At 35.8% G+C, this 138041-nt stretch overlaps 3 protein-coding genes across 5 annotated transcripts; 2 read left to right on the top strand and 1 right to left on the bottom strand.

Moving 5' to 3' along the window:
- The first annotated feature begins 5030 nt into the window (after positions 1-5030).
- On the top strand, positions 5031-29490 carry LOC149796362 (uncharacterized). Of its 3 annotated transcripts, none has more exons than XM_089961032.1 (7): positions 5059-5187; positions 19591-19654; positions 21653-21755; positions 22202-22249; positions 23604-23791; positions 26669-26967; positions 28593-29490. In XM_089961032.1, exons 1-7 carry the CDS (start codon positions 5180-5182, stop codon positions 28948-28950), a joined length of 1068 nt encoding a protein of 355 aa, XP_089817158.1. In that variant the 5' UTR covers positions 5059-5179; the 3' UTR covers positions 28951-29490. The 3 variants fall into 3 exon arrangements, with proteins under 3 accessions (XP_089817160.1, XP_089817158.1, XP_089817157.1); XM_089961031.1 differs by lacking the exon at positions 5059-5187 and adding an exon at positions 5445-5488; XM_089961034.1 differs by lacking the exon at positions 19591-19654 and having other exon boundaries at positions 5031-5187.
- An 18210-nt stretch (positions 29491-47700) lies between these two features.
- Positions 47701-90998, bottom strand: LOC149796361 (cyclin-G1-like). The gene is made up of 8 exons (XM_089961030.1): positions 90724-90998; positions 89406-89477; positions 83192-83344; positions 75802-75876; positions 71290-71547; positions 60975-61079; positions 53039-53232; positions 47701-52136 (listed from the first exon to the last, which is right to left on the bottom strand). Exons 1-7 carry the CDS (start codon positions 90877-90879, stop codon positions 53047-53049), a joined length of 1005 nt encoding a protein of 334 aa, XP_089817156.1. The 5' UTR covers positions 90880-90998; the 3' UTR covers positions 47701-52136; positions 53039-53046.
- A 531-nt stretch (positions 90999-91529) lies between these two features.
- LOC149796360 (cyclin-I-like) lies at positions 91530-112573 on the top strand. The gene is made up of 7 exons (XM_089961029.1): positions 91530-91691; positions 92834-92984; positions 94788-94913; positions 100192-100266; positions 102287-102427; positions 104419-104652; positions 107831-112573. The coding sequence occupies exons 2-7, from the start codon at positions 92865-92867 to the stop codon at positions 108125-108127; spliced, it is 993 nt and encodes a 330-aa protein (XP_089817155.1). The 5' UTR covers positions 91530-91691; positions 92834-92864; the 3' UTR covers positions 108128-112573.
- Positions 112574-138041: the final 25468 nt, after the last annotated feature.

Raw genomic sequence — 138041 nt, 5'->3', positions numbered from 1 at the left:
GCTTAATAAATTTAAAATAAGCCAAACTTCTTTCACAACATGATTATACTTATGTAGTTCATTTCTACACTGTTTGTTTTTCTGACTTTTGTGATGATTTTTTTTGCTCCATTACATGATATGGGATCAGTTCGTAGCCTCAACCACGACAAATCAAGTTGAGGCTACGACATCGTAGCTATATGCTGTTATGAGGGTGTACGTTTTCTACATCTCTCATTTTACCACGAAATTTGACCAAGGCTATTCGCACGGCCGCCGTATGACCACTATTGAAAAGACTATTCGTACAACCGCCATTTATCTTAAAACTTGTACCCTTATTTGACCTCAGCAAGACGATTCGCACGGCCGCCCTTCGCATAATTTACGTAAAGCAGCTACTCGTATGTCTCCCATGTACATGATCTTACGTTTATTTATTTTTTTCTTCAAATGACTGTAGGCAAAGCTGGTACAATATTACATTCTCAGTGTTTCATCTTCCGCAATATGACCAACGTTTCTATAACTAGTCAGAGCTCATATAGAAAAATTACCCTCATAGTATGTGTAAACAGACGATTCTTCCTAACTGGATGGTTGGAAAAGCCAAGTGTACAAGAGAGCATGAGTTCTCCATGTTTTTATGTCTTGCACCTACATTGATTATTTGTGTGGAAGGATCGCTTTAGATAGTAATGAGCTGCAAGGAAAATTCGTCTGTACGTTTAGCTATTGGTCTTGGAAGTGATACTAGCTTTAACACTATCAAATCATACTATTATGTAACTAATCCGGATAATATTCGTTTCTCATAATTGTCATATAAAACACCATGAGGCCCTTTAATAATAAGTTAAAGTCATGGGGGTGAGGTGGAAATGGCTTGGTTTTCTCTCTGCAGCAGGTATTTTTTCAGTATTCTTTTTTAAATTTGGAAACACTAATCGGAATATTTCGGACTCGTCCATATTGCACTTACTTATCACCGTGCAGAAAGCATTTTCTGTTATGGCCGGTTGGCTGCCGTGCGAAGTTTTTTCCATGAAATTCGCAGCGTTGTAGCAAGTGGTATTATCCTCCTAAAGGAAGGCAAATCCTTGTGAAGAGTATAACACCGCCAGTCTTGCAGGCAGCTGCAGCTGCCAAAGCATTCAGTTATAAAGAAATTATTACATACAGACGTTACCGCTAACCATTTGGCGTAAAGTTAGATCTCGAGTCAGATGAGATACTTTGGTGTACGCTGCTTCAGTGGTACAAAAATGTGCCAAGATAAAAAATATTTTTTTAAAAAAAAAAACATTTTTTTAACACAAATGTAACTTAATTGTATTTTCTGTTTGGTAAATACAACTCTACATTGCCATTCCAAGAGGTGTGTTCAATGATTAGATTGACACTTCACGTCCTAAATCTATTTAAGATCGGCAATAATAGTTAGAAATTATTATCGCTAGAGAATGTTAAGGTTCCTACTCAGCAAGCGTTGAAAATATTACAGGCAGGGCCTCTGCAAGGGTATTTTGTGCCCATGGCGAACCTTCCATCTTGTCCTCACCCCGAGGGCATCGCTTATTATAAACTTATCATTAGTATCAATACACGTATGCTCGACAATTTATTAAATGCATAATTTAGTCTACATATTTAATGATAATTGATGAATAGCCTGACAGTGTACCTCGTTTTTGGCGTTCCCCCTCCCTCACTCTTGGCGCCTTGGCCACCCCAAGTTCACCTTATGGGTTAAACCGGCCCTGGTTACATAGCACACTTTCAAACTAAATTCTTATAACAAACATACCATACTGTTGAAAATTCAATATCTTTTATTTTCTAAATACCCATGACAACATTGAAACTTCTTGATGTGTGCTTTGTGTTGGTAAACCGATAAAAGCACGTGATCCGCAGCATTTTCTTTTAAAGTACGTGTGCTTTATATATTTGTCAACCGTTCGGCACCATAGAAATTAAACCATTGCTTTCATTACTGGGGTTCCAAAACCAGATTAGTAAAAACAAAAATGAAAACCGTTCGGCAAGATTATTTTATTTAGTTTTTACTTCTCGTGATCAACCAATCATGACGATAAAGCCCGTATTTCCCATTTCTAGACTGCTTCTAATGTCTTTGTCTTATTATACCGTTAGTCATATAGCTTCGCTTGTGTTAAAAAAAACCCCAAAACAATAAATTACTAAATAAACCAACAAAACAAACAAATAAGGCAACAAAGTAAACAAGCAGCACGATTAATGGGGGATCGTTACTCAAATACTCAACTTCATCCGACTGTGTTACGTATGTAAAGAGCGTTATCTATCACCTGGGTCTAGAATTATACAATTCCATTCTAAGCTATCGCCCGTTAAATGCAAGTGTCAAGAACAATGTGGCTGGCAAGCCTCTTATTCTAAATCATACCCGCCAGTCAAAATAAAAGAAGTCAAGTATCGTATATCACTATTTAGATATTACGCTGTAATCCATATATGCATTACAACAACGCATGACTTTGTCTAAGTCGCGAGCAAGTTAAACCCTAACCATTTTGTTTCATTTACTGCAAGAAAAATATGTTGAATGATTTTGTGTATCATTCTCAGATTATTCCCTTTTACGGTTTGTTTTATTTCTTCCGTTGTGGGGTTAGTTTTCTAGATACGTAACTTTGCAAACTGATAGGACACTGAACAAATGCGAAGCTGCACACTTTGACAGAAAATATACACTCGAGTAGCTTCAAAGGTTTTCTCGGACATATACCCTTCTTAGTGAGCGTATTTATGGTACCAACGCATGGGACACAATTTTTCAACGTAAGTAATACATATTGTTTGTTCTGCCATAATAGTGACAGTTTTAAGCCTCCATACAAACATAATCTGAAAAAGTCAAGGTTTTTGGTTGCATTGTTTTAAGCCCTTAAACTATGCACGCATGGAGAGCACAATGGTTGTACAGTTTTTGAGGCCAAACTCTATTTACACAATGAGAATACAATGGTTGTTCAGTTTAAAGTCGAAAGTATGTGCACATGGACAGCACGATGGTTGTACAGTTGTTGAGGCCAAATATCTATTCAAACAATGAGAGCACAACGGTTTTACAGTTTAAAGTTATGAGCACAACAGTTTTATAAATTTTAAAGCCAAAAGTATAAACACACAGAGAGCACGATGGTTGTACATTTTTTGAGGCCAAAATGTATTCAAACAATGAGCACGACGGTTGTACAGTTTTAAACCCAAAAGTATGCACACATGGAGAGCACGATGGTTGTACAGTTTTTGATGCCAAAAAGTACGCACACATGGAGTACGATGTAGTTATGATTTTGAGGCCCGCAGATAAACAACTTTTCACAGCAAAGTTTTGTAAGTCTACATATACGGAAGACGACTAAAAAATACGTACATACTTCGTTCTACACGTATGAATACGGTTAAAGTGGTCTACACATATGAACAAAGTTAAACTCGTATACACGTCTTAACAAGGTTAAAGTGGTCAACACGTATGAATAAGGTTCAACTGGTCAACACATATTAATAAGGTTAAACTCGTCTACACGTATGAACATGGTTAAATTGGTATACACGTATGAACAAGGTTAAACTCGTACACACGTCTGAACAAGGTTAAATTGGTCTACACATATGAATAAGGTTAAACTTGTCAATACGTATGAATACGGTTAAACTCGTCTACACGTATGAACAAGGTTAAATTGGTCTACACGTATGAACAAGGTTAAACTCGATCAATTACTTGCATATAAGATGGCCACCTGAAATTAAATGCACTTAATTTAAGCACAAAGGTCAAATAAAATAAAAATCCATCAAATGATTTTTGATTTGGTATCATGGAAAAACAAAACATGGTGCTATTCGTTAGTGATTTAAAAGAATGCAGTTTTCTTCTTTCAGAAGTCATAGCACTGTCATATGGGACAGTTTGCAGTGTTTGTAAAATTAAATTCAGCCTTTATACGTAAGTTTAAAACACATATTAACATATGCATCGCAGATGTCTGATACATATATCCCTAATTAGTGCAGTAACATCGTGGTGAGTTGCGTTATTTCATCCTTTAAAAATCGTTTGAAATCTAACTCTCACCCACTACTGCATTCTTATTTATGAAAGTTCATATGTGATCTATGTGTCTCTAGTATGCATTTTCCCAGGTAAATGATCTTGTTGTTTAGCATTAAAATAAATTTAATTTGCGAATGATTTCATTTACGATAATGTATAAAGCCTCTTTTGAAAGAAAAGATTTTGAAAGCGGTTATATCCAGCGATTCTAATTTATAACATTATGTTTCGAAACATTTCTTTCTCGTGCACACACTGAGGTAGTGTCTAATCGGAACTCGCATTGAAACTGCCCTACTGGCCTGTCAACAACTAAAAAACAACTTCTGAGACGCCAGAGTTTGCGTAAAAGATATTTCGCACTTGGTAAAGGTCACCCAATAACATACATTAAGAGTGCGGAAAAAGGGTAAGAAAAACCATTTTATCTCTGATGCATCTGTTTCTGAGATGTAAATGCGATGCTGCTGTTTCCTGGGGCAGTTTTAATTGCGTAAATTGGAGCAGTAAACAAGCCGATAAGATATTTTTCCCCCATTTCGAGTAAAATAAATCATAAAGTGTGTGATTTCGTTTCAGTTTCTTGTTCTTATGATTGAAAAACTGAGCCACTTGATACAACGTCTTAGTAATTCCAACTAATCGTAGAATCAGCTCCAACTGATTTTATGACGTCACTACCGTACGCATCTCCTCCACACGGCTTCAGTAAGAACATGTCAGAATTTATCAAACTGGTTCTCTTCAAATTGTGCTATATCATACCGCTGTAGGACAGAGAAAAGCGACTTTTAAAAAGTTTCTTTCCGATATGATTGTGAGAAACAAAGGTAGTCCGCAATCAACGGCAACTTGTTATGCTGTACGATACAATTTGTAAGGTGATACTGACAGATCTGGCGAATAAACAAACTGCTATGCGCATGCGCAACAATATATACTGATAGGGAGCTTTATAAGACTCGGCCACAGACCTAATAACATTGATCGAGCCAAGTGGAAGAGAAGTGTAGCTGATCTATACCACGATGAAGCTGCCAAACTTAGCACCATTTGCTGTATTTATTTTTATCACGGAACTCTGTCATGGCCAAGTAAGTGTCTTACTGTCTGTCTTTATGTATGTCTTTATTTATGCATGTATGTTATATACACACGAACACTCGCGTGTAGATGTATTCTGTCAAGTTAAGCTTCACATATTTTTCAACATTCGAATTTGTGTGATATACTGTTTTGAATTCAACTATTGATCAAGTTGATGAATTGTATCTGAAATACATGTTTATTTTTGCAAAATGTATAGGTTAAAAGTATATCTCTGGTAGTACAGTTGTTACTGTTCCATGTGAATGTCTGTGAAATCATGGTGTGGACTATTTTCCGTGCCAAAGAGTAAGTAACTTCTTTTTTTTCCAAAGATGCTGAAAAATCATCCATATAATTCTAACTTCTCTCTGATTTTACAGACATAGCTTGTATTATATGATTTTCGTAAGAAGATGCATTTCTTCGTGTTTTCAATGAATTAGACGTTAGTTACTCAGAAATCACGTTTAAATCAAAAAGGGGTGTTCCGGCTCGTCAAAAAATGTAAGGTTACAAAAGACCATATCAGATATATACTTTGATGCAGAACATCTTCCAAAGGCTAAAACTATAGGCACCTTGTATGCCTAGTCTTTGGTAGGTCGCTTTGCGTTCAAATGCGAGCTTGTTTTACTATTCAATATTTCTCTACCCGCGGTAAAATTAATGATGTGGTCGATCTCCATCCATCTGTATTTCCTACTTTAGGAAATGAATAACAACATAGAGGAATGGCACAAATGTGAGAATGACATGGATATGACGAGCAATTGCATATAAAACTCGGTATCTCGTGCATACCAAATCAAGAATAGACTGGGGCATTACCCTATTACGAATGGTTACATCCAAACTGCGACCGTTGCTCTCTCTCTCTCTCTCTCTCTCTCTCGCATCCCCGTCAGGAGAAATGCGATATGGTCATCTTCTACTGGTTAAGTGGTTGTCTTAAGTACATCCTGTTAGCTCAAATAACGCACAGGTCATTAAGCTCCAATTTTAAGATCAAACTTGTCCGGCATGTCCCAATCTCTGACACATGTTACGTCATCTTAATCCGGCTGGCCTTATCTAAAGCTATATTAGGGGGCCATTTATTCTCCAACTTGGCAAAGATCTCAAGTACAGACAACAATTTACAAATCTGAGATGTAGGATAAATATTACATCAAAAGAATTAACAGTTACATAACGACACAACCAATACCGTGAAGTAACTTAGCGGGGTAATTTTTAGTTAATTATTTCATGTGTCATCGTTTCTTTAGTTAGCCTTATTAAAAAATAAAATGAATACTAAATTTATAAATAATAATAATAATAGCTAAATTGCAATTTTATGCAAAATCTATGTTAATTTCCTGCAGAAAATATTGCAACTTGCATCATAAAATTGCTGTAGAATTCGGGGTCATTCAGTTCACAGGTGTGTGGGAGTTCTCTTCGTAGTAAGTGCTGAAACAAATTCTGTGTCAGATATATGATGAAGATATGAACTGAATACAATAGCAACATTATTGACAATATGCGACCAAAATAGATCTCTCATTATGTGAGATTTTGAACACGAGCTCAGCATATGAGCAATAACATCAGTGTTTGCAGTATTGTGACGTTGGCAGTATTGAGACATTGGCAATTATGAAGTGTCATACTATATGGAGTTACCAGACACATGTATGAAGTATTATACTCTGTTGAATGACCCGACACATGTATGAAGTATACTATATTGAATGACCAGACACATGTATGAATTATACTATAACGAATGACCAGACACACGTATGAGGTATACTAGATGGAGTGACCATATACATGTATGAAGTATACTGTAAGGAGTGACCAGATACATTTATGAAGTATAGTATTCTGAGTGACCAGACACATGTATGACGTATACTAGATGGAGTGACCATATACATGTATGAAGTATAGTATACTGTGTGACCAGATGCATATCTGAAATATACTAGATGGAGTGACCAGATAAATTTATGAAGTATAGTATAGTATATTGAGTGACCAGATACTTGTATGAATTATACTATATTGAATGACCAGACACATGTATGACATATACCATATAGAGTGACCAGATACATGTATGAAATATACTAGATGGAGTGACCATATACATATATGAAGTATACTATATGGAGTGACCAGACACATGTATGACGTATACTATATTGAATGACCAGATACATGTATGAAGTATAGTATACTGAGTGACCAGACACATGTATAAAGTATACTATATGGAGTGATCAGACACATGTATGACGTATACTAGATGGAGTGACCAGCTACTTGTATGAAGTCTACTAGATGTAGTGACCAGATATATTTATGAAGTATAGTATACTGAATGACCAGATACATGTATGACGTATACTAGATGGAGTGACCAGCTACTTGTATGAAGTCTACTAGATGTGGTGACCAGATACATTTATGAAGTATAGTATATTGAGTGACCAGACAGATGTATGAAGTATACTGTATGGAATGACAAGCTACTTGTACGAAGTTTACTATATGGAGTGACCAGATACATGTAAGAAATATACTATATGGAGTGACCAGACACATTTATGAAGTATAGTATTTTGAGTGACCAGACACATGTATGAAGTATATATACTATATGGAGTGACCAGACACATTTATAAAGTATACTATATGGAGTGACCAGACACATGTATGAAGTATCATACTATAATGAGAGTCCCAACACATGGCTAAAGTTTTGAACAGTTTAAGGTCTTTGTTGGACCTTGGTATTTTGCACAAAATGGCGGGTTTAATCCAATTACGTATATTATTTGTTAACCTTTTGAAAATATGAATCGTTAAAACATGTTCATGATGTGACAATTCTCATATTAATTCATACTGTTCCTTAATTCATACTGTTCCATATTAATTCATACTGTTCCGTAGTAATTCATACTGTTCCTTAATTCATACTGTTCCATATTAATTCATACTGTTCCGTATTAATTCATACTGTTCCGTATTAATTCATACTGTTACATATTAATTCATACTGTTCCATATTAATGCATACTGTTCCGTATTAATTCATACTGTTCCTTAATTCATACTGTTCCATATTGATGCATACTGTTACATATTAATTCATACTGTTACATATTAATTCATACTGTTACATATTATGTGATTGTGTTCCTTATTAGCCAGGAATATGTTACCTTGTACTAAAATAACAATGGATCTAAAATCGTCTCATATTTTTCAAATGTAAAAACAGCCATGCTACGTGTCTGGCAGTGCGATATTTGCTACTGTTAAAATTATCCAGACATTAGAAGGCGAATTAAAAATAGTTTAATTTTTTTTAAAAAGTTTTTTTCTAAAGGACAATTTAAATGCATTTTTGTAATTTGAAAGCACATGAAACTTTTAAAATGGCCAGTATTTGTTAGATACTAAATCCAACAATTTTAGGGAAAAAGAAATGTTTACCATAGCATTCATAAAACAATCATTTGTCTAAATAAGTAATTGATGCGTATTTTATGACATGCGTGTAAAAATGGTATATGTTATAACCGTGTTTTTAAGCTATATTCTAAGCTATAATTCATATCAAAGGCTGAAACCATTTTTCCCACAAAATCTGACTGTCAAAGAGTGCAGTGTATTGTAATGACAACATGTTATTTTCAAGGGAGAAAAAAGTAGTTTTCTCGGAAACATCGCCAGTATAAGTAAACTGCCATCACTTTGACCGGATATTTATTAATGATACCAACTCGGATTAAAGTCCATCGTGATCTTCATCTAAAGCAACGGTAATGTCGTTTCGATAAACTTTGGCTGGAAACGGTGGCGTAGAGACAGTGGTGTATTTGGCTGTGGTTGGATCAGTTCCAAGGCTTGCTGAGATTGGTATCTTTTAGAAACTACATCTATCTACTCGGCAGTAATATTTACAGCTGTTGCTGCAATAATATCCTTTTTTTCTTTTCTTTATGGGATGGTGGTGGTGGTAGCTAATGTTTCAGATTTTGTCATATGTTACAAGACCGTCTGGAAAAAGCAATGCATCAGAAAATTATTAAGGCATATATATATATATATATATATATATATATATATATATATATATATATATATATATATATATATATATATATATACCTGGCTTGTCTAACACATTGATATAGAGACCACCTATCAGTAGAGACAACAAGGTTTCAGACCCCACTAAATTTCCCTTTGTAGTTTGCCTGCATATAGCGATCACCTGGTTAACGCAACCAGCGAACCCTAATGTATGGTCTCGTAGAGCCAGATGCTGTGAATGGCGACCTGCAGAGTTTATCAAGAGTGAAAGTCTCCTTCACACCTTATCTGAGTTTATCAAGAGTGAATGTCTCCTTCACACCTTGTCTGAGTTAACAACCTTCACATTCAAGGACATACTTTACTATATGCGATAGATAGATAGATATATAGATAGGTAGGTAGGTAGGTAGGTAGGTAGATAGATAGATAGATAGATAGATAGGTGGGTAGATAGATAGATATATAGATAGGTAGGTAGGTAGATAGATAGATAGATACATATAGATAGATAGATTGACAGATGTCATGTTATAATCGACCTTTATTACTTGTATTTTCGCATACTGTAGACGGCGAGATCTTATTTTGCCACCAGTGCAGATTCAACTTAAGTGTACAGTACGGGGACTTTGATGGTGCGGTTATACTAGTCTGGAATGACTTTGCTATCTCACTGACGGAAATGTTCTGTTACTGATATAGTCAGTTTGTGAATGGTTTCTAAATGCGCGATGAAGAAAATATATAGCAAGCAACGAAGGAAATATGATACATTTGGATGGATCTTTTGATTGCAAAATGATTTAGTGCGCACGCAGTTTGCTCTTTCCCAGTGGTATGTTTCTTCGTAGCTCCTAAAACTGATGTGAAACAGCTAAGAATATCAACCAGTTCTATGATTATGCTAAGTGCGTTGTCATACAAAATGAGAACTAAAGATGTAACAGAATCGTCCATTAACCAGGTAATGTGTATTCCTTTCTGAAACTTATTTTTTTTCTTGGTGAGTGCCGTGCAAATACGAAAACGATTCCCATGCAGATGTGTCGATATTCTATTCAAATATGGGGCCCCGAGTGGCCGAGTGGTCTAAAGCGCTCTACGTTATTAATCACTGCCATCTCACCTCTGTCTGCGTGGGTTCGAGTCTCGGAATCGGCCAATGTGGGTATGTGAGAAAGCTTGCCAGTGGCTTCTCGAGGGTCGATGGTTCTTTCCGAGGATTTCCCGGGTTCTTCCTCCAACATTAATACTGGTCGCCATGTATAGCCTATCGTGTGCTGAAAAATGGCGTTAAACCCTACAACAACTATTCAAATACCAGAAAAGCTTCAAACAAAGATAGAATGATTCTAAGTACACTTCCTGGTACATTTCCACAGTGATATGTGTAAGGTTAAATTGTATTCCCTCCTACTTGTATACAAGTAATTCACCAAAACCACGCGATGACGACATGGAGCTTCGAACAGCGGATATCACAACTAAGAGACTTTTCATCAAACTCGACCTGCCTCATATCGATACGTAGACAATTTATATTCTGGTACAGCAGTTAGCACAATGCCATAAATTTAATAAGCTGTCAAATGAACCGATTATCCCTTGTTTACTAAATATCTACTTGCCTATGCCTCATTTTTGCTTGGTCACATCGTCTCGAAATCTCGTGGTATCAGTATCCGATCTAATTTGGCCTTTTCCTGTTTATGTTGTCTGCATCATGTGAGCCTTTGAACTAGGTGCAGCCGGGATATTTTGATCACGTGACCATACCGTGTAAGAAATATGAAGTACGGTAGCCAGTTTTGTAAACATTGTAAATTTGTCTCTTGCGTGTACTTGTTCGAGAGAAAGGATACGTTTTGAATGGCGTCATGAACGAGAAAACGTTTAAAATCCTTCCTGGCGGTACAAAGCAGCCAAAGGTCGATATAATGTCGCCTCATGTTTCGACCACCTGCCTGACGCGACTACCCATTGCCTCTACAACGATGTTTAAATTATTTTCATGATTTCGAAAGACAATATACTCTGACCTCAAACTCAAACATTATTATCCAAATATCTGAAACGGGGTTTGAAAGGTCGGAGGAAACGTAGACTGGATAACAAAGAACACTGGTTGCATCTAATGTATTTTGGGGTGATAAAAATGTACATTTCTAAAGTTCGAACATTTTCAGAATGTTAGTATGTTATATGGAGGAAATACATGGTATCTATAAATCCTGCCAATTTCTATCAACTCGACAGAATAAGAATTACTCTTGTGTTTTGTCTCAAAATGTTTGCTGCTTTAGCAATATTCATGGTCCACGTTTGTGTCGTATAACGGTATCGTGTTGTCAGCAATATGCACAGTTCACGTTTGTGTAGTATAACGGTATCTTCTTTTAAACAGTATTCACCGTCCATGTTTGTGTAGTATAACGGTATCTTCTTTCAAGCAATATTCACAGTCCACGTTTGTGTAGTATAACGGTATCTTCTTTCAAGCAATATTCACAGTCCATATTTGTGTAGTATAACGGTATCTTCTTTCAAGCAATATTCACAGTTCATATTTGTGTAGTATAACGGTATAGTGTTGTCAGCAATATTAACGGTCCATATTTGTGTAGTATAGCGGTACCTTCTTTCAAGCAATATTCACAGTCCACGTTTGAGTAGTATAACGGTATCTTCTTTTAAACAATATTCACGGTCCACGTTTGTGTTGTATAACGGTATCGTGTTGTCAGCAATATTCACAGTCCATATTTGTGTAGTATAACGGTATCTTTCAAGCAATATTCACGGTCCATGTTTGTGTAGTATAGCGGTATCTTTCAATCCATATTCACAGTCCACGTTTGTGTAGTATAACGGTATCTTGTGGTCAGCAATATTCGCAGTCCACGTTTGTGTAGTATAACGGTATCTTGTTGTCAGCAGTATTCACGGTCCTTGTTTGTTCAGTATAACGGTATCTTCTTTCAAGCAGTATTCACGGTCCATATTTGTGTAGTATAACGGTATCTTCTTTCAAGCAATATTCACAGTCCATATTTGTGTAGTATAACGGTATCTTGTTGTCAGCAGTATTCACGGGTCCATGTTTGTGTAGTATAACGGTATCTTCTTTCAAGCTATATTCACAGTCCACGTTTGAGTAGTATAACGGTATAGTGTTGTCAGCAATATTAACGGTCCATATTTGTGTAGTATAGCGGTATCCTCTTTCAAGCAATATTCACAGTCCACGTTTGTGTAGTATAACGGTATCTTCTTTTAAACAATATTCACGGTCCACGTTTGTGTTGTATAACGGTATCGTGTTGTCAGCAATATTTACAGTCCATATTTGTGTAGTATAACGGTATCTTTCAAGCAATATTCACGGTCCATGTTTGTGTAGTATAGCGGTATCTTTCAATCCATATTCACAGTCCACGTTTGTGTAGTATAACGGTATCTTGTGGTCAGCAATATTCGCAGTCCACGTTTGTGTAGTATAACGGTATCTTGTTGTCAGCAGTATTCACGGTCCTTGTTTGTTCAGTATAACGGTATCTTCTTTCAAGCAGTATTCACGGTCCATATTTGTGTAGTATAACGGTATCTTCTTTCAAGCAATATTCACAGTCCATATTTGTGTAGTATAACGGTATTTTGTTGTCAGCAGTATTCACGGTCCATGTTTGTGTAGTATAACGGTATCTTCCTTCAAGCAATATTCACAGTCCACGTTTGAGTAGTATAACGGTATAGTGTTATCAGCAATATTAACAGTCCATATTTGTGTAGTATAGCGGTATCTTCTTTCAAGCAATATTCACAGTCCACGTTTGTGTAGTATAACGGTATCTTCTTTTAAACAATATTCACGGTCCACGTTTGTGTTGTATAACGGTATCGTGTTGTCAGCAATATTCACAGTCCATATTTGTGTAGTATAACGGTATCTTTCAAGCAATATTCACGGTCCATGTTTGTGTAGTATAGCGGTATCTTTCAATCCATATTCACAGTCCACGTTTGTGTAGTATAACGGTATCTTGTGGTCAGCAATATTCGCAGTCCACGTTTGTGTAGTATAACGGTATCTTGTTGTCAGCAGTATTCACGGTCCTTGTTTGTTCAGTATAACGGTATCTTCTTTCAAGCAGTATTCACGGTCCATATTTGTGTAGTATAACGGTATCTTCTTTCAAGCAATATTCACAGTCCATATTTGTGTAGTATAACGGTATTTTGTTGTCAGCAGTATTCACGGTCCATGTTTGTGTAGTATAACGGTATCTTCTTTCAAGCAATATTCACAGTCCACGTTTGAGTAGTATAACGGTATAGTGTTATCAGCAATATTAACGGTCCATATTTGTGTAGTATAGCGGTATCTTCTTTCAAGCAATATTCACAGTCCACGTTTGTGTAGTATAACGGTATCTTCTTTTAAACAATATTCACGGTCCACGTTTGTGTTGTATAACGGTATCGTGTTGTCAGCAATATTCACAGTCCATATTTGTGTAGTATAACGGTATCTTTCAAGCAATATTCACGGTCCATGTTTGTGTAGTATAGCGGTATCTTTCAATCCATATTCACAGTCCACGTTTGTGTAGTATAACGGTATCTTGTGGTCAGCAATATTCGCAGTCCACGTTTGTGTAGTATAACGGTATCTTGTTGTCAGCAGTATTCACGGTCCTTGTTTGTTCAGTATAACGGTATCTTCTTTCAAGCAGTATTCACGGTCCATATTTGTGTAGTATAACGGTATCTTCTTTCAAGCAATATTCACAGTCCATATTTGTGTAGTATAACGGTATCTTGTTGTCAGCAGTATTCACGGTCCTTGTTTGTTCAGTATAACGGTATCTTCTTTCAAGCAGTATTCACGGTCCATATTTGTGTAGTATAACGGTATCTTCTTTCAAGCAATATTCACAGTCCATATTTGTGTAGTATAACGGTATCTTGTTGTCAGCAGTATTCACGGTCCATATTTGTGTAGTATAGCGGTATCTTCTTTCAAGCTATATTCACAGTCCACGTTTGAGTAGTATAACGGTATAGTGTTGTCAGCAATATTAACGGTCCATATTTGTGTAGTATAGCGGTATCTTCTTTCAAGCAATATTCACAGTCCACGTTTGAGTAGTATAACGGTATAGTGTTGTCAGCAATATTAACGGTCCATATTTGTGTAGTATAGCGGTATCTTCTTTCAAGCAATATTCACAGTTCACGTTTGTGGAGCATAACGGTATCTTCTTTAAAGCAATATTCGCAGTCCACGTTTGTGTAGTATAACGGTATCTTGTTGTCAGCAATATTCACAGTTCACGTTTGTGTAGTATAATGGTATATTGTTGTCAGCATTATTTACGGTCCATATTTGTGTAGTATAACGGTATTTTCTTTCAATCCATATTCACAGTCCACGTTTGTGTAGTATAACGGTATCTTGTTGTAAGCAATATGCACAGTCCACGTTTGTGTAGTATAACGGTATCTTCTTTCAAGCAATATTCATAGTTCACGTTTGTGTAGTATAATGGTATATTGTTGTCAGCATTATTTACGGTCCATATTTGTGTAGTATAACGGTATTTTCTTTCAATCCATATTCACAATCCACGTTTGTGTAGTATAACGGTATCTTGTTGTCAGCAGTATTCACAGCCCATATTTGTGTAGTATAACGGTATCTTGTTGTCAGCAGTATTCACGGTCCATATTTGTGTAGTATAACGGTATCTTCTTTCAAGCAATATTCATAGTTCACGTTTGTGTAGTATAACGGTATCTTCTTTCAAGCAATATTCACAGTTCACGTTTGTTTCGTATAACGGTATCTTCTTTCAAGCAATATTCACGGTCTACGTTTGTGTAGTATAACGGTATCTTCTTTTAAACAATATTCACAGTCCATATTTGTTTAGTATAACGGTATCTTCTTTCAAGCAATATTCACAGTCCATATTTGTGTAGTATAACGGTATCTTCTTTCAAGCAATATTCACAGTCCATATTTGTGTAGTATAACGGTATCTTCTTTCAAGCAATATTCACAGTTCACGTTTGTTTCGTATAACGGTATCTTCTTTCAAGCAATATTCACGGTCTACGTTTGTGTTGTATAACGGTATTTTCTTTCAAGCAATATTCACAGTTCACGTTTGTGTAGTATAACGGTATCTTCTTTCAAGCAATATTCACAGTTCACGTTTGTGTCGTATAACGGTATCTTCTTTCAAGCAATATTCACAGTTCACGTTTGTGTAGTATAACGGTATCTTGTTGTCAGCAATATTCACGGTCTACGTTTGTGTAGTATAACGGTATTTTCTTTCAAGCAATATTCACAGTTCACGTTTGTGTAGTATAACGGTATCTTCTTTCAAGCAATATTCACAGTTCACGTTTGTGTAGTATAACGGTATCTTCTTTCAAGCAATATTCACGGTCTACGTTTGTGTTGTATAACGGTATCTTCTTTCAAGCAATATTCATAGTTCACGTTTGTTTCGTATAACGGTATCTTCTTTCAAGCAATATTCACAGTTCACGTTTGTGTCGTATAACGGTATCTTCTTTCAAGCAATATTCACGGTCCATATTTGTGTAGTGTAACGGTATCTTCTTTCAAGCAATATTCACAGTCCATATTTGTGTAGTATAACGGTATCTTCTTTCAAGCAATATTCACAGTCCATATTTGTTTAGTATAACGGTATCTTCTTTCAAGCAATATTCACAGTTCACGTTTGTTTCGTATAACGGTATCTTCTTTCAAGCAATATTCACGGTCTACGTTTGTGTTGTATAACGGTATTTTCTTTCAAGCAATATTCACAGTTCACGTTTGTGTAGTATAACGGTATCTTCTTTCAAGCAATATTCACAGTTCTCGTTTGTGTCGTATAACGGTATCTTCTTTCAAGCAATATTCACAGTTCACGTTTGTGTAGTATAACGGAATTTTCTTTCAAGCAATATTCACAGTCCATATTTGTGTAGTATAACGGTGTCTTGTTGTCAGCAATATTCACGGTCTACGTTTGTGTAGTATAACGGTATTTTCTTTCAAGCGATATTCACAGTTCACGTTTGTGTAGTATAACGGTATTTTCTTTCAAGCAATATTCACAGTTCACGTTTGTTTCGTATAACGGTATCTTCTTTCAAGAAATATTCACAGTTCACGTTTGTTTCGTATAACGGTATCTTCTTTCAAGCAATATTCACGGTCTACGTTTGTGTTGTATAACGGTATCTTCTTTCAAGCAATATTCATAGTTCACGTTTGTTTCGTATAACGGTATCTTCTTTCAAGCAATATTCACAGTTCACGTTTGTGTCGTATAACGGTATCTTCTTTCAAGCAATATTCACGGTCCATATTTGTGTAGTATAACGGTATCTTCTTTCAAGCAATATTCACAGTCCATATTTGTGTAGTATAACGGTATCTTCTTTCAAGCAATATTCACAGTCCATATTTGTGTAGTATAACGGTATCTTCTTTCAAGCAATATTCACAGTTCACGTTTGTTTCGTATAACGGTATCTTCTTTCAAGCAATATTCACGGTCTACGTTTGTGCTGTATAACGGTATTTTCTTTCAAGCAATATTCACAGTTCACGTTTGTGTAGTATAACGGTATCTTCTTTCAAGCAATATTCACAGTTCACGTTTGTGTCGTATAACGGTATCTTCTTTCAAGCAATATTCACAGTTCACGTTTGTGTAGTATAACGGTATTTTCTTTCAAGCAATATTCACAGTCCATATTTGTGTAGTATAACGGTATCTTGTTGTCAGCAATATTCACGGTCTACGTTTGTTTCGTATAACGGTATCTTCTTTCAAGCAATATTCACAGTTCACGTTTGTGTAGTATAACGGTATCTTGTTGTCAGCAATATTCACGGTCTACGTTTGTGTAGTATAACGGTATCTTCTTTCAAGCAATATTCACAGTTCACGTTTGTGTAGTATAACGGTATCTTCTTTCAAGCAATATTCACAGTTCACGTTTGTTTCGTATAACGGTATCTTCTTTCAAGCAATATTCACGGTCTACGTTTGTGTTGTATAACGGTATCTTCTTTCAAGCAATATTCATAGTTCACGTTTGTTTCGTATAACGGTATCTTCTTTCAAGTAATATTCACAGTTCACGTTTGTGTCGTATAACGGTATCTTCTTTCAAGCAATATTCACGGTCCATATTTGTGTAGTATAACGGTATCTTCTTTCAAGCAATATTCACAGTCCATATTTGTGTAGTATAACGGTATCTTCTTTCAAGCAATATTCACAGTCCATATTTGTTTAGTATAACGGTATCTTCTTTCAAGCAATATTCACAGTTCACGTTTGTTTCGTATAACGGTATCTTCTTTCAAGCAATATTCACGGTCTACGTTTGTGTTGTATAACGGTATTTTCTTTCAAGCAATATCCACAGTTCACGTTTGTGTAGTATAACGGTATCTTCTTTCAAGCAATATTCACAGTTCTCGTTTGTGTCGTATAACGGTATCTTCTTTCAAGCAATATTCACAGTTCACGTTTGTGTAGTATAACGGAATTTTCTTTCAAGCAATATTCACAGTCCATATTTGTGTAGTATAACGGTGTCTTGTTGTCAGCAATATTCACGGTCTACGTTTGTGTAGTATAACGGTATTTTCTTTCAAGCGATATTCACAGTTCACGTTTGTGTAGTATAACGGTATTTTCTTTCAAGCAATATTCACAGTTCACGTTTGTTTCGTATAACGGTATCTTCTTTCAAGAAATATTCACAGTTCACGTTTGTTTCGTATAACGGTATCTTCTTTCAAGCAATATTCACGGTCTACGTTTGTGTTGTATAACGGTATCTTCTTTCAAGCAATATTCATAGTTCACGTTTGTTTCGTATAACGGTATCTTCTTTCAAGCAATATTCACAGTTCACGTTTGTGTCGTATAACGGTATCTTCTTTCAAGCAATATTCACGGTCCATATTTGTGTAGTATAACGGTATCTTCTTTCAAGCAATATTCACAGTCCATATTTGTGTAGTATAACGGTATCTTCTTTCAAGCAATATTCACAGTCCATATTTGTGTAGTATAACGGTATCTTCTTTCAAGCAATATTCACAGTTCACGTTTGTTTCGTATAACGGTATCTTCTTTCAAGCAATATTCACGGTCTACGTTTGTGCTGTATAACGGTATTTTCTTTCAAGCAATATTCACAGTTCACGTTTGTGTAGTATAACGGTATCTTCTTTCAAGCAATATTCACAGTTCACGTTTGTGTCGTATAACGGTATCTTCTTTCAAGCAATATTCACAGTTCACGTTTGTGTAGTATAACGGTATTTTCTTTCAAGCAATATTCACAGTCCATATTTGTGTAGTATAACGGTATCTTGTTGTCAGCAATATTCACGGTCTACGTTTGTTTCGTATAACGGTATCTTCTTTCAAGCAATATTCATAGTTCACGTTTGTGTAGTATAACGGTATCTTCTTTCAAGCAATATTCACAGTTCACGTTTGTGTCGTATAACGGTATCTTCTTTCAAGCAATATTCACGGTCCATATTTGTGTAGTATAACGGTATCTTCTTTCAAGCAATATTCACAGTCCATATTTGTGTAGTATAACGGTATCTTCTTTCAAGCAATATTCACAGTCCATATTTGTGTAGTATAACGGTATCTTCTTTCAAGCAATATTCACAGTCCATATTTGTTTAGTATAACGGTATCTTGTTGTAAGCCATATTCACGGTCCATGTTTGTAAAGCACAGTGGTACCCTATTTTAAGAATTATTCATGGACAACAATTGTTAATTAATATTTCGTGTAATACCTTAAAATCTCATCAGGCCCGTTTCTCAAATGCCACCGTAAACGTTTTGATATATTGTGTCTGATTTCAATATTAATCTGTTTGCCACCTGCGTTTATGTATTCATGGCACTTGATCACAAAAGCGAACGGATTCCCTTTTGGATGACTAAGATGGTACTCTTCTGTCACAATCGTTAGTTTATAAGATTATTTTCAGTTTGTTTTACCATATCGCTATTTTTGTATTCGACATGATCAATTTTCTCTGCAACAACCTGAATGCACTGTAGGCAAGGCTGTACACAAATAGTGAGTGATCGTACTGTATCTACCAATTTTCACAAATGTTAGAGCTGTGTATTTGTTTCGTGAAATCATTCGATTAGTCCAAATTTATCAGTTGTCATCCTGGCAACAGTTTTTCAAATGAAAATCAAACTCTCTCTTTCTCTCTCCAGATGTGTTATAGTATTCGTCAAAGTCAGCCAGTCTACACTTCTTAAATCAAATCAACACTTTCAGGTATATAGTTGATAGAACCATTGTTGCTAAGTATCGAGAAAATAATGTATATTGAATCTCTCTTATCCAATTTTTTGCAGAAAACAAGTTTTAAATGTATATCTCTGACTGAGTCACTCGGGTATCAAGGAGGCATTACTACTCGTAACTTAGGAAGACTTTACATTGCTTTAAGACGAATTTTCTCGTATTTATTCACCCACTGAAAAACTGACATAACACTATAAAACTGTTCTTCGGCGGGTTGTTAACATCGAGACTTACAGGGTTCATGCAATTTACGAGCGTTTGTATAATGTGTGTATGTGTGTGATTTGGATTTTTAAAGTAGCATTAATAAATTTTCAGTCATATCTTTGCGATGTCTGCAGTGTGTCAGTTTATAGTGATGTCTAGCACGGGGCATCATGCCGCAGACATGTAGCATCATCACCCACCCACTCACATTATCCTGACACCAGGGCGACCAGTCCTAGCACTAACCTCTTAATGCTGAGCGCCAAGCGAGTCAGCTGCAAGTACCATTTTATAAGTCTTTGGTATGACTCGACCGGGGTTCGAACCTGCGACGTTTGATGGTTCGTTTGGTTTAATTTTATGTGACATCAACGAATCTCTGTTATGCATGCAACTGATCGTTCGTTTGGCTAAATTTTGAGTGGCATTAGCCGACCTCTAATGAATACAACTGTGGCTTCAACGAATCTTGGCTATGAATACAACATTTGATTATATGTTTCACTTTACTAAATTGTGATGATTGATGATAACATATTTAAGAAGTTTATGGTGCTAGGTTAATATTTCGTTCGAGGCCCTCAAAGCACATTCTTTTCTGGAAATAAATAAAACGAATTTACCTACGTATCTGTATATTTATCTATATGTTGATCTGTCTGTCTGCCTGCGAACGCACTCTAGTGTCAGTGTAAGATTGATGTTTGTTCTAGTTAACAACCTGAAGATACATCAAATTAAATGTTGACCAAAAGTACCTTGCAAGCCGTGTTGAAATCAGACTGTCAGACATGGACACTGGTTCGTAGAGCATGAGAAAGTTATGTAGTTCCCATTGTTTATGTGTGCTTAAACTGAATTCGTCTGAATTTTGTAACGTTAATTGACTGTATATTGGAAAGACAATTTGTGTAACAGAAAGACATTATCTATAATACAAAGGCAGTCTGTATAATGGAAAGACAGTCTGTATAATGGAAAGACAATCTGTATAATGGAAAGACAGTGTGTATAATGGAAAGACAGTGTGTATAATGGAAAGACAATGTGTATAATAGAAAGACAGTCTGTATAATGGAAAGACAGTGTGTATAATGGAAAGACAATGTGTATAATGGAAAGACAATCTGTGCAATGGAAGGACACTCTGTATAGTACAAAATCAATCCGTATGCTGGAAAGACAATCTGTATTATGGAAAAACAATCTGTCCAGAGGTGACTACATAATATAATGACAAAAATAAATTCTAATAATGGAAATGGTAGGAAACATATCAGAAAAAAATATAATAGTAAAATAGGAAATGGTAGGAAAGATATCAGAAAGTAATATAATAAAGTACTTTTTATAAGATATTTTGTACAACAGTAAGTGACATTTAAAAATATTTGGCATTGAGTATTGTACGATTTACAGTTTTTCACACTTTTGAACACTTTTTGCATCACAATATGAAAATAATGATTATTTTCGTAAAAATAAGTGATCTATATATCTATCTGTCTATGTATGTATGTATGTATATATGTATGTCTATCTATCTATATATCTGTGTGTGCATGTTTGTGTCTGTCTGTGTGTTGAGATGCAGTACGTTTACAGATCATACGCTTTTTATTGTTTCTATATTAACAATTACATTCTATCTTCCAAATCGATATTTTTCTTCATTCACAGAAAAGACCGCAGCATAAGCTTTGCTTTTGTTTATTTTCATGGGATTTATTTGTTTTTACTTTTTTCACCGTCTTAAATCAGGTTCCCAAGGAAATGTTTGAAAAACTGAACGCAGTTGGATCCACGAAAGAATTTGTGCAAAAGTTTCTTCAGTCTCAAACAGGCCAATCTATCGATTTTGAAGGTATGTCTCTTTTTTCTCTTTTTTGTTGCTATTGTATAGGTTTTCTAACTCGAAAGCAGAAATCGAACAGTGTGGCAAGTAAGGGCAGCCCTATCGCCTGGCTCTAATGCACCATCACCATAACCCATTAGGACATGCGCAGCACCTCCCAAAGAATGAATGGAAAATGGACGAGTTGTAGGATATATCTCTATATTTATCACTATTTACTAATTTAGAAATGCAAGTTATGTACATAAAATTATAATTATAAATTATCACACGCGCAACATTATTATTATTATTATTAATATTAATAATAATACTATTATTATTATTAATTTTATTATTATTATTATTATTATTAGTAGTAGTAGTAGTAGTAGTGGTTTTAGTAGTAGTAGTAGTAGTGGTAGTAGTAGTAATTGTCATGACATTTTTTTCCTTTCAATATTGCTTTATTTCAGATTTATCACACGATGCTGGTGAAGGTACTGACAAGGTAGTCGTTAGTGGTAAGTATTTTAAAGTTCTGTTGTACAATCTGTCGTGAAATATAGGAATCGTTTTTTCAAACGAAGTCTCTAAAAAGGACTTTCTACGATTTCGAATAGTATTAATTGAATGAAAGAAAGATATACAGTTAAAGATATAAAGGTATCGAAAATTCACATTGATTTTAAACTCAATAAATATGTATGTACATTATTTTCGCCTGGTCTTCGCTAAGAAAAAGTGTGACACAGAATCAAAGAGCATGGGCTTCCGACCTTCGGGGTTATGCTTCCATAAGATCCGAGTCCAACGCTCTCTTTGCAAACTAAGGACTCTAATCACTAGGGATGTTTATTTTTAATTTTTAACACCTGTTCCGAACTGCATCACAACAGTGCACATCGTCAATGAAATTAAATATCGATATTATCTTTTGACATATGGCTCATCAATTGTTTTGCAATAATATGTTTACACGCAAATTTCACATAAATAGTCCCATCCTGGCATAAATAATAAAAAAAATTCCTCGTGCATTTATTTTAACAAAATGTTATTAATACCATTTTTATGTGAGAACCTTCCATTTTCGATAAGTTCTTTTTAGAATTTGAATGTGAGGACCTTCCATTCTAGATAAAGTCTTTGTGATATTTGAACATGAGGACTTTCCATTCTAGATAAAGTCTTTGTGATATTTGAATGTGAGGACTTTAAATTCTAGATAAAGTCTTTGTGATATTTGAACATGAGGACTTTCCATTCTAGATAATTTCTGTTGGTTTATTGTTCTGCATAATTTGGTTTTTAATTGTGATATTAATTTGAGCAAGTTTGAAAAGATTACAGTGTCGGTGCAATGTACGAGAGTATCTCAGATAGATTTATTTTGTAATTGATTACAAACTGTCCGATTCAAATACAGTCAATTATAGTGTACGTGATGTTTTATTTCGTCCTTTTTATTATTGCAGATTATACAATAGATCATAGTATTTATCGCCATCATTGGACTTTCAACTTTGTAAATCATGAAGGATCATTAGACTTTAGTAAAATTAAGTTCTTTACAATCCGTGTTATGAAAACATCTATGTATCTTTGTCGCAGTGAACATCTGATATGTTAAAAAAAATTGGTCCTCGATTGGAACTTGAAAATACAACGAGATTGCTGAGTAATGACGCAAAATCGCGTTTTCAAGCAATATTTTACCGTGCAGAATCAGACGCAGTTTACTGATTGTTTTTTTTTTTTATTTATATATAGCTAAAGACAAACAACGTCTTATTCCAAAACATAATTAGATCGCTTGATCAGGACTAAGCTTAGAGCCAGTTCATCTATTTATCACTTATTTATCTACGTCCATAGGGCAGGGCCAAAATATTGCCACCTTCGACCTTTGTAATCCTCGTGAGATGACGGTTGCCATCCCACGTGATCCAGACCCTAACGTCGTCTTATGGCCATCGTGTACTAGAGTTATGAGATGTGGGGGTTGCTGTCCGTCTGAGCTGTTCGATTGTGAGCCCATAGAAACGGTGACAACTACGGTTGGGGTAAGATGGTCATACATGAATTTCTGAATTTTTTAAATATATGTTACATTTGTTTAATAAAGGTAAGGATTGAATATTTGTATGAATTTATTTTGGATTTAAAGAAAATGAAATTTAAAAAGATTGGTTGTAAATGTTTTTAAAACAGAGTATTTAGTCATACTTACTGTTGTGTTCATTATTCGATTTTGGTGGAATAATTTATTCAAATTATTTTTCACCGGAAATAGAAAATGCTCATTATTATTATTCTTGGACAGAAACATTAATTTGGAATTGTGGTGATTTCAGACAAGACAATTTTTGGATTATACTATTGTGATACATCGAAAGTCTGTTGGTACATCATCACACTTTAGACCATTGGTACATTACTATATTCGAGACTACAAGCACATAAACACTTTTCAGCGTTGGTTCTTATTTCGAATACCACTGGAATTTAATTAGAACTTTATTCATTAGGACTGATAATAGAACATTTGAGACTATTTACGATTTAATTCACAATACTTTAAGTTCTTTTCAGATTTTCATTTTGTGTGATTTGGATTTTTATCGTAGCTTTAAAAATGTTTCAGTCATAGCTCTACGATGTCTGCAGTGTGGCAGTTTATAGTGATGTCTAGCACTGGGGCATCATGCCGCAGAATTGTATTTTCATGTCCCACTCAGTCACATTATCCTGACAGCCGGCCGACCAGTCCTAACACTAACCTCTTAATGCTGATCGTCAAACGAGGCAACTGTTAGTACCATTAATAGAAGTCTTTGGTATGACTCGACCGGGGTTTCGAACATCCGAGGCGGACGCTCTAACCGCTAGGTCACCGGCGTGGTCCACTTTTTATTATAGGGAAAGAAATTATTTGTTGAATCTGACAAAACGTGTCGCTCTTTTCTTACTTTGCTTTAATTAGTTTAAGATCACAGAGTCGTAAGAGAAAATTGGGGTTTCGTCCGGCATCCGAATGTATTTAAAATATTTAAGAAAACTGTTTTTGTCATTTACATTACCTTTTATAGGAATTTTCTATGTCCCAGTTACCATTTAACATATTTTAGAAATCAGTAGTGAAACCAACAAGCTTCCATTATGTTATCTAGATAACATTTTTAAAATGCTGCCCAGGAACAGTTAGAATTCTTGAAATGATCATGATCTCTCTGAAGCAAGAAATAAAAAATATGTTGGTAAAATATATGGTGGAAATGAAATTTTGGGATAAAAATGCTTTTGGTTAGATTGGTAAGTCTACATTAGGCTCTAACATGAAGTTAAAATAATTTAAATTGAAACACAAGATGGAAATGGAGTTAAGAATCTTGAGCTTCGGAAAGAGAAAGATGAGAGACAAATGCAACTGAAGAACGGGGGGGGGGGGGGAAGAGAGATGCAACTGTATAAGGAACAATCCCTATCATTGACTCATGCTAAGCTACATTACTTATTGAGTTGTATGTCCTTGATTGCCCAAAATGATCACATAAAAACCGTTTTGTCGAAATAATATGCTTGCCATTTTTTATGCCCCTATTCTAGGTTACCCATGTACGTCCGTACGTAAATTCCTTTTCATCCACCCAAAACGTATTTCTTTCTGCTACATATACTCTTGAATGATTCCATGTTCCAAAGGTTTAGGTCAAGTTTGATGTTATAGCCCTTGTTTGTCTTAGAGGTTTGCCCTTTATACTGATTTAGTTTCCCTTCTTAATGATTTAGTTGCCCTTAATAATGATTTAGTGTCCCTTAATAATGATTTAGTTTCCCTTAATAATGATTTAGTTGCCCTTAATAATGATTTAGTTGTCCTTAATAATGATTTAGTTGCCCTTTATACTGATTTAGTTGCCCTTAATAATGATTGAGTTGCTACTCAAATGTTTTAAAGTACTCCATGAATAAAAACCAGCTTCGTACTCCATGGATTAAAACGAATTTAGTATTCCATGGATTAAGACCAGTTTATTACAAGGATTAATATCACATGCTCCTACATATGGTTGGATTTTCACGTTCTTCTTTATTCCGATTTATCACGTGTCCTCGTGACTGTTATCTTCGCTCAGTAGGTTTTGCAATACTCTTAGCTTAGTTGTACCAGATGACCAAGGACAAGGTTAGTTTTTTCTTCTTTATTTTATTCTTCTTTTCTTTGTGGCCTAAGTGGTTATAGCGTCTGCCTCGGACGTGTGAGGTCACTGGTTTGAACTCCGGCCGAGTCATACTTATAAAAATGGTACTAACAAATTCGATTAGAGTAAAGAGGTTAGTGTTAGGACTGGTCGGCAAGCTGTCAGGATAACGTGACTGGGTGGGACATGACTATACATGTCTGAGGCATAATTCCCCAGTGCTAGACATCACAAGAAACTGCCATACTTCTGATATCGTAGCAAGATGACAGAAAAATCGCTACAGCTACATTAAAAATTAAAAATAACACACACGCTCTTTTGTTTGTTTCAAATTTAAATGCAACGAAAAGGTTGAATGGGTGAACCTTTATTGAACAAATAAACACATACAGTTCCTATAAAAGCTGTCCTGACATACAAAATTGTTTAGGTCAGTTCATTGAACAATTTTCGTCTAAGTCGTCAAGAGGAATTAAATTATGTAATTATATTTGACCAGGTATATGTATTTTAATTACTGTTGATATGTTCACCAGAAACATGTTCAGGAATAGTATTGCATGCAATATTAATGACTGCGAGTTTGAAACTTGTATATTAGGTATTGCTTTCATTTAACTTCCTATATTATTGTTATAATAATAATAATAATAATAATAATAATAATAATAATAATAATAATTATTATTATTATAATTATTATTATTATTATTATTAATGTTGTCATTATTACAGGTGCTAAAATCTAAACTACCGTATCCAGGGTCACAGCGTTTCGACTATCTTGGAGTTATGTTTATACCAATTGAAAAGCACGTCAGATGCGAGCCGAAGTGCAAGGTCAAGGCTATTCACTGCAATCCCATGCAAAACTATTTTGAAAACGATTGTCGCTGCGTCTGCAAAAACCAGAATCTGGCAAGTCATTGTCCGTCTCATAAAGTTTGGAGCGATGACCAATGCGCATGTGTTTGTCCCAACCGGAATACGGCGAGATGCTTTGGTTTCCAAACTTTCAACGAGGACACTTGCACGTAAGTGGCTTTGATTTAGCTTCTTTAAAGTACCTCTCGATAGTGCATAAAGATTTCTGGTTCCTCTCTATATTTGCCTTCCGCTGTTATACGTAACACGTTATCTTCTGAAATTTTATTTAAAGTTTAAAAACGAGATTTCGTAAATTAACTTTCATTTTAAGTGGATGAGTCACTTGGTACGCAGGTCAGATACTTATGTTAAAAGTCGGAAGGTCAAGCTGCCAAGGAAAGATAGCATCGTATGCCTGATCAATTCGTCTGTTTGACGTTATTACGTTAATATTAACACGGACTTAATGAATTTGACGGGGAGGCAATATATTTGTTTGATCAAAGGTGAATGTTCAAGAATTATCAAATTTTGGAACTTAAATATAATAACGGGTTGACTTTTTAGTAAAAGAAATATGCAACTCAGGGAGAAATGACAGAAAATACAGGCATGTGGCACTATATTTGCAGTAATTATCATGTCAGGAGTATATATTAACATGAGTCAGTTTTCGTGGAAAACAGCACTATGGCACAACTATTGTATTGAGTTACATAAAAAACATAAACCCAAGGAAAATAACGCATTATTGTAAAATATATATTTAGCGTCAAACATTTGTTTGACCAGTAAGTGGATTATTACCCCCTGCAATAAATATAAAATACATGTATGCAGAGAGTACTGACTGCCTTGTTGCCTAATCGACTTACTCAGTCGGTACCTGGTCACCTATTGTAGTAAATTTAGAGTATGTGCACTTGGTTGTAGTGCCCCGTTTTAAGCAATTCTTAGATTTGTGTGATTACTTGTTTGATTATTGGAATTCGGCGCCATGGAAATATTCCTGGCCCGAACTAATGAGCTAATGAATAGGAGCAAACGTCACGGAGTGAAGTGTTAGTGTGTTTCCATGATGTCCCGGTTCACTAGTAATGAATTCCGACCAAAATCGAATGAATGTCCCTGTCGTAAAATAGTACATATTAAAATCTAGTGGTATACATTGGTAGCGTGACTGCAAGTACAGTACTTACGGTATTAAACCGGTAAATTACACAAGGGAATAAATAAAAAGGAACTTGACAGACACCGTTGATGTCGACATGTGGGCGAATATGGTGCAGTTATATCGGCGAAATGTGCCTGGAAAGGATACATTGGCTGGCCTAAGGTGGCGGAGTTAAAATAGTTCCCATTGTTAGGGAGTACTCATATATGTTCTAAGGCGTGAACGGTTGTTGGTACGGAAACATAATGAAGCCAAAACACGCAGATGTACGGTTGATAGATAGTTGGCAGTTTGGTTTATCTGTGGTCTTGCATTAATTAGAGGAAAATTTAGGTATAGAATGGACACGCCGGGCTTTCTGATTTACAACTGAGTTTGTATGGAAGTCTTTGGAAAGTCGGGGAAACTTATGACTTCTAGCGAGAATCGCGCCAGGGTTTGACAACCGCTCGGTCAAGTAAATACCCGTGTGCGTGTAACACTATTCTCTATTGAATGAGGAATACGGAATCAAGTTGAATCAGGAGTAAGGAATTAAGTTGACTTCAGTGTCCAAATTTTCAACCAGCCCATTCATTCTCTTGTTTTTTTATAATTTTTTTTATTTTATTTAAATAGATGCGGTTTTAGCACAGTAGTCAGTGGCAACAATGGTTATATTGTGGGCATTGGACTAATTAACGAAAAGGATGGGTACGTTCCAGGCATTGACCAAAATGAGGGAAAACAAACAATAGCACCGAACGACTCTGCACTTACCACAGAGGATACAGAGAACACATCAACCGTTACGCCAACCACCACTACAACTACAGAAACCACTACAACAACCACCACGCCAAAACCAACTTCTCCCAAACCCGTGGATCCATGCGCTGGGTTGCCACCGTGCCCGAAAAACTGGAAATTTATGGTTAGAGGGAATACTTGTAAGTGCATTCCAGCCATATTCCATCCAGGACAAGGCAGAAATTAATTTGTTTTAAATCTTTGCCGGAACTTATGAACTTATTTTCACTTCTAAATACACGATCCAAGGAAAGTGTCTTCAAGTGGATTATTTAATTAAGACCAGAAAGGTCTTATTGTATCGTGTAACTGATGTATTGACATTTTTTAAAATTTATTTCCTGTCCTCACTGAGTGGTCTCCCTTTAATGTGGTTTAGTATCAAAAATATAGTTATCATACGTATTGAAGACTATGATGATTCGATAGCTATTGAGAAAACATCATAACCTATCTGCATGGTTTTAAAGCTTCCCCAGCCTACGTCTGTCTATCTGTCTGTCTCCCATTTTTCCATGTGCGTTGTAATGGTTGTTTTCTTTGTTCTTTTCCAAAAATGTTGTGTTATAGGAAATGTGCGCGCGATGTCATTTTAAGTTTGCGATGGAGAGGAACTTTAAAAGATTTTGTTTTCTGCTTGTCTTCGATCATTGTTATGTAACAATGCTTATCGAATAAGTTGGGGAAAGGCTGGGTTGAATAGGGAAAATAAATGCTTGTACCCTTCTGTACTTTATTCCTTAAGTATGACCATAACACAGATGCAAGCGTTTGTACTAGAGATGGAATACATTATAGCAGAAGTACAAAGTGAAAGCGTTAGCGCTGACAAAGTGATTACTTATCTTAGGTTAGTGGTACCCTTCACCTGAAAAACGACCTCGCGCAAATATCTGCCCAAAATAAAATTAAAAAGTCTGTACACTTTTCCTATAGTATGTGCAGTGTACTATTTTTATATGACAACATGTTAACATATCACTTTCTGATTCTGAATGGTCCAAATAAGCACACTAGATTCTTGTGCAACAGTTTCTTTACTGATTGGGTGTGATCGTGGGAAAACTTTTTAAATCCCGCCTTCTGGAATTTTTTGTTTGTTTCCACTATTACTATGAACATTTTGCCGTCCATTTTTCGACTCGAAGCACTAAAGAGAATTGGGGGGAAAAAATGGTCACGTCTGTCTGAATATGACTAATTTACCGCCACAGTTGCTCGTTACGTCATGTGTAACATACGATATAACAAATGGCGTAAACCATAATACAAGAAAAATAAGAATAAAAACTAAGAGTATTGCTCATTTGACAGTAGGTGTTTGAGTTGGGGGACGATATACCTGTAATATGGAATCCACCCTGTATAAAAGTGTGGTTTAAATGTTAACTGACAGAAGTAAGTAAAATCACTTATGATCACAGTAGAATGTGGACATACACCAGTCTCCTAACTTACAACTTTGTCAAACCAAGGCATATTTACTATATGTGGTGCAATTCTGACTCAAAATAACATTTGTTTATGTCTTCTCGAGTCTACTGTTCCAAATCAAATGATGCAAATGCTGGTCACAAATACATTTAAGTAATCATGGGACTTTCTGAATCCAATAATCGTCATTTCACATGAATATCGCAACAATGGAATGTTTCTGCGTTGATTTAGTCTGCGTAAACTCAGGACCAGATCAGGTCAACTGTTTGGGGTGGGGTGGGTGTTTTCCTAAATTTCAAAAGGGGCCTGATCTTACTCAAAAGGACACCACAGCGAAAAATCTATATGTCTATTTACTCAGATTGTGCCTGCTGCCCAATAAATATGCGTAGAAATAAAATGGTGGTCAAATTTGAAGTGACAAGCGATTGTACGCTTGTGTGCATGTCATTTTTTACGGGGTGGGGGTGTCTGGTCATCCTGGGATACCCTCCCCGATCTGACCTTAACAATATTCAATTTATTCGGAAAAAAACACTTGTTCTTTGATTTTTAATCTGTAAAAAGTATTCCACTTTTAAAACTTAATAGTTCTTCATGAGTTTGGGACTATCTTTATCTTTTGCGCACAGTTAAAATGAAAGGTGCGGTATCAAAGTCAGAATCAATGAAGTTATTCTTTCTTCTGTCTAAACAATTTCCACTAAAATAAAATCTATGTGATGAAAAGAATCTGAAATGAGTATTAATTTAATATTAAATTTATGAATCTCTTTGCATAATACGCAGCTTTTGCTCGCCAAGGCTCACAAGAGCTGGATATGATTAAACTCGTTTCATAAATTTGGTATTAATCATTACATATATGAGATCCTCTTTATAACTATATGGCGTTAAAGTTACTATATGACGTTAAAAAACTTGAATAGCTAACTGACATGAGTACCTATTCAACGTCAAGTAATTTAAAATAACCTAAATAACTAACGTCAAACAACAGTATGACGTCTTATTATATGCTCATTTTTTTACTCGTTAACTTTACATTGTCAGAATCGTTCACTATTCCCCGATACTGAACGCGCGCGACAATACACATATAGCATTCACGTGAATAAAGGAACTACTTTCTACTGTAAACAAACAATGACGCAGACGCACTTTTGATTTGTAAACAAATCATATACACTCGCGTAAGAGGCTCTTTACGTTGTGGTTGTTTAAATTTGTTTCTGATTGAACTAAAACATGTTTCTTGGACTGCAATAAGACCAAGCTGTTTTGGCACATTCCGCGTTGATACAATGTTACGGATTTAGGCTAGCTACATTATGTAAAAGACCGAAGATTATGTCCTTACAAATAACATACAAGTGACAAGGCATATACTGTCTTCTTTATCTGGTGATAAGAATGGCAAAATAAAATATACTTACAGTTTTACATCCTGAATTTCCTCAAAATGTTTTTTCTTAATTCTGCAAACCGAATTACATGAGCCATGTCATAGGTTTTCAATCAGGATTACACTTTTCGACATTGTGTTGTAATTTCGATGATAAGTGCAATTACATCCTCCTTACTGCACTCAAAATGAAATAAGCATTAAATTCCACAGCGTCTTTTTGATAATTGCAATTGAAAGACTTAATATTTTTCCCACGTTATGATTTCAAACATTCAATGACAGAAACAGACACATTTGCAGACGTAAACACGCTTCTCCCGCGCCACTTCAAACCGATGTATTTCATGTATAATTTGTACAGATGAATCCAGTCCAAAATCACAAACTTTCATCGAATCGAAACAAAATACCAAAATATATTCATTCCAGATCAAATGGAAAAGTCTTTGCAATGCGCATTCATTCACAGTATGACTGCAAATTTCAATTTTAACTAGACACGCCATTTTCTTTCGAAAGTTATGTCGAGCGCGCGACTAAGTTCAAATTTATCTGGGCGGAGTTATGTGCGCATTAATAATGATGTCATTGAGTAATGACAAATCTGCGCTTGTGTATTTATTTTGGAATATGGCATTCATTCATTTACGCTGTTTCTTGTAGTGTAGTTTGTTTATATAATTAAACCTTAGGTAGAATAAAAAATGAGCATATAATAAAAAGGTTACTGCATTTGTATGGGAAAATATGAACTCGTTTTGTCGGAAGGATATATTGCACTCACAAGTTCGTGCAGTATTCCATCCAAAACAACTCGTTTATATTTTCCCATACAAATGCAGTAACCTGTAAATATAAGTATTTCAAACGCAAAGAATCCGAGTACAAGCATTGTTTGTAATTCTGAACCGTGGAGCATAATAGTTGCTAGATTTTACTGTACAACCAATACACAATTGAAATCTTGCAAAACAAATAACAAGACGAACAAACAATTAAAGAAACATTCAAGGAAACGTGTGGGATCTTTTACATTCGTTTCGCTCTTTTTTGTGTTCTTTCGGTTAGAAATCATTGAAGTGATGGTCTCCAAGGGAAGTGCTGCCTGCGTTGTATGAAAGACACCGTAGCACCTGAAAATTTGGCTCGTCAAAATAAATGTTATGCACTTTATTGATATGGTAGTTTGGGCTTAAGAATAATTACCTAGCTCTCGCCTACTGTGAATGCGGTTTTGCCAGAGTATAAAAGAAATGTACACATTGATGTAATCTTCGATGCTGCATGATTCTAACCCAAATGTAATTGTCAGGAGGTGGGATGATGACATAACCTCCCTACTCCTTATGACTTATTGGTTATGGTTGTCTAGGAGATGATCGACCTTGGTGTTATTGACATAACTGAGTAAAGACTAACATAAAATATGAAATTAACTGATGGAATAACAGAGATCAGAACAGAGATAAAGAATTGAAAAACACAAGCCACCGTAATTAAAATATAAAAAATGTAACCATTTACATAAACAACGAAATTGAACATGACATTTTAATAATTCACTTTCTCTTAGAAATAGAGTTATGCGAAATTCTAATAGCCGTTCTGTTGCACCGATAAAACAAATTTCATAATATTATCGTGGGACTGATCGAACTCAAATTACCATCACGTCAGCATCACCTGGTTACTTCCGGTCTTTTCTAAATAAATGTGGGTGAGAGATCGCCGTTGTTGTATTTCTATTTCATCTCTCTCTCTCTCACCAGCCACTTCGGGTCATCAGCCGTCTTGGTTGTAGACTCTTCTTTTCATTGTGCAGAATAAGTATGGAGCTATTTCCTTCAAACAAAATATAATCCCCAACCTAAATACGTTTTAGTATTTTCATCTGCTGGGATTAAACAATATTCCCATTCTTTTTACGTGAGATATCGTTTATCGTAATTCAATAGAGCTAGGCTATGTTCATTTCGCACCTAACACTGATACACACACCCTAACATCATAAGTAGTGAATGGGGCCACCCTAGCGTCAAGGGGAATTAGCATTACAGAACCCCTTGGGCCACTCTAGCGTCAAGGAAAATTTAACATGGGGAAAACTCATGGGCCACTCTAGCCTCAAGGGGAATTTGACATGGGAAAAAGTCTTGGGCAACTCTAGCCTCAAGGGGAATTTAACATATGGAAATTGAACATGGTGGGTCTGTATAGCGTCAAGAGGAATTGAACATGGTGGGACTGTCTAGGGACAATGATGGTAGAGGGTCAAACACAACAGAGACAGAGACATACATACACTAGTACAAGCGTGAGATTTATATATAAAGCATTACCAAGACCTGAAATCTTGCTGGGGTGTTCAAAAATTTGCATAATTGTAATGATGCTATAAATAGCTATAATCAAGGAAATGCTCAACGACAAAATGGATGTGACTAAAAGTAACGCTAAAATGACGAAATTGTCCCAGAATTTAAAGGAAAATAAACATATCCCCGAAAATTAAGTTACAATGGTTTAGACTAAAATGGATAAAATTAGTAACTACTTACAATATCAACTTGTGTGACGATCGTGGATAAACACCCATGTATCTATTTATAGCTATAATCAACTAAAATTCCTATGAAATACCACTATCTATTTATACTACAACTTGTGGGTTATTCCTTTGGAAAACCCCACTATCATTTTATAGCCTCAGCTTGAGTGACGTTCCTGTTTATGAACTCTAGTAAATATGTATAGCTACAACCTGTGGAAATCCCCAAGTCCATATTTATAGTCTCGAAATTTCCAGCGTCAGTGACGTCACTGTACTGAACACTAGGGGATAAATGGCAACAGTGTTGCAAGTGGCTGACCTGAATACACGCTACTGCAGGTAGGTAGGTAGAGTGAGTTTTATAGGGACAAACAGAGACCAATAAACACACACACACACACACACACAACGTACGCGCGCAGACATACTCACACACACACACATACACACACACACACACACACACAGGGAAGAGGAAAAAACAAACCCCAAATATACTATCAACAAAGAAGGGAGATAATACAAACCCCAAATAAACTATCCACACAAACGTACGCAAACGCATACAAACCCCAAATATACTATCCACACAAACGTACGCAAACGCATACAAACCCCAAATATACTATCCATACAAACGTACGCGAACGCATACAAACCCCAAATATACTATCCACACAAACGTACGCAAACGCATACAAACCCAAAATACACTATCCATACAAACGTACGCGAACGCATACAAACCCCAAATATACTATCCACACAAACGGACGCGAACGCATACAAACCCCAAATATACTATCCACACAAACGTACGCAAACGCATACAAACCCCAAAATATACTATCCATACAAACGTACGCGAACGCATACAAACCCAAATATACTATCCACACAACGTCGCTAACGCGTACAAACCCCAAATATACTATCCACACAAACGGACTCGAACGCATACAAACCCCAAATATACTATCCATGCAAACGTACGCGAACGCATACAAACCCCAAATATACTATCCATACAAACGTACGCGAACGCGTACAAACCCCAAATATACTATCCACACGACGTCGCTAACGCATACAAACCCCAAATATGCTATCCACACAACATCGCTAACGCATACAAACCCCAAATATACTATTCACACAAACGGACGCAAACGCATACAAACCCCAAATATACTATCCACACAAACGTACGCAAACGCATACAAACCCCAAAATATACTATCCATACAAACGTACGCGAACGCATACAAACCCAAATATACTATCCACACAACGTCGCTAACGCGTACAAACCCCAAATATACTATCCACACAAACGGACGCGAACGCATACAAACCCCAAATATACTATCCATGCAAACGTACGCGAACGCATACAAACCCCAAATATACTATCCATACAAACGTACGCGAACGCGTACAAACCCCAAATATACTATCCACACGACGTCGCTAACGCATACAAACCCCAAATATTCTATCCACACAACATCGCTAACGCATACAAACCCCAAATATACTATCCACACGACGTCGCTAACGCATACAAACCCCAAATATATTATCCACACAACGTCGCTAACACATAGAAACCCCAAATATACTATCCACACAAACGGACGCGAACGCATACAAACCCCAAATATACTATCCATACAAACGTACGCGAACGCGTACAAACCCCAAATATACTATCCACACAACGTCGCTAACGCATACAAACCCCAAATATACTATCCACACGACGTCGCTAACGCATACAAACCCCAAATATACTATCCACACTCGGGAGGAAGAAGAAGAAAAAAACAACCAAATACACGATCTACACAACGTACGCGAACACATACACACACACACACACACACACACACACACACACAGGGAAGAGGAAAAAACAAACCCCAAATATACTATCAACACAGAAGGGAGATAATACAAACCCCAAATATACTATCTACACATGGAAGAGGAAGAATACAAAGCCCATGCCTACTATCCACACGGAGGTGAGATGTAAAAAAAATAAACCCCATATCTACAATCCACGCAGAGGGAAGAAGAAATAAATAACCCAATATACACTATCCTCAAAGAGGGAAGAGAAAAAAGCCATAATATACTAACCACACAGAGGGAAGAAGAAAACCATTATACACTATCCACACGGAGTGAAGAAATAACCCTTTATATATACTATCAACAGAGAGTGAAGAAAATAACCCATTATATTCCATCAACACAGAGTGAAGAAGAAAATGTTTTTTGAAAGCACCTAAGCCCTCACCTGCAATGACCAACTCTGCCAAACACCTACACCCCACCCCCACCCCCAACACTACAAAACCCATTTAACCCGTTATTTTATGGCATCAGTGCGTGATTTAGGAAACATCAAGACACAAAATGATGGATGAATAGACTGACTATTGTTTACCGACTTGCATGCCTAAAGAGCGTGCGTGAAGGAAAACATCCTTTCATTTCAATTCTAACTAAAACATGTTCCAGAGGGATAGAGAGAGGTGAAAGAGCACAATATCATAAAGTGTGAGTAAAAAACAAAACACGTCATCCTTATTATAGAATGTCAAGACTAAGAGACACTTACGTTTTCTTTCTGGTCTATTCTCTTTTAGAAGGTAGTATGAAATTTCACATCAGGGCCAACGCATCGGCTCACATTGTCAATTTTTCCATTTCCATGTCTTCACTGGCACAAGTTCTTCCTCATCTTCAATTTCTTCTTCTTCTGAATCCCTCTTCTCGTTTTCGTCTTGTATCTGTTTCTTCTCTTTTCTCTTAGGGCACTCTGAATCCCAGTGTCCTTTCTCCTGACAACGATATTAGGTATCTTGACTTTTATCTCTCTTTCTTAGACGAAGCAGGTATTCTGGAGACAAATACCCATTTACCTTTGCAGATATAGCAAACTTCATCAGCACTTACACACTTTCGTATGACTCTCATCAAATCAACGACCAAAAGAGTAAGTTTTGTTGCCACTTTCGCCTGTGAATTATGCTTTCGTATGGCTTTTAGCATATATTTGACCAGCAGGTCGATCTGTGCTGACTCTTCCATCTTCTTGATCGTTTGAGACTGGAATGAATACTCTGACGCTAAGACACTCTCCCTATATGCAGGGACCTGCTGCGTATGAAACCTAGTCAAATGTAATTTTGCAATAAGATGAAACGATTTCATTGAGAAAGTAAAAGGCAATGACGTGCCGCGTCGCCTCACACAAGACCTGAAGTGTTAGCTCAAATCCGTGTCAGCGATTTCGAAGACGACATAACTGAGCTTTAATCAATGCTCTCCATTATGCCACAAAACCACGAGTCCTGATTCACGCCAAAAGAAATTTCGTTCGGTCCAAAACAAATAGTATCACATCTGAGAAACGCAAAAACGAACTTCCAGAAAACTGAGAACGACGGCTTACACCTACAACGTGAAATGTATGAGTTCAAGTAGTGCGTAAAACTTAGTTAAATTAACTTTTTATAGTCAAGACGAAACGATCTCTTTTCGAAGAAGAAAGCAGACACCAAGCGACAATGGCGATCCGTGTCACACAACACTTTTCAAAATGTGTATTATTAGAGGTTTGTTCTAGCGATCTGCACGGTTAAATTAAATGTTGACGTATTTTCAATAAGACGGACACAATTTCCATGGGATCGCCCATGGTACCATTGTTCGTGCATTAGTTCAATTTTTTTTAAATATTATTTTATATAAATCGCCTATAGGATAGACCCAGTAACGCATGGCCATTCTCGTCACTGTGTGAATAGCTACTCAAGTCAATTCGAAGTGAACGCGGTAAGAAAATAAGTATAGCCAATGAAATGGCTTACAACGGGTGATGCATTGTTTTGTTCTAGGACTGTGTGGCATAATAATCCCTACGCTCTTGCGTTGTTACCATTACAGTGCAGACAGACTGGAATGTGAACTTACAAGCCCTCTTTGTGTATTGTACCATTTCTTCTTACCACATCAAAATACTGAGCGTCACAGTATTGGTTCGCGTTTTCAAGCTGACCATTTTTTTTTATATCTTACTTAAAAAATTTAAGATAAACACTCACACTCACATCGGTAGAGTCAGAACAGACGTGTTACAGTATTGAGGGGCATGTTATCTTTTTTTCTTTCTTCAAACTAATAAATTTGGGGTTTGTATGAAGTAAAGAACCGAAAGTACAGTGAACCCCAAGGATGATGACCCAATCTGTCTGTCTATTGATGCGTGTATTTACTTAAGAAGAAATATGACCTCTAAAACACAAATAGATACGGCAAGCATGATTAGAATGAACACAACCATGTTTTCCTTCACGCCCGTGTAATTTAGAGTTTCAATCCTCTTTCAAGACAAACTTGGTCTCCTTTTGTAGGGCTTGAAATAAAAAAATAAAAAAACCTGAAAAATCTTAAGCACTTTGCTATAGATAATTTCATCAACAGACTAAACAACATAAATACCGTTACAACACTAGAAAGCCTTAAATCTTCTATCAAAAAGAAATGCATCAAAAAATTAAAGATTAACGATAACTAACCAATGAAACCGAATTTAACAAAGGCAATGACATGTAAAGAAATGTCTCTCACTTTGGAAAGGTAGGCGAATGTTATCTGTCATGCACCATCAACTTGAAAAAAACTATAAACAGAGAGAAATCTGAATTCAAAATTCAGTTGTTTTCTTTTTTCTTCAAAATTGTTTCGTTTCTTTTTTCTTTTTTGGAACAAATCTAAGCACTAATATAGAGTGGAAAAGGGAAAATGCACATAAAAGCCTTCTCAATGGGGATTTGGGGTCAGAGTTCTCCACCCAATTCTACAGACAAGCCTACACTGGATACCCCCTCAGTCAACTTGTAGAAGCTGCTGCTTACATTGTCGCCCATCATGGCTACGCATTTCCTGATATCAAGAATCATGAGACTAGGAGTGCGGGCAAGATCGTGAGGGCGAAAGAGAGACGTGGTACCTTCTAGCAGAAAAAAACAGCCCTTTTTAGGGCTCCAAAAGATTGTCTTTTATTAAATAGGGAACCATATTTGGCTTGGTATCCCTCCTTGACTAAACTATTCTCGAAACAAACTTGACCCATTATTAAACCTAACAGTGACAAAACTTGTCGCTTAGACCTATTAATTTAAATAAGACCAGTATGGTTATTTTTGTGTATACTAAGTACTAATATTAGATAGATACGTTAGGAAGTAGGAAATTTAACAGACTCGTTATATTTGAACTAATTGCACAGGTGGAAAACACATTATTGGTACTTTTTATTGTCCATTAGCAAAAAAACGGGACTTGATTTAAAGTAAGTACGGGCTGGCGTTTTGGGGAGTACATAACATCCATCGCTGGCTTGCTGAGCACCTTTACACCTCCTTTACCACGCTCGGACATCGTACACGTGGCAGAATGTGGAACGATTTCCACCTACCACACGCCCATGTGTCCTAATGTGACGTTATCGCTACCGACCAATCGTAGCGGGCTTTACATACTGCTTGGGTTGACACCTGAGGCATTTCAAACCAACTAAGAAAAATGAGTGTGTGGTGAGACTATTCCCACTCATGTTTAAAGCCTTTCCGTCAGGTTGTTAAGGACTAGTTAGTCCTACACCTGAGTGGCTAAATTTAAAAGTAGTCTGTGAGTACATAAAACCCTAGGGGATGAGGCTCTCTTTCCTTCCCAAGGAGTAATTAAAAATCACGCGGTGCGTGATTAAACCAGTGATACATGCTCCATTGGAGCGAAAATCACTTTAATTCAAGTAAGCAAGTTCGGGTACCGTCTCTAGCACTCTTGATGACACCAACTGTCTGGGTTATTTTCTTTCTTGCAAGCCCTTATGTTCCACTTCTGTTTGTGATAATAACTTGTGATACTTCACATTTTCTAAAGTGGAAATCTTTACAATCCGTACAAAATACAAAACTTATATGACTTTGGCTTTTGACACTTGCACAGACTCTTCACTTTATAAGTGTCACGAGAAAATTGTATATCCAATTTTTACCATTTTCCAAAACACGCACACACTTGCAGCTTGACCAGAAATATGTACATCTTGTTTTGTGGATAAGTCACAGACAAGTCCAAGCATATATAGGTGATTATGAACATTAGGAATATCCCCTCATTGTTTCAGAAATATCAAAGCTTTTATGTGCATTTTCCCTTTTCCACTCTATATTAGTGCTTAGATTTGTTCCAAAAAAAAGGAACGAAACAATTTTGAAAAAAAAAAACAACAACTGAATTTTGAATTCAGATTTCTCTCTGTTTATAGTTTTTTTCAAGTTGATGGTGCATGACAGATTACATTCGCCTACCTTTCCAAAGTGAGAGACATTTCTTCACATGTCATTGCCTTTGTTAAATTCGGTTTCATTGGTTAGTTATCGTTAATCTTTAATTTTTTGATGCATTTCTTTTTGATAGAAGATTTAAGGCTTTCTAGTGTTGTAACGGTATTTATGTTGTTTAGTCTGTTGATGAAATTATCTATAGCAAAGTGTTTAAGATTTTCAGGTTTTTTTATTTTTTTATTTCAAGCCCTACAAAAGGAGACCAAGTTTGTCTTGAAAGAGGATTGAAACTCTAAATTACACGGGCGTGAAGGAAAACATGGTTGTGTTCATTCTAATCATGCTTGCCGTATCTCTTTGTGTTTTAGAGGTCATATTTCTTCTTAAGTAAATACACGCATCAATAGACAGACAGATTGGGTCATCATCCTTGGGGTTCACTGTACTTTCGGTTCTTTACTTCATACAAACCCCAAATTTATTAGTTTGAAGAAAGAAAAAAAGATAACATGCCCCTCAATACTGTAACACGTCTGTTCTGACTCTACCGATGTGAGTGTGAGTGTTTATCTTAAATTTTTTAAGTAAGATATAAAAAAAAATGGTCAGCTTGAAAACGCGAACCAATACTGTGACGCTCAGTATTTTGATGTGGTAAGAAGAAATGGTACAATACACAAAGAGGGCTTGTAAGTTCACATTCCAGTCTGTCTGCACTGTAATGGTAACAACGCAAGAGCGTAGGGATTATTATGCCACACAGTCCTAGAACAAAACAATGCATCACCCGTTGTAAGCCATTTCATTGGCTATACTTATTTTCTTACCGCGTTCACTTCGAATTGACTTGAGTAGCTATTCACACAGTGACGAGAATGGCCATGCTTTACTGGGTCTATCCTATAGGAGATTTATATAAAATAATATTTAAAAAAAATTGAACTAATGCACGAACAATGGTACCATGGGCGATCCCATGGAAATTGTGTCCGTCTTATTGAAAATACGTCAACATTTAATTTAACCGTGCAGATCGCTAGAACAAACCTCTAATAATACACATTTTGAAAAGTGTTGTGTGACACGGATCGCCATTGTCGCTTGGTGTCTGCTTTCTTCTTCGAAAAGAGATCGTTTCGTCTTGACTATAAAAAGTTAATTTAACTAAGTTTTACGCACTACTTGAACTCATACATTTCACGTTGTAGGTGTAAGCCGTCGTTCTCAGTTTTCTGGAAGTTCGTTTTTGCGTTTCTCAGATGTGATACTATTTGTTTTGGACCGAACGAAATTTCTTTTGGCGTGAATCAGGACTCGTGGTTTTGTGGCATAATGGAGAGCATTGATTAAAGCTCAGTTATGTCGTCTTCGAAATCGCTGACACGGATTTGAGCTAACACTTCAGGTCTTGTGTGAGGCGACGCGGCACGTCATTGCCTTTTACTTTCTCAATGAAATCGTTTCATCTTATTGCAAAATTACATTTGACTAGGTTTCATACGCAGCAGGTCCCTGCATATAGGGAGAGTGTCTTAGCGTCAGAGTATTCATTCCAGTCTCAAACGATCAAGAAGATGGAAGAGTCAGCACAGATCGACCTGCTGGTCAAATATATGCTAAAAGCCATACGAAAGCATAATTCACAGGCGAAAGTGGCAACAAAACTTACTCTTTTGGTCGTTGATTTGATGAGAGTCATACGAAAGTGTGTAAGTGCTGATGAAGTTTGCTATATCTGCAAAGGTAAATGGGTATTTGTCTCCAGAATACCTGCTTCGTCTAAGAAAGAGAGACAAAAGTCAAGATACCTAATATCGTTGTCAGGAGAAAGGACACTGGGATTCAGAGTGCCCTAAGAGACAAGAGAAGAAACAGAAACAAGACGAAAAAGAGAAGAGGGATTCAGAAGAAGAAGAAATTGAAGATGAGGAAGAACTTGTGCCAGTGAAGACATGGAAATGGAAAAATTGACAATGTGAGCCGATGCGTTGGCCCTGATGTGAAATTTCATACTACCTTCTAAAAGAGAATAGACCAGAAAGAAAACGTAAGTATCTCTTGGTCTTGACATTCTATAATAAGGATGACGTGTTTTGTTTTTTACTCACACTTTATGATATTGTGCTCTTTCACCTCTCTCTATCCCTCTGGAACATGTTTTAGTTAGAATTGAAATGAAAGGATGTTTTCCTTCACGCACGCTCTTTAGGCATGCAAGTCGGTAAACAATAGTCAGTCTATTCATCCATCATTTTGTGTCTTGATGTTTCCTAAATCACGCACTGATGCCATAAAATAACGGGTTAAATGGGTTTTGTAGTGTTGGGGGTGGGGGTGGGGTGTAGGTGTTTGGCAGAGTTGGTCATTGCAGGTGAGGGCTTAGGTGCTTTCAAAAAACATTTTCTTCTTCACTCTGTGTTGATGGAATATAATGAGTTATTTTCTTCACTCTCTGTTGATAGTATATAGAAAGGGTTATTTCTTCACTCCGTGTGGATAGTGTATAATGGTTTTCTTCTTCCCTCTGTGTGGTTAGTATATTATGGCTTTTTTCTCTTCCCTCTTTGAGGATAGTGTATATTGGGTTATTTATTTCTTCTTCCCTCTGCGTGGATTGTAGATATGGGGTTTATATTTTTTACATCTCACCTCCGTGTGGATAGTAGGTATGGGATTTGTATTCTTCCTCTTCCATGTGTAGATAGTATATTTGGGGTTTGTATTATCTCCCTTCTGTGTTGATAGTATATTTGGGGTTTTTTTTTTTCCTCTTCCCTGTGTGTGTGTGTGTGTGTTCGCGTACGTTGTGTAGATCGTGTATTTGGTTGTTTTCTTCTTCTTCTTCCTCCCGAGTGTGGATAGTATATTTGGGGTTTGTATGCGTTAGCGACGTCGTGTGGATAGTATATTTGGGGTTTGTACGCGTTCGCGACGTTTGTATGGATAGTATATTTGGGGTTTGTACGCGTTCGCGTCCGTTTGTATGGACAGTATATTTGGGGTTTGTATGCGTTAGCGATGTTGTGTGGATAGTATATTTGGGGTTTGTATGCGTTCGCGTACGTTTGTATGGATAGTATATTTGGGGTTTGTATGCGTTCGCGTACGTTTGCATGGATAGTATATTTGGGGTTTGTATGCGTTCGCTTCCGTTTGTGTGGATAGTATATTTGGGGTTTGTACGCGTTAGCGACGTTGTGTGGATAGTTTATTTGGGGTTTGTATGCGTTCGCGTACGTTTGTATGGATAGTGTATTTTGGGTTTGTATGCGTTTGCGTGGATAGTATATTTGGGGTTTGTATGCGTTTGCGTACGTTTGTGTGGATAGTATATTTGGGGTTTGTATGCGTTTGCGTACGTTTGTGTGGATAGTTTATTTGGGGTTTGTATTATCTCCCTTCTTTGTTGATAGTATATTTGGGGTTTGTTTTTTCCTCTTCCCTGTGTGTGTGTGTGTGAGTATGTCTGCGCGCGTACGTTGTGTGTGTGTGTGTGTGTGTGTGTGTGTTTATTGGTCTCTGTTTGTCCCTATAAAACTCACTCTACCTACCTACCTGCAGTAGCGTGTATTCAGGTCAGCCACTTGCAACACTGTTGCCATTTATCCCCTAGTGTTCAGTACAGTGACGTCACTGACGCTGGAAATTTCGAGACTATAAATATGGACTTGGGGATTTCCACAGGTTGTAGCTATACATATTTACTAGAGTTCATAAACAGGAACGTCACTCAAGCTGAGGCTATAAAAAGATAGTGGGGTTTTCCAAAGGAATAACCCACAAGTTGTATAAATAGATAGTGGTATTTCATAGGAATTTTAGCTGATTATAGCTATAAATAGATACATGGGTGTTTATCCACGATCGTCACACAAGTTGATATTGTAAGTAGTTACTAATTTTATCCATTTTAGTCTAAACCATTGTAACTTAATTTTCGGGGATATGTTTATTTTCCTTTAAATTCTGGGACAATTTCGTCATTTTAGCGTTACTTTTAGTCACATCCATTTTGTCGTTGAGCATTTCCTTGATTATAGCTATTTATAGCATCATTACAATTATGCAAATTTTTGAACACCCCAGCAAGATTTCTGGTCTTGGTAATGCTTTATATATAAATCTCACGCTTGTACTAGTGTATGTATGTCTCTGTCTCTGTTGTGTTTGACCCTCTACCATCATTGTCCCTAGACAGTCCCACCATGTTCAATTCCCCTTGACGCTATACAGACCCACCATGTTCAATTTCCATATGTTAAATTCCCCTTGAGGCTAGAGTTGCCCAAGACTTTTTCCCATGTTAAATTCCCCTTGAGGCTAGAGTGGCCCATGAGTTTTCCCCATGTTCAATTTCCCTTGACGCTAGAGTGGCCCATGAGTTTTCCCCATGTTAAATTTTCCTTGACGCTAGAGTGGCCCAAGGGGTTCTGTAATGCTAATTCCCCTTGACGCTAAAGTGGCCCCATTCACTACTATCATAAATTAATGTTTTTATAGCGGCTACTCGCATTTCTAACTTGACCTATGACATAATTATACCTCTTTGATAACTATTATTGCGCCCCTGTCGGCTGTAAATCACTAAATGAAGATGTCGGTCAACATGCCTCACTATTTCTAACACAATCAATACTCGGTTGAAAAGAATTCACAACTTAATTAAACAAACGAATTAATGGACTTCACTATTTGTCCTAACTACGTTACTTTGCTAATTAGCGATTAATAGACATACATTTCCAGACATAGAAAAAACATTTCTCAGCATACATGATTTAAATTATTGAAAACAGATAATTTACTTCTCACAATTTGTAACAGAAGAAGTGCATGCAATCTTTAGGATCTATAGCCTTGGAGATAAATAAAATAATTGTCACGATGCGCTTTAGAGTAATGTATAAAATTCCTACAATACATGATTTCTGTTACATACAAAACCGCTAAACCCGAACTCATTCATATAATACGTTATTCATATAACACTAATGTTTATTAGACAAAATATGTGCAAACAATTACTTTCTTACCTTCTTAACTCAAGGCAAATTGAAGCATGAATTTAAAATGAATAACTTCAACAAATAATTACAAACTTGAATCAATGAACATACTGTATACAATTGAGACCAACCATATGCTTTACTGAGACACACTCAAACTATGAGCTGAATCTCCCCTTTTCGTGTGTTCAACTTCCCCAAAAACGTCCCATGGACAATCTAACAAAAAATACATATTTCCCGGAGCTAAATTATAGTTTGCCTCCGAAACTTAAACTGTTTAATTTCATGAGGGAGATTTACTATGAACATTGAATTCCGTCAGGTGATACACCAACCCTCTTTTAGCTTAGCCAATCCAGATTAACGTTCTCTAACTGCCAAAATTTTAACACTCCATTGAAGTCAGAAAAATCCTCTCTAGTCTGCATTTATTAATATATATTCTGGAAAATATCTTATAATATAACAAAACGAAGCTATCTAAAAACTTTCCTCAGTATTAATATATTTTTTTAATTAGTTTTGAGAACGAGCCATACTTCATTTTAATCCTATTTTGACTTTATACAACAGATCCTCGCAAAAATTACAAATATTTGTTTAGAAAAGTACTTCCGTGGAAAACACCATTTCCATCTCAATCAAAATTGTGGACACAGATGGTCTGATACCTCAGCTGGGGAAGGTTAACTGTGCTTCGATTGGTCAAATATGCGTGGACTGGTTTTATATTTCGATACTAAACGATAAAATACGTTCATTGTATGGCTTCACTTAGTTACTAACCGGTGTCTTAGTAATGGCAAAACCCGACCACATTACTCTCCAAAATCTCATCAGATTTACATTGTTCTCAAAAATGACCCTGGCAACCAAGAAAAAGTAGAGATTTGCCGTAAAACGAAAAATTCTCATCACGGGATTTGATTGGTGGGTGTCCACTTTGTCTCGAAACATTTATAATTTTCTGACTCCCAAAAGCTGCTCATTTATGGAAGATTCTAGATAGACATAAAGGTCTGACAAAATGAAATGACTCAGATTTGAGGTCTGGGGTCTGCCATTGGCCACAATCCTGCAGATGCCCCGATAAATGAATTTTAAAATTACAAAATCACAAATCAAGTTTTTATTAGACCTTTCTAGCATTTGTAAAAACCTTTAAGTTAATCACTAAATCAAATAGACCAGAATTTTGGTTTTGGAATTCGATTACCAAAACAGACTGTACTGTCTTACAACTTTTTGCTCTAACTTGTCCATTCTAATTGTTAAGTCTTTTTGCTCTAACTTGTCCAATGTAATTGTTATCTTTCTGCATCCTTTTCTATTTCATTCAATCAATTGTCCCTCCTGCTGAGTATTTTGCCATCTGTAGTCATTATCAATTTGAGGAAGTCTTGATCTGCATTTTAGTGCTATTTTGGCAAACGCAATGTTGCATGACGTTAGATTTTGGCAAACGCAATGTTGCATGACGTTAGATTTTGGCAAATGCAATGTTGCATGACGTTATATTTTGGCAAATGCATTGTTGCATGACGTTAGATTTTGGCAAATGCAATGCTGCATGATGTTATATTTTGGCAGATGCAGTGTTGGATGACGTTATATTTTGGCAAACGCAATGTTGCATGACATTATATTTTGGCAAATGCAATGTTGGATGACTTTAGATTTTGGCAAATGCAATGTTGCATGACGTTATATTTTGGCAAAAGCAGTGTTGCATAACGTTAGATTTTGGCAAATGCAATGTTGGATGACTTTAGATTTTGGCAAATGCAATGTTGCATGACGTTAGATTTTGGCAAACGTAATGTTGCATGACGTTATATTTTGGCAAATGCAATGTTGCATGGCGTTATATTTTGGCAAACGCAGTGTTGCATGACATTAGATTTTGGCAAATGGAATGTTGGATGACTTTAGATTTTGGCAAACACAATGTTGCATGACTTTAGATTTTGGCAAACACAATGTTGCATGATGTTATATTTTGGCAAACGCAATGTTGCATGACATTATATTTTGGCAAATGCAATGTTGGATGACTTTAGATTTTGGCAAATGCAATATTGCATGACGTTATATTTTGGCAAAAGCAGTGTTGCATAATGTTAGATTTTGGCAAATGCAATGTTGGATGACTTTAGATTTTGGCAAACGTAATGTTGCATGACATTATATTTTGGCAAACGCAATGTTGCATGACGTTAGATTTTGGCAAATGCAATGTTGGATGACGTTAGATTTTGGCAAACGCAGTGTTGCATGACGTTAGCTATATCCAACAGCTAATTATATTGGCTGATTTAGGAGTATTATCTAATGAATCAAATGTGCATTTTGAGATAACTATTATTTAGGCCAAATGGTTTAGATTATTCCCGAGTGCTTCAACCAATAAAAAAACATCATGTAACATTTTTCTTTGCCAACATAACCTACACATGTTGACTTATCAACCACCAGTAACAACAATGATGGCACTTCATATTTTACCTACCCCCTCCTCATCACCTCAAATTTACATCATACTCAGAAATAACTTATTTAGCATGGAGAAGAAATTTAATTTAAAAAAAATGCCTATAAAATACTATTTATGTCATACACCCTCCACTGAATATGAAATTCAGATTGGAGATAAGTTTGTATTCATTTCAATTCCCTTGTTAAGTCACTCTAAGTTACATGATAAAAGCGAAGGCACAAGCAAGATGTGAATAAATAAATTTTTATTCAGTTTTTAAAAAAATACACCATCCAATATAATAATTCAACTACATTTACGATAAACATCTATATAAATAAATACATTTTAGCATAAATATGCATTTTCAATGCCATTATTGTATACATGAATTTGGGGCTTTCCTTGGAAAAAGTTCCAAGATGGGGAAAATAAAAATCTGGTTCTTCTTTCTCATTGTGTATATTGGTGTGAAAATAAATATCACAATGCTTTTTTTAACCAAAATTAATATGGTAAAATGGAGGCGATAACCCTATTGTAAATTAGCACACCTCCAGCACCTGTTACTTTTAACTGCAATTGCCCTAAGTATATGATGAAAACGTACACAGATGAGATATTACAAGCATCATTAACAACAAAGACTTGCAAACAAACAAGGCAATAATATAACATGCGATGGCAAAATGTTACTGTCAACACTGATAAAACCTGTGAACAAGCAACTTGTATAATGGCAACGAGGTAAATATATTGTTAAAGATATTATATTAATGAATGATGAAAAGCATTAAAATCCATGTTGTTTTTCGTCAGGCAGCACATCTCCAAACTCCACAGTAAGATAATGACTTGATATTATTTTGTGGTTCAAATAATTACAATGAAAACTTGACTTCAAATTTTTTTCTGAATGCTAGAAAATGATACATCAAGATTGAAGGGTCTTGTGAGGGTGGGAATAAATATTAAAGTGACTTCATGATTAATAAAACTGTCAGAATCAAGAATAATTATGTATTTATTCTTATTAATAAAGGATTTTTATTGAATCATATATTTTATATAGGAGTCATAGCACATTTATTATCCATGATTCACAGTTCATACAAACATTTCATCAGTAAATTAAACCAAATTCTAGTGATAAAACATGTAAATTTTTAAGGACTAATTGTGTCTGAACTTGTCCAGAATGCTGATTGATTACAGTGTGAAGAGTCCACTAAATTCTATTTAAGTATTTCATTGTTAGACAAAAACCTGAACATTAACATTTATTGAACTAGGTTTACATAAAATACAAGGTGATGGCTAGAGGGGACAAGGTTCAATCATCTAGATAAGGGGGCTTGAGGGACAGGGTTCAATCATCTAGATAAGGGGGCTTGAGGGACAGGGTTCAATCATCTAGATAAGGGGGCTTGAGGGACAGGGTTCAATCATCTAGATAAGGGGGCTAGAGGGGACAGGGTTCAGTCATCTAGATAAGGGGGCTTGAGGGACAGGGTTCAATCATTAGATATGGGGGCTTAAGGGACATGGTTCAATCATCTAGATAAGGGGGCTTGAGGGACAGGGTTCAATCATCTAGATAAGGGGGCTTGAGGGACAGGGTGCAGCTATCTCATCTAAGATAGTGAAGAGTTAGCATTCTTATTTGCTTTTGAGTTTAGAGAATTTTGTATAGTTTTCGTACAAACATTCAGAGTCATCAGAGTACAATGTCCTATATTTCTAAGAAATTGCTTTCCCTGATTACCACACATTTAAATGAAAAGTCTGAAGCAAAAGTTATTCTAAATTCATTCTAACTGTTAGTATATAATTCTTTTTGTCCTTTCACTCTTAAAAGCACTTTCAACATTCAACGTAGCACATAGCTCATTGTTCATCATGCCTCTGTACACATACATATCATATCATGTTTCAAATTATGCAAAGTAGTAACAGTACCAAATGAAACTAAATAAACAAAACAACACAGCACAATTTGACATCAAATTTCCGACTGATTTAAGAAACAAAAAACAAATACTGATCTTTGTTTTCTTGGTATAAAAATCAATAAATGAATGTTCTAATGATATACATGTATGGAACTTTGAGTACTTTCAAGATTGTGCAAATTCTGATTATATGAGATAACTCAGAGAGAGATAGATAGATAGATAGATAGACAGATAGATAGATAGATAGATAGAGGATAATCAGTAAAGATTAGGCAGGGAAAACAGCAACAAGAAAAGTCCAAACATAAAAATGTAACACCAGCTTAAAAAAAGAACTACAAGTAGATATGTACAAGCTATGCCCTACACATTTAAAACTAGCATAAAGCCATGACACCCTTCCTAACATACAGACCTGACACCCTCCCTAACATACATTTAAAACTGGCATAAAGACCTGACACCCTCCCTAACATACAGATCTGACACCCTCCCTAACATATACATTTAAAACTGGCATAAAGACCTGACACCCTATCTAAAGAATGCATTTAAAACTGGCAAAAAGACCTGACACCCTCTCTAACATACATACTTAAAACTGGCATAAAGACCTGATACTCTTCCTAACATTACAGACCTGACACCCTACCTAATGAATGCATTTAAAACTGGCAAAATGACCAGACACTCTTCCTAACATAATACCTGACATTCCTCCTAACAGATACGTTTAAAACTGGCATAAAGACCTTACATTCTTCCTGACAAAACATACAGACCTAACATTCTTCCAAACATATACATTTAAAACTGGCATAAATACCTGACACCCTTTCTAACATACACATTTGAAACTGCATAAAGACCTGACACCCTTTCTAACATACACATTTGAAACTGCATAAAGACCTGACACCCTTTCTAACATACACATTTGAAACTGCATAAAGACCTGACACCCTTTCTAAAATACACATCTGAAACTGTATAAAGACCTGACACCCTTTCTAACATACTCATTTGAAACTGCATAAAGACCTGACACCCTTCCGAATGTGCAGATCCTTTCACACATAGACATACAGTTATCAATTCAAATCCAATAATCAAAAAATAAATATTGTTCAATTAAAAATAAAAACATGTTTTAACTTTGGTATTGAAATGTATGCATTTTGTCCCACTTGGTGATTCTTTATGTGTTCATTCAGTATTAACATTTTTGATAATGTAATATTACAGGTTCTCATGTCAAGATTGGAAGTGTACATTGGTGCTTCTTAAAAATGTACCATATATGTTCACTTAAAAGTCGAGTCCAACTTCAGACATGCATAATAATGTGCTGGCAGATCTTGGTCTGTGCAGTCTGTTAGGAGTAATCAGTTGAATAAACAACCTAGACCACAATCTGCCAGTACATACAAGCACTGATACGTTTCCTTATAACAATATAATGTATGAAGCATAACAGTTCTTTCGCTGACAGTGCATTCTCACTTATTAGTCTAGTCCAACTGCAAACAACATAGACCCAGATCTGCTGATGCATTATGCGATGGCATTTCAAGGTCTATGTTTATTCTACTGATTACTCCTTAAAGAACCTGCACAGACCCAGATCTGCTGATGCATTATGTACTGGCATTTCAGGGTCTATGTTTATTCTACTGATTACTCCTTAAAGAACCTGTACAGACCCAGATCTGCTGCTGCATTGTGCACTGGCATTTCAAGGTCTATGTTTATTCTACTGATTACTCCTTAAAGAACCTGCACAGACCCTGATCTGCTGATGCATTATGCGATGGCAGCTCTGGCTTTGTACAGTTTATGGTTGGACTCAACTTATAAGTGAGTGTACACTGTAAATAACTTTATAAACCTTACATAAGTACAATATGTTAAACATCCTTATCTTAAATATACAATGGCCTCATGTTTTACAAGTAACACTTGGTGTAGTCGAAAGATGAAAATAAGTATGTATACAAATGGATTTTTGTTGATTATTTTACATGAGATGATATATATTCACTTGTTGATATTGCACTTTTGTAGAAACATGGGCAATGACTGTAAAAAAGTCAATGGCATACTTGCTGGCCATTTTGTGACCAGTAGTATCCTGAACATTTGCATCTTATCCCTGGATCATGGAAATATCTGGGGAGAAAAATAAATAATGTAAGCATATTTACATTAGTGACACCTCTAATCAAAATTACAAAATAAGATATTTAGTTTTGTTTTCCAAATCTTTATTGTTATGCTCAAAAAACTCCATCTGTTCTAAATTTTTCTATTTTTCTTGCTTTGCCCTACAATTTCTAGTCATTGTTCACGTTAGGTGTGCAAGAATTTTATATTGTTATTTTGTCTTGAGAAAAGTTACTTGTCAACCCATCTTACATCTGCCCCCCCCCCATTTGTGTAATTCTTCAAATCCATATTTGTAAAGTTTGTGACAATTTTCAGTGTCACTGCATTTTAATCCTGCAAATATGCAGTATTACAAAAACATAGTGAACCACTGCCGTGTTAAAATAGTACCTTCCAAGTTCCAACCCCATCCATTGTCTTTATTTATGGAATTTCCTTTAACAGGCCATGTTAGGAAATACAAACAAGGTTGTCCTCTATATAAAGAAATCCCTGTCCATGGGCAGAAAAAATATTATACAGCTGCTATCTTAATGTATTAGAAGATCCACAAAATTTTATGCATTATAAACAATGGAATTAGAAAAATATACCTGGACAATGGATTTATAAAGATATATCTGGACAATGGATTTATAAAGATATATCTGGACAATGAATTTATAAAGATATATCTGGACAATGGATTTATAAAGATATACCTGGACAATGGATTTATAAAGACAGACCTGGACAATGGATTTATAAAGTATATCTGGACAATGGATTTATAAAGATATATCTGGACAATGGTGTGCCTAAAGTGGAAGCTCAATTAAGAATAAAGTGTTAAAGAGAGAGAGAGAGAGAGAGAGAGAGAGAGAGAGAGAGAGAGAGAGAGAGAAATCATGAAGTTTAAATAATACCTAAATGCTTAATCACAGACTTCTTCAATAGTTGGAAGACTATTCTCATAGAATGATAATCTAGTCCGAAGGCCAAATTTGGACATTGGCTTTGGCACTGGTAAGCTTGGGGGACTTGATAAAACCTGACTCTCATAATCCAACAGCTGTTTGGATACAGCACAAAAACAATCAAGCATTTCTGAGTCTGCTATCTAAAAAAATAAATAAAAAGCACATGTTTGAGTATCTTCATCAATAAAAATAAACAATTTACAAAAACTCTTGGTATAATGACCCTACACCCTGGACAACCAGCTATTGTCCTAACTGCAGGCTTTCATCAAACTTCACAGCTTTAGTGTTATACTCAAATAATATAGCAGTTTATAAATAATCAGCATGCAAAATTATGAGTTATTACTCAGATCAGAGAGGTTTTACATAAAAATGTTAACTGGACTGTTGCCAGCATTTTATCAAGTCTTTTTTATTTCACTCCAGTTTTACAATTCTACAGAGAGCTTTGGATAAACATGTATATATTGAACAGTTCTACACAGAGTGCTGGATAGTACTGAAGCTTAAGGTAGGAAGACTATCCCAAAGCAAAGCCAATTCAAACAAATAAAACCAATAAGTTCAGTGAAGAACTAAATGTGGACAGAGATAACATGTTTATTGTTTGTCACAATGTTTGCTCTGTATTGGTAATCATTCAGAAACGCAATGTTTCTTGCCATGAAATTAAATATCTGTAAAATAACACACAGGGCAATTCAAATATAGATTTTTCAACAGCTGTGTTGTATCGTTTGTATCATGATGACCGCCTTTCATATGCAATATATCACTATCACAATCTTGGATATGATATGTATCGCGGTAGTTTTCCACTGTTTTGGATATGATATGTATCACGTTAGTGTTGCACCTTCTTGGATATGATATGTATCACGGTAGTTTTGCACCATTTTGGTAATGATATGTATCATGGTAGTGTTGCACCGTTTTGGATATGATATGTATTACAGTAGTTTTGCATACATAAATAAAATTACAAAATATACAAGTAAGTCCTTGTTTGCACAACATTTATCACTTGTATCCTTGAATAAATGATGATACTAAATTCCCAGAACAAACAAAAACAAAAAGGTTTCCTTTTGTTTCTTTTTTGAAATGTCAACTAAACAATGACTATATGCATTACAATGATTTAAAAACACAATATCATATCCTGCCCAATTAGATGCACCTGACATGATAACAACTGTGGAGGGTGCCTCTGTTAAAGACTCAAACATATTGTGAGTGCAAACTGCAGTATGAACGTTATCAGAAAAGCTCTGATTATTGTCATAATTTTTATTTTCTCCAAACCTGTCAATAAATTTAATTTTAATCAACAGATAAAATAATGCTCAGTAAAATGAATTGCATGCATCTGACATAGGTAAATGATGGTGTCAAAAAAAAAAATCAGAGCAGAAACAATTGTGTTACTGAGCAAAGTCAAATCTAGGTGCTCTTAGGAGTACTCTGTGACTGATATCAAGACCAACTCTTTGGGTACTCTGTGACTGATATCAAGACTGACTCTTAGGGTACTTTGTGACTGATTTCAGTGCTGACTCTTATGGTACTCTGTGACTGATATCAAGGCTGACTCTTTGGGTACTCTGATACAAAAACTGAATATTAGGCTACTCTCTGACTGATATCAAGACTGACTCTTAGGGTACTCCCTGACAGATGTCAAGACTGACTCTTTGGATACTCTCTAGAGATGTCAAAAGTTTGGGAAATTTCTACCAGGTACCCAATGAAAAGGAAATTGTATTAAATGTGAACTTGAACTTCTCTGTTGTAGGTTCACACATGCCAACCCCCAAGAGCGGTACAAGCCAAAGTATTCCTAATATAAGTGGCAATAAAGCGCAATCTGAGCATAAAAAGAACAATCTATCTATAACATGCCATAGTTACAGAAAACTGTATGAAAACGTTCATTTATTTTTGCTACTTACCTGAATCTGCAGTTAAAACTTTTGTCACAAATTGGCTAAATCCATGTCGATTAGTAGTTAGTACAAGAGTATAGACACAAAAGAAATTGATAAATTATTTATGCATAACCCTCACTTTAACTATAATAGTAAAAGTCACATGGGTCATTTTGTTTTAAAATTTAACACTTTAACTATAATAGTAAAAGTCACATGGGTCATTTTGTTTTAAAATTTAACACTAATTTACTTTAACCAAAGTCTATTCAGTCCTGACAATGGAATGTTCTGCACCTTAACTGTTATCAAGAAAACTTCCAGATGAAAATTATCGATCTCTACTGTCTTTTACAATGGTGGCCATGTACTAAACATGGGTCAAGAAAACATCATGTCAGGTGGAATTGTCACAATATCGGGTAGTTATGAATTTGTTTATTACTCTGCATAGCCTTTATTGTGACATCACAGAATGCAACATTCAATCCTGATTGTAATGGATCACACCTTTAGGTTCATTTCGTCCAAAAATGACTAAGTGCTTTATCATTAATTTTGTTGTATACACTTCTCAGGGCATCTAAATAATGACCTTCCAAAGGAATGTGGATGTATAAGAATCCAAAAGAAGTGAATACTTGTAACTTAAAGGTATGTAGAATCAAATTCTAAAAAATGACATCCATTACTGAAATAGTTGGTGTCGAATGTGTATTTGACTCATGGGACATTTACTATAGTCTACATGTCTATGGTTTGTCCCGTAACAACGATCCAGTGCAACAGGTTTTTAAGTTTAACAAAATCCTTCTCCTCAAACATATTTCAGTCATATAGCATCCATCAGTCAGCTGTTTTTGACATAAGGTTTGTGTAATATGGGCCAGCATTTGCTGATGACTGACACTTGGATTATAAGCTGTACTTATATTGGTTTCTGGTGTAAGGGCATGAATAGAAAAAACAGACTGAAGGACAAATGATTTCTACCCAACAAAAGAGAGTGAAACTGAAAAATAATGCGAATCATGTGATAAGGTCAATTAATCCCTGGTTATTAAGCATGAAAAGGCATTATCTATCAACCAAACATAGGTTAATATAGTAAAAAAAGCTATATACAACCATATCTAGTAATGTTGTTGTTGTGGGGTTTAACGCCATTTTTCAGCACATGATAGGCTATGCATGGCGACCAGTATTAATAGTGGAGGAAGAACCCGGGAAAACCCCGAGAAGAACCACCAACCCTCGAGAAGCTACTGGCAAGCTTTCTCACATACCCACATTGGCCAAATCCTGGACTCGAACCCACGCAGACAGGTGAGATGGCAGTGATCCATAACGAAGAGCGCTTTAGACCACTCGGCCACTCGGGGCCCCTATCTAGTAATGATTTCTGGAGAAAGGTTTCTGATAAGAATATTTGAAAATTATTCTGCTTGCGAAAAAGTACTTGCAGATTCATCATGAAAAATACTAAACTTAAACCACAACCAATGATATTAAAATATTAATAATAAGTGAACAAATATTCTTGAGAAAGGCTCAACCTATCCAGTTTCAAATAATATGGTCCCATTATATCTCAAGAAAATATTTCATAATACAAAACAAGGCAACACTTTAATTTAAGATCATTTGCAGCTAACAAACTTTCCATTCCAAAATCAAATAAAGAACTCGAAGAAGTTTCAATATCTGGGACCACTAATTTGGAAGAATCCCAATGGAAATTAGAAAAATTCCAAATATAAATGTAATTAATAATGATAATAATATAACTGAATAAACAGTGGAACTTGACTGATTTGAGAAATACAACTTATGCATATGAATTCACAAACCTTCCACTTTTTTTGCCTCCTTATTTTGGTATCGTACACACTCAGCTGGAATTATTATCTTGTAACATTTTTGGTTTCATTATGTCCATATATAAATTTAGCTTCTTATTAATGTGTTTGCTTTTTTCTATCAGTATGAACTTGTGTATTGTTTTTTCTTCAGTCTTGTTTTCTCCTCTGTTCAAAGAATAAAAATTGTGTGTGTCTTTCTTAATGCGAATGCGACTATGTACTAAGTAGGTAAATATGCACAAAAAGACCACAAAGAGGAATAATTGTCATCCCCTTGAAATAAAAAGTTGCTATTTTATTATTATTATTGTATTTGTTTAAAAGAAACAATGGTCAGCTCAAATCCATACTTGACAATCAGAAAATTCATTCAACTGCCTGAAATTTCAGTCGATTTAGTGAATTTTCAATCAACAATGTATGCCAATGAACTGGTTATGTCACTAATATCACTTTAGCTGCATATTACTCAGTTAATTCAGTCCCCAAATTATACTGGTATTGTTGGCAGTCTGGGCTCCAATCTCAACTATTTTAAAACATTGCAATTGGTACAGACACTTACTGGTACCTTTGGGTGGCCTGAACATTATATTTCCATATCAAACTCGATGTTTGACAACTTGCAAATCCACATGGAAGGACATACCACTATCATCCATTATCCAGAACTGCCAACCCTCCAGACTTGCAAGTAGTGAAAAGAGGGATACAAATTAGTGAATTCTGAACAGTGAAAAATTATACTATGAAACTAGCTCCATTGACTTTGATGGTCAGTACTGTAATATATTAAAATCCCAATATAAAACTGAAACATATTATTTACATTGATTACATGTACAACTTTATCTGCAGCCAAATTTACTGATACACAAAACTTTCACACTATTTGACATGACATGATGATGTGGCAGACTTGAACTTCCTCAATTTTCAAAACAGTTCAGGCTTCTTGCCTGCTGGTTAATCATGATGACTAAAACTGCTGAAAAATTCAGCACCTAAGAAGGCACTAAAGTTTGTCTTCTTTTTCTTCACAAAAGGATTTACACTTTCACTGTCACTGTTGTTATCTCCAGATGAGAAAGGCAGGTTATATTCAACAAGAACACTCACAAACAATGCTACAGCATTTGTAGCTTGGGGGACTTGAGTAGGTGGCTTAAAGTACTCCAGAGCTGAAATTGGCTGCGGGTGCTCTTAATGTTCCAAATATCTATATGCTTTTGCTAGCAGTGTGCTTTTTCACATCATTCTGCCACATGCCCATGGGGGCTTGTATCATTGCTTACAATTTATCTGTCATACATGTACTAGATAATATTATTATATAGTACATGTATGATAGATAAATTGTAATCAATGGTATGAGCCCCTGTGCACATTCCAAATTCTAATTTTCGCGGCACACTAATGTGCAAAAAGCATAATGTCCATCGATGTTTCATGGCTGAACGCAAGGCCAATTTTTGGTGTACTCCAATCTATGCTTCACTTTTTGTGGAATACATATCTCTTTTCCTTGGAGGTGAAAATATTTTTAGTACCTCAATTAAGAAACAGTATTAATCCAGATGAAAATCTAACAGTTAATGATTAGTGTGTCAGTGCATGTGCAGAAAAATATGAACTCGAACAAATTACAACATATGCTAATTATTCAATATCTAAAGAAATCCCTACACTCGAAAAAGCTGTCTTCATTTAGTGTTTGCTATAAAAAATTACTTGCTATGAGTTTGTACATGTGCCATTTTAAAAAGAAAATCTGAGTTGGGTCCATTTTTGTAAAACTTCTGTTCTAAATATAGATTAAATACTTTACAATGCTTGCTACAGGGCAAACTGTAACAATTGGATATAGTTCTACTAACATTGTGACTGTTATTGGCTTCAGTGACAATGGCTGATATCGCTACTAGCACTTAACGGGATAAAAGTTATTTTATTCCTGATTTAAACCGATTGAGAATTCAGGAATTTATGATCTCTTTGCATGCGGCGTGAATGGCTATCAAGAGTCATGAAATTCACCCCAAAATCGTGAGGGTTGGCAGGTCTGATTATCATTTAATACTACTCGACTACACTGGTAGGTAATGGTTGTTCCATCACAGCTAGTAACAGAGGAGATGCTTGCTCATTCTCAAATTTTTGGTTGATTTAGTTATCTGAGTATACTGTCCCACACTAAGAACATACCAATGCAGGTTTGGGAGCTGACTGGGCAAATCCAAAAGGCCACAATACTTAAATACAGAAGGTGCCTATTAATATAATTAACACAAACCATTATTAATACAAAGGGGATAAGGGGATGTGTCATTCTGGTAGACAGTCTTTCTGAATATGTTTGAACAACTTGGTTGTAAAAATTCAGTTGTAAACCTTTGAAGTTTCTTCGTAAACAGATTTTGGTCATATAAGTGCTTGCATGCTAAAAGTATGTCTATAAAAATCAAGATCAACTGAAATCATCAACAAAATTACACAAACATGATAATTTGATATGCATTTACTTAAATAAAAAAGATATGTGCATGCTTGCTATAACAAATTATGGGAACCAAAGGTAGTTTGTGTGATTTGTCTTCCACTGGTTTTAAAAGCTGCATATCTCTCAACTGTTTCTGTAAGAATCCCACAGCCTTGAAGCGTCTGAGTTTATATATACCTTCAAGTAATCAGAAACAATTCAAGTCCAATAAAAATAAACTGTGTTTCCATTGCTGTAGAGTTAGTCGGATTCCTTGACTAATTCCACCAATTCCAATATTAAAATTCAAACTGGGAAAAGTCAATGTCCAGATCTGACTGCATCAATCTTGGTTTTTGCTATTATTCCCTAGGTCTGTACCACATATAACATGCTAAAATACCAGATATGATCCTTAAGTTGGGAAAATTAAAACAGAAATTAACCCACTCATCTCTATTCTGATGGACATATAAAAGCAAACTAGAAATTTAGAGCTGATGTTGAGAAATTAAGTTTATTATTCAATTAAAGTTTGCTTAGGTGCTATACTCTAGTGCCATTCAATTTGCTGTAGTCTTTAATCACTGTTCATGTGTTCTGTTCCAACAAATAGCTCTGAAAGTCCCATTTAATGACATGAAAATAAAAACCACTTCAAGTGCATCTATGAATAGTGTGCTAATTGTTAAATATTTAACTCTTTTGTTTAACTGTCTTTATCCTGTTTGATATATATGTCTACTTGAACTGTCTTTATCCTGTGAGTGCTACACATATATACATCTACTTGAACTGTCTTTATCCTGTGAGTGCTACAGATATATACTTCTACTTGAACTGTCTTTATCCTGTGAGTGTTACAGATCTATCTTTCGACTTTAGCCATCTTATCCTGTGAGTGTTACAATGTATGTCAACTAGAACAAAGTAACATACCACTGTTGTAAGAAGCCCAGATGCATACACTACTGGCTTTATTACCATTCTAAATTCTTTTGAGACATCAATGCTTTGATTTCCAATGATGGACAGGTTGTAAGCCTCTTGAGACAATTTCTGTTGGAGAGCATCAATTTGATTTTTTAATTTCTGTCATTTTCATTGCTGATGTTATCAGCATGTCATCTCTTGTTTAAGTGCAGCTAGTTATTGTCATGCAGGAAAATAGGAAATTGTAGTCTTACACTAAAGCAACCAGTCTATATAAATAATCTGTCTGTCAGTCAAATGCTTTATTTCAACATCATGTGTAAAGAGTTTTATTAACACCGAGGAACATCAGAGGGATGGAGACACAAAAATTTCCACTGATTATTATGACATGTGGACATATTATTCATACCTTAGTGGACCATCAGGATTTACTTTCCACAATGGTGCTAAATGCACGACCTAGGTTGAATGGTGCTAAAAGCATGGCCTAGATTGAATGGTGCTAAAAGCATGGCCTAGATTGAATGGTGCTAAAAGCATGGCCTAGGCTGAATGGTGCCAAAAGCATGGCCTAGGATGAACCTTGCATGCAGTCCTGTATATCAAATTGTGGCATTCATGTTCTGTTCTATTTGTAGCCTTTAAAGCATTACTCAGACTTCAAAGAACTATACCTGGCATATGTTCTGTACATCAAGAAGCAGGAAGTTGATTATGATGGAGGTTGGACCATAGTGTTTAATATAATACCGCAAGGCACACACAGCAAGGGTACATGGCTGAAATGGAATAAAGACAAAACAAATAAATTCAAAATAAATGTTTCTTTTTTCATTCTTGGAAAAAGATTCATCATAAAGAACAGTTCAACTTAAATATTTGAACTCCAATAGAATAAATGATTTGCTTGAATAACTGACCTATTCAACAGCATCTCGATTTCATTAAAATGGAAGATTTTATTGTGAGAAAGTGTAGACCTGATTTAACTGAAATATTGAGCCACTACTGAAAATTTCATATGCAGAAATGTCAAGGTGTCAGCTGTCTGTGAAGACTAGACAAACAAGAGATTCATAGGGGACTGCGTAACTGTTAGTTGACTTGCAAGGACCCAGACAATAAACGTCTGTTGACTTGAGGTCTGATTGGCCTGTGTTCCACTTGGATAGACACTATTTGATTGACTGCTGTCATCAGTCAGAAGGACAAATGGCGGTTCAAGTAACTGAAATTGTCATCTTTCAAAAGCAGTGAATACACACACACATATTTTCTCTTAGATACTTTCAATAAACTGATAAACATTTTTAATAACATGGATCCTAGTCTTTTGATATAAAACAAAACAGATTTATGTGTATATGATCTGGATTTTAAATGTAGCTTTACATTTTTTCAGTCATATTGCTATGATGTCTGCAGTTTGGCAGTTTATAGTGACGTCTAGCACTGGGGCATCATGCCACAGACATGTAGCATGATGTCCCACCCAGTCACATTATCCTGACACCAGGCAGACCAGTCCTAACACTAACCTCTTAATGCTGAGCGCCTAGCGAGGCAGCTGTTTGTACCATATTTACATCTTTGGTACATCTTGGCTGGGGTTCAAATCTGTGACCTCCCCCATCTGAGATGGATGCTCTTAACTACAAGGCCACCAGAGCAATCCAAAACAGTAAAACCAAAAGAGAATTTACAAACGGGCTGAAATGAGATCTTTTAAACTGTTTAAGTAAAACGATAGACCACCCTCTGTGCTGTCAGCATTCATTACCTATCTTAACAGTATATCCTAACGATTTTATCAAACTAGCCATAAAAAGGTTTGAGAAAGATTGGTAGACTGGAAGGATGGGATAGTTGAAAATCTATTATTTGTTCATCTAAGAGACTAGAGACTCAATGATGTTTACATTTGTAAAACTGACTCAGTAGCTACTGATTCAACATACTGTTATGACATTTTCGTCTTAAACTAAGTAGCAGAAAAGAATGAAATCCAAAAAGTTTTGTAAAACTAAACAAAGAATTTATTTCCCAAAAGTACGAAGTGAAAATTAGTAAAACAACTTATGGTGTTGTGAATTAAATCCCTAATAGTCCTAAAAGTTTTATCACCAGTCATCCGAAAGTTACACTGAATGAATTCCAGTGGCGTATTGAATGAATTCCAATCTTGAATGTACTGATGTATCAACAACCTGGAATGTGCTGATGTGCTAACAGTCTTGACGTATCACAGTGGTATCCAGTGTTTTTAAAGGAATTCACAATAATCCCAAAAGTGATTTCCTTCAAAAAGTAAAATGAGCACTTTGTAATTGCAATGAATAATTAAAATAAATCCTTTCAAGTTAAACCTGAACACAACTAAATGACTGATTCCACTAGATATGTTAAGATAAGAATGAATAATTCTGTTGTAAACAATTTTTGTATAAAACCCTAAGACACAATAAGAGGAACAGGAACATTTCCAGAACATTCTAAGCTGTAAATGAGGTCAGGTCTTTTAAATAAATTTTCATAAAGAACATGGCAAACATCAGGTAGATTTTCCCCCAATGTCCTAAACACAGATCCATGCAAACATGTTTACAAATTTAATCTTAAAGTTTAAAAGTTTAGTCTACACTCTTGAACAAAAGTTAGCTATGTAAGATGTTCACAAAATGAGCCTTACTCTCTCCAATCATGGACAAAATTACACACCCAATATAGATATACATAACAATATATAATGCTCTGAAAGTGAATATTTAAGGCATAAATTAATAAATCCATAACCAGAGCACCTGTGATCATTATCAGCTTCACCTGCTGAGATTCTTCCATTCAGGGATTTTAATTCCTCCATGCTCAAGTAACCATTCCATTTAAGAATTTATTTTGGGCATTGAGTTTACATTTTTTATCCCTGTGCACTACTTTGGGAATAAATGCAGCAGCGATTTTGAAAAAATGGTTTCGTATTTCCTTAGTTTGCATTTTCTATCAATGGATCATGTGCTCTTGATTGGTGCACAAACTGATAAAAATCATCAAGACATTCCTGCCAGTGAACGAAACTGACTGTCTTTTTCATTAAGCATGGGATGTGGTCAATTTTAATGACCTTTCATCTTTATTTTCTTGTGTCTCCTTTATGTACCCTGTGACAGTCATCATTGAGGAAACTTTCTAGCACTCACCAAAATATGAAAAAAAAGGGTCACTGGCACAACGGTGCAGCCTAGAATGAACCCTGTTGATATATCAATGTACATCTTCATGTATGTCTGTCTGTATGTATTATCACTTAAATGCACCTCGGCACAACAGTGACTCTATGATACAAAATAAAATTAAAAAAATGTAAAACTGAAGAACTGCACAAAAGTTAGGAAAATGAATCCTTCCAAATAAATATAAGCATGATGTACAAGAAGACAAAATAGAAAAGGTAAGATCTTAAAATTCTGTCAAAGGTATATAAAAAAAGAAATGTAAAACATGTAAAATCCTTAAAACATATAGTCAAAATCTGTTATATAAACCACATTCCCTTAAAAAGTCAAGAGATTTTCTTGGGTAGTAAATCACAACAGTTCTTCATTGAGTTCAGATAAGAAAATCTTCTCTCACTCGACAATAATGTGCTCCACCATCACTGGACCCTGGTATGGTATGTACTTTCAGTGAGGTTCACCCTTCAGGTGGTACCATTTTTACCATAAATTTTGGGACTCCATTACTGGACCCTGGTATGGTATGTACTTTCAGTGAAGTTCACCCTTCAGGTGGTACCATTTTTACCATAAATTTTGGGACACCATCACTGGACCCTGGTATGGTATGTACTTTCAGTGAGGTTCACCCTTCAGGTGGTACCAATTTTACCATAAATTTTGGGACACCATAGATTAATTTTTTAAAGTAATTGTTTGGTCTGGGACAAACTTTTTTTGTTTTTAGTCAAAAGTTTTGGGAAAACTTTGAAATCATTTGAAAATGTAAAAAAATGCACTTAAACTTAAATTTAAAAATTAATAATATTGAGATAAAATTCTTTAATCTACCACAGCATCACCTCATCAACCCAACCCATCTCCTGACATGTATGATCGATCCTTTCAGTGCATGAATATTTTCTTAGCTCCCTCATGCAGTGAAAAATTAACATTGATGCAACACATCTGCTGTGGAAACTGCAAGGTCTAAACTTGAATTTTCATATCTGCATCAGTTGTGTGAATTCTCATATTTTGAACCACCTTCTCATCTATAGTCAGTCTAGTAATGAGATCAAACTACACTGGAGTTTCAGCCATGTTATGGATCATGTTGTTGGCAAAAGCATCTTCTCCTCTGGTCTTTACAAATTCATGGAATGATTTTATCTCGACCAAATCTTCAAAGACACTGGGTCATCAATGACCATTTATATATATATATATATATATATATATATATATATATATATATATATATATATATGCACACTTAAAAGAATCCAAAGTCAGCTTCATTAGCCAACCAAGTTTCCAATATGTTAACCCTATCCACACCTTGGTGGATCAAACAGATGTTTTAGTGCTTTATCCTAGCAATATCTGTTGGATTTCATGAGTTGCCTCCCTTAGTATGTGATGAAAACTAACCAACAGTGTGTAACAGTGGTGCATTGTTCACTGGCCGAAAATGGTGCAGGCAATTGACTTCAAAAAGATACTTTGTAAGTTTATCATCAAAATTATGACTACGTACCCAAGAGAAGCCATTATATGTATATTTGAGTGAAAGGTAATTGTACAAAACATGGACAGGCAGTGGAATATTGCTTATTTACTTATTTACAGTCCACTCAAGTTGACTTGATTTATAAGTTGTGTGTTTCCCTTGTCTCGATCATGTAGGAACAGAGTTCAAATTTGAATAATTTAATTTTCATTAGATGTGGAGGCTTGCCACTGCATCCAATGAATTTCACAAACCTGAAGCACAGAAATATCTGCTCGATACACTGAGATGTAGATAGTGTTAACATATCGGAACCTAGGCTAGTGAAGATGCTTCTGTCATTGGCTTGCTTTGCAATAAAAGAAACTTTGAATTTATTTGATATCCTGCATGTAAATTAAATGAGTTTACTTCTTGCTACCAACTGTATTAATTCACCACCTGGTCTTCTATTTGTTTGCCATCTGTACTCTAACAGACACTGATGGCTGCAGGGTAAATACTTTTTATAACCTATGTTAGGAAAAGATTGTCATTTGCACTCACCGTGAATGTATTTTCAAGGTACTGTTATACAGCTAATCTGGATATAATACAATCTTGGCTATTTGGCACCTTACATCATGCCATGCATTTGGAAGAGGGTAAATTCAGAGCAGCTTATGTGGTTTTATCTTCCCTTTAATTATTCTTTATGCCAATATACAGAATACATTTTCTAAATTATGAGCATCCGCATCACATTAAAAAACCCATGCTGCAGAAACCAACACAGCTGAAAACTCAATGTATCAACGAAAACGAGCTAGGGGAGAGTGTACGAAGCACACTAGCCAAACCAAAGAGGGAGCTGACGTGCAACAAATCTTTCCACAAAAACTGTTACAAGGATTCAGGCATGTAAGAACACTACATGAGACCAGGTAAACAGCACAAGATGCCAAGGAGATGGACAGATACAGGTCTGAGACGATAGGACTGAGTGAAGTTTGAAGGATAACATCAGGTCAAATCACCATGGTGTCAGGACATCCGCTCTATTCAGGAATGCCCAGTGAGGATGATGACCAGAGGAATGGAGTGGGAATGATGTTAAGCAAGAAAGTAAAATGAAGCTAATGGAGTGGGAACCAGTCAGCAAGAGGATTTTGACATCCTGCTTCCAGTCAAATTTCCAAGAGATAACCATTGTGCAGTGCTACACTCCTGCAAATCTTGCAGCTAGGAAGCCAAGGAGGATTTTTATGAGCAAGTGCAGAGCGTGTTTGAGAGAGTATGAAAGAGGGTGTCATACTTGTGATTGGCAACAAGAAAGCAAAAGTTAGTAGCAACATCTGACAGGAGCTCATCATGGGTAAAGAGGCCGCCTAGGAGAGACGAATGACAATGGAGAGCTCTTTGCTGACTTCTGTGGGCTGAACGACCTTATGATTGGTGGGACAGATTTTTCCATCATAGGATCCACAAGGTTACAAAGAATTCCCTGGAACAAAGGAGAAACAGATTTTGGCTCAGAGCATGTGCTGATGATAGAAAACCAAACAACAATTATCACCAGCATAAAGAAGACTGGACTGCAGAAACATCTGCAATGATACCTCCGGACACATGACTGTCGAGAAAGCAAATTTTTTAAAAAGGAAATTATGTTTCTCCAACAATACTTACCTGATCACATTACTTTATCATAACTTTCTTTGCTACCCCTAAATCTAGCCCTCCTGGAAAGAGGGAAAACATCTTTCTGTCTCTTTATAGAGTTTATAAAGGGAAGCAACTCTTATAGGTTAACTCCCCTTTCTACCCTCTTGGTGGAGACTATAGGACTCCTGGTACCATGGAAAAATGGGAACCAGTCTGGAAATGGGTGAAGATAAAATAAAGTATATATGGGTTTGGCAAGCCAGTATTGGTTGATAATGAAAGTTAGATTTTAATAAAAAGTATCTTTTGAGAGCTTATCCTAGTTGTAACTGAAAAAATTATAGAGACATTGTTTTATTGATGGAATATCATTCCTTTAACAGACTTGAGTTTGGAACACTCATTACTGAAATGTGCAATTTGGTGCAGAATTGAAAGCATATGTTTCAAACACATGTAGATCCCAAAAATGCGGCAACTCTGCACAACTGTCATCCATGATGCATCTGTACTGATAAATACAAGTTTGATGATGGACACTCAGAATTTAAAGTTACTGAATTTTTTAATATCATGGTGCTTGCATAGGAACTGAGTTAGTACCAAGAATCCTGGTATATCCAGTTTAAACCATTTGTTTTACTGGGACAACACCTTAAATAATGCTTGCATTGCTGGGAAGTGTGGGAGGCATTATTTGTAATGTGATCTGGTAAGTATTATAGAAGAAACATAATTTACATTAAAAAAAAATGTTTTCTCCAGCAAATACATTATCTGATCACATTGTATTAGGACAGGAAAGTGTAGGTGGAAATAACGAGCATACTATCTCTACCTTGCTCTATTACAAGGATGAACTTCTTCTAATGTTAGTTTAGCACGACAAGAGACTATTTGTGCATGTGTGCCAGAGATCCCTGTGGGATTATGCACTTGATTATTGTCTTACCATCAAACCAGGTGAATCCAGCAAAAGCTGCAAATTTATTTCTGGGTCAAGGCTGTCCTTTCACAAATGGGGAGCGGTCACTGTCTGTGCAGCCCAATGAGATTCAGTTCTCTCCTTAGTGATAACATTTTATGCAAATAAAGGCAAGAGAAGACAGAACCAGCCAGCTGCCACTGCTATGTCCTGAATTACAACAGTACATTCAAGGCTAGGCTCATAGAAGCCTACTTGCATTTTATTAGTTGAAATGTTTATTGTGTGCCTGAACAGTGTGAGTGAGCATGCTCTGGGTAAGTCAAAACTGGACTGCAAGTTGGAGATTACCTTGTTGTGGCCAAAATTGTCTCTTCCATTAAGTTTGAACTGAGATAATGGAACATTATCCCTTGATTGCAATAGTGCCTAATTTCTTGTCTTCATGAGAAAGGGAAAAAAGTTCACTTCTGAGGAATGGGTGCCTAGAGTGATACAACATAAGGGATGTGACACCAGTTGTTGATGATTTTCCCTTGTGTATCCTTAAAGTGGAGGATCTTCAACTGTTGCCATCCTCTCCACAATTAAAGCTCCAAATTCCTTTGATTGGGACATCCACAAAAGAACCTAGGAGGAAGGAGTTTTCTGGACATGGATCAAACAGTGACGATCTCGACTGCTTGAGCGAAGTGGAGGTCACAATGATATATATCTGCAGTACCGACAAAGGTGTTCTCTTACTGCGAGGCAAAGGCTACCAGAGGCATGTCAACAGAACCAAATTGTCCATCATTATCATGACTTTTTGTTTCAATGGATTTATTCTGCACTGAGAATGGCTTTAATTTCCAAGAGGTCAATATGAAGAGCCTTCTCTTAAAGAATCCATATGCCACTGACCATCACAGGTCCAGCAGTAAACTTGCATTTTAACAGGGAGATCTGGGCATTAACATAGGGCCCATTGCCAAGGAAGAAGCCATACAGACAATCAGAAAAATAAAGAGCAGTAAAGCCTCTGGCCCAGATAGCATCCCACCAAAAGTCTTAAAAGTAGATGTCACAGATATAGCAGACAGGAAATATGGGACTAAGAAGAGATGCCTTACAGGGGCTACGTTGTCAAGTTTCCTAAGACCTTAGTGACTGCCAGAACTGGAGAGATATTCAGTTCCTATCCCTACTGAGCAAGATTCTTACAAGGCTGATTTTGGAGAGCACTATGTCTGCAGTAGATTCCAGGCTGAGAGAAGAACAAGCAGGATACTGGGCTGGGAGGTCATGTGCAGACCAGATAGCAACACTCCCTATTATCACAGAACAATACCTAGAATGACAGTCAACCATGTATGTAAATTTTGTAGACTTCAGAAAAGTATTTGAAGCACCATTTGGAAAATCCTGAGTTACTATGGCATCCCAGGGAAGACTAAGGATTATCCAGTACCTCTACAAAGAAATGACCTGTCATGTCATACACAACACAGAGACTGTCTCCTTTCTCAGTTGACACTGGTGTCAGGCAAGGATGCTAACTTTTACCAATCATCCTCTCACTAGCGATAGACCAGGTGATTAAGACAAATGGCAATTGACCAACCAACAGTGTACTCGGAACAAAAACTATAAGATCTGGACTGACTGCAGCACATGCAATTAAAGATAGTGAGCCTACATACCATAACCGAAACTACCAGCCCGGAGATAGACGCTGACAAGACAAAATGCCTGCATGTCAATACAAACCAGAATGCACCTATTCTCTTTGAGAGACAAGACACTGAGAATGTCAAACAAGTTTAAATCTATTGCCAGCATTGTGAACGGGTCAGAAAGAACAGATAAGGATGCCATATCTTTATGACTCAAGACCAGTCTGGAGGAATGAGAAAATCCAACTGAAAACAAAATTTAGGCTATTCAACTCAGATATCAGACTAATGCTGCTCTATGGGGCAGAGACATGGAGACAAAGTGCTTGGAACATAAGCTATAGGTCTTTGTTAAAACTACAACTCTGACAGAACATGTATATTGGATGGCTGGACCAAATCCCTAACCAGGAGTTATGAGTAAGGACTTTACAGTAACCTATATCCAACACCATTAAGGAATGCAAGTAGGGATGAATTGAACATACCCTGTGGAGAGATGCACACAACATCACTTGCCATGCCCTGGATTGGAGCTAGGGGTGAAACGATAACTTGTGAAGCATACTGATATGATTTACAATGTACAGCCTGCGATATAGTACAATATCAATACAAATATAATTTTTTCATCCTTAGAAGGGCTGTCAGTGGTAGGGTGGTGCCATTTTATGTGTTCACATCTTGGTAGTATTTAAGTAAGCAGATTACAAACAGACATAGACTTATCATCAATTCATATACCATTCTCATCCTTCACAAAATATATAAAAAATTACTTCCAAATAAACTACCTGTTAGTGAGTTTAGACCAGTTCAGGTTGCTCCATTTTGATTAGACACAGGACTCATTTTGGTCAGAAACTAGATGCAGTGTTTCTATTATTAGTTGTTTATAATAAAAAAGCCAATCAGGTCAAACAGAACTGAACTGAATTTCTGGACAATGTCAAATCCAGTAAATAAAGTTACATTACAATAGCATGCAATGGAATTAAAAAAAATTAAAACTAACAAACAAACACTTAAATTAAATCAAATATAAATTAAATCAAATATACATAACATCCATCATCACATTCAATGATTACATATATTAATGTAAAAAGAGGACATTCCAAAGTTATTCCCCATAAACGATTTAAGCATTTTACAGATAATTTAAATGCCGATTTTGCGTAAAGTGTATCAATTCTTCACTGCTTGTATTGATATGGAAAAAGTATCAATACACTGATGAATAAATCGTTTCACCCCTAACTGGAACCCTGAAGACAAATGTTGAAGAAGACGATCAGCCATGACATGGCAATGTACTCTGGACACCAAACTTAAGAGCATCCACATGTCCTCGAGGGAGAGAAAACGACAGACCATAACCATGACAAATGGAGAGTTGCAGTGAAGGTTCTATATTTGATTGGGAATGAAGAGGAATGATGATGACAATGAAAGGGCTGTCAAATTTAAAAGGTTTTCAGAGAATTTCAGTACGGAAAGAGAAGCCAAAAAGTGCCGAAATTTGTATTTTGAGAGGTTTTAATGAATCTTGTATGGTTGTAGTTTCTGCTGTGAAGGAGGAGGCTTTATTAGGAAAGCAGCTCAAGATGGCCATGTGTTATTGCAATTGCATGTGTTGTTGCAATTGCAACTACAACCATGTCTCCATTTTCTGAATCTTCCATGCATAGGGGTATATGGCAATGATAGCAGGCTCCTGTTTCGTTAAATTTACTCAGAGAAAGGAGAGAATTTGTAAGAAGACCTTTTTGAATTGGCAAAGATAAAAAAAAATTGAGTGGGGTGGGGGTAAATAAACAGCATTGTTATTTTGATTTCAAACAGAATTTTTGCTGTATACACAATGGTTGCCAAGCAAAGGGAGATAACTCATGGTAAACAAAGGGTTATGAATTTTTAGGCATAATATCACTGTTTTTCCCGATCTGGGAAACGTCAGTAATTACAGCCTTAGAGCTCCAAGTCATATTACAAGTATAGTTACAACAGATTACAGTACAGACTTAGCATTATATTTACCCGAAAATGAGCGCATATGGTGTGGTTAAGACAGATCTCTAAAAGCTTGGTAACTGTTTCAAAAAGTCCTCTCACTAGCCCAGGAATATCCAGTAACTTCAGAATACTGAAGATAATTCTGAGAAATGACAGTGGCGTGGTACGAGACCATAGTTCCCAATCCAACTTTTCCAGGATGATTAATTCCATCCTTTTCAGATCAGACGGCTTCCAAACAAGCTGGTGAAGATGAGATAACTCTGTGGCTGTTGGAGTTTCCTGTAAAATGAAAACATAAGCAAACATTCTACAGTCTGTGGTTAACCACCTTTAAAGTCTCACCATGTTATATTATGTAAACTAGTTCCAGTCTGTAGAAGTTACTTGAGATTTTTATTTCTCTCAAAATAATCAGTTTAAATAAATTCTGCATCAGATTTGCTATTGATGGTACCTTATTACTTTTACTGTTATGCCTGTGTTACTGGCACTTACGTAAACTCCATAACATTATATACACACATAAAGTTTATTGATCAATTCCCACTCATGCCTGTGTTACTGCCACGATATATAGCACATAAAGTGAACTTAACAAATGACCAATTCCAACCTCATGCCTGTGTTACTGTGACCGCTGTCGGTGATTTAAACTCCACAATAGTGTGTTGTTGATTGTTAAATTCAAATATTGTAGAGATATTTACAAATTTGGTGAACTAATGTTTGGACATGCAAATAGATACTGTTGCCTGTCTTCTGCAGTCAGTAGCCAGGTGTTTCCTAACAAAACAATGATTTCTCCCTGCTTCAAGCAGTCCCTAGAGTGTAACTACAGTCACTGTTCAGTCTATGCAAACTGAACTTTTGCTTCATGAGGAAGGTATTGTCTAGATAAAGGAATACTAATGTGCAATGTTTTTTATATCTTGCTTGTCTTACAGTATACAGACAGTATAACTCAAATGTGTCAATATGTCAGTTTTAGAAGCGAGGTGGTTTTTATCATTACGGCAGATGGTGGAAGCAATTCATTTGCTGGATGGTGGAAAAAGCAGTTGGGTTATGACACCAGAAATAGAAGTCACTTTTTGTGCCAGTGTGACAGGTATGTCTTCATGTATTTGCCTGTGAAATAAAGCTATTTCTGAAGGAAAACAAATTGCCTTTGAGAAGAGATATGAGTCACATCTCTTTTAATTAGGGTCAGAATGAAAAGCCATAATATACAGCTTTTTTTCTCTTCATCACAGGTCTCTCACAAAAGTCAACTGTCTTTTGATCTTTGTGAGAATAGACTTAATACAGATATTGTTTTTAAAGTGTGAACAAACTATGGCTATTTTAAGTCAGTAATAAATGTAATTTATAGGATGGATTAAAGTGAGCAGTAATCTTGTGTGGAAAATATATCCTGGTGAGAATTTCATATACATATAATAAATATGACTCCTTTGTACAGTGAACATAATAATCTCGGCAATGTAATAATAATAATAATAATAATAATAATAATGATAATAATAATAACAATATTTGGTACATTGTATTTGTTCAAAAATCAATTTTAAAAGGTGAACCCATGTACAGTGGTCACCTGTGTGCTATGGCCAGTTTTTCCTTTTCCCATGAACAGCTGCTAATGACAGGTTTGACTATGTGACTGATAGATTTGAGCCATGTATGCTCAACTGCACTTTGCACCAGAACAAGGGTAAGACAGTCAATGCACCAGTACATGACCACTACATGACACATACTTCACCAGCACATGCCAGAAAGAACACACTGTACAATATACCTGGTATGTCATAGACACAGATCATAGTAAATTGTTTGAACACAGTGAAACAGGAGTATAGCTGTTTAGTGTCACTTATCTAATTGTGTGATCCAGAATGTTTTGATTTTTGCATGGGACACTTGTTTTAACTCAGAATAAAGTTAACTAGACATTAATTACTGGACTGACATGCCTTCTAAAGTTCTCCAGTGTCCATTGATTTTAATGAGATTACTGACATTAAAATAACATTCCAACTGCATAGCCCTGACATGGCTGCAGTGAGCTGATACTAGGTCACACATACCCATCATCTAGGCTAGAAAGCCATTAAAATCCTCGTATAACAGCAGACCATAACAGAAAGAAAATGGAATTGGATACATTTAAATGAGAATCATCGATCTTGTGGAATGTATGGTAAAGCACTTGTAGGACCTACTTGCTTGTTTTATGCTGGGTTCATAGATAAATGGATGGATATAGAAGGATTGATAGATAAATGGATGGATATTGAAGGTTTGATAACTAAATGGATCAATAGAGAAGGGTTAATTGATAAATGTATGGAAGGAGAAAAGACAATGTCAGTGGATTATGTTGGTAGATGATGAATAAGATGTTATTTGAACATGACTGAAGCTATCTGCAAGCTGTCATTCGGTTTTGAGAAGCAATTAAATGTTATTAGTAGGAAAAAAAAGGAATGAGTGAAGCATACTATATTGTTGAACAGGTTGGCAAAAAGATTCAGTGTCGTTTGCACATGTTGTTAATTTATGTCTACTACAAACTGTGAGTGTGAGCTACAGTTGGAACTACTTAGTGTTTTAGGGATTATTTACTTGAACAACATATTTTTTGGTTTGAACTTAACTGAGTTACACAGGATGCCACTACAAGGATGCCAGTCATCGACTGTAAAAGGCCAGAGTCTCTTATATCAATGAAAAATTAAAAATTTACTTTATAAAACAAGTCTGTATCAAGAACAAAGAGTATGACTAATCTAGCTCTGAAAAACAAAGATTTATATCCAGCTGCATCTGAGACAGCTGCCAGGTTTCTTGTTGTCCCTATTTCTACTGCAGACTGTAAGAGGGACCAATTCAGTTGCCAGAATCTGTCATCAAAACAAACTTAAGAAATTCTATGGTTATGTTTACTCTGAAAAAAGTATTGAAAATTTCTATATATGGGCCCAGTATTGAGAATTTTTATTTCAGGAAGGCATTTAAGAAATGGTCTGGGGAAAAAAAAATGTTGCGGATATTGATGAAATGTGAGTGACATTGTTCATAAAGACTAAGCAGTATTTTGTATTATCAGTTATCAAGAAACATTCTTATACATTCTTGCTTTTCATATGCCATACACTGAACTTCACCTATATATAATGGTTTGTTTTATTTATTAATAATTATTCTTGTGCTTTGAACTGTAATAAAAACATGTAAAAACTGTTTTATTGTCATGTTTATATAAAAAAAAAAATAGGGTCAATATAATATTTACACATATATTTAAGTCCCTGCATCATGGAATAAAATGGCTCCTATGGCTGAAACGTGGCTCCAAATTTTTAAATTTGGCGAATTTCATGGTGCAAAGAAAAATATTTCCAAGTTAGGCCCTGAATATCCCATATGCATAGAATTTTACTAATTTCTAAATTTTGTGAAAATGTTGTCAGATATAAGCTTTATATGACTCAGATGTACATGGGCTTTCTTACACTCATTTCATATTATCAACTTTTTTAAAAGATGGCTGCTTTTTATAAAAGAAGAACAGAACTTATCTATTAGTAACACTATATTAAAAAAGGCAACATCTGTACAAAAACAAACAAATTCTTAACTATTTTTGGCTTAGACTATAAAGAAACCCTCATAATATGCAATAATATTAACTAATATTAATTGTTTCATCTGCTATACAGACATTTGAAAAAAACTGCAACAATAATTACATGAATGATCAAAATTCAGAAACCAGAAGTCCATCATCACTGTGTGTTAAAAATTACACCAAATAATCATTTTGCAATAAAATATCTAAATTCTGGGGACTGGGAACACATGATTTTATTGTTGGCATCATCCCTAATTGTACATCTTAATCGTCTGCAAGTGCTGTGTAGAAAACAAAATACAGAATATCTAAAAATATTAAATGTTTAGTGATAAAGCCTGAAGTGTTGCTTTAGTATATAAATATACAACATGCTTTTGCTTGTAAACGTCTTTCACATTTGAAGCTGGAAGATATTTACTACTTTTGATGTTGCAATATAAAGATCAACTGTTGCCATTACAATAAATTAACTACCAAAATGTTGATTGCTGTTACATGTCCTTGAAGATGTAACACTGTCTACTCAAAACTTTTGCAGTTCACTAGCATTGTGGAGATGTAACTAGCTTGCATGCATAAATTTTGCAACATGCATTGCAAGACACTGATATAAACAACATTGGTTAATGCAAGGTCACAGGTTACGATAACATGCCATGAGTGATAGCTGCAAGTCAAAAAGCAAAAAGAAATGTGATGTAAATGAAAGCCATACTTAATCTCCTTGACACAACAACTCTAAAATGAACTAGCAATTAACATCCACTACATGCAAGCTGTTGTGATGTAAATGCAAGCCATACTTAATCTCCTTGACACAACAACTCTAAGTGACGAAATGAACTAGCAATTAACATACACTACATGCATACTTTTGCATTAAGACTGCATACCTCTGAATCTTCATGAAACTTCGCTGACAAGAAATATGTAGCAGCAGTGACACATGACAGGTACTTTCTCTTCACCTGTATGAGAATGATATAGTAATTAGGTTCAATGTACATCCTACATTTAGTACATGGATAATACTACAGTAAATTGGAACAGAATGTGTTCCTACAACAAAAACGCCTTGCCACTAATTCTTTTGCAATGTATGAAAGCCAAGACAAACTGGTTCAGGCTGTGTGCACAGTCTACTGTCAGATGCTAGTGTTTGTAGAAAAGAGGCTTTAGGGTCATTCCACATCCAGGAGGCCAGATTTGGGAAATTTGGGAATTTGACTCCTCAAAAAAATGTGTAAAAAATATCTGTTGAAGTACATGTTGAGGGATGAAGACTTAAAAAATATTAGGCTCATAGCTCAAAAACAGACTGAGATACTGCTTCCTGAAAAGTGAGTGTCACCAATAATTTGCAAAATCATGAAGCTGGGTTCAATTTTCACAACTTTTTTCCACATTTCTTATTGGGCTAGAATGCTCAAAAACACAAGTCATATATAACTTTTTGTGTAGGTCACGAATCTGAAATCATTTTGAAGCTATCTTGCATGGTTGCCATATTATTAGGCTCCAAAACCCCTATCCCAAGGAATGTACTAATTTTTTTCAGGATTTTGCATCAGTCCAGAATCCACATGCAAATAGAGACAAAATATTGGGTATGTAACGAGGCAATGGATGATACTCCATGATTAATCTGTAAAAAGACCTGACTATCTTCATTAGAATTTTAGATTTTTTTTGTGCCTTAAAGATGTAAATTGCCCTCTTATTCAAAAGGTCATGGCACCCCAAAGATGACCTTCTAAAATCTGAAACGACTTCATTTCAATACCTCCAACATATCAGAACATTGTTCTTGGTTCTCATTATCTTGATATGTTTTTGATTTTTCAAAGTTTGATGTGCATCTGTCAAATGGGTTTGGCCAGTATTTTGGTAAATCAATCTGGATAACTTGGAGACCAATTCTAAAGTGAAATTTGGATTCTGTGACCTTGAGAACCATATAAATGATATATTACAACCCTGTGTGGGGTAATTCAATATTAACGAAACTCAAAATCCAAGATGGCAGTGCAAAAAGAAAAAATACGAGATTTCATGATAAAAATTACTTATGAATGAGCTAGTAACTTCAAAATCACCAGTTATATTGAAGATTTTGCGTAGATTCTGAATATGCAATCAGATTATTCATACATTAAACCCAGCATAGGATTGTTGGCAGTTACATCAGAATGTATCATCTGTAATTATTGCATCAGCCGTAAATATGTCATCATCCCTAATTATTGCATTATCCCCGATTATGAAAGAGTCTCGTTTGTTTTGTGTTCCTATTCACTTAACTTTTTTGGTGTCACTTCATGGAAAAAACATGGCATTCAAGGAATCTTGCTTTATCGGGGTTCATTCGCAAAATTCAATGTCATAAGATGCATTATTCCAAGCAGTGTGCTGGGCCTCCACTCGGCTTTGAATTTGTTGCCAAATGTGAAAGAATTTACTGGCTGGCAAAAGTTGCTGGTGACAAATATTTTAAAGTAAATTTTTAATTTTTCATTGATGTAAGTGACTCGGGCCACTTAATCCTGTTTTAATGATCTGCGGCAGCCAGTGGATCATGTTGGTAGATGATGAATAAGACGTTATTCGAACATGAGTGCAGCTAATTGCAAGCTATCAGTTGGTTATGAGAAGCACTTAAATGTGATTAGTAGGAAATAAGGAATGATCTGGGGATATCCTTGTAACAGGTTGGCTAAAAGATTGTGTCATTTGCACGTGTTGTTAATTTATGTTTATTGAAAACTGTGAGTGTGAGACGTACTTGGGACTGACTAGTATTTCAGGGATTATTTCCATAGATAACACGTTTTGTGGTCTGAACTTAACTGAGTAACACAGGATGCCACTACAAGGATGTCAGCTGTCTACTGTAAAAGGCCTGAGTCACTTATATCAATGAAAAATTACTTTATAAAGTAAGTCTGTATCAAGCACAAAGATGGCTAATCTAGCTCTGAAAAACAAATATTTATATCCATCTGCATCTGAGGCAACTACCAGGATATTTGTTGCCCTTATTTCTACTGCAGACTGTAGAAGGGGGTTCAGTCGCCAAAATATGATCTAAACAAACTTAAAAAATTCTATGGGTATATCTACTCTGACAAATCTAATGAGAATTTCTATTGATGGGCCCAATGTTGAGAATTTTGATTTCAGGAAGGCATTTAAGAAATAGTTTGGGGAAAAAATGAGGCAGATATAAACGAATTGTCAGTGACATTGTTCATAAAGTCTAAGCAGCATTTTGGATTATCAGTTATCAAGAAACATTCTTGCTTTTCATATGCTATACATTGAACTTTACCTATATATAATGGTATTGCTATATTTATCAACAATTATTCTTGTGCTTTGAACTGTAATAAAAACATGTAAAAACTGTTTTATTGTCATGTTTATATAGATTAAAAATAGGGTCAATATAATAGTTACACATGTTTAAGTCCCTGCATCATGCCATAAAATGGCTCTTATGGCTGAAAAGTGACTCCAAATTTTTAAATTTGGTGAATTTCATGGCACAAAGAAAAATGTTTCCAAGGGAGGCCCTGAGTGTGGATTCATACTAATTTCTAGTCTTTCTGAAGATCAAAGAGATCTGCTTTTGTGGCTTTCAGGAGTGAATAGGCAAGTGTTGGATGAGAATTCCAAGTTGTGCATACATTATGAGATATATCAAGATATGAGAGTCTGCAAGACAGCTGTATGGACTCAGGAAGTGTTCACAAAAAAAAAAAAAAGTCAAAAGTAAGTTCATGTCCTCCAAATTCCATGCCATTCTCAGACTAGTTTTTCAAGTTTATAGATCGTTAAGAAACTACTAAAACATGTATTTAAAATTGGTTACAGTCTTTGAACATCACATTTTTAAAAAATAACTGATCAGCTCTTTGTTTAAACTTTGTGTTTTAAACTCAGAAAACTTTAAATGCTTTCTTTTAACACAGTTATTGTACTTTGATGATAGGATATGGAGTGATACACTTTATAAATTATTAATATTATAAAGTATATTATATAAGATTAATTATTATTATTACATATCATTTATTATTATTATTTATGAATTATTATTATAAATATTATTTTATTACATGTCTCTGATGATCTGAATACCAGTTTCATATCCTCTGACTGCTCGCCATTCAAAACGACTAACATTTCACACCCTGTAGCCTATGCAAAACATAAAATACAACAAGCCCATGACTCAACAAAGTGCAAAGTTACCAAGATTATACTTTATATTTTCAACATTTGACAAATTTACAAATTTTATAGACAAACCATCTGTGTCTGTCCACTTTCATCATTTTGTGAGTAAAAATTAGGATTCTATTTTTACCAAAAACCCAAGCAGTTGCACACAGTATTCAGTTTGTTCACGGCAAACTAGCTATCCTGTTGTCAAAAACCATTATGGAACCAATCAGAGGTTGTTTACAGTTGATCCGGACGCTTGCTAGAAATGTCCATAAGGATGCTATGTGAACCATTAAGTTATCTTTATTGTAAGAGGATAGCACTCACATGCACCTAATTAAACTGAAAAAATTAATGCATTTCCAATTAAGGATTGTGTATAATTTGATGTTTCTAATTTATAGATATGCATCTCACACAACATTTATGGAACAGAATTGGCGGTCATAGTAACATGACGCTCGTCTTTTGTCTAGGAAAGCTACACAATATTGCTTTACCTAAAATCAGATTTCAAAAGAATTTACATTACTGACTTTACATTGAGTACTGTCAAGAGACTTTACATTGAGTACTGTCAAGAGACTTTACATTGAGTACTGTCAAGAGACTTTACAATGAGTATTGTCAAAAGACTTTACAGTGAGTACTGTCAAGAGACTTTACAATGAGTATTGTCAAGAGACTTTACATTGAGTACTGTCAAGAGACTTTACAATGAGTATTGTCAAGAGACTTTACAATGAGTATTGTCAAAAGACTTTACATTGAGTACTGTCAAGAGACTTTACATTGAGTACTGTCAAGCAACTTTACATTGAGTATTGTCAAGAGACTTTACAATGAGTACTGTCAAGAGACTTTACATTGAGTACTGTCAAAAGACATTACAATGAGTATTGTCAAAAGACTTTACATTGAGTACTGTCAAAAGACTTTACACTGAGTACTGTCAAGAGACTTTACATTGAGTATTGTCAAGAGACTTTACATTGAGTACTGTCAAGAGACTTTACAATGAATATTGTCAAGAGACTTTACATTGAGTACTGTCAAGAGACTTTACATTGAGTACTGTCAAGCAACTTTACATTGAGTACTGTCAAGAGACTTTACATTGAGTACTGTCAAAAGACTTTACATTGAGTACTGTCAAAAGACTTTACAATGGGTACTGTCAAGAGACTTTACAATGAGTACTGTCAAGAGACTTTACAATGAGTACTGTCAAGAGACTTTACATTGAGTACTGTCAAAAGACTTTACATTGAGTACTGTCAAGAGACTTTATGGTATCAGATCAACAATAAGGACTAAAAAAGTTCATCTGAAATCAAGTGCTTAGTTCAGAAGTCACCCTAAGCAAGTTGGCATTCCTCTGAACATACATAAAAGCCAAGACGTGCATAAAAAATACATATTATATATTGCAAATGAAAATAATATAACAAAATATAAATCTACATATAGCTACTAATACATTACAAACATCCTAAATGCTGAATACATCATCATAAATAATTTTCTGGGGATTACATCAGAGTCACCGCTAGTGGCCAAATTTGTCAAGAAAGTTAGCAGATGAAGGGACAATGAAGAAGATGAATACAAAATATTATCAACAGTAGCTACTTCCAGCAGCAAACCTGTCAACCTCTGGTTCCAAAATATATTATGAATTTGAAATAGAGAAATGAAATTTTGTTTGTACTTGTTACATGAGTTACATTTTCCACCCTAAAAAAGTTTTAATACCAATTTAATGGAACATGCAACAAACATGTATCTTTGGTTGTTTTGTGCTAATTGCAAATGGTCGCTAACATCTTAAAAAATATTAAGAAAATGTTTCATATGAGCTGTTTGGAATCTGCTAATATAATGCTTGAAGTTGTCACTTGATAGATGATGAGTACATGATAAATGGACACATTTTATATACATCTCAACCAATACAGATGCTCTTGCTGCTTGTATTCATTATGTAGTTCTAATCGATTAACGTTAATTATTATCCAGATAATAAAAGAAATCATCAGTTAAATATCTAATTTCTCCATCCTGTTACGTGAGTTACAAGCTAAAGACAGCAATGCTCTGACAAGCAATATTTGCAAAGAAAAACTGACAGCGTTTGTTATTTAGAGAAGATGTGACAATAGACTATTGATCCATAACAAATTTTATGAGTCCCACAGGACTGGCTGAAGCATTTAAATTTTAGGGTATTTGTCCCACAGGACTGGATGAAGCATTTAAATTTTAGGGTATTTGTCCCACAGGACTGGCTGAAGCATTTACAATTTAGGGTATTTGTCCCACAGGACTGGATGAAGCATTTAAAATTTAGGGTATTTGTCCCACAGGACTGGATGAAGCATTTAAATTTTAGGGTATTATCAGAATTGTAATAAACAAAATGTTAGCTGTTACTCTCAGTATGTAACATATACCTTAATGCATTTGATGGTTATTTAAATTTAACAAATTTGTGGAATTTTCTAAATGATTGTAAAAAGGGCCTTAAAGATGTGTCATAGCAGGGATGTAGAAATGAACCGTGAAATCATTATGCACAACTGCGATGAATTTTCATGGGAATGAATCTGGATGGATCATTTTCTTATAAGGCTAGGGTTGAAAGGTGAAAAGTTGAATGAAAAATCAACAAAACAAGCTAAAACTAAACTTGACTATGGACTGGAATATGATTATAAAAGAATATAGGAGTTCAATGATTCTTGGCTGCAGGAGTTTCCTTGGTTAGATGCTGACAAGATCAAACAATTGCATCTTGTAATATATGTAAGAGATATCCATTAAAGCAGACATAACCAGTGGATTTTTTTTGCAGGACATGTTATCACAAAGGAAGACACTGTTGATGCACCAAAAAGGTACAAAGCACAATACATGTCAGTTGAAATTTGATAATGAAAAGGCTAAATTGAAGCAAAAAGATGTGGGTGATTTAGAAAATGTTCAATAAATACAATGTCAGCCAACTTGAGCATTAAAAGAACACAGCATACACCATAGCAAAGCAGAAAATTTATTTTCAAATGATGTATTTCTTTGTGACTTACAAATAAATAATGGAGTTGAACTTGGAACTAATCATGTCAACAGAACTGCATGCATAGATTTCATCAACGGTATATACATCTGACCGTCTATTGACAAATATCACAGATAAAATATCTAAGAGCTCAATTCATATCCATCCTTTCAGATGTTAGCACAGATTCAGCAGTTATAGACCAAGAATTCAACCTTTTAGATTAGTAGACCCTGACCATGAAAGTCCAAAAATAAGACAAGTTGAAACATCCAGCGTATGTTACATGTCACAGATCCATGCTGCATGCATTTAAATGGTGCACCTTAATAAAAGTAAAAGATTTTACCAGTCCTTAGTCTTCAACTATTCTTTTACCCATGAAACTATGGACATGAGGTTCTTTTATATGGACAAGTAAACTTTGGACACGAGGTTCTTTTATACGGACAAGTACACTTTTTAAGCTACTTGTCTGTGAACAACTTGATTTTGACAAAATTTCTGCACCCATGCATAGAAACAAACATTGAACTGTTTTGAATGTAACTTGAATGGACATAGTACAGATCACTTGTTCATGGACAACTAGTTAGGGCAAGATGCAGTACTAATCTCAAAGAGGTATGGAACAAAATTAATTTAAAACAAAAAGATAATTCTCTACCCCAATGCTCAGAATAAACTATTTTCATCACTGAATGCACAAACGAAAGGAATATAATCTTTATTTCCTTGAGTTATCTATCAAAATGATCCATTTCTTATCAACTCAAGCCAGTTCTACGGCTAGAGGCATGTCAACACAAAATTTCAGAAATGAAAAACAACCACCACATGTATACAAGTCAAACAAGAAGAAGCAGAATCCATCTCTTGTTCAGTATCAATATATATTTTATCTTTTGGAAATATTATAGCGAAGTCTAGCAAGATCCAAGTTCAAGAGATTTCCACATGCAAGTTAAGAACATGGCTTGACAAGACAGACGTATAACCTTGATTCTGGAGAGGAACCTGTCCAGCATATGGACAGCAGTGGCAAAGGTGTCAGCTCCAAATCTGTAGAACATCTGCAGGCATCGAAGAGAAGTCACAGCAGAGTCACGGTCATTCAGGCAAACACGCTCCAATGATTTGTCACACAAAGGCTGAAATAAAAGTAAATGAAACCAATTTTAAGAGTAAAATATGATTCTTAGATAATACTTATATGATCATAATACTTTAGGAGTACTACCACTACCTACAAAAATCCAGCCTTCCCAGGCTATACTTTGCAGCTAAGGAAGCTACAAGTTGCTGGCCCATATAGGTGGTATTCAGTGATCTTCCCTTGATATAAGACTGGCATCAAATCCGGTGTATACTTCACTTCAGTTACGATTGGAGCAAAATACATGCGCTCACAGTTACGATGTAACTGTGCAAAGGCTTCATCATTATTATAATTGGGTAAATATTATCAAAGACACACATTTTACTCCAAAAAGTTACTTAATCATAATACAACAGAAGACTAAGTGTGGGGCTGTTACATTCTCTAACCTAGGAAGGGCCATCTCCAGTATACCTATGCAAGGGAGCTTCTTGGCTGAAAACTTGGCAGGAGTATTGATTGTATGCAGAGTTGTGGTTTTAGGAAATGAGAATGATTTTCCTACCACAAATACAGTGGACATTGTCCTGGAAAGCTGCCAAACCACCTGTGAAGGTAGTCTGTGCTTATGTGCCGAGATAGAAGCTACAGAAAGTCAACTCTAACATCCAGCAGTTGCTGTTGTTAGTGACGATGACACATCCTGTCAGATCTATACAATTTGGGTCACTCAACTAAGCATATACATGAGAACCTGTCTTGAAAGACCACACCTTTTGCCAAAAAATAATGGTCTCTCATAACCAGTCATAACACTATATAATCAATAAATCTGTACATGGAGAACCTGGTCTCTCAAGACAGGTTTAACTATATATCACAGATTCTGTCTACTGTAGCTAATTAAAGCAAAAAACAGGCCTTATACGAAAGATGAACCAAATAAAGGCCTCAAGTGCAGTTAAAACAGTTGCTTAGTCAGTTAGGTTCAAGCTCATGATAGATTCCACCTTGAGAACAGAATCTGAATGCGTTTGGGTTTGTCTAATCAAAATTCAACAGAACATTAAAGGTTTTTGCTTTGTCCTGTGATATAATTTTAGTGGTTGTGGAATGGTATCCTTTTAATGTAACTGGATCTAACTTTTTCTGTTTGAAGAGCCAAAAGTAGGAAGTTAGCTATTTGGGGTATGGATGCTTTAAGCAAAGAAATGTTTTCATGCTCACTGAGGAAATTCTCCACTTCTCATACAATTAAAAAAAATTTATCACCCCAGCAATTCTCTCTACCACTGTTTTGAGAGCTTGTTTAACATGATCCAGACATAAAGGTTCAACAGCTCTGGATTCATATAAAACACATGCCATCATGGTTGCTTCAGCAGATGAGGAAACATTTATATTTACCACTATATTTCTGCTGCCAGAGTTATCAAGTCATTTTTCCCACTTTAAGGCAACAATCAGGATGATGCAACATTCTCTTTCCTTTTGTAGCATCTTTGGAATCAGAAGCTTATGTCTATGCAGTTTGGGAAGCATATGCACTAAAAAATAATCTGATCTATGGAAAGTGTTTCAACTACTCAGGACTTCAGATCCAGGAGTAAAGGTGTCAGCAGTTCAGTGTTGAATATGATGAGGTCAGCAATATGTAACTATTACAACACATTCATCATAGGAATTAGTAAAAGTTCATATGTAACTAAAGACAGATGAAGCAGCCATTCAAGATTTTTCCCACTTAAGGGGAGCAATCAGGATAATACAGTTCTGATTCTCTTTTGTTTTGTATCACAATTGAAATCAGAGATATTGGAGGGTAAGTGAAATTATATACATCTAAGCCATTCCAATCTAAGGAAAGAGCAGTGACTGCTCAGGCCTTTGGAGCTGGGACTGGTGAGACAAAGGTTGCAAGCACTGTATTCCATCCTGTCGCATACAAATCCATCAGTGGTCAATCACAGTGGGTACATATGTGACTGACAACGCAGGGATGATGCAACAATTTTGTCTGTATTAGTTGGTTGTTCAGAACAGTGAATCTGTGAATAAATTTAGTCTGCAATGACTATTACAAACTTATACATGGTTTTGTCATTGATGACACTACCTTATACATCCCTTGCCTTCTCAAATACACCATAATGTTTGACAAGATGAGAATACCCTTTCCATATAGTTTTTCTATGAACCAATGAAATACTTTCAGTATGACATTAATCTCTAGGTTATTGATATGCAATAGATGATCCTGAATGGGTAACTGTCCTCCTGGAATGATAGAAGACGTGCACCCCAGCCCATTATGCTTGCATCCAAACAAAATGCCAACTTCAGAAGTTGTACATGAAAGGCAACACCTGATGAAAGCTGAGTGAGGTTCTTACATTTGAGATGGAACCTCATATGCATGAAGACAGGTAATTTGTTTGTTCTATTGTGCAAAGTTTCTGCCTCCATTGGGAGAACAGAATCATTTGTAAAAGCGTCATAAACAGATGACCTAGGACAATAAGGTCTGCTGCTACATTAAATAAACCCTACAGGTGAAGGAATTCTTTGTGAGAATTGAAGTCACAATTGAACTTAATTTCTTTCAAAGCACATTCCCGAGAGAGACATATTCTGTTCAGATGTGTTATGAACTCAATAATGATCCTTTACTCTCTGCTTCTTGTACTTGAGAATTGTGGCCTTCTATGAATACAAGTCTGTAGAAGACTACTTTCCAGTCAACCAGATCAACAGATCCGAGATGACACTGGTGAAAACTGTCTACAGCGGCAGTCAACCAGGTCAGCAGATCTGAGATGACAGCGTTGAAGACTGTCTACAGCGGCAGTGAACTGAACTAACAGATCATCCCAACTGGGATATGGTAACTGCATGCATGCATGCTTTCAAAACAGCTTTATTCTGATCTTGACTTAAATTTGGAAGGCATTATGGTTTTATCATCAAAACAGAAGTAGCGCAATTTCCTCTAGAACAGGCCAATATGGTTATGTGAGAAAGCTGCCAGTAGCTTCCCATGGGTAGGTGGTCCTTGTTTTTTTCCCAGGGTTTTCCCTCCACCAGTTATACTGGCTGCCATGTATAGCTCCTCTCGCTCTGAGAAATGGTGTTGTTCTCAAAAAAAACATTATATATATATATATATATATATATAACAAAATAGATTCTTTGCCTCTTATAACTGATACATAAGCAAAAGTTGGGAAAAACAACAATAATGAAAAGTAGGTCAGGAACAAGGAGGCCAACTAGCGGGACAAGGACAAAGCACTAATGGGATCTTGGAGGGTGAAGCCCCTGGGAAGCTAAAAAGAAGTAATTCTGACACTATATTTTTGCATGAAAATTGTAAATGAACAATCCAAAATTCTGAATCTTTATAATGATACATACATCCCTTGAATCATTAATATATATATATACACACACACACACACACACACATATATACGACTGCTCCAGTAAGTGCCATATTACCAAATAGGCAGAGTAGGCACTGGCCTTATGGGCCCCATGCCTTTTAGGGACCCCGTGACAACAGATCAAAATAATACTGATAAAATGTTTTAGGAGATAATTTGCGAGGAGGACCCCAAGATTTTGACTGCCTAAGGTCCTCCACAGGGTTTAATCTTCCACTGGCTCTGGTGGCCTAAATGGTTAAAGCATCCACCTTGGACATGGGAGGTCAAAGGTTCAAAACCCGGCTGAGTCATGCTAAAGACTTTTAAAATTGGTACAAGAAGCTGCCTTACTTGATGCTCAGGTTAAAGATGTTAGTGTTAGGACTAGTCAGCCTGGTGTCCGGATAATGTGGTTGGGAAAGACGCTAGGTTAAAAATCTAAAAATCTAAATCACACACACATACATACACATGCACACAATCCTGGTACATGTACTTCCGAAATGCCTATCAGCATAAAAAAAGGAAATGTATCTGCAATCAATGTAATAAAAAATTACAAAATTATCATCATATATTCCAATCTTTTGTTATTATTTATTTATGAAATTATGACTTTTGGTTTAAAAAATAAATAATTTATTCAGTATAAATTATTAGGATAAAAACTGTTCCTTTCTTTCTTTCTTGTCTAAATGAATGTATTTGGAGTGTTCTCACCATGAAAGTCAGTTATCAAACACACACAAACACTATATCTCTCACTCTCTCTCTCTCTCTCTATATATATATATATACACACACACACACACACACACACACATATCTATTGCATAAATCTGTGAAATAAGATAGTTACTCTTTGAAGTTCAAATCAGGAAAAAGGAGTGTGCTGATTTGTAACCATACTGAATTGGTGAGAAGAATAAAACAATAAATGCAGTTATTATCTCTGAATTTAGCATGGGGAAAATTCCAGTTGTCCACAAACAGAGACTACAATGCCAAGATAATGCAACAAATTATGTTTTTTTTAATATTAAAAAAAACTTCCATGAAGCTGCAGAGGATGTGGTGGGGGAATAGAGAAAACAATGGAAGAGTTATATATATGGAGGTACAGATTCAGCTAAGGTGTCTCAAATAATTCAGTGCCTTCTGTCTACCAAGTTAAAGGGCATTGAATTAAGGAGTGAAGTATGAACTAATTCCCATTTAAACAGAACACACCTGAGAAGACTCGAGTGAATTGAATACTGCATGAAAATTTCAGTTTGCTCATTGAACAGTAAATCATAAGTTTAAAATGTAATGTCTCCAAGTGCTGATTCTTTTCCTACTAAACGCTTTGCAACAAACTGAAGCCCAAACCCTCCTCCACCAAAAAACTCAACAGATTTGCATGATTTGGAAGATCAACCTGTGGAGACATAATTTCCATCATAAGATTGGGAACATTCATCCATATTGACATGGGTATTGATTTGGAAAAGGTAATGTGCATAAATATATTGATTGCACCCCTAATGGATTCTGCATCACTCAGAATGAGTTTTCCCCTTCGACTTAGATTGTGCTCCCATTATTTTGGTCCATATTCACAACATATTTTTATGGAGTGGCACCCATGGATGCCAGACTTGAACTGTGGTTGTCATTCAGACCTGTACAACATTTTTATTTGCATTCATGCCCATGGTCTGAATTCTGTAAAGGTAAACAACACACAGCATATACAGGTGTAGGCATCCATGCATCCTGTTCTATAAACTCAAAATGTTTATGTTACTGGTCTATACACTATCTGTAAAAAAGGCCCACAGTGCACAAGTAATGATAGTGAAGCATTGCTATTAATATCATCAATCTGGTGTAAACTTACCTTTAGGAAATTATACCGGTAAAGTCATTAAATCATCACTTTTAAAAACTATAGAGTGGAAGCTATGACTATTATCTATGGAAAACTTACCTGTATATGTCTGACTAATGTGAAACTTACACTGCATGAAGCATTCATTATCAATAAAAGCTACTAACCATACCATCAATGTATCAAGCTGAGGGGCTGCACTTGGTAGGTGACAAAATATTGGAAATGTAGATGGAGTATACTTCCCATGGGAAGATAAACTGCTTCAACTCCAAGCAAGATTATGAGATCTCTCATCAGCTGAGATCATGCTACTTAGCATTAACCAAAGTAGTTACTGAAATATACATGGGTTTAGGCAACAATCCCTTTATCAAAGGGCGTCACTGTGACTGCCACCTAAGTGGACAGACGTTTAGCTTCCATAGCTAAGCATTCTAGCCTTGGATGGCTGGATTTGTAAAGCAGCGGTATTAGTCCTTTGGTAACACGATTAGCTAAATGCAGGTTGGTCTACCAACATTTTTCACGCCGTCAGCCACATCGACCAAAAATGTAAAGTTCGTAGGTCATACATGATATATATTATGATAATTATAGAACTGACTTTTAGTATGAGTGCAGGCCACGAAAAAAAAATACCCACGGGCCACAACTGGTTAGGTTAATGTATTTGACAAAGAAATTTCTGCTGTAAATTTGTGAATACAAATGACATGTATATTCTACAAAGAATATGAGATAGACCTAAACAAACTTATCATGACTTCATCTAATGTTAATAGTAATTATTGGGGTCTAAAAAATACATTTACCAATTTTGGAAAAACATGATCTTCATGCTCCCTCTCTGCCATCTCTCTGAGCTGATGAAACTTATCTTTCACCTAAAATGTAGGGAAAATATACATTATATACATTATCAGCTGCATGTACCGTTTTTATAAATCTTTGGTATGACTCAGCTGGGTTTCAAACCCACGACCTCCTGCATCTGACGCAGAGGCTCTAACCACTTAGGCCACCAGAAGAGTTAAAATTGTAATTGAAGGACTAGATTAGTCTAATTGCTCAATTAGATGTAAATTACATAAACAAAGATAAATAATTTTTTTAAATTTCCAAAACAAATTATAAAATTTGAGACAAAATAAACATTTATCTTAATTGCCATATATTAGGCTAATAATATAAGAATATAGAATAAGCAATAAAGTTAAGTTTTAGATAAGAAAAGTCTTCTGTGGATTCAGACTTGGGTTCAATTACAACGTAACAGGTGTAAATGAGTAGTTAACTACAATAACACTATTTTTGTAACTGTAATTGTAACTGAACAGACATAACATCGAGTAATTGAAAGTTTAACAAGCACATCATAATTGTAATTGATGAAAGTAATTGAAGCCAAAAAAGCAATGACATTAACAGAACAATATAACAGATCTGTTAATTTTAATTTTTAATCCAAATATTAAATTTTTGATATTCAGTTGTCTATTACTGTCATTTATTTTTCAAGATGGTATTTCTTATACTGAAAATGATTTTAAATCATACTTTACAAATAAACATAATGACTCATAGCAAGAGAAAATATATACATACATTTGTATTTGCCACTTAGGTATAATCTACCTTCTATACAGTATTCAAGTAGGCCCCTAGTGTGGTGTTCCATTAATATACCACAAGAGCACCATCATAAAGGGTATATATTATGTCAATATACGACCAGTTACAATAAAAAGTATAAAATCATTTTTTCCTCCATTACTTTGATCTCTTTTCAATACTTGTATACTGTTTTGGGAGACACTCTTCGATTTAGAGGCGGAATCCGAGTATAATCCCTGAATAGGAGCTCGTATTGTTGCTTTTAATTTACCTTTAATATATGCAATATGTTATTATATATATCACGTATACTATATATTGTAAAATTATAAGTAACGTAAGGAGATTCTATGACAACCAACCACTAAGGTTTAATCAAATTTAAGTTTGTCAGAGGCAGCTATGTTCAGACCTGTCCGTGTACGTCCAAGTATCGTGCAGACATTGCATTATATTTTAACAAGATGACATGATATGAAGCCATAGCATTATAAATATGAATGTGTGAAATATTACCTGGATAGCCAAGCCTGTTGTTCCACAATTTATATGACCAATATCTCGGAGTTCCTTTAAGATGTGGGCCGGTCCACAAAACTGGACGTACTCTGCGGTTGCATTTACTCGCACCTGCTCAACTGAAACACTCTCAGGAGCGTCAATAGCAACCATTTTGAGATTTGATGCAGGTGAATGCAGTAAGTGCGAAATACTGGAGTATATTTATCTCAAACAGTTAACCTTGATGTCTTCTGCCCGAACTTCTCTTCCTTTGTTTACAGACGACAGTTCTGTTTGATTGGAATGACAGTTGTTCAAATGCGAGCGCCTATGCGGAAAAGATTTTGATTGGTCAATGTAAAGTTTTTGCGGTCAAAGTGTTAGATGAAACTATTTCATTGGCTAATCTAGTAATTTGCATATCGCTATATTTAGTAACATAAACGTAAACAAAACACAAGAAGGCTATAGTTGTTTGTATAGTAATTATGTATTTATTTGTATTCACTTATTGGAATATATAGTATATAATTAAATCGAAGTTTAAATGATAAAATCTCCAGTGGGTTATACAAGATAAAACAATATTTTGACGGATCAATTATGCACCGCCTCACGCTGTACTGTAGACATCAGCAAAGAAAGTAGATACAAAAATGTATTTACTGAAAATTATTAGAAGTTGCAAATTATCTTCCAGTAGTAGTAAAGTTTCAAAGGGTCACCTACATCATAACATTTTCCTTGATTAATATGAGTTTATTTCGTCTTGAAAATTATTTTCTACAGGATGCGCGTAGTTATACAAGAACTAAGCAAAAAGTAAACTATTTTATCAGTTTAAGGAAGATAACTCAAATTCTCTCTTCATTTTACTTATATTTCGTTAGACATTACGGCAGAAATGTGCTAAATGTAGAAGCAGAAAGTGTGTGGGCCAGAGGAAGTCTTTGGTTCGAACTCTGGACCTGTCTTTTGCCAAGGTAAATGAATATTTTCTTGAAAATTTGTTTTAGGTCACCGAAATCCCAACCAATGTCAAATTTTCTTTTTGACAGTTCGCCATTTTGGTTTTGTAACCCATTTCAGTGAAAATACTAAATGCAGAGTAACAGTTAACTGCCAAAGCATTTAAATTTTGTACAATTTATATTTTATAATAAAATCTCTAATGGTTTTAAAACAAGATAAGTAAATGTTGGTTTTAATCCAACATTTATTTTGCCACAAAATGTGTAAATTTAGTACTGTGTATACCTATAGAAAGATCTGGTAATTCAGAGAAGTAGGAAAACTCCAGAGATATTTTCAGAACAGATGTAAAGTGTTAATTTAAATTGCTTATGAAACAGTACTATCAGATTTGTTGCAATATTTTAAAACATGATACATGGATTATGATACACGATTTGTAGATTAGTATTATATTATGAGGCTGGTATGCAATTCAGTGCCAACAAAGATTTTGCAATCTTTGCATATTTAAGTTGGAAGATTTTTTTTGGTGGTGGGTTGGGGTTGTTGTTTTTTTTTCTTTTTAATATTTTTGTCTGTACATCATAGTAAGCATTGGTGAATGTACAGACATGCAAACTAAAATTGACCTATTTTCAGATGATTTCTTAGGAATATAAATTAGTTTCATATCTGTTTATAAATACATTGATGCAGTCACACTGGACTGTTAAGCAACATGTGGTGTGTGATCATATTATAAATGGTAGCGATAGGACAGCCAGAAGAGAATGAATGGAAAGGCAGGAATAAGTAAAAGTGTCAGTGTACATTTTCATCGCTTCATACTGAGACCAATCTGGCTGCTTTAGCGGTGATGAGATATGAACCTCAAACGGCATAGCCCTGAGAATCACTTGGTCTTTCTAGCTGACTAGTTCATTAGAATGTGATTTTGGAAAGCCCCTGCTTGTGAGATACCAAGGTAGGAGCTTCTGCAGTTATTGATGGTAATTTGTTCCAGGCTTGTCAGATGTAATGATATTACTATATCGAGTCTTGATTCTTTTTTCTACAACAAACTCTGACTTAGAAAGAAAAATGTTCTGCACTAAAGTATTTGTTGCTTGGGTTTTGTCACCAAAAGTTGTAAACACCTGTCGTTTTACAGGTCACTTGGATCAGCAAGAAGGGGGTTGAAGATGAAGCTTCACAGTGGTTTGGATGCTAGGCAGCTAATGCAGATGCTTGGAGATGCTCTGATCAAAGAAAAATCCCAATGGATGCCTGGCGCTTACAAGATTGAAATGCAGTCAGATTCTGTAAGCTGAGTTTGGTGCAATACTAGTTACTACATATAAATGTGTTCTATGCATCAGCATCCCGGCTGCAATATGTATTTGCCTCTTAAGTGTATTTATATTCATGCAAAGTAATTACTCACCTCCTTAATGTGAGACAGAGTGGGACTTTAGCAATGTATAGTTTTAGAATATCCGTACTACCAATTACCAAACACCGATTAAATCTTTACATTCTTTAACTTAACTTCGCAAGTCGTCAGAGTATTACTACGATGACTCATCCAACAGGAAATTGATGATATGAGTTTAAAAAGAGCACAGAAACTATAAATGGTTATAAATTTTAACTGATACCTAAATTACAGTATTGCAATTGCAAGGTAGAGAAAACGTTTAATCAACTACCACTTGAAGATAAAATTTGTTATTTTACTTTCTGAAGCTTAACTTTAAACTGGTTTTTGAAAAGATTTTTAAATTACATGTAGTTTGAAACAATGCCTGTTACATATATACAAGAGCACATGTACATGTCCCCAAGTGTCTTCATACTATATTCATACTATATTGTTTGTCCTAATTTCATTGTTGCTGATAAAACATTACCATAACTATTCATAGACAACACAGAAGCATTGAAGTCGATATGTGAATGAGCTAGACCCTTCTTTCCAAATTAATTTACACAGCCAAGAATAAATATGGCATCATGCATGATATGCAGTTGCATCCATTTTTTAGAAAGAGGGATTTTCTTAATATAAATTTAAGCTTCATTAAAAAAATACAAATTGCAAATTTATTGATTTATTATTTGCTTATATCATGCACTGGTTAAATAGCATATATTTTACTGCGTTGTTTGGTTGTATTTTCACAAATATTAGTGATGTCAGAAAATAACCTTGACCTTCTAACACCTATAAAATTCTACAGTATTATTATTAGCATTATTCCATACATTTTCTGACCAACATGTTTACATTATTTTGGCAAAATTTTCTTATAATATTTACACTTTGCTTTCAGTAATTTGTATATTTTCTGCAATTTAATTGCCAAGTGAGTTGTGAAAACAGACAATCTAATGACAAGGTACTTTCTAGACAAAGTTATAACTGCCATTATTACCCTATGTCAGGTTCACTTAAGATTTCAGTGAACAAAATAATGCAAACTTGGCTCATAATATCTTCCCATTTTTTTTTAAAGATTAGAAAATGACTTTCACTTGTTGTATTCGTGAAACATATATATATGATTAAGTTTTGAAACACAAGTTGGTATGTTTTCATTATCAACATTTTGAAATACTGATAACTTGTGCAAATCAAGCAGTGATAACTTGTTCGTGAAAGGGTTAATGGTGATTAAGTTATGACTGCATTTTCAAGAGTGTTTGTCAGTGCAGTTGATATCAACACCAGCTATTTGATGCATACAGTTCACCTTCGGATACAAACACAACATTGAAACTACCTGGCTAGGGTTTTGGAGCATCTCAGACATCACATATTAATATCACTTAACATCCATCATGTAAAAAAATCACAGGGCAAGTTGTTTTCATTTTCTTAATAGAAAAAGGTAAAGTTTACATTTTTTAGGCAATAGACTGACCCCTGGGATGGTAGAGGAACGGTCCCTTCGAGGGCCTCGTATTTTACCTTATTTTGAGATCATATGAAAGGTTTTTATTTTCATACAGTTTGTACCTTATATATATCATAGCAGAATGTACACTGAGTTGATGTTGCCTTTTACCTTAGCAGGAGGTAAACAAGACATGGCCAATAGTCATAGTTTTCCATCATATTTCAGATTAGTGGTGGACAAAGAGACGATGTGGTCAGTTGGATTTTGTCCCTCAATGCAAGATTCTATTTCAGTCCTGAAACGCTGGCTCTCTGCATATCAATGATAGACAGATTTCTTCAGCTTGTTAAGGTATGTATTGAACTCGTGCATATAGAACTTGTGCATGAACATGTACTATTTAATATTAAGCTGAATCAAAATAAAAATGAATATATCAGGTTGGAAAATTCACTTCTCAAGATGTATTTTAATCAATATCAAAAACTTAAGAAACAATTTACAAAATATTTATTTAGTCAAAAGGGCTTAAGTTTCTGTCAAGAGGTACTGTATACATTATTTCTTGCTTGGATATGGTAGCATCAGTACTTCCATCAGCAAGAAGGAAAGGAATTTACTGAATTCAGACCTTTCCTAACACTGTCTCTCACGACTCTATCAATTGTTTGACAGACCAAAGCCTTCTACAATAAATCTGTTCAAGTTTAAGACTGGAGTGCATACTGCTTTTCCACATGAAAAAATGGTTTTCCTTATTGGGCTAGTGTGCATACTGCATTTCCACATGAAAAAATGGTTTTCCTTATTGGGCTAGTGTGCATACTGCTTTTCCACATGAAAAAATGGTTTTCCTTATTGGACTTGTGTGCATGCTGCAGTTCTACTTGAAAAATGGTTTTCGTTATTGGGCTAGTGTGCATACTGCTTTTCCACATGAAAAAATTGTTTTCCATATTGGGCTAGTGTGCATACTTCTCTTCCACATGAAAAAATGGTTTTCTTTATTGGGCTAGTGTGCATACTTCTTTTCCACATGAAAAAAATGGTTTTCCTTATTGGGCTAGTGTGCATACTGCATTTCCACATGAAAAAATGGTTTTCCTTATTGGGCTAGTGTGCATACTGCTTTTCCACATGAAAAAATGGTTTTCCTTATTGGGCTTGTGTGCATACTGCAGTTCTACTTGAAAAATGGTTTTCCATATTGGGTGTAAGCTGTATTAAAGAGAGCTCAGTTTATTTGTTTTTCATTTCATTCACATTTACTTTAAATATGGCCTTTCCTGGTGGAATGTGAACCTGGCATCAGGTATATTCTGCACATGCTGGCTATAGTGTTGTGTTAGTTGTGTCATATTTGATATTTTTGTTGCCATGGTCTCATTTATATTGAGGAAAGGTGCCTTATACTCAGCGGCAGGATTGTTTTATCCTTCCATTTTCATACAGATTTTGCTTCAAACAATACTACACGTTTAAGTTGATCTTAAGTATAATCGATTAAAACATTCAAGACTCATTCCTGTTGTTTAATTAATTTCATTACAGTGTCTTGGTGGATTGAAATCAGATAGTGATCTGATCAGGAGAAGTAAACACATTGTAACAAGTGATAATTAATCATTGGGGTAGATGCAAGCATTCATTATGGCCAGAGGGCGTAAATAGCCAGAAAAGGGAGATAAAGTGATTAATGTATGAAAATGAGGCGCTTGCCCTAATTTTTCAAAAATATGAAAGAGCACTAGTCATGGAGTAGCGCCATGAAAAATGTTACTTGTCTGACTTCAAAAGTGTATAGTTCCCAACATTGGACTATGGGAGTTGATTAGCTCTGATGTTGGGCTATGGATCTTTGTCAGCCCTGATGTTGAGTTATGGGAACTAATCAGGCCTGGGTATATCTGCTCAGTGATCAGCAGATTCACTTCTGTCAATTAATTATATATATATATATATATATATATATATATATATACACATAACACTATACCTACTTAACCTACTTTTAAAAAACTGTTGGAGGGCTTAATAAATGCCTCTCTCTCTCTCTTCATGAACCTCTCGGTAGAGCATTCTTGCAAAGGACATGCACAATAAGCCATGTCCATTTTATTGAGACTATGTCTACTCCACATGGTCATCCATGGCAACTCTACGAGTGAAAGCATGATGTCCAGAGCTATTCTCCACAAACCATGGTGTCAGCTCTTTGATGCATGGAGAGAAAGTTTTTCTGTATCCTCTCCACTTTTTACCCAGCGTAGTGCTTGATGTTTTTAAAAAAATCATTTGAGCTGTACTGTGAGTAGTCTAGAATTACTATTTTTATTTTTGAACCTTTTATTTTTGCTGTCTTAAAAGAACACTTTGGTCATCATGAATGTGGAAACAAATGGAAATTATACCTCCATTCATTTGTTCATGAGTCTGAATTCAAAAGAAAATTGCTGAGTAATTTAAATAGGTTTAGATGACTTTGAGTCCAGGGTTTTCAACTCCACATGGGGGAGAGGGGTGTTGACAAAAGACAGCAAGATATACCCAAAATTAACAGAAGGAAATATGTAATTTTGAAAGTTTTATTACATTTGAGGAATACTAAAATTCTTACAAAATACATACTATCAATAATCAAATGTAAAAATTTGGTGTTCATTTCTTTTCTAATTTAAATTGTACACCACTCCCTTGATAACTCGCACCCTGATAACTAGTGAACTTTTTGTAATGTGGGGTCGTGGATCCCATTTTTTGTACTAGAAAGTATCGATAATTTGACCCCTATTTGTTGAACATGAAGAAAATCATGATCAAAATTGGTAAAGGAAACCTTGATATATCACTCATTTTATTATCAGAAACAGCTGCTATGACCTGGAAAATTGAATCAACATTATGAAATTATCGACTTTTAATAAGTAGTCATATATTTTGTTAAAATTTCTTTCCAAACAACATTCTTGGTACACTGTAAATAACAGTAAGCAACGAAATTTCGATCAATGAAAATGGCACTAATGCCTACTTGAGGCAACACTATAATAAATAAATACCAATTAAAAAAGTTTTTTGTATCAAGTGAAATAACTGTTCGTATTTATTAGTTCAATTTAAGTGTAATGATTATGAATACAATGTGCAGTGTTGTATTCAAGTGTGAAATATGTCAATTTACCCTAACAGCTATGACCGCAAGTGCTTCTGTGAGAACCTAAGTGCTGATGATGTTTTGATAACTAATTTTCTTATGCATTTGTTGCAATCATATTGGTATTTTTTGTATTGTTGAACTGAATTAAAAGCTTACCATGTTAGTCTTTTGTATGAAATACAGGTGGTGGAATAAATAAAAATTTAAAAGACATGCAAAGCCAACCTGCATAAGAGCTAGTGGTCCAGGTTGAGTGACAGATCATCTAACACTTATTTTTTGTAAATGTAATGTAATTAAACTACCTTAAATTAGCATAATCATTCACAAATGTGATCATAGATAGCAAGACAACCAAACGAAATGAGCATTTATGACATAAAATTCTGTTTCACAGATACTTTTATTATTGAGAAGCTAGTTTTAGAGTTTGTAGTTAATTTGTAATTATTGAATTGGCACTCTGTGATTTTCTCACAGATGAGAAGTTTCACTATTACTTGCAATGAAACCATTGCATCAGTTTTTATTAACACATTAGTCTCTGTGCCAAACAGCTAGGCAGTCCCCTGCAGCATATTTGCAGAGATCACCTAGAACAGTGTTAACCTTACCAGTGCCTGTATCCCTGGGACTTGCTGACAACACTTGGCTTGCAGATTTATATAGAGGGGGCTACTTGCAATAAATTTGTTATTATTTTATTTGTATTTGTTGGATTAAGCTGAAATTTGGCACAGCAGTTCTCAATAAAATTACATAATGGTATAAATTTCATGCTACATGCAGAAATAAAACTCATGCATAAAGGTGAAAACAAACAATCTACTTACCAATTTACTTCTCTTGGCTTGAATAATCCATAAAATTCATTATGAATTCACACAGAATTATTAACACCATCAACACATGAAATAATTCTATTTTATGTACACAGAAATTCCACTCGTCATCTCTCTTGTAAACTTGACATCCTGTGAATACTGTACACAGATAGACATATTTTCCTTGCTCTTTACTGAACTTTCTTCCTTAGAATTCTTACTGAAAATTTAAAAACTAATAAAACACTTAACAAACCTTGAATTATGAACACTCATGCTAACAAAATTTATTTCCCAAACATTTATTTAACAATTCTTCAAAAGAAAAAAACTCTTCAAGAAATTAAATTCATTTGCATCAGGGTCTAAATCCATTGCTGGCCCTTGTGTTGGTCCCGTGTATGGCCCCTTGTCAGTGTGTGTTTTATCATTTATGATCCATCAATCAGCTCTTATTTCATTTTCTTCTTCTTCACAAATCCTCTTCAATGTTTTCATTCTCATTACTGCTGTTATCTCCAATAGCTATTTCGATGTCACTATCAATCTCATCTGATTAAAATCCTGAAAATTCTTTGCCAGAGTCTGTCAAGTAAAGGTCTGCCCCTAGTTGGCTGATCCTTATAAATTTGCATCATTTTCAGATCTACATTTTTTCACTATTTCTGCTATCGAAGTCAAATTTTTACCCTTTGTTCAGCAATGTTCAATCTATCTGTGTAAGCTGAAATTGTATTGGTTAAATTGCCTGCATAATTTGGAAATGGCTTCAAATCAACCAATGGCTTGCGCCGATTTAACTCGTCATGCAGGATACAGGTCTAGACAAATACTGCCAATTCAAACTTGGTGCTCAAGATACAAGATAGGTAAACTTGGCCATGTTATCGAGGCACTTGGGAGATGAGGGAGGTAAAGTACAACGAACAATAACAAAAAATGACGCCTGTTTCACGAACTATGTATTCTGTTTTTTTTGAGCATGTGGTTTTTTTTAATAAATTTTATATATGAAAGGAATATTGTTTGATTGTGAATTTGAATCAATAAGTGGTCTTGTTCCCTGATCAGTATGTTTCTTGCATTTCATTCCACTATCGTAGGGAGCAAAGGAATGAGCTAATGGATCAGGGAACCAGACTACTGAACAACAACATAAAGCAGTGGTGTAATACACAGTGTTTTCATGTACATGTAACGGTTGTTGAAACTAGTTGGAATATTATTAACGAGCTCTCATTGGTTGGGCATCTTGAAAATAAAGGTCATTTTTTGTATCTAAAAATAAATAACTTCATTAGAAAAAGTGCTTTATTGAAAATATTTCCGACATGACTTTGAAACGAGTATTCAGCCATTAGACACCAGTTCTCTGCCCATCACCTTCACGGGTTTCTCTGTGTCCAGCGCAGAAGGCATCATTTCATATTGTTATCAAGGTCTCTCGACAACTTGCACCCTCGTTTATAGTGCATTTTATGTTTTTGGGCCCAGTTGTGTTTGAGTTATTGAGGGAGAAGTTATATGCAAAATAGCTTTTAACAAATAATAGAAGAAATAATTATAAAATGGAAGTTTTTCAAATATATTGACAATAAATGGCACCAAGGTTTTCGTTCGAAAATACAATATTTTTATTACATTTCAGGTAAAACCCAAGTATCTGCGATGCATTGCAATCAGCTGTTTCTACATAGCTGCCAAAACACTTGAAGAGGATGAAGTAAGTTGAATGCATAGGACATGGCTATTCCATTCAGCACTTTTAGATTTTTTGTCAGTATTTTTCCAGTCTGAGCTTTTCACATAAAGAAAGGCAACTAGTACAAGTTTCCTGGAGTGGAAAGTGAAATGTAGAATTTGCATTCTCATACTCAGTGTATTTAGCTACAGAGGCTAGTCTTAGAGTGCATCCTGTTGACCTTCAGATGCTAGTCTTAGAGTGCATCCTGTTGACCTTCAGATGCTAATCTGAGTGCATCCTGTTGACCTTCAGATGCTAGCCTTAGAGTGCATCCTGTTGACCTACAGAGGCTAGTCTTAAGAGTGCATCCTGTTGACCTTCAGAGGCTAGTCTTAAGAGTGCATCCTGTTTTCCTTAAAAAATGACTCGGAGAAGAACCATAGACCCACAGGAATCTACTGGCAAGCTTTCTCGCATACCGACATTGACAAAGCCAAGACTTTAACTTGAGTGGACAGAGGTGATATGTCGGAGTCATTTGTAAAGGCAAGTGCCTTAGACCAACTTGAGTGGACAGAGGTGATATGTAGGAGTCATTTGTAAAGGCAAGTGTCTTAGACCAACTTGAGTGGACAGAGGTGATATGTAGGAATCATTTGTAAAGGCAAGTGCCTTAGACCAACTTGAGTGGACAGAGGTGATATGTCGGAGTCATTTGTAAAGGCAAGTGCCTTAGACCACTTGGCCACCCTGGGTAACATAATGCCCAGAAGGAATTGAGGAAGAGATTAGTTTATATTCTATATTTATTTATTTAGCTTAATTCCATTTTGGATTAATAATTTGCCAAGATACTCAAAGAAGAAACAAATGACCATATTCCATTCACATTTTTCTTAAGCTTTAACAAACTTCTCCACAGCTGTTTTAGTATTTGAATTCTTGTTTTAAATGTCCATGTTCCTTTGTCTTGATATGATTAAGCAACGAAAAACATCTCTCATAGCCACTGACATTGTAGCAGTGATAAAGCTGAAACACTGGAAACAAGTCTGAGTGCATCCAGCTAATAAAAATGTCTTCTTGTTTTGCAGTCAACGAAAATGACCTATTCCATGATTCATTCCACAAATCTCTCATCTCTTTTGATGTTCTGTTTTCTTTATCTAAACTACTTTATATTTGACAATCTAGCGAGAATCACGTTAACTTGCAGCCTTGCGCTTGATACCAAAGAAAATATGTAATGTTGCCATTGTTAGACTACACATGTGATAGTCTGGATTCAGCCATTATGGGTATGTGAGAAAGTTTGCCAGTAGCTTCTCATGGGTTGGTGGTTGTTTCCAGGGTTTTCCCAGGTTCTTCCTCCACCATTAATACTGGCCGCCATGCATAGCCTATCGTGTGCTGTAAAATGGCATTAAACCCTACAACAAGACGTGTTAGTCACTGCTAAACAAAAGTATATCCGTGTATGACACAGAAAAACAGCTGATTTTGATGATGATGAATGATGGTTAACATTTAAGTTTGTATTCAACCAACAATGAAAAAAATCACAATATTTTGGCACTATTTTTCTCAATACGATAGGCAGTAAAATACAAGCATCAGTGGTGATGCATGGAAAATCACTAGATTCGCTGCACTGCATTGTAATTTCAAGATGAAAGATCAGCGTTTGTTGAAAAAGCAAAAGTTGGGGGATTAAGAGAGTTTCATCTTAAGATCACAGTTTTGATTACTTCTTCTGATTACCAGAAATTAAGTTTATATCCTGAAATTCAGGATTGTGTGAATACAGTTTTAAAGATATTTTACTGGAAGCTTGTATGAGTGAGAGAAAGGGAAAAGTAATTCGTACTTGTAAATTCTTTTAATTATTCCTGAATTTAAAATTCCCCACTTTGTAAATCATCTGAGACTGGTCCCCACTGTACTAAATACCATTGATTCATGCATGCTACATCAACTTCATAGTTCACATGAAAGAGTGAGACCAAGTTTCCAGGAAGAAAATATTGGCAACTAAAATAATATAAATGTTCTTCTGCAGGTAATACCTGGCACAATAGATCTTGTGAAGACAAGTCAATGTGGATACTCTGTGGCAGAAATTTTGCGTATGGAGGCCATTATATTACAAAAACTTGACTGGAACATCAAGGCTGTAACACCAGTCGATTTTCTTCACATTGTAAGTATATTTGTTAATTTAAAGCAAATTTGTTGCTTGTGGAGTTTAGTCTTTTCAAAGAAAAGAAATTACAAAAGGGATTGTGAATTTGATCAGAAAAAGAAAGAAGTTATAAGATAGTTTTAAAGGACTTTGCTGATTTAATATGCTTCAGAATAGTGTATAATACACAAAGTGGATTGATCATTCTATGCATCTTTTGGTGAAGAGTGAAATTGGGTATAGTGGATTGACCATTCTACTCATGTTCTTGTGAAGATTGATGCTGGGTGTAGTTCAGTGACATACTGGTTTAATTCAGCCATTTCTTGTACTTCACTGCTTTTGTGCTAATTTCACATGATATTACAAACACAAATGGGCACATACAATTAATTCAGTTCCACATAATGCAATGTTAATACATTTCCATATTAGGATACCTTTGTGGTAAGATCAACAAAATATGCAATGTTAATACATTTCCATATTATCTGTGACCACGATTTCTTTATCAGCTGTGTTCCGAAGCTTCACTTAAAGCTAGTTGCTGTTCTTTTTTCCTAAAATATTTGCATTGACAAGATATGAGGAATATATATATATATATATATATATATATGTATATAAACAAGGGTTATAAATCTATTACTGTCAAAGTGAGCACTCCGTTAACTAACTCGAATGCCAACAAGTATGCCAACAAGTTTAATTTTTACAATCAAAGCAAAACTCAGTGGACATTATTAAATCAAAGCAAATTTACAACTTGCCAGATAGATGGCAAAGACTTCAATGACAGTAGCAGTAAAATAACATCTTGAAGATAGAAGGATGCATAGGAAGCTACATAATTTCAAATAGTCCTTGACAATTCCTTGCATTGCAATTCATTGTTACACAGTAAGATTAGGGTCTTAATAGACACTAGTTTTGACGTCTGCTCGTGTACAACTTGGGTAGTCCTACAATGTTAAACATAGACCCTGATATTTCTATTTTGGGGGTCAAGGTCTTACTGTCTAGACAATGATGCTGTATATTGGAATGTGATGGAAGCTGGGAATGCCAAAATCACATAAAGTTTAAGTATATTTTTTTAATGAAATAATTGGCATCATTTTAACTGATTTTGTAATTCCTGGCTTCCATTGTATTTCAGCCAACTGAAATGTAGGCTAACAGAACTTGAAAACGTGTTCATTTGCTATTTTGAGAATTTGAATTTATTAGAAAAAAAAGATGGCAGGGTGAGTAAAGTCTAAAACGTTATGACTTTAATTTGTAGGAAAGTGTAAATATGGGCTGCCAAGTGAGATATTTCTGAAAATTTGACATCTTATTCCGATGTTAGTCCACATCAGAACATGCTAGACAGTGTCATTATTTAGGCAATAACACCTTAACCTCCAAGACATAAGTATCAGAATCTATGTCTTACATTATAGGACTATAATCAGGAGATATTGATTGATGATGGAAGCTTTATGTAGTCTATTCCAATAGATATTTTGAGAAAAGCACAGAAACCCTATCAAAATATACTTGGTCCCATTGGCCAGAGGGAATTGAAATGTGGGTACCCACAGTCTATGGCATTATTTTTATCTCATCAAGTCTATAACTGAGAATATTCCTGTGATTTTAAAGGAAAATATTAATTATATAAAATTACTTATGCCTTTCATATTTTATATGTAGTTATAGTCCAATTGTGATATTCCTCCAGAAAGGCCACTCCTCTTAGAAGGTTACTTTTCTGCTGCAGAAGGTGTCTTACAAAAGGGGCCACTACAAGGGTTATTCATGATACTTTTTTTTTCTTAATACAGTTCAGCTAGTTGTACAATAGGTTTTCATGTCTTAAAATGACTTTAGTTTTTGAGGCTATTTCTGAATAGAAATGATAGTCCTCTTTAATAATACAGCTTTGTAAGAGCATGATACAAAGAGAATTAGAGGAATTAAGTAAATTAAATATCTAATTGTTTTTTTTTTGTCATTGATTGTAGATCCATGCAATGCTGGTGTGTTACTACCCCCAGTTGCTGAGTGGTCTGCACCACATGACACCCTCCAGACACCTAGCCTTGCTGTCAAAGAATCTTTTCATCTGCCTGTGTGATCACCAGCTGGCTGTAGGGTTCTGTCCCATCACCCTGGCACTAGCTGTTATAAGCCTGGACTTGGAGCAAATCACTCCCAGCTGGTTGACAATTGTAACTATGATCCAGCAGATGGTAGAGGTAAGCTTTTTTTATGTTCCATACTCAGTTCAGTATATAATGTTACCCACTTTGTCTGTCTGATGGCTTTGGTTGTTTCTAGTTTCAGGCATAGGCAGGGCATTAATGTTTATGACCCTACTTAAGATATTCATTGTGTTACTGAAATAACTACTTGACATGACCAGCTGGCTAACAGCATGTTCATTTTTGAAGTTGCTACTCCATTTGTTGCAGATATCAGTAAAGAACATTGACACATGAGATGGCACATCAAAAATAAACATAGAAATGATCAAATTAATAGAAAGAAGTATGCCTGCGAACTCGACTTTACCAGGATTTGTTATGCACCTGGTTAAATTTGAACAAGGCCGAAAGGTTAAAAGCTGAGTCCAATTTCAGTGTTATTTATTTGTGGTTATGTTACTTAGGTAGGAAGGGGCCCCAAGTGGCCAAGTGGTCTAAAGCGTTCTCAGTTATGAATCACTGCCATCACACCTCTGTCTGCATGGGTTCAGGTCTAGGATTCGGTCAATGTGGGTATGTGAGAAAGCTTGCCAGTAGCTTCTCGAGGGTCGGTGGTTCTTTCCGGGAATTTCCCGGGTTCTTCCTCCACCATTAATATTGGCCGCTATATATAGCCTATCGTGTGCTGAAAAATGGCATTAAACCCTACAACAACAACAGCAACATCAACTTACGTAGAATTCTGACACTATTACTTAAGCAATATATTTTCCCGATGTTTTTTGCATCATAAGATTGCAGTATGTTTTATTGCTATAGACATCAGATCTTTATACAGACTACTGGTATGAGCAATCAATACAGAGGGTATGTTTATGCATTGCTTGCAACTTGAGACAGTTGCTGGAAATTAGACACAAGTTTGATCCCTGTTTCAGACAGTTACAGGAAATTAGGAATGTGTTTGGGCTCTGTTTGAGACAGTTGCTGGAAATTTGGGACAAGTTTGATCCCATTTTCAGATAGTTGTTGAGATTAGGGATGGGTTTGATGCCTGTTTCAGACAGTCTCTGGAAACAAGGGTTGAGTTTGATCGTTTTTTCAGACAATTGCTGGAATGTAGGTATGATTTTGATCCATGTTTCAAACATTTGTTGGAAATTAGGGAAAAGTTTATCCCTGTTTCAGATAGTTGCAGGAAATTAGGGACATGTTTGATCCCAGTTTCCTGCAGTTGCTGGAAATGAATTTGGTGCCTGTTTTAGATACTATTTCAGACACTTGCTGGAAATTAGAGATATATTTGATCCTTGTTTCAGACATTTGCAGGAAACTAGGGACAAATTGGATTTCTGTTCAGACAGTGTCTGGTGATTAGGGATCAGTATCTGGTGATTAGGGATGAGTTTGATCCCATTCAGACAGTCGCTTGAAATTAGGGATAAGCTTTATTCCCGTTTCAAACAGTTGCTGGAATTAATGGGTGAATTTTTTATGCATATTTCAGACAATTGCTGGAAATTAGGTACATGTTTGATCCCAGTTTCAGACAGTTGCAGGAACTTAGGGATGGATTTGATCCCAATTTCAGACAGTTGAGGGAAGTTAGGGATGAGTTTGATAATTTTCAGACAGTTCCTGGAAGTAATGGTTGAATTCGATGCTTGTTTCAGGTGGTTTCAAGAAATTAGGATGAGTTTGATTCCAGGCAGTTGCTGGAAATAATGGTTGAATTTGATGCTTGTTTAATACAGTTGCTGGAAGCTAGAGACAAGTTTGACTCTCATTTCAGCCATTTGCAGGAAATCAGGTACATGTTTGATCCTTGTTTTGGACAATGGCTGGAAATAAGGACTTGTTTGATCACTGCTTCAGACAATTTCTGAAAATTAGATACAAGTAAGATATCTGGCACAGATTCTTGTTGGAAATTAGGGACAAGTTTGATATGTGTACATATTAATGTTCCAAGCAGTCCAAAATCATCCTGTTTATAGATTTGTTTTTCTTTCTTCTTTCTTTTGTTACTTTTTGATGAATAGCTTAAACAGATACTGATCATTACATAGCAGGTATGGGGAAAAGTAGGCCATCATGGATTGTTAATAAAATAGTAGTGGAATGAATATAAAATTTCATCAAGGACTCCTTTTATGAAATGTACAATGAACAAAGTGTGAAGTACACAATAGACATATTATGAATGAACAACAAGAAAAAACCTGGGCCAGACTATGTAGATAGCTTGCATCTGGAGTAAGGATGTACCCTGTCAAATTTATTGTCCAAAAATCAAGGTCACTATGTCCGAAAGAAGAAATAACACAATAACAATAGTTTGACATCACAGACCTAGACTAAACTCAGTAAGGGTGAAAAGATCAAAGTCATGTTCACCATTATTCATAAAAGAATGTTTTCTACACAAAAATCAGTTCACTTCCTTATACTTTCACTACAGTGTACGACTTTACATATTGGGTAAGAAAGAAGCCTTTTGGTTTTTGGTTAGAGGTCAACTTGAATTCCAGACAGATATCCTAAGTAACTTAGGTGGACGGGCTGCACTAAAAATAATCATATTGATATTTGGGTCAGCAGATCATTGTAATAATGGATCAAAGATTGATGGTTTTTGTGGAATAACTTTTATTCTTGTGCATGTTCCTTGACTAAACTTTGTATGGCTTGTACTAATTTCTGATAGAGAAACCTATAGTTCCTGGGGGTTTCTAGAGGTCAAGGTCATGGTAAGCCTAGTAAAAAGATAATGGTTTCTTTGCAGTAGCTTTAGTCCAAGACTGAATACCTTGACCTAATAGTCTGTAATGATAATTCACCATGACCCAGTAGTCTGTAATCTCAAGTCGGCCATATCCTACTTGTGATAACATAAAGTACTGTTTATATTGGGGTGGGCCTGTAATTTTCCATTCACAATGCTCTTCCTTACCAAACGAACTGCCAGTTTTAAGGCTGGCTGCAGTATGTATCTGTAAGTTTTTGGGGGTTGGAGTGTTATTAGTACTTTGTCTGTATTAGTCCTTAAAGCTATTACAGATGGCCATGTATCAGAAGTGGATTTCAAGTTGGTTCATTTGCAAAGTTTGCTTTTTAATGTTGTCAGAAATGTTTTTGCATGATTATTGCTGTGATTCTATTGACAGTCTGTCACAAATATTTTGTTCTAATTCTATTGACAATCTTACTGATTAATTCTCTATGGCAGGTTGAGGTAGAGCACTTGATTCGATGTCGAGAAGGTGTTGGACTGGTCTTGATGAAGCAGAACTTGCTCCGTATGCCAATGGCTCCTACCAGTTCATCCTCAAAAAGAGTCAAGTCCGTGAAACGTAAAGCAGTGGATGTTGACATAGAGGAAGATGTCTATGATGATATAAAGCGTCTTTACTCAGAAGATGGAGGGTTAGAAGTGTCGAGTCGGGGGATGGCATGTGGTACAGAGATAGGTCAAAATAACGATGTAGACTCGTATTCCTTGCAGGCTGTGTCTGCCAAATGTTGAAGTTAATTTTTTCTGTTAAAGAATACTGTGCAGCTTTGTAATGTCACATTGTTTTACTGTGAGAGGTATGAAGAAAACCAGTTCTTTACTAAGTTGGGCAGCTGTAGTTCACTGTATATCATGAGTTATGTGCCATTCCTTTACCTTCCATAACCTGTGGTAATGTACAGTTACAAAATTTTTCGTATTTGATATCTGATATAAATAGCAAGTAAACCCCCAACAACAGTGGCACCTCTTTAACAGAATTGCTTTTGGAATAATTTATAATTTGATGCAGCAGAATCTAGAGACAACAGTGGTGATTTGGCAGATATGCATATTTCTTCCCAGTCAGTTTATGATGCAGATTTACAACTGTAAGATATAAATGGGATCCATTACACACAGTCATGTATGAAACGTTCAAATTATTTACTAATTTTTCTTGTAAATTAGTAGGACACAGTCTGCTGCACAGTAATTGAAATGGAAGGATCGTGAAAATATAACCTGATGCCAGATTAGCAGATGTTACATCTATTTTGACAAAAATGCCACCTTTTTGTCTCTCTTTAATTCATTTCAAAATGGATCCATGCAATATTTGAGTAGTCTTGGACACATTTAAATGTAGGATCCACCAAAAAAATATTTAAAATATTGTATTAAAAATTCAACAAAAAAGAAAAAAGATTCAAAACAAAGAAAATACTTTAAAGTAAATGTGGTCTTTTATCTCATCATAATTAAAAATTTTATTATATTGTTTTATGTTCTTATCCAGTTTTCATTATGTGTATGTTTCATATTTATTTTTCATGTAAAAGAGAAAATGTGTCACTTCATCATGTACCATTATCATGCATGTGTCATCATGTGGTGATAATCTGCAAAATATGTTGTAAATATATGCATGACAAGAAGAAAAAAATCAAAATGCACTTTGCCAAAATATGATGGAGATGATTTGAACAAAGTAAGGTTTTCACACAAATTTTCAGGTGGGACCTCATAACTATAATTTTTAATTTTCATTCTTGCATCTTTTCATACATGTACATATTTTTGGTCTTTCTATTACTGTTAAGATCTGCAGGGAAAACAAAGCATGTATTGGAAATACACACATTGACTATTCAGGGTTTTGTTGCAAAAATAAGCACACATATAGCAAAATAAGCACACATATAGCAAAATAAGCACTAATTGGCCATCCAGGACTTTGTTGCAAATATAAGCAGAAATTGGCTGTTCATGATTTAATAGCAAAAATATTATTAGCAATACTACTAATAATGTGGACTTAGTACAGCACCTTATCTCGAGAAGCTCTAAGGACTTTTCAGTATTAGATAACACACAGAATCATATGACAAGATTACACACCATGAGATTATCAAACAAAATCTCTGCTGACAATAATTAGGGCAGTAAACATTATTAGGACTATTCTTGTAGTCAAAATAGCAAGTGACATTGGCTTTCCATTTTTTTAAAATGCAGAAGTAAGCCCATATTGACCTTGCAAAAGAAGCACTCATTTTTTTACGCAAAAGACAACAAAAGCAAGATTTCATCTTTGCTCTTCTGGTGTTAATTTTTATTTATAATTGGGAGAAATAGACAAGATATCTCGTTTTATTATTGCTTTCTTGCCTTCCTTAGTTGACAGTGTTGAAATAATATGCTTTCTTGCTGTAAACCTTCCTTAGTTGACCATGTTGAAATAATATGCCATGAAAGTTTGTAGTTAAAAATAAGTAAAAAAATTTTAAATTCATAAATTTTACCAACATAAACACATTTAGCCTTGACTAATTTAAACAAAGAACCTATTTGTTCTTAAGATTACTGATGCTTGTTAGGACCATTCCTTGTTTGGTTTTAATGGATATAAATTGAGTACATGTTTATTACCGGTCTCAAATTCAGATTTTAGTAAATATTGTTTCAGTAATAATTTGCAAAAGTGGACATTATAAATAAATAATGATTTTGTGTTGGTCATGTATTGAAGTTTGAATAGGTAGTCCAAATGGGATGATTTTAAAACATTTATTTCATGGCATATTATTGTCATTACACACATGGTATGTTGTCACTTTTGCAATTAGACCTTTGATATTGTCTTTAACTGTTATGTTTATTCATTGTGTGATAACAAAACTTCACATGTTGAGTCAGCATTGCCCTGTTACATGTTAAACAGGAATAAATTAAGACAGATTTAGCTACTGTTTACCATTGGGTCACCAGATGTACAAAACCATTGTGCCAAAAAACACAGATTGATCAACAAATACATTTAGTAGACCTTGATTTGCATGTGGAGCTTATTGTAAGTTAACAATAAACACAGCAGTATCTGACCAGTTACAGAATTACACCTCATTGAAAAGCACTCGTTATCGTTTAACATGAATACCAGAGTAGCAGTGTCTGTACATTTTTACTTTCATGTCATATGAGTTGGTTTGAGTGAGTGTTGTCTATTTATTTTAAGTTTTTATGCGTACTGTGTTTGATATTTTAATTTTTTTAAGTTGCCTTGGCAAAACCCTAACATAGCAATCGCTCGGCTGTGTGTCAGTCCATCCATGCACACCCAAGATTTTTTAAAAAGTTTTTTACTTTCTAACTAAATAAAAGGTGGGTTCAAGGAAAGGGGAGTCTTTTGTGTTAATATCAGGCATACGGAGAATGATGTACCTCTCTGTGTTGATTCAGAGTGTGTGTTAGCATTTTGCCATACATGTCTATGCAGATATGTGACATGTATCCAGCAACAGGTTTAACTCCCATTAGTTTGCGATTGGCATTAATCATACTTGAACTAAAAACAATCCAAGTTTTTTATTTTCATCCATTTCATAAAAGGTCAGAAAATGTAATGGCTTTATTAGCACTTGCAAAGTAGAATGAATTTATCTATGCATTTGAGTAGAAAGAAGAATTATAAGGTCGCTGCTTCTTATTCATTGTACCATTAGTGCTGTTGACAACCTTGTCCAGCAGGGCTCTGTATTAAACACTTCCATAGGCTACATATGCAATAAGAAAACAAGTTGACGATCATTGTTGTAGACTTATTTAGCTCAGAGGATAAAAGTTTACTTCTTTTTTTTGGTGGGGGGGAGTGGGTATTTGTTTTAACAAACATTTTTCATATTTCCTGGGATTTTGTTAAACATTATATTCACTATGCTAAAAAGAACATCATTTTGGAAATGGTATCTTTTTTGTATGAAGTAAAATTTATTGTGTGCACTTGAGAGAGAGGAAAACATTAAAATTCTGATCTTGTTTAATGGCTAGAGATGCATTCCAGGAAAGTGATGGGAAAATGAACATGTCAGGCATCGTAAAATGTATACTGAATGTAAAAACAAGTGTGTTAAGATGATTAAGGACTTGATATCATTAAATCATTAAGCTGTAGCAAGCTTGCAAGTGCTGTCTGTATATAATTGGAACTATTTTTTCACAGCTGCACTTTTTACCAACAGTATGCTATCTTGTAATATGTAAGTTGATGGAGATTTCCATTTGCTTGAGAACACATTTATATTAGGGCAGTTTTTGTTTTGTTATGTTATCCAAAGACACCCAGTCATCATAAAACTTGACCCAACATTTTGAATAATAAATTTTACTAGAAACTGCTAATGTGCATGTAGTGTACAAACAGTCTTTTTAAATTGGTCAGATTTGTGTAAGAATTCGAGTTGAGGAAAGTTTGATGATGGAGGGGTTCGGTTTATTTTGTGCAGATTATTCAGGTAGATTTTGTACAAAGTATATTATTTTATACTAAGAAGTCTACATGTACATAAATAAATAGATGTATTTTTAGATTCTTTGTTGAGATGATGAGTATCAGGATGGATTGAGATGTTAAATAATGGAAACAAGTTCTGTACTGCTGTCTTTTTGCTTCAAAGATTTAATGTCTGCAATCTCTTACAAGTGATAGCATATTTTTATTAGGATCTTATTTCTTTCTTGTTTTAGTTGGTTTGTTTTAAATTCCTTTCTTTTAACTTAGTGCAGTGAAATGCCTAATTTGTGAGAATGGTCACATGTTAATTGTTTTATAGTTTATTGTCCGTATTGAAATAATATTTTGAAACAAGTGATCTTTCTCAGACGAATCTGTATGTGATCTTCGTTAATCAATTATCATGAGTTTATATACATATATATAATATTTTCTGTGTGCACATGTGTCAGATATGATGTAATGACTGTACCTATGATAAAGAGAGATAAGGGCATCAGAAATTGTGCGATAATACTACAAGAAAGGAAATTAGTTGCATTCCTAGATAGTCCCATTAGAACGATATTAAACTCTTCTCGACGAGCATTTCAAAGATGAAATAAATTGAGATTAATCAGGGACTTGGATCAAAATAGTAGTTTACAATTTTTTATGTGAATAAAATTTTTTCAAGGTGGCAATAATGTTGCTGATGGTATTTTATTCCCCACCCCTCCACTCACAAGGAAGTTTCCTGGATTAATTAATGGTGGTAGTGTATGGTAGTATAGTCTGTAGCCCACATGTTTATATTTTTGAACTTTTCCATGCTGATGTTACAAAGAAGGCAACAAGATTTAGATCCTACAAGTAAGTCGTATACATGTACTAATTAATTTCATTGATGGGTTTTGCTTAGTAGACTACATTTTATTAAAATATGAATAGAATAGTTCTGGCGCTATGTACTTAAAATCACAATATCTTTTGACCAATTTGTGCATGATTAGATAACCTAAATAACAGATAAGATTAACTATTGTTAACAGATAGTAGAATTTTTCTGTTTTCCTGCAGGGATGACATCTTCAGAATGACGATTTTGTATGTAGGTTGATGTAATGAAAATGGCAAGGAATATATCCTTGCACCTGTCTGACTGTCCCTTAGAAATCTTGTAGCTGCTGCTTCTTTTTTCCATAAGCTATGTTAAAATATGACTGACATTATTGAAGTCTGGTGCACATGAGCTTATTATTCTGTCATAATGCGCTGATGAGCTCACCAGAGGTGTCCTTTTCTATTGTTAAAGAAAAAAGGCGTATTGAGATGGATTTCCACATGTAGCCTGGTAGTCCCTAAATGAAAATGGTACCAATCTTGCTTCCAGTGCTGGCATAAAATTCATCTTGAAAATAATATGATTTGCCCTTGTTCTAGATGCCTGGTTATATCTTCATTGTTCTGTCACAAAAAAGACTGTGATACTGAGCTGGCGCTAAATGGAAATTGTGCTATGATAATATCCAATATGGCCACCATGACAGCCATCTTGCAAAAATATTTATTGTTATTTCTACAGAATGGAAATTTTTTTCCGCAGTTGTAAACACCTGTTTGGAGTGGATTTCATAGAACCTACCTCCTGTGAGAGGGGACCAGCTTTGTACACATGTACGTTCCTTTTACAATCATGGATTAGTTATTAGCTCAGGATTTTGTAAAGTATATAAATAATTCTATACCAGGAAACGGGACATTTTTAATGTCTATGCATCTTGATAAATGATGCACCGTCATCTCAAAACTAAGCCACTCTCATATTTTGTGCTTCACTGACAAACATTAAATTTTGTATTTTCACCTCTATTCGTGTTAGAATTTTCGAACTAGACGAATATTTGTACCACTATAATATCACAACTTTAGAAGAAGAAAAAAATAGGCCACTTATTTGCATTTCACATTTAGGTCATACCCAAATAGTTTGTATGAATCCTTATACCAAGTGTTAAGACTCCATTGTCTTACACTAAATAAAGGAAAAGATTTTTCAATTGTGGAATAATTTCTCTGGTGCTTGTTTACCAGTTTTGTCCCCTTAAATCTATACTCGACCAACTACAACATCACTTGTATCAACATATATTTTGAATGATTGGTTGAAATTTGGAGCCGAAAGAAATGGTGCACTCTTAAGTATGACCTTTAGTTAGGGGTGTAGTGCTGTGGGAACGGCATTCCCTTTCGTTTCTGTGTTCACCAATGACCCCTCCCCCTTCGCCTTCTCTCACTTTATTGCGTTCTCTCACTTTGTTATTTACGACTGCACCACTGGCTTCAATTTATCAAAAGCCCCTGACATTTGTCAGAACAATGAAACGGTTTTCGTTTTGAGGAAATTGGTTAGAAGTTCAGCAGTTTGGAATGATTTGAGCAAAATTTCCAATAATATCCAACCATACCCAAAAATAGCAAGATCTGCTTTTTACTGATTGGCACAGGGAATCCAGAAATAGCCTTGACCGTAACACTTACCTAGACCATATGTTACGGTGTAAGCTGCACACTTATTTGGACCTAATGTTATCATGCTCATTAAACGCTGGAAAGTTGGAGGAGAACCATTCATGGCATCACTTTATACTGATAAAGTAATTTCGGGTTACAAATGCAGCAATTTTCTTTGCTCTTTCCGCGATTGGAATCTGCCAGCACCCTTTCAAACTTGGTGACATATTTTGCATATCCAATTTTGTCAATGCAGTCATGGATTCTTGGCATTGGAAATGTATCTGATTTAATGATACTGTTCACATTTATATAGTCAGTACTCATCTGGAAATGTATCTGATTTAATGATACTGTTCACATTTCTATAGTCAGTACTCATCCGGAAATGTATCTGATTTAATGATACTGTTCACATTTATATAGTCAGTACTCATCCGGAAATGTATCTGTTTTAATGATACTATTCACACTTCTATCGTCAGTACTCATCCGGAAAGCATTATTTGGTTTCGGTACTGGAATATATGGTTAACCTACTATCTTTTACGTGATTCTATGAAATTACTGTCCAGCAAATATTGAATTTCTTTTCTCATATATTCCTGCTTGAAAGGATTCGTGCTCCATAAACAGTTTCATAAGTGTAGAATCTCTAATTTCAACGCCATTTTAGTTTGTATTTGCTCATGTTGGAACATCTGGAAACAACTGCTTATGTTCACTTAATAACTGTTTAAGGTAACTTTTTTCTTGTAGATGTAGACTTGAAAGTTTCTGATCCAGATTCTGTAATATTTTTTTATTCCAAAGTTTGGTTAAACCAAAGTCGCTGCCATTGTCTAAATCCTCACTCTGCCGGACAGATGCAACTAAATTGACTGAATCATTAGCATATTTATATAGCAAAGTTGTTTTCTTTCACCTGCTAGGAGTGCTAATGGGGACGCACACCAGTTATGTACTTTTGAGAGAGTTACGTATGTATGGTGAAGTTGTTTGCATTTAAAACATGCACAGTGGAGAGAATGTTGGCATACCTCTATGCTACATTAGTGTAATGTGGATGATATTTCTTCAGATATTGTACTTTTGGAAATTGTACATGATCTAAGCACACTGCTAACTAAAATGACTGCTCCGTTGTGCTAAAAAATCAGTCTGAATTAGTCTGAAGTACACTATCCATAGCAGCTATTAACATAGGGAAAATGAGTTTTGCCAGACTAGACAATACCAGCTTCTGAAAATGCAGTGAATGAATTACCAAATATATAAAAAGTAAAAATAGTTATCAGCTATTTTTTTTATACAATTTACCTCTGAAGTTCAGGAAGTGAAAATAACCAAGTGGAGCTAGCACTTTTTTTTTTAAAGGTGTACATCTGGATAAAGGCCAAGCTGTATACTCTATAACCCATATTACACCCATCAATCATACACCAAAATAAAGGGAATTAAAGGTTCTTTGAATTACACCTAAGATATACAAGGTCTTTTATAAATAGCCAGTATAACCAGTGAGGAAAGCCAGTGATATTCTTTTTCTTTAAAATTATAACCCTATGCAAAATTAGAAACTGAAGAGTGCCACCAATATAATTTAAGTACTTACTTTCTTTTCAGCTGTATAAGTACAATACTATTGTAGATGAATAGGATTGTGAGGTATGGGCAAGAAAGCTAGAACCCTAATACCAGGCTGAAATCTCCTTTACTTTATGTTTCTGTCTTACCTTAATTTCATTTTTAATTGTGTACAGTGAAGATTAATTCTTGCTTCTTCACATGCCTTTGAGAACTTATATTTGAAATCAGAGACATGAAGACTATCTTTAAAATCTTCGTTTGAAAGAAGTTTTTCATTTTAAGAATTACAATAGTCCACGGACAGTATGTCCACAACCGAGTTCAAAAAGACCAAAACCTAATGACTTGTGAACTGATTCCATAACAGCAAATGAACACCCAATCTTGCTTTGATGAAAGTGTTCCAAAGCTCCTTGACTTCGATGAAAGTGTTCCAAAGCTCCTTGACTTTGATGAAAATGTTCCAAAGCTCCTTGACTTTGATGAAAGTGTTCCAAAGCTCCTTGACTTTGATGAAAGTGTTCCAAATCTCCTTGACTTTGATGAAAATGTTCCAAAGCTCCTTGACTTTGATGAAAGTGTTCCAAAGCTTCTTGACTTTGATGAAAGTGTTCCAAAGCTCCTTGACTTTGATGAAAGTGTTCCAAAGCTCCTTGACTTTGATGAAAGTGTTCCAAAGCTCCTTGACTTTGATGAAAGTGTTCCAAAGCTCTTGCCTTTGATGAATGTGTTCCAAAGCTCCTTGACTTTGATGAAAGTGTTCCAAAGCTCCTTAACTTTGATGAAAGTGTTCCAAAGTTCCTTGACTTTGATGAAAGTGTTCCAAAGCTCTTTGACTTTGATGAAAGTGCTCCAAAGCTCCTTGACTTTGATGAAAGTGTTCCAAAGCTCCTTGACTTTGATGGAAGTGTTCCAAAACTCCTTGACTTTGATGAAAGTGTTCCAAAGCTCCTTGACTTTGATGGTGATAAGCAGAAGATTTAAACTGTTGGATGCCTAATTCATGCATAACTTGCTGGGAAATTCCAAACATAAAATTTGACCTCTGATGAGACCGGACAGATTTAGAAAGGCCAAATCTTTTACGATGGTTTTAGTCTGCTAAATGGTTCATCAAATGTAGGAATAGGTTGCAGATGAGCTTTGGGTATCTTCTGATTGGGTTTTCCTACCATTTGACAAGTTTGAAAAGATGTACAGTATTTTTGAGTGAGTTTCATGGACTAGATAAACATTTGTTGCCGATATGACTTAGGAACAAGTTTGATAGTTCAATGACCACTCGACACCCTCGAATACCTCAAGTAGTCTCTGTTGTCTCATAAAAACACCATTCTTCCTACAATAACAAACATGTACTTTTGTGTTTTCAGTTTCGTTAATAGCCCTCTGAAACATGTTGAGATCTCAAGATCCCGTTCCTGTTCGGCAACGAGTCATTGTTATTTCGTCACCCTGATTAGAATCAAGAGATGGAGTAGTAAAAAGAGTACCACTATGATCAATACGTCTTGACTGATCAATTCCAGAAGCAAACATTACATCAAAAGACTGGCCTTTAAATATGTCAGCTAAAGGAATAATTTACTGATCAACATCATTTTCAAGAACTCTTTTTGCCATAGCTCTGGTAACTGCATGTGCGGGGTATAAATCAGGGATTTCATTTTCAAAAGGATCGATTCTTTTGATCCAAACAAGGCTGTCAGTTCCAAGTGAATTAACCACAGCCTTACCTCCAGCCTACATTGCCTAATAATAAATGAATACCCTCGATGGGAAAAGTAACTCTCAACTGTCACGATTCCTAAGACTAAGTCTTAAGACAAATTTACACCATGAAGAGGAACATTAACAAAATCGCACTCTACTCCCTGAATAAGGACACTTTCACTAGAAGGCTTCTCAGATAAAGACAATGTACCTGATAAGAAAAGATTTAGAGAAGTTCCTGTGTCCCTGAATATTTTAATAGGGATTGGCTTGGCAGATTCACATATAAGCGATATAGAACTTTCGACATGAATGGTTCATGACATAATTCTCCATAATAAAGTCAGGTTTGTTTGACCCAACAGATGCATTGCTTCAATACATGACCGTGACCTTTACTTCTAAGAAATAAGACTTTTTGGAATAGTTCTCTCTTTATTATGCTGCTTATTTTTCAATCTGTAGCAATCAGAAATTACGCGATATTTGTTCCTACAATGAGAGCTCGTCGGAAGAGACAAGGACTTCTGATCTGTCTTATCAGAAGTTTTATTGATAAATGGTGTGCCAGATTTAGATTTGGAAGTACACGTACAAGGTTGAGATGTTTCTTTCGTTTTACCTACAAAGACTGCTGAGAGGCAGTCTCGTTGACAAACGAAACTTGGTGAGACAAAGTTCAAAATCATCAGCTGTACGAGAAGCAATTTTCTAAAGTTTCGATCTTTTGCTCATGAAAATTGGCGTTGACGTCACAATGGACGTAATTCTTGAACTCTTCAATGAATTATAGCTGTCTGAGATTACTATATTCTTGGTCAACCTTGTTGGCTGAACACCACCTATCAAATAATTATTGTTTTCCCCTTGGAAATTCGATATGGTGCTGTCCAGTTTCCTTTTTACAGTTCCTAAACCTTTGTCGATCTGCCTTACTTACAACTCATAACCCCTTCAAGATACATTCCCGAACCACTTCACAATTAGCACTTTGTTGTACCGACAGTGAAATGTAGACTTCACGAGCTTTGACAATAAGTACACTTTTTAATAATAAAGTCCTTTTCTCTCTTTGCCATTTCTGAAATTCAACAATTTTCTCAAAGTGAGGAATGTATTGAGCTACTTCTTTTCTTTAAAAAGGGTACCATACTAATATACTATTTCTGGTAACATCAAAACCTAAACTTGTGTGTAAAGTTCAAATACAGTAAAATCTGAGTTGCATATCTCTTTCTTCTGTCAAGGGTTGTCATCGCCGGGGGCGGTTGTGGAAGATAAGCATCCACTTCCCTTGGAAATCTCCCAATGGCTTGCGCCTGATAGAGCCTCTGACAACCAAATCCAGCTCCGGGCCTTCACGAGTGGCGGAACCTGTTTAAACTGACTGGAGAAGGGATGACAGGCGAGCTTCTGGCGCCTCAAAACCAGATGCTTCGGGCCGATGGGGCTCGTTAACCTTGGGTGGTCGCCCATCTAGGAGAAAGTAAACTCCGATTTCAAACCTTCGCTGCCTTGCGACTATACCCTCTCAGTGGAAAGGCCAAGGGAGTAAACCCCAACAGAAAATCCGGAGTCGGAGTCCCTAAGGCGACTTGGCATTGATTTCAGTGTCATCTCGGCAACTCCTGCGACGCAGCTGGTGCCATGACGTATCGGCTTGTCCTTTCCCTTGGATCCATCAGCTGCGTGGAGAGGGGGGATCAGCTACAGTTGATTCTCCATATCACCCTGCCCAGGCTTGCGCCCTGGAGAGGACACTCCAGCTTCGCTCCATAGCGTCGACACAACACGGGAAGCAGCAGTTTACCGGTTATTAAGTCACCTCTCGATTGGCGTAGAGCCAGACGCCAGGGGTTGCTTCTGACGGTGGGAGAGACCAACATGTTTCACTGGACAGCTACCGCCCGCCTCAAACTGGGCATCCCCCAGCCAATAAGGTGCCGTCCCGCCACAGTTCGCCTGCCTTGCTGAGTGCGTAAGGCTTAAGGTACGCGAGTACCTGACAAGTGGACTGCAACTACTGCACCAAGAAATAACAAAATAAAAATAAAAAAGAAGACTTCAATCCTCAAGCTAGGTACCTGGAATGTCCGGACCATGCTGATTGGGCTTTCAGATGATCTCCAGACAATCAGTGATGTTCGTAAGACTCCAATCATCAACGACGAACTTGCAAGGCTCCAGGTCGACATCGCCTCACTACAGGAGACACGACTACCAGATTCTTGGTCCCTCGGAGAAAAGAACTACACATTCTTCTGGCAAGGAAAGAGTGCAGATGAAGCCAGAGAGTTTGGTGTTGGATTTGCTGTCAGGAACACTCTGCTGGGAATGATAGAACCCTGCCAACAAGGAAATGAAAGACTGCTATCCCTCCGCCTCCACACCACAAACGGGCCTGTCAACCTGATCAGTGTTTACGCTCCCACACTAAGATCCGCCACAGAGACCAAGGATGAGTTTTATGATGAGTTAAACTCGCTCATCGACAAAATTCCCAAGGAAGAGAACTTGATTTTGCTGGGCGACTTCAATGCTAGGGTGGGTGCCGATCATGACTCTTGGCCCTCCTGTTCAACCTGGCACGACTGAAGGCAAAGAGCAAAGTGCGTGAAGTAACCATCAGGGACATGCTCTTCGCAGACGATGCTGCTCTAGCCACCCACACAGAAGCTGAGCTTCAGCGCCTGATGGCCTGCTTTGTTAAAGCATGTGATGAGTTTGGGTTAACCATTAGCCTAAAGAAAACAAACGTGATGGTTCAGGACGCGGACCCTCCAAGCATCATCATCAACAACTACGAACTTGAGGTGGTGAGTCAGTTCATGTATCTCGGCTCTACCATCACCAACTACCTCTCGCTCGATGCTGAGCTCAACAAGCGGATCAGAAAGGTATCAACAACACTCTCCAGGTTGTCGCAGAGAGTGTGGAACAACAGCATGCTGACCATGAACACAAAGATCACCGTGTACCGTGCATGCGTGCTAAGCACTCTCATGTATGCCAGTGAAACCTGGACTCTGTACGCCTCACAAGAAAAAAGACTGAGCGCCTTTCACATGCGATGCCTCCGACGCATACTCGGGATCACCTGGAGCGATCGAGTAACAAACAACGAGGTGCTCGAGCGTGCCAAGATTCCCAACATGGTCACACTCCTCCGCCAACACCGCATCAGATGGCTGGGCCATGTACGTCGGATGGTTGACGGACGGATCCCTAAAGACATTCTTTATCCGGAACTCGCCTCTGGCAAAAGGTCGATCGGACGGCCACATGTCCGCTTCAAGGATGTCTGTAAGCATGACATGAAAGCCCTTGATATTGATGTCAACACCTGGGAAGAGCTCGCTCTAGACAGATCAGGCTGGCGACATGCTCTGATCACTGGTCTGAAAGCCGGAGAGGACAAGCAACGCTTGCTAGCTGATGAAAGACGATCGCAGAGGAAGAAGAAGCAGCTTCAACCAACACCTGATACAACCTTCAAGTGCAGCAAGTGCAGCAGGGACTGCCTCTCCCGCATTGGACTACTTAGCCACAGCAGACGCTGCACAATCACCAACCGGGACATCTCTCATGGGCGCAGTTCCATCGTCTCTCGAGACTAACGGATGCCAACTAAATATATATATATATATATATATATATATATATATATATATATATATATATATATATATATATATATATATATATATATATATATATATATATATATATTTGTATAGCAAACATTTACATTACTGAGACTCCATTCCTCACTCTTGCTATATCCACCGGAATTGTTAATATCTTTAATCATATTATCAAATCTGAACTCTCTCTCTCTCTCTCTCTCTCTCTCTCTCTCTCTCTCTCTCTCTCTCTCCAGCTATTTATTTTGGTAGAGGGAGTCACATTAAGTAGCAAGGTTATTGTCATGTAAACGCGATATTCGTGATGGGTCAAATTTCTGTCGATCTACGAAAAGCACATTAGGTTGGACCAGAGAACAATTCATTAGATTTATGGGGATAGGCGCTTGTTAAATCGCTATACTGCAGCGATTCCAAATGTCTGGTCAGTAGTGGTAGTGATTTTTAAATTAAGCATTTGTTTACTTAACCGCGAGACGGACTATTAGGGACACGGTTAACTTCGATTTCATAGTGGATCTGTCGAAATAGAAAATTTTCCAGAAACCGTTAGTCGAAAACCTGGAAGATCAAGTTGACCCCAATTTTGGCGGGTAGAGGAAAAGGCGGTAAATATATTTCATCCTGATTGGTTACGCTAAATAGGGGCGTGTTTCCCACACGCAATTTCCTAGCTGTAAATATTCTCCCCATCGAAACATCTAACTAATCTAAGCTTTGCTGCAAGAGTAAAGGTACAGGAGACACAGAGAAACAGTTTGGAAGAAATTCTCTCGCAAAACATTTATCCAAGGGACCGGATGTCTGGAAGGTCGACGGACACAATTTTGGCGGTAGAAGCGAGAAACGCTTAGCACAAAAGGTATTTGCGTCAAATTCATGAGATTCGTTGATTTGCTTGAATTATTCGATAACATGTGCATGAATTTCTTTGTTTAAATTCGTAGATCAATTATCTTGATATAAGTATAACTGTTGAGTTATATATATATATATATATATATATATATATATATATATATATATATATATATATATATATATATATATATATATATATATATATATATATATATATATATGAATTCGTACAATAATCTTCTTTATATAAGGAGATATTGAAGAGGAAAATGGGAAGAGGAAAAAGGGTATTTTCCCAGTATTAGAACAAACTGCAGCGCAGACTGAAAAAATAGCAAGAAGAACCAAACAAACAAAAAAGATTTTACGAGATCTTCCAACTGATATAGCTGCAGCTCAACCTCCACCTGTCGGTTAAGAAATACTTGAAGATATTGGAAAACTTCGTACTGAGTCGCCGACGTGAGAAAAGAACATACACCTGAACCCAAACCAATAGAAGAAAACTTAGAATTGATTGCAAGATTTAGGAAAGGGTTTGTCGAGGATATTAGAAATACTAAAAGAGAAAAATTACCCGAAACAATATTATTTGGTATATTTAATAAATCTGATATTTTAAAACCCCGTCATGAAAAAGTCAGTGATGATAATCTTATTAAATGGATATATCGCGTATATCGAAACAAAAAAAACAAAAAAACAAGCCAGAAATCTAGAATTTAAAAATCTTGATAAAGAAGTAAAAAGACTTTATAGAGAGAAAATAAAACAACTAGAACAACAACAACTCTCCCAGCAGGAACCTTCATATCAACTTCCTCCACCTCTGCAACAAATAGAATAACAACAATCTTCTTCACCGCAGAAAGAGATGATGTTGAAACCATCTAGAGAGAAAAGGGAACAGATGGCAAAAGAAATGAAGCAAAAAGTAGAAGAAGAATGGAAACAAAGAGAAGAAATATTCAGAGATATAGAAACTAAACAACGGGAGAAATTACGTTCACTGGGTAAAGAAAGAGATCCTGGCGATGATTCTTTTGACGCTATTGGAAGTGGTCTTTCGTCACTGAATACAGTGGGAAATATATTTGTTTGTCCTAATAATATCCTCAATGATGTGTCACGTTTAGAAGTTCTCATAGGGGGAAAACGTGCCGGAAATAACTCACCAGAAACAACCAATGAAGCAGCTGATATTTGTCGGCGATTATTTCAAGGTGGTATCATGGATATCGGCGTTTACAGAAAACTTATCGATGAACTTGTTGATGATTATAGTGACTAGTTGTTAGATAAATGGTAAATAAAATAAGATGATAGTACACAATAATCATTGTAAATCCGTATCGGTCAGAGCGGTAAACTCACGACTACCAATCCATGGAGCAATTTACGGAGATGGACTTGGTAATATTGTACGGGGATTATTTACAAGGATAGCTCCAAAAGTAGCACCTGTTGCAAAACAATTATCGTGAAAAAACTCCTGGTGCAATTGTCAATGTTGCTGGTAAGGTGATCTCGGCAATCAAAGATAGACTAGCACGATTAATGCGACGACGATCACAACCAGTAAAATTACCAAGTACTGAAATTATGCCCGCAGACGTAAGTAAAATAATAAATCAAGCTGCAAATCAAAAAATGGCAGCGTTAGCAGATCAAGGACTCGGTGAACCAAGGAATAATATTTCAAGTTTGATATCAGGAAGTGGAACTTCCCGAAGTGGAATTTCCCGAACGCGGTAATCAACGTGTTAGACAAAAATAATTACAATAAAATGTTCCAGCGCATGTCCGACACAGCATTTGACATGGAAGCACCTGTCCTTAAAGATGAATCGGTACGTGATTATCAGTTTTATTCTTGTGACGCACGAACACCAGATCAACATGGAGGAAGAATTGAACTACAAGTTCATGACACAAGTATATACTTTTTACCAGCTGGGGCTTTTATTGAGGTAGAAGGTATAATTGTTAAAACAAACGATAATAATCACGGAGATGCAGTAAAAGTTGGTTTTGTCAACAATGGTAGTATGGCATTATTTGATAGCGCCACATATATGATTGATGGAAAAAATATTGAATCAATTCAGAATAATGTCGACGTTGCTACAACAATAATTGGTCTAACAAGATATTCTGATGATTATACAAGATCAGCAGGTCCCACAGTGATGATTGTGAAAGATAATTCTGGTCACCCTGAAAGCAATCCGTATAATATAAGACGACCAATAAACAATGCCAATAACACTGATGCTGATGTGTGGCCAGTTGTTCATGGTGCTAACCCAGATTTCAACTTGGGATTTACAACGTGTAAAAATATGTTGCTAGGAGCCAAATAGAAGTTTTTCATGTACAATTCCACTATCGCATATTTTTGGAATTTGTAGGAATATTAAAAAGGTTATATTTTGAGCTAGACACACGGTTGTTCTTGTAACAAAGAGTGATGATAACGATGCTCTGTGGAGACCTGCTGGTGATGCTGGTAAAGTAATACTAAAAAAACTATCGTTGTGGATGCCAGTAATGACTCCAAGGATCGCAGAAGAACAAAAATTGATTTCTTTCATGGACGCAGGTGGTAAATCCTTGTTGCCATGGTTAACAACAAGCACAGATAGTATACAAACTAACGTTAACGGCCAGTTTACATGGCATATAGCATCACAACAAGGTATTTCTGCACCACGGCATATTTTTATTGTGTTTCAAAACTATGATCGTTTAGGTAATCAAGTCCGTACTCATATGATATTTGATAAACTAGGTATCACAGATATTTCTTTACGGATAAACGGACAAGAACCAACAGAGAATATACAACTAAATTATGAACAAAATAGTATAGGACGTGTATATCATCGTTTGATGTCATTCATGGGACGTGATCAAAATGTAGATACTGGGTTGCAAATATTACAATATGATTTCAGAACTTTGTATCCGATTTATTATTTTTCACTGGAGCATCTTGATCTATCAAAACAATCTGTTGTTGATAGACATCTTAAAGCAACGTTAAATACAGGTGGTGTTGATTATAGAGCAATCGCGGTTATAATCAGCGATAAAGCCATGTTGCTTGAAGGTGTTAGTGGTTGAATGAGAGTCGTTGACGCACCAGTTGAAAATCTTTAATCATTATTTGGAGCGTGGCAAGTATTTATCATAAAATGCCATATCATCACGTTAGTGTCAATCTGACTCCTGGTCAGATTAAAAACCTTCAATCAAATTCAGCAAAAATCTGCGGAATGAAAATATCAATAAAGCGAGATCAGATCACGGGTGGTCAAAATAAATTATCATTATCAGAATGTCAGCTTAAACATTTCAACGGCGCTAAACAATCAAAAACAGGAGTAAAACTTAATCTCTCTGCGGTTGCGGTTAAAGACGCAATTAAAACCGGTGGTATTTTCCACTTCTCGCGGCTATTCCAGCGTTAATAGCTGCTGCCGCTCCAGCCGTAGCAAAAGCAGCCGCATTAGGTGCTGTTGGAACCACTGCTGGAATGGCTGTAAAGAAAGCAACAGGAAAGGGCTACAAAAAAAGGGACTAATCCTAAGATTACCGGGATCTCGTTGAAGAAGAGGTCTGAGGCTTCCAGGATCACTTCGTTAGATGCTCCAGCATCAAATTTTGATTTACTTGATGCTGCTAAACGATTAAAAATAAAAAACTTCAGGGGTGCTTTTATGCGAGATCAATTATTGAAACAACCGAATGAATTCGAAACAGGTATCATTAATCTTGACTCGAATTGAGGACCCGGTACTCATTGTGTATCATACACGGTTGATCCACGTGGAATCGTTTATTTTGATTCATTAGGGTTAGCTCCGCCGCGTGAGTTTATCAAGCATGTTGCACCACTTCACGCGCAAGTTTGGTATTCAACGCTACCCACACAAACAATAACAGATCCTCCAATATGCGGCCGTGAAGTAATTAATGTACTTAACGCTATATCAAAATCATCCAAACCGCCACATAAAATCGTGCATGATTATACAAGCAACCAATTCGTTTTAAACAGATCTTAAAATATAATGGTTGATATTTACGGAAGAAGATCTTCTTCACGCGTTAAGAAAAAGTCCGATGACATTGATCTGTCTAAGTTCGCGACTAACGATGAACTCTCTGATATTATGAGTCTTGCTGGAGTCGACCCAGATGAGGTTCTTATTTTTCAGGATCGATATGGTAAACTAAAAACCAGCCATATCAAATGGAATGATATAATTCGACGAGTACTCGGTGCGGTCACGGATAATATCCCTGTGTTTACTGACAGCGGAAAAATCAGGGATTCAAGTGTACCGTTTACAACCAACAGAGATCAAATTACAGGAAGTGTTGCTAATCGCGTGAAAAATACCGTGACACAATGATGGGAGAACTCAGCTTGAACGGGAATAAGATAGTAGTTTTAAGAGATCCAACATCCGACGAAGATGCCGCAACAAAAAAATACGTTGACGTCAACTACAACACCGTAGATGGTAAATTATCCACGTTGCGGGCCGAGTATGACGTTCACACAAACGCGTTCACAAATCTCCGTAGAAACTTTAGAAAAATTAATGAAACCGCAGAGGAATTTTTTGGTAATCCGTTGACCGCTGACGTAAAACTCGTTGATATCAAGACGAACATCGACACGATCAAACAAACACAGCAAAACATCGTAGCGGGGATTCCTGAGATCGTTAATAAAACCAGTTTGCTTAAAATTCCCGGCGGGGTTACTCCCGGACATATTACCAACATCGTATACACAGTATCATGGGGATTTGCAACATGGTCGCAGCAAAATAAAATTATCAAATATACCGCAATAGTCACTGGCGTGTACTGGATGTCTGTGATCAGTGCTGTAAAATTTGAAATATTTACAAAGTATCCATTGCGTCATTCAACTGATAAGTTTTCCGGGGTTGTATCTGTTATATTAAATAGCGGAAACGAAGAAATATTTATTCTGGAAGCAGCTGATAAGAAATTAACCGCAACATCTTACTGGTGGTGTCTAGAATTTGTAGCTGAAACACCTCAATTGGTTACTGCATAAAATATAATGAGTACCTCAATGGACGTTGCATCGCAACATTACAGGTACAATCAAGCGCGTGAATGGCAGGCAGCGTTAAAAGATCGAGTCGAGCAATACACGGTAAAAGTAAAGAAATATCGACGACGACTAGTTATCGTTGATATAATCGTTTATTCAGTATCCGCTGTTGTTGCCTGAACCGGTGTGATATTATCAACAATGACAATGATGGCACCAGTAGCTGTAACTATTTGGATCTCAGCTACAACAACGATTGCAGGTGTGCTCAATATTATTGCAAAAAAAATATGTACTTGCACGAATGAAAAGTTATCCGATTACATGATAAGATTACATACAGCGACGGTCGCATACTCGAAGTTATCTTCGTTGTTATCAGCGAGTCTCAGTGATGGAATTATATCTGATTTTGAGTTTTCAAAAATGATTAAAATATATAACAGTGCTGTTAAAGGTACGAGTATTAATAATGACATCGCTGACAACGTCAGGAGAGCTACTACAGCAGATCGTGACAAACACAATCCCGCACAAGACCACGATGATCTCGGTAAGCTCGATAATCCTGAATTTAGTATCAATTTTCCAACTGCAATTCCAGTAAAAGAAATTGCACTAGCGCAATTACGAGTATACCATAGTTGGCCAAATATCAGATCGAGATCATTTAATGGTACACCAGCAAATAATTCGCTTGTATTTGCTAATAAGAATAAACCCGATGGAACACCTGACTGGGTTGTTGTTGGAATACCAACTGGTAGTTATGCGATCGAACAAATCAATGAAGAATTTGCGCGTAGAATAAAATCAATGACAGGAAAAGAATCAAAAATATCGATAATGTTCATGAGCCGATGCTATCTTCTGCAATCGAAATAAACTCGCTTGATTACGTCGTTAATATTTATCAGTCCACGATAAGATCCGTACTAGGTTGGCCGGATGTTCCCCCAGTGCATGAAGGACCACCAGAACCAAAATTAATTGAATTTCTCACGGACGAAACAAAGTTTGTAACAACTCCAGAATATCTAAATTTGTATCCATGGACTGGTAGGGATACTCTTATTATTCATGATGGAAAATTATATCATATAACACCGTTTTCTATCATTGATTTTGATATAAAAACTTCAACTAATATTGTTTATGAAAGAGATTTCAGACCAAGGGCTAACGAAATTAAAACTGAATACACAACTACATTAACGACATTAGCACATTTATTTAAAAACTATATCCTGGAGTATCCCAATATTAATCTAAAACATCAGATCATTGCAACGATACAACATTTAAATCAAATTGTATTAGATCTTAAATATTTTAATCAGACTATTTTTGAAGTAATAAATGCTAATAATTATATAGATACAGGAAGAAAAGGTATCAAACAAACATATATTGATCATTATAAAATAACTGAAGCAGATTTATTAAATTTTACACTACCAGGATTTGAAACCGGCGAATTGATAAGATCACTCAATGATCTTGTCGCGAAAAACTTTCCTGAAATACTAGCTGTGTGGAGAAAAATAGCCCCGCCAGCAACTGTTCTTAAATATAATAATGATCCATACGGCGGCGGTAGACATATATCTCCGGGAATCGTTAATATAACTTCGACGATCGCGGTTAATCTAGTTTATGATGTGATCGACGGTAGCTATCAAATAGATCTCGGAAAATCAAATCGGGCTCAACAAGAATATATTTTATACACGTTCACACCACAAGTTCCCCCTGGGGATTTGATCATGCAAGAACCAATTAATCCTGTTTATCTGCGGTGTCATAATACTATGTTAACAGTAATAAATTTTAAACTAACTGACCCCCTTGGACACTTAATTGATATGCGCGGGGAACAACTACTTGTGAATCTGTATGTGAAATCTTAAGACTTTTATCGTAAAATCTTTGATCGTAGATTTGTCAGAATATTGTATTTTATCAGAAATATTTTATTTTATCAGAAATATTGTTTTTATTCTGAAATATTTTATTTACTCTGAAATTGATATGGTGGTTGATACTCAAAATCGTGTAAATCGATCAGTTTGTTAATTCTGATATGTATTTAGGTACTAAAAATCGTGTAAATCGATCAGTTTGTTAATTCTGATATATATTTAGGTACTAAAAATCGTGTAAAAATCGATTAGGTTTGCAAAAAATACTACAAAAAATATTTTATTATTATTCAGAAATATTTTATTATGATTTTTTTTAATTCTGAAATTGATATGGTGATTGGTACTTAAAATTAACAAAATCAATCAGATTGTTTGTTTTGATATGGTGATTGGTACTTAAAATTAACAAAATCAATCAGTTTTGCAAAAAAAATAAAATATTTCTGATAAAATAAAATATTTCTGATAAAATAAAATATTTGAGAATAAATATAAAATATTTCAGAATAAATAAAATATTACACGTGTTCGGTCCTTTCACCAACGAAGTTACTTTGGATCATTTCACCAACGAAGTTACTTCGGATCGTTTCATCAGTAATGAAGTTACTCGCTGACATAATTTTTCTTAATTGTCTTATAGGAGTACTAATCGTTTTCTTTGCCTCGTATTCGTGGGGTAACGCCCATCTAATTTTTTCTACTGCGGCAGAGAGAGAGAGGAACGAATTCATTGACCTGATCATTTTTTCCTGCAGCTAGTGACCGGAACATCGCCGCCTGAATTCGTTTTATGAACTTGTATTCAGACGATAGTGTAAAACCACCATCATTTTTACGTTCTTGTAAGATTTCAAAATCAGAAATAATCTTTTCAGGAATCAGTTCATCAGATATATTAATACTGTCTTTTTCTAATTTTTTAATAGCAACAATTACATCATTGATATTTTCATAGTTCATTATTTAGTATATATATATTTAAAATAAAAAAAATGTCCCCTATGAACCCCTAGTCGAGTGTTCTAGCCAGTTCAGGAAGGGGCACAGCACAACATCTATGATGAATGAATGAATGACGACACAACATATAATCCCCTATGAACCCCTAGTCGAGTGTTCTAGCGAGTTCAGGAGGATGCACGAAACACAATCCCCTATGAGAGCCCCTAACCCGTCAAACAATGGTCTAGAGGCTGAAGAGGGTGCGTTTAGTGAAGACAGCACAACATATACAATCCCCACATGAACCTCTATTCGAGTCTTTTAGCAAGTTCAGGGGGTATATGGAATATATACAATGAATGACAATCCCCACATGAACCTCTTTTCGAGTCTTTTAGGAAGTTCAGGGGGTATATGAAATATATACAATGAATGAATGACACTAGAAACATAAATCTTAATTAAGGACAGCACAACATATACAATTCCCACATAAGCAAGTTCAGGGGTATATGAAATATATACAATGAATGAATGACAGTACAAACATAAATCTTAATTAAGGACAGCACAACACGTAGTATTTATAATATATACAATGAATGAATGACATGAAATATATACAATGAATGAATGACATGAAATATATACAATGAATGAATGACATGAAATATATACAATGAATGAATGACAAGGACGGCACAACATATACGGGGGGCCTTCTCTACGCTCAACAGATTTTGACACCCCGCAATAATCAGCCCGTGGGTGATACAAAACATGTATATACAACCAGTGATGTGGTGGGTGGGTGTCTTTTTTCTGTTGAGTTTCGAGGCTTTAAGCGGAGCCCCCCAATTAATTATAAAAATTGCAAATATGCGTAACCACAGACAGTTGTCAGCCATGGGGATTCGATCGCCAGACCTCGAGTATCATGGTCGGATACGTTATCAACTGAGCTATCGAATCATCTAACAATATACGTTTCAGAAATTATTATATAGCTACGGTTTTTGAATAGATTGTAAGTTATATATGTTTCTGCATTAAAACAGCGGTTTCTGAATAGATTGTAAATATAAATATTTCTGTATTAAAACAGCGGTTTCTGAATATATTGTAAATATCTGCACTAACAGTGTGTTCTGCCTAGATTTCTCGTAATATATTGTAAATATCTACACTAACAGCGTGTTCTGCTTTGATAAAATCGAGTCTTAAAAATATATGTACATCTCCTACCACTGCACCATCAAACGTCTTATCACCTACAGATCTGTTTATATATTTATGCATTATAACAGCGGTTTCTAAACAGATTGTAAATATATAAATAGCGTATTATGCCTCGATTTCTCGTAACAGATCTAAAAATAACTCCCTATATTGTATGATGTAAAATACGTTTATTTTTTTATTTTTTGAGCTAAAAACCATAAATATCCCTCTACGAGTATAATTATTATATTAATTACGACGCGGATGGTTAATTGACTAATTACAATCATAAAAATCAGAAATCTACGGATAAATATATATTTAGAGAATAATCTCCCTTTCGCATAAGTCAAAAAATAAGTAGTATAAAAGTGAGGATTTCTGCCAAAAAAATAAATAATTAAAAAATAATTAATAAATATAATTTAAAGTAATTACTTGATGGTGATGATACTTTATCTCATTAACAATATTGGAAGGTGATTTGCTGTTTATATTTCTTGGAAAGAGTGGATTTGGTTATATTTTCCGCGACAAAGTGTACTGAAGGCGGATTAATATTAAAATATTTCGCAGCTAAATTCATTGATTGAAATATAATTTCTTCGCCAGTTTCTATGTTTGTAGATTTTACCGCCCTCTTTCCGGTTGTTTTACATCTCCCAGTATTACCACGTGTATTATTCTCGCTCTGTGTAACAGCTCGAAGGTTGGATAAATAATTATTTTGAGGATTCCCGTCAATACGATCGATTACAAGACTGTCTTTGATCAACGCCTTGTGACATTCATACACAAATCGATGACAGAGATAAGGTTTCTTCCCAGCAGTAAGCAATAGGTAACCAGCATTATTAATATAACCGACTGGTACTTTCTTCTGACAATTTCTGATCATACAATCAATATTTGATTCGTAGTTTGTTATTATAGGATGTGGGGCAAATTCATTTTGCTCTATTATACAATAATATCATTTGTTTAAATTATAATTTGCATGAAAACATAGTTAGATAATCCTCCACGGATTTTATAGCGTTGTCGTTGACTCTGTCAGGGTCATTATTTTTTTGTCATAATATCTTTTAAGCTCGCGATATTTCTTACCACCACAACACGCCCACAACTGTGTTTTTTCTCGTACTTCAGCACCACATCGCAGACATGGTATTGGTCCTAAGCTTCCACGGTGAACGTTTTGCAAGTGTTGTCCGCAGAATTCCTTTTTACAGGATTTATTACAACGAGTTAATGATCCGATCATCAACCATTTGCACTTGTTCTGTTGAGACATTGTATATATAATATTTTTTTTATTTAAATGCTTGTTTGAAATATAATATGAACGAATTTGATAGATTATGCCGAATCAAGCCTTGGAAAACAAGTAAATTCAACCTTGACAGGATATCTCCTGACGTGCCGATACGAGATCTGGTTGATCGGAAAAATAAAGGTTTGATCAATAAAATTCACGACGCCAAGAAAGAATTTCACGCGGATGGTGCATCTCATGTCTGGTCAACGTTCAAGATTATTCGCAATGACAAAGTCAAGGCCAAAGGTGTCGATGGTATCATCGATGCTACGATGAATGACAAAAGAGCAGCAGCTATTATTAAACAGCTCGATGATAGAAGTTATCTTTTCAGAATAAAAATTTGTCATACTTGCAGAAACAGATAACTGGATTATCCTTGACAAATATGATCCTGTCCACGGTAATATAAAATCTGTCATACTAAGTAGAAATTCCAAACCAGGTCTATTGACCGATATTGACAAACTGTATTATGAGCAAGCGTATCCTGTAACAGCAGTTGTTTATGGAATCTATGTGATAAATGATAAACCTAGCGTTGATAAACTGGCGCCGATGAAATTTTCAAAAATAAACTGTAGTTGAACGAGTAATAGAACATTTTACAAACTCGGCCCGTGGAAACGGTTTAACAGATAAAAGACGTAAAATAATAAACACGTGGAGAGAAACAGTTAAAGATACCGGGGCGTCTATCAAAGATGTCACTCAGTTAGAAAAAAATTAAAATTCCCAATAACCGTAGCGACGATAGCAGGAGAAATATTATATGAATCAAAATATAAATCAAAAGGAGCTTCGATCGAAATTATTGATCATAACGCACACGCGTGGACTAGCGCAGTAACAATATTTCCACGAAATCGAACTGTTAAATTTTATGATGATAACATGTTTGATTTTATTAACAAAATGAATAAAAACGATCCTGTGTCAGTGTGGTTATTTAAGAGCTCAGATGATGAAAAATATGATCAATTTGTGCGACCCAACGGTGAAATATATCGTAAAGAATCCCTTCATGAAGAAATGAAAAATCTTGCTCAGAAATATTCAGAACATATTGATGAGTTGCTCAGCAACTGTTTTACTGTTCGATCTGTTGCAGCTCATGCTGCTAGAGAAAAATATTCGTGGAAACCAACCCGAAATGAATTTCTTTCGGATATACAATCAAGTTGTGTCGAGTATGGCCACGGCGGATTGTGGAATACCAAATATAATTACAACGATATGATATCTGTTGATATGGTTGCGTGTTATCCAGGAAGTTTTATCGGATACGGAGATTGTTCTAAGTATTTTGCAAGGTTCGGTCATCCAACACATGAAATGACGCGAGTATCGATAAATGGACCATTGCCGGATTTTGATCTAACTGGACTTGCTTGTGTTGAATCATTCGAGTTTGCTATGGATCTTCATACGATATGTTATGTTTGGTTTGGTAGACATTTCTCAGAAAAACGCTGGGCACCAATACTTTTATTACGATATATGCTCGATTGTGCGATATTGGTATTGTTGGTGGTTAGTGAGGCAATTATGCCATATAAGAAACAAACCGAGGTTTGGTTACCACCGAGGGAAAATATCAGTCTCGATGAGGTCATTGAAGAATTTAGAGAAAAATGTCCTGATGCTTTCAAGGATGATATCATCAAAGAAGCTCCTAGAATCCTCGAGATTAAACTCAATAATAGCGATAAAAACAGCAAAGGATCTTGGAAGAAAAATAATAGGAAAATTTACTCAAGGTGGAGCATATGATCATAAACAACGTCATGCACGATTAATACTGGATGGTACCGATTACGATTTTATAGTTACTGATGCAGCAGCGAGAAATATATTTATAGACCGCGAGGAAATTTATTTACCAAATGAAACACGATTAGGTACGATTGTAAGCTCTATGGATGGAGAATCTCCTCAGTATACGCATTTAAGATCATCGATGTTGACCTACGTGAGCATAAACTTGCTATCTATGATAAATAAATTTCCTGATACCGCAGTTAGGGTTGCAACAGATTCGTTCTACATCGATAAGAAATATGCAACGTTGTTGGATGATTTTACGGACGATGATGCACCGTGGGGTTCACTGAGAATAAAGAAAGAAAATATACTTGATTATTCAGAATCAGCAGATGTTACGATCAAAGATGATTATTATAAAACCAACGATCAAATATATCATCGACAACTTCGTTGTTATCATCGGTATATGATCCAATAGCTAGATATAAAACGATATACATAAACGGACCGGGAGGCTCTCGTAAAACCACTCTAGCAATCGAACTATTTCAGAAATCAGATATGATCGTGCTGACACCTACACACAGACTCGCGCGAGAGATGAAACAACAAGGAGTACAATCGTGTACTTATCACAGCTTCTTCCGATGGAAGGGTGATACATGGACATCTTTAAGGATGGGCGAGAAATACATTCCAAGGATCATCATTTGGGATGAAATATGCACTGTGTCGTTGGAAACATTAAAAACATTTCTATATTGGTTGCTAACAAGAAATACTGCTGTGATAATGTGCGGCGATCATGGTCAACCACCACCGTTTGTTGGACCATCTCCACATGGATGGCTAAAGAACTTTGTTGATTATTATGAAGAAGTGTCTGATGATCATAGAGCACTTGACGCAGCGTTGAAGGAATTTAAAAAATTAATCAGACTACAACCGAATAAAATTCAGTGTGAAGTAATGCGCGAGATAATTTCAGAAACACCCATGAACAACTTTCTACAAACATGGCGACCAAATGATCTGATAGTTACAAGTAGAAAGATAGTTCGTGATACACTTCAACGGAAATTGTTTCAGTTGCATAAAGAAAAATATCCAACTTCGCTAGTTCCGTTATGTTATCGACCAGCTGATACACGGCGGCAGAATACTGATGTTGATATACCAGGACAGACCGAGTCAAGGAAACAGAATCTTGTGCTGAATGATATTGTCGCAGTTGATGTTGATGTTGATGAAGATGCTCTACGTACTGATAAATCCCCGTGGACGCTAGGATACGCAATGACGATTCATTCATCTCAGGGATTAACTATTACTGATACAGTTGTTTGGATCGTCGATGGTCACATCGAATGGTCCAACCTAGTTTATCTTGCAGTGTCTTGAGTTAGAAAAATATCTCAATTGAGACGAATCGTCTTGGACGAGTCAGTGGCTAGTGATGACCTCGATAAATATCGAGGTGATGTAATAAGAAAAATATTAGCTGGTTATAAGCAATCTGATAAAAAGAACAAACGCGATTTTGATCTTGATATTGAATATATCAGCACGTTGAAACAACAACAGAATAATCATTGTGCAAGTTGTAACTGTATAATGTTATGGTGGTATCTGAAAAATGATCCAAGACAATTTACCGTAGACAGAACAAATAACAATCTTGGTCATACACGAGAAAATACTATGATGACCTGTCTAGAGTGTAATCGACGCCAGGGTGCTGGCACCAGTGCTAGTTAAGTGATCGCGGTGGTAATTGTGTATCCTCGGGAATTACTTGTAATTGTTCACGTACAAATCCACGTTGAGGAGCAGTTGAATCTAATCGGTAGATTGCAGGTCTACCTGAGGATCTTGTCACGGTGGATATCTTGTGTGTGGTAATACTCCAAATAGGATCAGTCGCTCTTTTTTTACCACCTTCAAGTTCACCGGGCTCATATAAATACCTGACAGTGATATTACCTAATACTGGCTGTGCTGAAAGATCACGTTGTTGTGTAGGTATATTTTTTTGTGTGACTGCGTTAATAGGTTTCATGTTGGTTGTTCGAGTGATGTCATTATTTAACGCTGCTATCACACTTGGTAATCTTGCAACCCATTCACGAGATCTCGTATCCTGAATAAATTCCTTCGCGTATTGATATCCAAATAACCGCTCAGCGAGTGTTCGATTAAATCGTTCAACAATTGCCTGATCACGATGAATTGCAGTATGTCCTCGTCGTATTTTGGTATTATGTTGTTTCATCAGCGATGATACTTGACCAAGAAATTCCTTGCCAGGATCAACCTGTAGCAGCTGTGGCCATCGCAGACCACCTCGTTGATAAATTCGTTTAAAAGCATCGGCTACTTCAGATGCTGTTTTCGTTTGACAGCGGTTCTGCGTCTTTATATCTACTTGCAACATCAACAACGGTTAACGCGTATTTGTACGTTTTTTTACGTACAGTATCATGTGGTAAAAACAGAATATCAGCTTGATGAACTTCATTTGGAACACTAACATCGAAATGTGCAAATCGAATTTGCTTAGGTGGTGGTAGGTAAATTTGCCATATTGCCTGTTTGGATAACCACGCTTTAGCAGTAGAATGTTTAACCGCTGCTGCATCAGCGAGTTTACTAATTGCTGCTTTACCTTCCAGTATCCAATTGGGGAATAATAAATCTATTCCATTTTATATATTACCAGCCCCTAGCGCTAATTTACCTTTCATCGCGGATCTTACTAACCAATTAGCTAATTTTTCTTTGATATTTTTATTTTTTATAGAATTTAGCGCATGAATTAATTTCACATCTGCTATATGCCTATGTTGTAGGTCATTGCTTTTATACGCAACATCATGAACATGACATGCTTTATCAATAGCGTTTATTGGTTCCTCGCCTGGTTTTGGTTGATCCTGATTATCAAGCCTGATATCGAGTCGAGTACCAGGACCGCAATAATTATATCCTGGTAGATGTTTTTCTCCTGGGTATTTAGCCCACGGAGTTCCCGGTAACTTTGTTAATTTTGCTGCAATATCACCTCCGCGTTGCTTTTTTCTTATCACCGGAAATAAATTTAAATTTCTTTGTACCACACAGCGTACACTTACCCGTAACCGCTGATCTGTTATTTTTTATGACAATAGTTGTTAGTGTATCCGTCAGTGTACGCGTCTTGCACTTCACACAATATAAATCCATGGATATTTTATACAGCATGGATATAATTGATTTTTCAGCGACAAGAAAACGAGAGCCTGTCAAGCACCATCCTGCGTTACCGAATTCCATCAGAATGATAATAATAGGATCATCTGGAAGTGGTAAGACACATTTGTTACTTAATCTTATAATGAGATGGTTAAAGTGGGATAAATTGTATTTGGTAGCACCGTCAGTTGATGATCAACGATGTTATGATGTGCTCAAGGATTTTAATGAAAACGCGCGATTACTGGATGACGATGTTATCAAGTTTATAACCGATATTGATGAAGCACCATCAGTTGATTCCATAGACGGATTTATTAATAATTTGGTTGTATACGATGATGT

This window comes from Sinohyriopsis cumingii, chromosome 6, assembly GCF_028554795.1.
Source record: "Sinohyriopsis cumingii isolate HCF-2022 chromosome 6, ASM2855479v2, whole genome shotgun sequence".
NCBI classification, from domain to species: Eukaryota; Metazoa; Mollusca; class Bivalvia; order Unionida; family Unionidae; genus Sinohyriopsis; species Sinohyriopsis cumingii.
Note: the sequence above shows the minus strand (reverse complement) of the source record. Positions and strands in the feature narration are given on the sequence as shown.

Bases quoted from the DNA above. Each gene is read 5' to 3' on its own strand.
- LOC149796360 (XM_089961029.1), top strand. From the start codon at position 92,865: ATGAAGCTTCACAGTGGTTTGGATGCTAGGCAGCTAATGCAGATGCTT. The intron at 92,985-94,787 runs GTAAGCTGAGTT...ATCATATTTCAG, and splicing joins TTGAAATGCAGTCAGATTCT to ATTAGTGGTGGACAAAGAGA. The intron at 100,267-102,286 runs GTAAGTTGAATG...GTTCTTCTGCAG, and splicing joins AAACACTTGAAGAGGATGAA to GTAATACCTGGCACAATAGA.
- LOC149796361 (XM_089961030.1), bottom strand. From the start codon at position 90,879: ATGGTTGCTATTGACGCTCCTGAGAGTGTTTCAGTTGAGCAGGTGCGA. The intron at 75,877-83,191 runs GTTATACGTCTG...ATTCTCATACAG, and splicing joins GGTTCCTCTCCAGAATCAAG to GTGAAGAGAAAGTACCTGTC. The intron at 71,548-75,801 runs GTATGCAGTCTT...TTCATTTTACAG, and splicing joins AGTTTCATGAAGATTCAGAG to GAAACTCCAACAGCCACAGA.
- LOC149796362 (XM_089961031.1), top strand. From the start codon at position 5,460: ATGGTGTGGACTATTTTCCGTGCCAAAGA. The intron at 21,756-22,201 runs GTATGTCTCTTT...GCTTTATTTCAG, and splicing joins CCAATCTATCGATTTTGAAG to ATTTATCACACGATGCTGGT. The intron at 26,968-28,592 runs GTAAGTGGCTTT...TTATTTAAATAG, and splicing joins TTCAACGAGGACACTTGCAC to ATGCGGTTTTAGCACAGTAG.